At 45.4% G+C, this 144,179-nt stretch overlaps 1 protein-coding gene across 1 annotated transcript; it reads left to right on the forward strand.

Moving 5' to 3' along the window:
- The first annotated feature begins 19,022 nt into the window (after nucleotides 1–19,022).
- On the forward strand, nucleotides 19,023–109,100 carry Col6a5 (collagen type VI alpha 5 chain). The gene is made up of 40 exons (XM_021639849.2): nucleotides 19,023–19,114; nucleotides 21,010–21,687; nucleotides 25,722–26,354; nucleotides 30,166–30,726; nucleotides 32,908–33,462; nucleotides 35,852–36,427; nucleotides 38,631–39,206; nucleotides 43,435–43,775; nucleotides 43,893–43,974; nucleotides 46,895–47,037; nucleotides 49,053–49,145; nucleotides 51,340–51,393; nucleotides 53,746–53,817; nucleotides 54,126–54,152; nucleotides 54,333–54,377; nucleotides 54,473–54,526; nucleotides 56,445–56,507; nucleotides 57,718–57,783; nucleotides 58,202–58,255; nucleotides 61,967–62,002; nucleotides 63,002–63,064; nucleotides 64,534–64,596; nucleotides 65,573–65,635; nucleotides 67,273–67,335; nucleotides 70,209–70,259; nucleotides 70,372–70,407; nucleotides 71,900–71,962; nucleotides 73,725–73,787; nucleotides 75,869–75,904; nucleotides 76,023–76,059; nucleotides 78,373–78,384; nucleotides 78,963–79,450; nucleotides 84,631–84,724; nucleotides 85,241–85,897; nucleotides 88,755–88,845; nucleotides 91,455–91,651; nucleotides 101,566–102,252; nucleotides 103,568–103,664; nucleotides 104,343–104,575; nucleotides 108,425–109,100. The coding sequence occupies exons 1-40, from the start codon at nucleotides 19,027–19,029 to the stop codon at nucleotides 108,442–108,444; spliced, it is 7,911 nt and encodes a 2,636-aa protein (XP_021495524.1). The 5' UTR covers nucleotides 19,023–19,026; the 3' UTR covers nucleotides 108,445–109,100.
- The last annotated feature ends 35,079 nt before the right edge of the window (nucleotides 109,101–144,179 follow it).

Consider the following 144,179-nt stretch of genomic DNA (forward strand, 5'->3'; position numbering starts at 1 on the left):
GCTTGTCTCACAATGTCTTCTGAGGCCTCTGGTCTGGGGAAGGGCTGCCCCCTTAACAGGGATGGGAAGAGAACAGCTAAACAGTCCCCACATAAAAACATGATGTCCTGAAAAGCAGAAGAACACCATATCTAACTGCTGTCATGTTTACCCCACAACAAACGTCTAAAGTAAAACGAGGCGCGGAAGGTTGGCTGTAGGAACTTTAACCAACTGCCTCAGTTTTCCCAGTTGATTTCTGCTAGTTGTTCTGAATTCTTGGTTTAATGCTGTCCATAGAGCTATCTAGGTTTGTATCAATATGTCATTTACTATTTATTATTTCACTTGAACTTAATCTATACTTAATAAGCTAATTATCCAAAACAAAAAGTAGACCTATTTTATCTACTTCCTGCTTATCATGGTCAGTAGGTCGTTAGGGGATTACCAGACTCAGTCGTCAGGATACCAGCAGTCCAGTCCAAAGGCCAACACGAAGCGACTCAGTTGGATTGCCAGAGAAGCTCTCTGGAACAGTTCTCTCTGCGAAGTCAAGTGTTGAAGTACGAAGATCAGCCATAATGATTGATGTTTCACTCTGCCTGGGCCTCTATATCTGTCCTCTCCTCAAGGTCCACCCACGGATGTTCTCAGCTGGCCAAAGCACGCCCCTCGAATGAGAGAGCAAAACATCACGTGACCTCTCACAAGCCAACCTGGGCAAAGCATCACGTGCCCAGCTTGCAGCAAAACATCACATGACCGAACCGAGTTCGGAAACTTCCACTTCGCAGGGCTGTTACCATGGCAACAATACACATTCGCCTAGGACTTCATCTGCTCTCCGGACGCCCACAGGGCTTCCTCCACTTCCTACATAATTTTGGCTAGCTAGACAAAGGGTCTTTAAATGATCTTTAATTTGATTGGTTCTTCAGTTGGGGGACTTCATAGAGTGTCCAGGTAACAAAGTATACAAAATTTAAGAAACGAAACCATAGCGACATACTTGGAAGCAAAATGGCTTCTAATATGCTAACAACAGGTGTTAACAGAGGAGCCACAGTTATGCTAAGAAATAAAGTAGGTCTCAAAAGAGGGGCTGTAGAATTTAGCAGGTCACAATACATGTACGACAGGACTTCTCTCTACAGTACTAGGGTGGGGTCAGGGTCAGAGTTGGATTTGGGGTATCTAGCAAGAAAAGACAAAGATGTAAAATGCTGGTTAGGGAACATCAAGCAAAAAATGGATGCTAAACTGGGGACCCTGTGTGTTCCACAATCATCACTCTGAGTCCTTCAAGCTGCCTTCCCTTTCCAGTATTGTTTTCCCTTCCAGAGTGGCTTCTCTCCTTCACATGCCAGAAAGCAGATTTCAAAGACAACACAATATTTGTGGCCCATTCTTCCTATGGAAACTCAGACTTACTAGGGTTTGTCCAAGCTGGCCAAGGAGGCTACCATGGCAGTGAGGATCTGCCTTCCTTACCTTGGCAGCAAATTCATACTTCTTTTTGGTTCCTGATGCCATTAGTTTCACAGGCAAAAGGAATGATCACCTGGCCAGTGAAAGCAGATGTTTAAACTCAGGTCAGATTGTCCATCTCTGTGGAGATGCAATATAACTGATTAGCCTTCCAATCTAATTAGCAAGTCGAGCACATTTTATTTTTAAATTGAGAGCACGCTAATATTACAATTAAAAATGACTGGGATTGTGGTTGGATATAAAATTGGTTCTGCTAATTTGTTTGGTTCGAGGCTCACTTTAGAGATAAAGTAAAAAGCAGTCCCGGATGAAGATAAGTAAAAGTTCAAATGTTCAGGGAAAAACACCCATGGGCTAATCCAGCTGATGAACTCCATCCTGCAGCCCTGAAGCTTCCAGGAATGCAGGGATTCTGGAGAACACAAGGCTGTGTCTCTGTGATTCCCAGAGGCACTCCGGAAAGATGGATGTGGGAAAACCAGCCAACATGGCTGCATGGTGACATAGTATGTACTGCCAGCTGCTCCTGCTGCAAAAGACGAGGGAAGCCAGGATCAGCCTAAACCAGAGTCACTAAATCCTGCCACTGATGGCATTCCTCCCAGGTACCATCATGTGTTGGATACCCAACATAATGATAACTAATGCTGATTTTTTACACTGTCCTCCTTTCCCCAGCCCAGTCCCACGGAAGCTCAATGAGCTTTCAAGTATCATCTATCATGCCATGCTCCCCCTTTCATGCTTTCAACAAAATCTTTAATAGCATCTCCGTGCTCCCCAATTCCTATAAAACCCACCTTTTAATTTGAATTGGCAAAGTCCAGCGGGATTCAGCCCCATTATTATTATTTTTTTTTGTAAGCCAATTTTTCGCCCACACTGTGTCCCAGCAATACTGGGCTCTGTCAGTTCCTAGGAAATGCTAGGGTCTGTCCTGTTCCATCGTCTTTGTACTAGGAGTTCTCAAGCCTGACCCTCTCAAAGTTGTGGCTACTTTAGCCAAACTTCAAGTTCACTGCTTCAAAGAGGAGCTCTCATCCCAAAGCCTCACCCCTGACCTCAACCTTGCAGAGAATCCTATGCTTTTATTGCTTCCTTAGCAGGCACAAGTCCAAAGTCCTTCATCTGTTCATCTTGGCTCTCCATGATCACAAATCTTGTTTATCACTCGAACCCATGCTTCCAGCATCTAAAACAGAGATTGGAATGTAGTGGTGTTTAATAAATGTTTGTTGAATGAATGAACTGACAATTAGAGGGAAATGGGTTGGGAAGTTTATATAGAAAGTATAAGGGTGGAAAGAGATATCTGATGGGTTTATTAAGAATCATATAAGCTCTAGGTATGGAGGTGCACGCCTTTAATTAGCAGCAACTGGGAGGCAGAGGCAGATGGATCTCTGTAAATTCAATGAGGCAGTGAGACCTTGTCTCAAACAAAAACAATAATGAACACAAAAACCAAAAGCCAAACCAAACCAAACAACAAAAAAAAAAACCCAAACCAAACAACAACAAAAAACCCAAATCAAACAACAGAAAAACCAAACCAAAACAAGACAAAACCAAAAACCTCCTCCAAACAACAAAAAATATCAAAACAAACAAAAACCCAACACCTAACCAACAAACAACCCAAATAATATAAGAGGTATTTGAAAACTCTCATTCATAGTATTGAGCTGGGTTGGTAATTAACATTAAGCAAAAGCTAAATAGGTTTAGCATTTTCTCAGCTGCACATTCCACTGATTGACTTCCAGATTATCTCCGCCTTTTTTCTGTCCTCTGCAACTTTATTTTGAGGTGTCGGTATTGAATTCAGGGTCTTGTGCATGCTAGGGAAGCATTCTACCACCGAGCCACACACTCAGCCCCTGCTCTCTGTCTGTATCTTAAAATTACATGAACATAGTTTTCTGGGGGGCTGCCTTAAACCTTCGGTGATGAAACTAATTCCTCTCTCTAGAACTTAGGGTCCAGGTCTGTCACATCTGATGGACTGTGAAACCTGTAGGACAAAACTCTAGTCTCTCAGATTGATCTAGGAGCAGAAATGCGAAACTGTGAGTTGTGCTTATATTTTCTGCATGTTAGTTTTCTCTTTGCTTTCCATTTTCCTCCTCTCTTGTGGCGCTGAGTGAGGTGTATGTGAAACCAGCATTGTTTTCTCGTCTGCTGCTGGGAAATGAAGATGTGGTCACAGTTACTAGGGAGTAACAGGGATTACCTGCCTGCCAGTGTGCTCAGTGCAAGAGATGGGCTAGCTTCCACACTGGTGTCCCTTTCCTGTGTGGTCAGCTGCAGCCCCACTGGATCAGGAAGTGGGGCAGAATGCCTTTTCCTTTCCTGCAGAGCCACCTTTTCAGTCCTTGCCTTTTGTTTCAGAATAACCCCGTGTCCCGTAAGCTTTCAGCAAGTGTAAACACAAGCTCACCCCGGGATTCTGCTGTGTCTAAAATATCCCCACCTAAGGAATGTTCTTCTGAAATAGCAGTGTCTGGGTTTTGGTGTGAAATCGTTAATTAGTATATCCTGCGCCTCCAGGGAAATGTGCCCTCCTAACGGACAGGGGGATGTATTGTTCGGTGTGGCTCTTAGCACAAGGCATCAGGTGAACAAATGACAAGAAACTAGTATTTATAGGGCACTAACGGCACAGTGCACACCGGGCTATCAGAGGCAACAGATCTACACAACGAACAACAGAAATATGCCTCACACTTAACACCTGGGGGAACTGAAATTTAGAGCAAAAGCGAAGTCGAGGAACTTGTTCCAAACCAGACGGCCAGAAAAGTAAAAAGCATAACAGAAGACACACTTTACACTGAGGTATTGTGTGGCAAACACTGTTATGTCCCTTTGCCAGAAGAACAGTCTGGCTTGCCTAGAAACATCCCCTTAAATCGTCATCCTGCTATCGGTGAACTGAGAACAGTTACCTCCCCAAATTCACGTTCTAGGGTGACACTGCATTAAAATAATTGTGTGTCTCCCAACAGCTCAGCAACACATAACGGAGTTGTTATTTTTGTTCGGTAAGATCTAAAAGAAAAAAAAATTATTAGCTTTAAAATTAAAGTGAGACAAACCTGAAATGGGGCTCGAGGTGTTTAGCAAGGGCCTGTGGCTGTTGTTCTTGCTGGCTGACTCATGGAGATTTCAGGTTTGAAGTCTTAAGGGCGCTTTTGTTCATCTTCCCTTGCAGGGCCATACGAAGTTTCTCTTCAGGTTTCTTGTATTTCAGAGATTTTTTTTTTTTTCAGCCCTGAGGGAGTCTGGGGTTTGCTCTTCTTTTCAACTAGGAATCCATGAACTTTCCTATTTCTGATGGTTCCTGGGGGAACAGGGTTTCTCTCAGTGACATAGTTCCCAGTCTTGCAGCCCTGGACTTGAGACTCTTGAGGACCTAGTTGGCATCGCTCTCTCATTGAGCCTCTATTGACTGTACAGGCCAAGTCATCCTCACTGCTGCCTTGACCTTCCTCTGTGCTTCTTTAACACATGGCTGATGGCGTGCTGCTAACAACTAGATTCTCTAGAACGCCAACAGATCGCCCTGATGATCAGGCTTTTAATTTATTTTATTTTATTTTTTTATTTTTTTGACATGCAACCTAGCCTGGCCCCAAATTCTATGTATTCAAATTCAGCTGTCAGCTGACGATGACATTGACCTTCTGAGTCTCCTGCCTTCATCTTACAGTGGTGTGTCACCATAACCAATTTGGGCAGTGCTAGGAATCAAACTCATGGCTTTAATGCTTGCTAGGAAAGCACCCTACCAACCAAGCTGTGTCCCCATTGCCCTACCAATTGGGCTTACTGTAGTAAAGGCGAGATTTGCAGAGGCAGAGTCTTCAGGGTCCCCCGGAAAGGGGGTGTCTGCAGGGTTAAGGTCTTGGCCTCGATGGTGGGGTTTGCAAGTCAGAGGAAGAGTTGAATTTGGGTAGAGTTCATGGCATGTTGGCTTTGGGGTGTTGGAAATGGAGAGAGGAAAGAGTTGAAGCAGGTCTTTCGGGTAAGCAGGTCAATACTGACGAGACAGCTGTTTTGCTTAGCTACAGGAGCAAGCGTTTTCTGGAGTAAGCAGCTGAGTCACCTTTACTTGTTCTCAGTGTGGCTTAAACACAAGGAGGAAAGCAAATTGTATTCTAATGTTATTTACTAATCAGAGGAAAGTGAGTTGGCTTTGGGTATCGGTAAACATTTGTTACTAATTAAACAAGTGTGTTGTGTGTGTCTATTGGAGTGGGATGTCAAAAGATAATCTTGGGTTTGCTCTTTGCCTACCGCCATGTTTGAGTCTGGGTTCTCTCCGCGTTCACTGGAGACTTTGGCAGACTAGCTGCCATGCAAGCTTTTGGAGGTTCTCCTGCATTTACCTTTCACCTCTCAACATGGTTGCTGAGATTAAAGACACATGCGTCCTGCTTTCACACAGGTTCTGAGCAAGTGTTTTTTGTGGCAAGTGCTTTACAAACGCAGCCATGTTCCCAGCCTATTGTTAATTTTTCTAATTGATCACAGGCGTGACCAAGTGACATCAAGAAAGTGTTTCCTGTTTGTTTTCTTTTCATTGAAGAGCTTTGATTGCGTCATAGAGTCATATTCTAGTCAGGCCATCTGCAACCAAGATCATCTTGCATATTTCTGATAATATGCATTTGAAATTTCGCTGGTGTTTCCCGGTGGGGATTGAGGAGCACAGAGCAGAGTTTGGTGTCCCTCACTGGGATGAAGCTCCCAATTTAAAACGTTTGCAGAAGACACACACGAGGCAGGCTGGGCTAACAAACAGAAAATGGTAGTAATGATAAAGTCTGGGGAAAATGTAAAAACCTTTCTAACTTGAAGATGCTGGGTCTTCTCCCTTTAACACCTCTTATTTTTCCCAGAGAAAATACAGGGTGAACCCAGTTCAGAAAGAGTAACTTAGATTTATCAGAATACCTTCTCTGTGTTAGGAAATGGAGGCTTAATGTTCTTCATGCCCAAATGCCTTCATTTGCTCAGCTCCAAACTCCAGGGTTTTTTTTGGGTCTGAAGTCAGCTAATGTATCTTTACTAGAATGAACGCAATTCTCAAGAGGGGATGGGTATTATATCACAGTTTCTTCAGAGAATTTTTGTTTCAGTTTTATAAGCAGAAAAAGGAAGTGTTGTTTTCTGCAGAAAAGGCAACAGATCCCCAAAGACATTTGATTTCATACTGTGATTGTAAAACTTAAGTCATAATTGTGCTGCAAATAAACCTTCCACAATAATACTTTCTAGAAAGTTTTCTGTACAGGTGGACCTCTTCTCTCTCCTAAGTAACTTTTGCTTCAAAAGATGATACCGATGAATGAGTCTTTGCACACTGGACATGCCAGCCATAAAGCTTCCACTTGGGCTTGGCATAAATGTGAATCAGAAGCTGATTTTGTCCTCTAGACTCTGGTTCTTTCTCTTTTTCTTTCTTTCTTTCTTTCTTTCTTTCTTTCTTTCTTTCTTTCTTTCTTTCTTTTCCTTCCTTCCTTCCTTCCTTCCTTCCTTCCTTCCTTCCTTTCTCCATCCCTCCCTCTTTTCCTCCCTCCCTTCCTTTCTTAAATATTTATCTTTATTTTATGTGCATTGGTGTTTTGAGTGTCAGCTCTTGGAGTTAGAAATAGCTGTGAGCTGCCACGTGGGTGCTGGGATTTGAATCTGGGTCCTCTGGAAGAGCAGTCAGTTCCCTTAACCACTGAGTCATCTCTCCAGCCCCCGACTCTGGCTTTTTAATATTCAAACACCCCCCCCCCCCGTGTACTCTGTGTGTTTCACTGTGGCGACTGACATGTGCTAAAGCCTGGACAGGATCTGAGAGTCATCTGGACAGCCAGCCATGACACTCACATCCAGGATCACAGGATGCTCTGTGCAGATCACTTGGAACTCTGTAGTGGGTGGGTTCAGAGGACAGGAGGATACATTCTTTGGGGACAAGCCATCTTACCCTCACATAATGTTTTTTTCCTATTAATGCAAACAAAAAGAGGTTTACACAATTTTGTGTTCTCTCTGTGAAAAAGCAAATGACGTGATAATAAAAGAAAAATTCCTAGTCATTCAGTTTCCAATCTCATTTCCTTCCCCACCTCTTTCTTTGGGGGACACAAATGGGAACTTTCTAACATCAGAAGGAATGGCAATATTGGGGGGGCTGGCATTCTGGGGGTGCTTGCTCAGGGAGGGGGAGCCCCATTGCAAGTAAGGTCAGCAGGTGTCTTCATGGGCAGCCTGGTAGTTAGGTGTTAAGGCGATATCTCAGCCCTGAATGCACGCCCATGAAGGACAAAGAAAAGCCAAATGTTAACAGTAGGTGAGCGTCCTTTCAGACCCGCAAAGCTCTGAGGGGCACACAAGCAAAAAATCCCACCTTCACTCCCCTCCAACCACAGACCCCTTCCAGAAATCCCAGGATAAAACCCGCGCTGTTAGCTTCTTTATCCTGCTGTCCTTAGGGTACTGCCCTCCTTAGATTTTTCTCTAGTTCCGTGCTGGCTAGCTCCAAGGAATTACACACTGAGGAATCACCACCAGGCGACTCTTCAGCCCCGGTAGCCGCAGCCAGCTGAGACGCTTGTCCATTTCTGAGAAACTGCGCCTTGCCAAGTTCATGCCGCTGCCCTCAGCCCCGCGCAGTGGGCCAAGCCAAAAGACAGCTGGAGGCCTCTCTGACCCCTTCAAGCTTGTGAAGCTTTAGAGAGTCCCCGGGGGGTGGGGGTGGGGGAAGCCAGGCCAAGGGCAGTCAGAGCTGACTTACAAGAGCCGCGGGTGCTCAGGCCGGCACCTGCAGCTGCGCAGCCCCAAAGGCGAGGCACGCGCTCCCCGCTGGACTCGGGACACCCCGCTGCAGTGCGGCCGCCCCAGGACCCCAAGTCTCGGTGAGTGTGGGCTGCAGGGCCCTGGCCTGAGGCTCAGGGTGTGAGGAGGCTCTCTTCCTCTGCTGATTTTGTTTGGGTCCCAGGATGGAGGCTCAGAGAATGTTGTCACCGGAGGACACTGAGGTCCCTAAAGCAGCGGTTCTCAGCCTGGGAGACTCAACTTGCAGGATATAATTTTTGGTGTGTGTACTTTATTGTGCTACCGTTTACAAGAGGAATAAATAGGGATACTGATAGTTCTTAATTAGTGTGTGTGTATAGTAGATTCTGGGGATTGAACTCATATCTTCAGTCTTGGCAGAACGCCCTTTATTGGCCGAGCCTCTTGGTGGCTCCTAGGGCATCCTGAGACTTCCAAAGAATTGATTTAAAAGACACAATTCCCCAAGGTTCCAAATCATCCCTTCAGATGAACTGACTCTTCATCTTTGCCCAGAACCCAACTCTTTAAATATTTGATAATGAAGTCACAAATATAGTTTGTGGTCTATTGTGGATTTTATACTTTTCCTTTAGGTGGTTTAATTCAATTAAGCTGAAATCTTTTTGGTACCAGTTTCTTTGCAGATGTTTCCCAGATTCCCCTCTCTTTGATGGATGTAGTTAAGCGTGTGGCGTTCTGGTACAGCGCTTGCCAGTGAAATACTGTAGCTCAAAGTGCTTCCCCAACATTCCCTACCAGTCGCAGGCTTATGCCAGCGAACGACCACCATTTCTGTGTCAGATAAAAGAGAACACTCAGCCCAGGACCGAATGCTGATCAAAGACGCCTGAAAAACAGCTTTGGTGATGTCAGTAAAACCGGGAGGCTTCACCAGGGGTGTGGGAAGCTGGCAAAGAGATGGTTCGCAACTGTCAGTTTCCCGAGTCAAGGCTGCGCGCGGTTTATTCTGAAGATTCCAATGGGTACATGCTCACACCGTCTGTAATGTGGGGGTGGGGGTGTGTACACGTGTGGCAGCCCCAGGCCAACCTCTGGCGTGGGTCTTGCCCTGTCTGCCTCGTTGAGATGAGGCTCTCTGCCTCCCTGGCGTTCACCGAAAGGATTCGTTTGTCTCTGCCTCTCTAGTGCTGGACCCTTGCTGCATGAGCAAGAGTAGCTTTTTATGTAGGTTCTGAGGTTTGAACTCATGTCACCGTTTTTGAGTGGCAAGCGCTTTACGGAGCGAGCTTTTCCTCCAGCCCTCACCATATCTTTTGTTTTCATGCTGTTTTCTGATATCGGCTTTTTCTCCTTCAACTTCAAGTCACCTCCTAAAGGAAAAGAGGTTGGAACATTACCGGCTCCCTCTGCATCTCTTGTGGTGAAGGCATAAGCGTGTTAGGGAGTTGCATCTCCTTGGTAGCACTGTTTGCTTTGAAGACTCCCCTGTCACTCAGGATTTCAGAGTCAGGTCTGTTTTGGGCAGGTGCGAAGGCCGAGGAGGGGCGCTAGATAAAACTGGGCTCAGATACAAGAGCAGCCCTTGTCTGATTTCTGAGAATGAGCTATGAGTGTGCCGGTTGCCAGGCCTTTTGCCAGGCCTCTCTAAATTCCTGGTGCTCCATGGTACTACTTCCTCTGACCTACATGAATTTTCACCCTTCAAGCTACTCTTTGGGGGCCGTAATTGATTCAAGATCTGGTCTCTGAAAGGCTGCCTTTAAGTTTTACATTATTTGATGGTCTCATAATACCTCAAGCCCATTTTCTTAGCATGGAGTGATGTGTTAGGCTAACTAACTAGTTACCGTCTTGGAAGGCATCAGGGACTTGAAGAGATTAAAATGATAGAATTAGAATTTTAGAAAGATGAAATAGTGCATTGGAAAAATATCTTTGTAGTCAAGAGACTCCAGCTTTTGGGCAAGCTATGATAACTGCTGGGTCCTCTGTCTCTTTGTAAAACGGGCATAATTATACTTTACACATTGAAGAAATAATCGAACTGAAATACACAGCACATAAAATGTTTTCCATATAGTGTATGTGTTGAACGGGTGCTAACATTTATTAACATTATAATTATAGACCTAGTTTCAGGCTAATTGTTTTTAACAACCAGAAAACTAAAACACAAGTTTGGGTAAACCGTAATGTAATATTTTAATGAGCTTAAAAGTATTTTCAAAGATCTGGCCAGACTTCTCAATTAATAGGCAAGCATAATTTATAAGCCAATTACTTATATAGGAGTATTGCTGAAAGCTTAACTAGGTGTTCACATACGCACGGAGAATATTCTCTCACAGTGGCCAGAGGGCTGACACACCAAGGAAGGTTCTGCACTCTGCTTCCCTGCCGAGTCGTAGATCTTCTCCGTCTGTCTGTAAAGTAACCTTAGCTGCAGGGAGCCATGCAATGTGTTTTGATAGCCTCGCACATCACCCTGTCCACCAATATGCTTTTTTTCTTTTTCTAAAGACTTATTTATGTTTTCACGTGTGTGGATGTTTTGCCTGCAAGTGTGTAAGTGCGTTGAGTGTGTGCAGTGCTAAAGAGAAGGCCGAAGAGAATGTTGGATCCGTTGGATCTGGAGTTACACAGGGTTGTGTGAAGCCGTGTGGGTGTCCTTGTAAGATGGACAAGTGCTCTTACCTGCTTGGCTGTCGCTCTGGCCTCTGTACGGTTTTTCTTAATAAAGAAGAAAAGAGAGAATGTTGGGATATTGGACAGGAACTTGCCGGTCTATAATAATGACACAAGATGAGCATAGTTCTTAGCTTTTTGGAGAATATGGTAGGTTTGTATGCATGCATGTATGTATGGGTGCATGCATGTATGTGTCTGTGTACTTGTGTGTGTGTGCGTGCATGTATGCATGTGTGTCTCTCTGTGTGTGTGTATGCACACACCCACATGAGCATGTATATTAATGACCAGGGGGTTTTGGAAAGAATATATTAATGTCATCCTTCTAGGTAATGGGGTGGCGTAAGGGCATTCAAGTAGAATAGATGGTCCTGCTTGGAAGTGCTTCAGGCATGAAATTGGAGTAATATCGATACTTTCATCTAGGCCTTGAAGGAGGCTATATAGACCGCTAGCTTTAAAGCTTTAAAGTATTTCTGGGAGGTGAAAAAGACAGATGTGTTGACTGTGATGAGAAATCCCAGGATAAGAATTACAGACACTTGCCTAAGATGACATGCCCAGTCAGGGGACAGCGACTCTCTTCTGATCCCTTGTCCACTTCCTTAATGGGCAGACAGGGTTAGGTTATAGAAGAAATGAGTGAATAAAGATGGCATCACATACTTAGTTTTACATTGTGTTGAGATTTCAGAAAAAGATACTTGTAAAGAGTGAGCCGTAATCAAATTCAGCAGCCACCTATAAAGAGATCCATTGACGGTCTCCTCGGGTTCAGGATAACATCACACAGCTCGCTAGCTGTGGGCCACTGGGTAAACTACTAAATTAGTTCATTCTTCTGTGGTTTTGGTAATAGAAGCACACACCTAGGGAAGTGGTAAAGACAAAGGATGAAGAGTGTTGATGGCCGTGTAATAAGAGACGCATGGGTTCTGTTGTTCCGATCTCTCACAACTAGGAAAATCGAAGGAAAAGATGAAGCCTAAAACTAAGCTGATCAAGACAGATGACGAGGAAATCAACCTAGAAAAAATTATCTCCATTTGAGTAAAGTAGCAGCAAGCAGCTACAAGCACATTGAGGGGAAAAGTTCGAGGCTACGTAGTAAGAAACTATAATTCAGCTAGCGCTTGTGAATGTTCAGTATGCGGAACCAACATTTGCAGACACTTTATTTCTCAACATATTCCCTACCACAAACGCATCCAAAGGTTTCACAGAAAACCCACGGCCCCTGAATGAGCTTCATAAAACAAACAAACAAACAAAAAATCCAATAAAATAATTCTCAAAAAAAGTCTGGAGGAGTCTGCAGTTTTGTTTTTGTTTCTTTTATTACAAAGCAGGTGCCTTAGTTTGTGGCCTATCATTTGGGACTTCTCGCATTTAATCTCTTTGCAAAATTGTTCTCGCTCCTTAAGTGGCTCATATGGTCTTGGAAGGAGGCTTTTTATGCGCGCTAGTCTTTTTGTCTGGGCCTCTAATTGTTCCATGAATCATCTATACGTGGTGGGGCTGGCTGGCCAGCAAGTGGCAGATGGCAGAGTTGTTAACTTACCTATAGCAGAGTTTCTCTTAGGCCTTATTCATCTTAGTCTGGAGAGGATGTCCTTTGAATGAAAGATCAGATGTCAGCTCCTTTCCCTGTGAGAAAGGAGAAACTTGCCAGGCAGTTTCCTTGTGCTGACGGGCTGTGTTGTCTAATTCTTGGCTCCTCTCTGCCTTTGATCCTTGATCTCTTCCTCTGTGCATTAAGACACCTCAGTTTTGGAAAGTGAACTCAAAGGCTCATTCAAGGTCTACGTGATGCAGAAAAGTGTCGTTTTCATGCACCCCAAGCCTCTCAGTACCCCTCTTCTCCCTGCCAAAGCCCATCACTGACTCACAGTTGCCAACAGGATAAAGTTAGGTTCCTTCAGAGCTCCCTAGGGCATCGAAAGCCTTCCACCACCTCGTACTCTCAACCCTGTCTTTCCTACATTGTCTTCCATGTTCCCTCCCGTATCGCGGACACTGCCCATGCAGAAGACTCCAACACACACACACACACACACACACACACACACACCCTTGAAGCCTTTCCGAAAGCCTGTGCTGTTTCCCAAGTGTTTTGTCGGTATCTTCATTTGAGGTGCTGCCTCATTCCGCCTTCTTGCATGAGCGTCCGCTGTCAACCTTTCTCATTTCCTTCCTTGGTTACTTAGCACTCACTCTGCACCAAGCTCTGGAGACAGGGACGTGGAAAAGTCCAGCTTGGTCTCTGCTCTTTGCCACACAGAGGGCAAAGGAGAGAGCAGAAATATCTTCATGCAAGCTTTTTTGTCTTTTTTGCCCCTGCTAACCCTAAACCATCTTCAATAGTGCCAAGAGTATGGCAGTTACTCAAGATAAGTTTGTTGAGTGGGAAATCTATCAGATAGCCATATTCCTGTGTGTATGTGAGCACATATGTACACACATGCGTGTGATTGTGTACATAGATAGTTTTACACTATTTAAAGTCCAGTGAAAGCACAGAGAAGGAAAGATGGCCTCGTCTATAGCATGAGTTGGACTTGGCTGGGAAAATCCATTGCCCTTGCTTTATGTAAAAGACTGGGTCTTTCATTTCCATTGCCCCATGTTAGAGACAAAGTTTCTTTTTTTATTTCTCATGCCCAAAGCCAGCCCTGGGGTCTCTGTTTATTGCAGGAGTGAAACTAGGACTGTTTCTGTACAGCCCTGCTAGAGTGGCTCCACCTCCCCCCCCTCCAGGGATGGGTCAAGAACAGCCCGACACGGTAGAATGTTTTATTAATTACTTTATTTGTTGGTGTGTCAAAGCACCTGATAAGAATCCACTCATGGAAGGGAAGGTTTGTTCTCATTCACAGTTTTGGTGTGCAGTTCATCACGGTGAGAGACCTGTGGTAGCAGAAGACTGAGGAGGCAGCTGGTTACGTTCCATCTGGAGTTAGGAAGTCAAGAGAGAGGAATGCTGGTGCTCAAACTACCTTGTGTGTTTTTTGTTTGTCTGTTTTTGCTTTCTGAGACAGGGTCTCTCTACACAGCGCTGGCTGTCCTGGAACTCACTATAGATATCAGGCTGGCCTCAAACTCACAGAGATCCACGTGTCTCTGTCCCCAGCTGCTGAGGTTAAAAGTCTGCGCCATCACAATCTGCTTCATTGTTTTATTTTTAAGTGTGTGTGTGTGTGTGTGTGTGTGTGTGTGTGTGTGTGTGCGCGCGCGCGCCCATGTACATGCTTGTGGAGGCTGGAGGTGTTATCTTTAGCAACATCGCACATTTCCTTTGAGACAGGCTCTCTCGTTGGCCTGGAGCTTATCAATGAGGCTAGGCTTGCTGGCCAGTCTTCCTGTCTCTGCCTCCTCAGTGCACACTTGGCTTTTTACATGGATGCTGGGAATCAAACTTAGGTCCTCATGCTTGCAAAGCCATCACTTTAGCAACTGAGCTGTCCCTCTAGTTCCTTAGTTTCTCCCCTTTCATTTGTCCTGGAACCCCAGCCCATGGAGCAGCCCATAGACCACCTACCTTCAGGTGGTCTATCCATCTTATTTAAACATCCCAGATACACCCTCAAAGACAAGTCCAGAGATGTGTTCTTTAGGTGATTCTGATCTAGTCAAGTTGACACTAAAGATTAACAGCACGCATGGGCTTGGTATAGGATGCTTAAACTGCAGAGTTTGCTGCTTGTGCACAGAGCGTTACTTTGTCAGCCATAAGACACTCAGAACATGGCCTTTTGTCCAGGAAGTGGCCGGAATTGCTGCAGTGGGAGGTTTGATGGGGCCACTGAGTGGCAACAGCTGGGTGGATGGAGCCGATTATCGTTTCCCAAGAAATCCAATTCAACAACTTCTTTCCAAGGATCTGTTTTTGAGTAGACACTGAGCTAGATAGCTGGGACTTTCAGTGGTGAGACATGAGGCACCCAGCCAGCATCTGTTCAAGGTGTGAAGAAGGGATGGGTTAAGAAAAGCTTGCCAAGGGCCACAGGACATGGCAAAGTGTGCTAAGCGTCTGAAAGAAGGGTGCACTTGGCTGTCCAAGGAGTTTGGGTAGGCATTGGGTGTGTTCATGGACATGGGGATGTGCAGGAGCTTACACATTTTCTGAGGAATGGAGCCAGGGGAGAAAACCGTGAAAGCCAGCCATGTAGCAACCACAAGATGACAGGACAATGAGGCTGGGCCCCTGACTGTTCCTATTGATGGGAAAACTAAACATGCATTCCAGATGCTCTCAGAATGGGGCCAAAGCACCAGAGGCTGTGTGACCTTGGATTTACCATTCAACTCCAACAGACCCCAGATCTCCAGCTTTCTGGAAAGGCAAGCATGTGTGGTCTGGGGCCTACACCAGCTGGAGTGTGTGGTTTTTAAAGTTGTGACCTTTGCCCTTTTGCTTGAGCTCTTCATTCTGGTCCAGGCCTGACCCTGGTCAGTATGTGGGACATTTATTCTGAGTGATGGATGATGAACCAGGAAGAGAGGAGGGCAGGTACCAAGAGAAAGGAGACTCAGTGGAGGAGGGAAGGGACAGCCTGGCTTTTATTTTCTATTCTCATTTATTTCTTCTTGTCCCTTTAGCTGCAAAAGGAGAGGAAGGAAACAAAATTAAGTGTGGTAGTTCTAGAACGATATGTAATAAGCTATTTTTTAGAGTTAGGATTAGGCTGTATAAACTTCCAATAAACTGTTTACATGAGCAATTGCAACCCAGAGGACTCAAGACACCAATGCCTTTGTTGTGTTCTAACTTATTAAGTAATTTCTGGTTTCTTTTAGTGTCTGACTCTATCACAATATCACAAGCCTTAAACACACACACCCACACACAGATAACTTTGTTAAGATCCTCTTTTCTCAATTCATGAAATCACCTTGGGATCCAAACTGCATGTTACAAAATCAACCATCTCATAGTGTGACAAGAGTAGGGGCTGGAGAAGGAACAGTCAGGATTAACATATGAGGGAAGCCAGTTGTGGGGGAGGGGACTGGCTGGAGACCCTTCCCCACCTGGGCTTCATGAGTCAAACAGAGCATGCTCCATCAGTATGGAGACTGGGCCTGGAAGCCCATCCCTACCTGAGCTTCATCTAATGCAGAGAGAATGGTTGTGAAAAGCCCTCTGTTGTGAGTTATTAATATTTACTATTGATTTATCTTTTAGTGAAGCAGCCATTATTACTAAACCAGCTGTATACCCGAATTACCAAACAAACTAGGATTTATTTAATTAACCTAGAGCACAATGCTGGGCAATAGTTACTCCATCTTAAACCTCCAAGCCTGCATTGTTTCCTATCATTCAGATTTTATCGATTATACTTGCTTTTAGTCATATCTTAGGTTCGGTTCATCTCTCCTCAAGGTTTGAAGTTTTGTCCTGACAATCTCTCTCTTCTAGTCCCCCTCACTTCCTTCTCCTCCCCTCCAGACCAGGATGTCCCATCCTATTCTCTCCATTGTATAACATTGACTGGTCCTTTAATTGACAATACAGAGAGCAAATGACGGCGTGTTTACGCGAACTTGAGACAGGTGATGCTTAGAATAAGCATCACAATGCAATGTCCGGACTGAAACCAAAAAATAAAGAGATCAGCATTTAAATGAAGAATGATAAATTGTGTACATTCCACAAGAACATACACCAACAAATACAAATTAGAGAGAGAAGTACTGTATAAAGGTCCTATAAAGTACTGTCTGCCTTGTGATCCAGTGCTTTCTGGGCTCCTTCCTCATCCCACTAGCCCACTTCCATTCTTGGGAGTGTTTTTCCTTTCTGAGACACCCACCTCTGTTTCTAACCTTATGTTCTTGGTTCGAGAGATTCCTGGAACACAAGTTCCTAGACTCCAGTGACCTCTGAGCCCAGACCCTCGGCCCATCTCTCTGTCTGTTTTTCTTTTTCCTTTCTTGGTATCTTTTTTAAATGCTGGCCAGAAGCCTCAGCATGCTTTCTGGGACACTCTGGGCTTTCTTGCCCTTTTGCTATTTCTTTTCACTCTTTCCATTCTCCATCTTAGCCTCCAGGAAGCTGCTAAGATTTAGGGTTTGTCTGTCCCGTTATTTTTCTCCTGGACCCCAATAAAACTGTCCTCAAGATTCCATCTGAGTGGAGTTTTAATTCCTTTATCAATGAGATGGAGAACCCAAAAGGAAACCTTGGTTTCTCTGGTAACACTAGGAAGTATAGTTACCAGTCAGAATGAGTGATGTTGCCTGGTATCAACTGTGTGGACCGGTCCCTCTAGATGTGTGGTTTAATTATTCCTCCTCAAGTGGCTTGGGGTTCCCTCCTCCCAGAGTTCATGCTACTTTGAATTGCTCTCAGCCTTTTGGATTTGGGAAGTGTGAGGAGGGAGTTGGTTCTCTTGGAAGCTAGCCAGACCTGGCATTTCTTCGAGCCCCCAGTCTGGTTTAGGCTGCATCTCCAGAAAGAGATTAAAATCTCTAAAATATAATTTGTTTACACCACTGAATTCTTTCCAACATAGCATTAAAGAATCATAGAATTTTATTGAGGGGTGGGAGAGGTCTTGGAAATGTATGTGATTAAGCCACCTGTAAGTACTGAGATCCCTTACAGCTGATCGGCTGGGCTCTTTACAGTGATTTGAGTGCCTGGGCTGGCTTGGTGACTCAGAAACCCTTAACTCCAGACTCTGAAAGCCAGGGAGGGACCTATAGCTCTACGATTTAGAAGCCAGATAGGTACTCAAACAGCTCTCTGGGACTTTTCCAGCCACGCTCCCTTTCTCTTTTCAAGGTCTTTCTTGAGCTTAAGCTCTTCACCCTCTCTCCCTCTCCCCCACTCCTGATTGCCTTTCTGGCATTGTACCTCTGTCCCTGTCCCTGTCATTGCCCCCCCCCCCCCAGCTCCCCAGCACTCTTTGGAGCTTCACAGCTGCTGTCGTTACTGAAGCTGCTGTCCCCTCCATTGCTGCCACCTTGCTGCCACTATTGCTTGGCTGCCAGTGAATTCCACTGCCATCTCCCCTCTGTTTCCAGCTTGCTCTTCTGGCCTCGAAGACCTGTTAGCTGTGCACACCCCCAGGGAACAGGGCAAACACCAAACCCCCGGAAGGAAGCCTTCTGTGTGTTACAGTGCCAAGGGGCAAAACTCTAATCTACTTAGAAGGAAGCGTCTGGGATAATTCTTCATCACAGAGGAGTAGATGATAATGTGTTGGTTACTATGCTAAATGCATAAGCAGTGAGGCTGGAGAGATGGCTCAGTAGCTTTTTCAGATGCTCAGGGTTCAAGTCATAGTACCCACATGGCAGCCCACAGCCATCTATAACTCCAGTTCTGGGGAACGCAGAACGCTTTTCTATTCTCTGAGGGTACTGCGGTGCACAGAAATGTGTACAGACCAAGCACCTATACACATAAAATAAAAACCTTAAAAGCTTAAGCAACAAAATAAAACCCAGAAAAATTGGGCTTTATAAAATCTGTTTTAAAGTATGTCTCAAGAAGGTGAAAATACAATTCATAGAATGGGAGGAGGCTCTTTGCAAGTCATTTATCATCTGCCAAGGGTCTAGTATCAAGGTACATGAGCAATTACTGCTATACGGGAATAAAAGCATGCTTAAAAGCGAGCAAATGATACAAATGCTTCCGCAGGGAAGATATGTAAATGCTTAATATGTATGTGGAAAGATATGACCAGTTTTCACACAGATAATGCAAATCAACACCACAATAAAAACCATGTGTTCTTAATAGAATGGAGGTCTCATGCAGCTGAATCTGGCTTTGAAGTAATTTTGTAGCTGAAAATAAACTTGAACACTGTATTCCCCTGCCTCCCCCCACACACGTAAAGTACGGGATTACAGGCATGTGCCACCGTACTCAGCCACATTCTGTGCTCACTAGACATCAATTTCAGCAAACAGTCCACATGCTTGGCGGGTGCTGCATAAATTCACTTGCTTTTTGTTAAGTTCTTCTTGTCAGCACACCCTCTTATGAGTAGCCCTTGGTATTCAATAGTGCTTATAATTCATATTGTGGTTCTTTTTCAGGATAAAGTTATGAACCTCCCCATGAAAGGAATGAATCTCCAGCTACTTGCGCTTGTCCTAATCCTCTGGACAGAAACACTGGCCTATCAGAGCCCAGGTACTAGTATGGTTTTTTGCTCATTATTATTTGGGGAAAATAAATATTTCTATGTTTTATCAAACTTTAATAGAAAGGAATACTTTCTTTGCTAACAGATCAAAGTCCTCAACACTTAATAGTAGCCAGAGAACATTCAACAGACCTCATCTTTGAAAGGTGGGAAAAGCTGTGGGGAAAAAAAATTATGTAGCCCTGGCTAGAAAATATTTATTTATTGATTTGCATAACCCTCAGCATCTCATATCTCTGGTAGTATGGTAAACCTACTTGCAGACAGAGCAGTTTGAGGCTTATCTTTAGAAATGTTGCAGAAATTCTGACGAACAATCAAGCAAGCACTTGGAGGAAAGCCAGAAAAATGGGCTTAGACCCAAGCCAATGCTTTGTAAAGTCCAGCCACAACCCACAGTTCCTCCCAGCTTTTATAGGGTGGATAACAGTTTTGAAATCCCTGATGATGTGAGCCTCTGAGGGTGATCTTTGAGTGCCGTCGTCACCAAGGGGAATCTCCACCATGGTTAAACGTGATTACCAGAACAAACGCCGAAGGTGGAAATTAAAACGTTCCTTCCTCTGCCAGCTGGATCTGTGGAGGGAGTGGATAGCCATGGCAAGCATTTCTTCCTGCAGTTTCCTGCAAGGGTTTGCCTTCCTGGGAGGAAGGGCTCCACCAAGCTCACAGAACTCAGCACACTGAACTATTTCAGAAGTCAAACTTTAATTCCCTCCATCTGTTTACTAGTCTATAGTTTCTAGGTGTCTTTGTTGGGGTTTTAATTCCCGTGGTAAAACCCCACTGGCCACTATTACCTTGGGGATAAAAGGGTTTATTTAAACTTACAGTTCCACAGCACAGTACATCACTGAGGGAAATCAGGGAAGGAACACATCAGCAGGAGCTGATGCAGAGGACATGGTCTAGAACTGCTTAGGGCTTTCCCATGGCCTGCCCAGTCTACTTTTTAAAAAGCATCCAGGACCCCCGAAGGTGACACTGCCAGTAGTTGAGCTGGGCCCTCCACATCAATCATCAGTCAAGAGAATGTACCAAGTGTTTTATTTTTTGTGGCTAAACCATTGCCCCCTTTCCTTTTACATTATGAAATATGGATGCTGAGAAGCTCCAGTCTGAACATCCCTAATGTAATGGTTCAAGATCCCAAGCTTTTTGAGCCCTGGACACCAAAAGAGGCAGTTTCGCTGTAGCCTCTGTCTTTCCCGGAGCTGCTTTACCAAAGAAGCCATACCATAATTTTCTTTTTCCTTTATCCAGTTCTTGGGGATGGTCTGTGGCCAATGGCAGACCCACAGGGGAGTTAAAAAACTGGCCCCTTTGCCTCTATGTGGGGTGGCTGAGGTGATTTATGGTTCAGCCACTTTCAGACGAGCCCTGGTGACACACTGGTAACTTCCCTTTGTCTCAGGCCCGCCCATGTCTGGTTCTCCTGTTCTGTGGTCCTCGGAAGATTCCTCGGAAGATTCCTCGAACCTGCAGTTCTCCACTCTGTCCCCAAGTGCTCCAGCCCAGGGCAACCGCTTATTCTATGCTGTTTCCAGAAATAGTTATTAGTCATTGAACCGCATTGGGACCTTCTGGAGTACTACTGTGTCATTAATTTTCGTAGTACAGCATCGTAGTTTTGGGCTCCAGAAATAAAAAGCAGTCAGTTACCTGTAAATAGACTTGAGAAAGAAAAATCTGTTGGCTAACTTTAATAACATCCCCTTGACATGTCAGGCAAAAGAATGCCTGGAAGGCCAGGAAAAAAAATGCTCTTTGGAATTATGGTAAAGCTTTAACACAAGGACACAGTCTCGAGTGAATGCTGAGGTGCAAACTGTGATGCTGGAAATAAAACTGTGTGTTTGCTGGCTGTTTCCTTGCTGTGCAGGACCAGGCCCTGAGTATGCAGATGTGGTGTTCCTGGTGGACAGCTCTGACTCCCTGGGGAGTAAGTCCTTCCCGTTTGTGAGAACTTTTCTCAGCAAGATGCTCAACAGCCTACCCATAGAGGCCAACAAGTACCGGGTGGCGCTGGCCCAGTACAGCGATTCCCTCCACACTGAGTTCCAGCTCAGCACCTTCAAGAGCAGGAACCCCATGCTGAACCACCTGAAGAAGAACTTTGGGTTCATCGGTGGGTCCCTGAAGATAGGGAACGCCCTGCAGGAGGCTCACAGGACCTATTTCTCTGCTCCCACAAATGGAAGAGACAAGAAACAGTTCCCTCCAATCCTGGTGGTGCTGGCTTCAGCCGAGTCTGAGGACGATGTGCAAGAGGCTTCGAAGGTCCTGCGAGAGGATGGGGTGAAAATCATCTCTGTGGGGGTGCAGAAGGCTTCTGAGAAAAACCTGAAGGCCATGGCCACATCCCAGTTGCATTTCAACCTCAGGACTGCCAGAGACCTCAGTGTGTTTGCCCCAAACATGACACAGATCATCAAGGATGTAACTAAGTACAGGGAAGGAACAATTGTGGCCCCAATCACACCTGTTGCCCCATTCACACCTGTGGCCCCAATCAGAGCTGTAGCCCCAACCACATCTGCAGCCAATGCTGATGAGACAGGTACGAAGCCCAGAGAAGCCCAGTCCCCACGGGCACCGTATCTGTCCACCCTCACCCACGGCAGCCTTCACTTGTGTTGTCTCAGTACTCTAGCTGTGTTGAGCTGTTGGGGATTTCCACAGGCCAGCCTTTGCTTTGCCTCTGCCTCTGCTGTTTCTCTGCCTCCAGTCTTACTGCCTTCCTTTGCCTCCTTGCTGCCGAAGCACCCCAGCATTTAAATCACAACCCTGCATTCTTTTGGGAAGCCTTCATTTTGGGTCCCAGCATTCCTTGGGTTCATCTTACGACAGCCATATTACCCAGAATTTTCCGTCCCTGTTCGTCCCCGTCCTGTACCGTGAATAGGGAGTGCCCTAAGAGCAGAACTGGCAGGCTTGTGTTTACCTCCATATTCTTTGAGCCTGGACAGTGAGCTGGTGTTCTCTTTCTCACTATGAATCAATGAAAGCCTGACTGTCACAGGCTTCGGAAGCCCATCGACGGTTCCTTTTCCTTCGTGTCCTTGGTGATGTGAGGGTGATGGGCCGTATTTTAATAAGCGCTGGTCAATTACCGTATCGCAACTCCCAGTGGGAGTGAGGACTGTGGAATGAGAGGCTTGTCAGGACATGTTCATGCTTGTGTCTTAGGTAGCTTAGGGGTGGCTTGTCTGGTCAGCAGTGTGGCAGGCTGCTTGGGTTGTGCTGTGGTGGGCTGCTTGGGCGTGTGTTGGCACAGCCCTTCCCGAACCATTTCTTTTGAGCCCGTCTCTGATGAGTACCCGTGCCTCCTCCACGCGGCAGGCACTTGTTCCAGCCCCGCTAGGGTGATAGCTTTCACATTTATGACTAAATAATTCCCGTTTTTCTATATTTAACATTAGGATATATTTTTGCGATGCATTTAGTGACGCTTTTAGGGAGACTCTGAAATGCTGCCATTAACTAACAATGTCCCTCCCAGCAGAGGTTATCTTTAAGCTGAAGAGATGCTGATAATATTTATTAAGGGCTGCAGATAAAAACGAGAGCAGTTGGGAGCAGCTCACATTGAATTGGCTCAGCGTCGCCAATGTAAGACCTCAGCTGTTACCTCTCCATGTGAAATTTTCCCATTTACTTTCTTCCGAGGACTCCCCACATAGGCCCTGTGGGGCTGCTCTTTTCTCTAAGACCCCTTCATCCGTGCTGAAGTCTATTGCATTCAGAGCTACTCGGGATCAGCACTTAGCCCAGCTATGGAAGCGTGTCCTCAGTGTGAGGGGTCATGACCCCGGCCACTGCAGCATGTCCTTAGGCAAGTTCTGATGTCCATCCAGAGGCCATCTCTGTTACCTTCCAGCTCCCACCCAGCTGGTGCCTGGACTGCCTTCCCTTCGGCTCCCGGGAGGTCCTGGCATTTCACATAGAAACACACCAACCGTCTCGCCATTTACTTTGATTCTTGACTCCCTTGGCCCAAAGGAGGAATGCTAATGCCTCACGAGCTCGCGCCTCCTTCCGGAAGGATGCTGCTCTCGTGTCTTAGGTCAGTCTTCTGTGATGACCTCAAAGCAGAATACTCTTGAGTCCAGTTGCCGCTGGGGAGCTGGACCTAGAAAGCATCAGTAGGAAACAAGGAAAACGGAACAGGAGGCTGCACACACAGTCCTGGTGATGAGACACAGCTCTGGGCAGGGGTGCAATAAGAATGCTGCTCTGGGTTGAAGCCTGGCTGTGCCTCCAGAGTACAGCAGGAGAACCCTCGGCTTTGTGGATTTCTCTGCCTGCTCCCTGACTCTTCAGGCATCTCTTCATCTCGTCTCTCTGGAAAGATGGAGCTCTGTCACCGTCTTAAGGGGCCCCATGCACTGATCACACTTCCCTTACTCCCTCTTGTAGTATAAGACAAGGTCCTTCGTGGAAGGGTACCTGCCTTCTGGAAGTTAAAGCAAGGCTATGTTGTCAGTGTTTTAAAATTATGGCTGGGTGCTTAGGACTGTGGGTAGTTTTCTTCTCCTCCTCATCCTCTTTGTCTTCCTTTTCCTCCTCGTCCTCGTCCTCCTCTTTATCCTCCTCCTTCTTCAACTTTTTGTTGACTCTCTGTGAGCCTCACATCACGCACCCTAATCTTAGGCATTTTCCCATCCCTTTGCTCTTTGCCCTTTGTCCTTGAAACCTCCTGCCACAAAGAAAACAAGACCAAAACCAACCCAACAAATTAAACAAAACAAAGCATAGAAAACATTTCATCGTGGAAGCTGCAGCTTTGACTCAGGCCCTTTCACACGCTCCAGCAGTTAATAGGTGAAGTAGATGTTGGGTGGGTCCACCCACAGCCGTGGATCTGTGTTTGTGTGGTATCTGAGTTGGTCAGCCTGCCAGCTCTCTCACATTGGGTAGTTTTCTTAACCCATGGGCTTCAGTTCCCTTCCTTGTAAAGTGAGGAAAAGAGTGTTTATCTGCTAACAAGGGCAAAGCGATTTGCGTGACTATTGTTTACTGCTATTGCTGGTAACAGCTGTTGGCAAATAAATGCTGGCTTGAGGAGGTCACCTTGGGAGTTTGGCTTTGCCAGCGCTGTGGGATTCCGAGTGAAGTTTATGAGAATTGGGTTTAATTCATTCTCTACAAATATTCTAGTTCTCATACCAGGTGCCCAGCATTAGAGGGACAGAGATAAGTAAGAGGTTTTCTGTCTTCTGGGGTCAGAGAAGCGAATGTGCAGCTCTTGACAAGATTAAGCTTGTCTGACGTCTCCGCTTTGCACAGATGTGGTTCGTCCGCCCGTGTTTGGAGTATGTTTACTGTGAATGTGGTGTATTCTACCGTAGACTCCAGATTCTTGCAAACAACTGCTCATTGATATCTCCTCTTGGATGCTCACTGCTGTGTGAAAAGTAGCGTATCTGAGATTAAACTCTTGGATCCTACCTCTAACTCATTCTTCCCTCTGTCTCAGAAGGACACATTGCCACCATCCATTCAGTTGTGCAAACCCTAAGCCCAGGAGTCTCCCATATTTCTTCTTTTGTATCCAATCATTGGGTTTTCTGCTGTCTCTAGTCATGTATGAGAACTGATATTGCTGCTCTGCCTTACTGCTATTGTCCTGTCTCATTCCTGGACCCAAGCAGTTGCGTGTTGCAACCTTGAATTCACAATTCTCTTCAGCACCTGGAGTGCTGCTTAAGAAATGTAAAACAGGTCATGTGACTCCCAGGTGGTCTGGGCCTGCTCTCCTCTTGCCTCATCACCATTGTTCCCCTTCATCCACTGGCTCTAGTCACACACCTTGCTTGTCTCCATCTTTCGCTCTCCCCTCTCCTAGAATTTTTCTTTCTTCCAAACCTCCTACATTCACATGCCATCCAAATGTGATCCTTTCAGAGGGGCCTGCCCGGACCTCACAGCTCACATGGATTTCTCTCCCCCAACCATGCCACCAGGAGAACCAGTCAAGCCATCTGCTTTGCTTTCTTTGGTAGCAATTGTCACCGCTTGAAAGAACAGAATTTGGTCACGGAACGTGAGCTTGTTGAGGTCAGAAATATGCCCGCCAATGCATCCCTGCATGTCAGCGTATAAGGGAAATGGCGATGAAGGTTGTGGCAGCCACGATGGCCCCCTTGCTGGTGAAAGGCAGGTGTGTGGCCACCATGGTGGAGGTAGTCCTACTGATGGTGGTGGGAATACTGGTGTCGAAGGTAGGTTTCATGCGCTGGTCATGTGATGACTGCGCTAGTGACTATGGTCACACTGGCAGTGTGAAGTGTCTATTGTACAATGGTGACATCTATGGTAGTGGTGGCCAGTCACAGAGATGACTGTGGCAGTGCTGACTGGAAGCATGTGGCAGGAACATTGCTAAGGATGGAGGAAAGCGTACACACGGGGCCTCTGAATTCGACAGCCTTGCCGGGCTGATTCAGAATTTTGATGTTTTGCTTGCTGAGAGAAAGCAGTTCTGACTGGGTCCGTGGTAACTCCCTTTGCGTGAGTGACTGCAGTCCTTGAAGTCCCCCTTACTCCAGCCGAGTGGTATCTGCTAACCTCACGACTTTTCTGTCTCCACAGTTCCCCTTCCCATATCCTGTCAGAAAGACTCCCTTGCCGACATTATATTCTTGGTGGATGAGTCAGTCGGGACCACACAAAATCTGAGGAACCTGCAGAACTTCCTGGAGAATGTCACCAGCTCTGTGGATGTGAAGGACAATTGCATGCGACTTGGACTGATGAGCTACAGTGACAGGGCTCAGACTATTTCTTCTCTGATGTCAAGCACCAACCAGTCAGAATTCCAGCAGCAAATCCAGAAGCTCTCCCTCCGGACTGGGGGGTCTAACCTCGGGGCGGCCATTGAGCAGATGAAGAAAGAAGGTTTCTCAGAGTCCAGCGGCAGCAGAAAGGCACAGGGGGTCCCTCAGATTGCTGTGCTGGTCACCCACAGACCATCCGATGACGCTGTGCGGGATGTCGCGATGGACCTTCGCTTGGAGGGCGTAACCATGTTTGCGATGGGCATCCAAGGGGCCAACAGCACACAGTTAGAAGACATAGTGTCTTACCCTGCCGGGCAGAGCATTTCCACACACAGCTCCTACGAACACTTGGAATCATACAGCGAGACCTTCCTGAAGAAGATCCGCAATGAAATCTGGGCCCAGGTCTCTACTCACGCAGAACACGTGGAGCTGGATAAAACTGGTATGTCTAGAAGACTCTTGTTATTACGTGGCTAATGGCAATGGTTGCCTGGGGTTGGGGCAGGAGTGGACATTGAGCAAAATTTAGTCAGGGGAATTTTAAGGATTGTAAGAATGTAAAAAACAAACAAACAAACAAACAAAAACCCTGAAGTTGGGTGATGGTTGCATAGCTACAAACATGCCAAAATCCATTGAACAATATGCCTACAATGGATTGACTTTGTGATGTGCAAGTTGAGCCTCACCTCAGTAGGTCATAATAAAGCCATGCACATTACGCATAAAACATTTTTATAGTGTAGATGGACATGGAGAAAAAAAAATAATGTGTAGTTCCACCTTCAGATAGCACTGGGCTTGGCTTGTTTAATGCTGTCTCTCTGTCTCTCTTTCTGTTAATTTGTTAACTAGGGCATTAATAAATCAGAGGGACATTTGCTTTATCCAAACTCAAGATGCTATAACAGTGAGAATTGTCAGTGTCCAGAGGGGCTGGCCTTTCATGTCTTCACACCAGAACATTTTCTCTTCCCAGACATGATGAGATAAAAACTAAACTGTATTAAAAAGGCTGTCAGGGACGTGGCATCACATAAGAGAGTTGTTTTTGTGAGTGACAGGTCTAGCGGCACCCAGTTGAAAACAAACATTTCAGTTTTAAAAGCCAAATTTACACGTCGGTAGCTCTATTTATCTCTCTGTTTAATGGAACCGTACGGCTTATGCCAAGAAACAATTCACTTCTGTGTAATCCAAATGGTGGGCATGTTCCGTAGCTGCCATCCAAGGGTTACAGTCCAAAAGTTGGCCAGCCAATGAGCTGTAAATGAGATGACTTTTGATTCTATTTAATTTAAAATGGATTTTTGTTGCATGTATAGGAGGTGTTTGTGAGCCGTGGCATACGTGTCGAGGTTAGAGGACAGCATCAGACTCAGTTCTTGCTTTCCATCATGGGTTCTTTAAATTGAATTCAGGGTGTCAGGCATGCATGGCCACCATTTTCTTTTTACCCTCTAAACAATTCACCCTAATTTTAAAGTATTTTTAAGTTAATGGGTTTTTTTTTTGTTTTTTTTGTTTTTTTTTTTTTTTGCAAATGAACATATTTGTGTGCACCTGCATGTAGAAACGAGAGGTCAATGTCAGCATCTTCTTCAAGTGTTTTTCATCTTATTTGTTGAGGTTGGGTCTCTCCCTGTACCTGGAGCTCCCAGATTTGGTTAGGCTGGCTGGCCACCAACGCCTAGAGATCTTCAAGACTCTACTTCCCCGGCGCTGGATTACAGAAATGTGCTCCCTTCCTCAGTGTGGGTGCCAAGAACCAAAGGCAGGTCCTTGCACTTATGTGATGAGCTTTAATGGCCGGCCTCTAGGTTTGTGAGTTAAGAGCAACAGCGACTAATGACGAGTGATTCCTGGTGTGTGAGAGAGCAGATGTGCAGGGAATCGTTGTGATTGGCTGTGATCCTCACCGACAGCTGCTTCCCTCCTTCCGGTGAACTTGTAGGTCTTTCTTAGACTACGTATTGGTTCATTCTGCTCACTCTCAAGGTTTACAAGCCCAGATCAACATGTGCTTTGCAGATGACTGTGATCTCAGCCTCAAAGATTTGTGTATTGATTTCACAGTTTTAATTCTCTGGATTGGACTTATTTCCAGTATTACTTACTTTTTAAGAAACAGTCACTCAAAGCCTACAGTGGTGTCAGGAATCATCAGTTGCCCCAAAGCTGCCAACAAAATGGATTCTAAAATGGCTAAGTTGCCTCGTGTTTAAAAGATTGGCTCATTTGCTTAACAAGATATTGGCATATGAAACTTAACAGTTCGAACATGTGCTACCCATTTCCTGTGAACGACAAAAGAGAAGTTATTAGCTGTTGCAAAAGTTAAAATTAGCTGGGCATGGTGACAAAACTTGTAATCCCAGCACTTGGGAAGTGGAACAGGAAGATCAGGCGTTCAGGGTGATCCTCAGTGACACAGATAGTCCCAAGCTAGTCTGAGCTACACAAGACAAAAGACCATGCTCCCCCACCCCGTATATCCAGTGTGAAAAAGTAAGAGGCTTTGAAAGGGCCTTTGTTTAAAATAATTGTTGAGTTTCTGTGATGTGCCAGGCCTACGAGGCAGAAGCAAGGCTTTAGCAAATCTCTGTGTTCTTGAAGGTGGTAGTCTGTGGTAGGAAATGGGTTATGCTCATGAAGAAATCAATTTTGGAAAATGCCACAATGGAAATAGAGCGAAAAATCCCGGTGCAGTGATACATGTCTTTAATCCCAGAACTTGGGAGGGAGAGGCAGAGGCAGCTAGATCTCCTAGTTCAAGGCCATCTGGGTCTACAGAGTGGGTTTTAGGACAGCCAGGGCTACACAAAGAAATTTTTTTCTTGAAAGAGAGAGAGGGAGAATGGATATAGAATGACTAACATGTCAGCTGTCAGCTAGAGGGGAAGTAGAGACCGTTTTTTTAAACTGACTTTTGGCTTGGTGTATCTATAATGAGAAACATTTCAGGAGAGGAGGACAAGTGCTAAGGCCCTAGGGAACATTTAAAGAATACAAAGTCTGGGCCTTAAGAGATGGCTCAGCCATTACAATCACTGGCTGTTCTTCTGGAGGACCCAGGTTTGATTCCCAGCACTCCCATGGGAGCTTTAGGCACCTGTTGATTCACCTCTAATTCCAGTTCCAGAGAATCTGATGCCCTCTTCTGGTCTCTACAGGCACCACACACATATGGTGCACATGCATACAGACAGACAATACACCTATACTTAAAAAAAAAAACAAAACTAAACCAAACCAACCAACCAACAAAACAAACAAACAAACTGAATGAATAGAAAGTTCAGTGTGATTAAAACACAGTAGTATGAAGAATTGCTCAATCTAGGATTAAGGAGTCAAGGCTGATTTTTAATTTAAAATTCTAATTCATAGATGTGGGAACATAGCCTGACCTGATTTTGGCTTTAAACACGTTAAATTGCTCTGGGAAGAACAGCTCATTGGGGGTGGGGGGAGAGGGCAGGGGTCACAGTGGGACATGGGGTGCATGCCTCTAATCCTTTACCTGGGAGGCAGAGTTAGGAGGATCAGCCCAAGCTCAGGGCCAGCCCAGGCCACATAGAGACTCTGTCTTAGAGCAAAGCAAAACGAAAGCACCCAGAACAGATGGCACTGATCCCACGCTGTTTCCAAGGAATCGTTTAAGACACAGACTCTAAAGAAGCAATTGTCAAAGCCCATAAAATGATTTTATTTACAGCCTGGAGGCCTGGGAAATCCAGTCCTGGCTGTGTGATCTTAGATAAACCACTATGCCTTGCTGTGTTTTCCCAAGATAGTGATACATTTCAAAGGTTAAAATGGACAGAGGCCCTGTGTTGTTCTCTCTCTCTTTCTTTTTTTCCTCTCCTTCCTTTCTTCCTTCCTTCCTTCCTTCTTTCCTTCCTTCCTTTCTTCCTTCCTCCCTCCCTCCCTTCCTCCCACCTTCCTTCCTTCCTTCCTTCCTTCCTTCCTTCCTTCCTTCCTTCCTTCCTTCCTCCTTTTTTTGAGGTAGGGTTTCTCTGCATAGCTCTGGCTAGAACTTATTCTGTAGGCCAGGCTGTCCTTGATCCCAGAGATCTGCTGCCTCCCAAGTGCTGGGATTAAAGGTGTGTGCTGCCAACTACCCGATTCGAGGCCCCGTTCTTTAGCTCCTGTACAGCTTCTCTCACAAAGCCTGAGACAAAGTTCCCTCAAGATGCTCTGTGACTGACAGAGAACACACTTCCTAGGTTCCATGTTTGTTTCCTTTTTAGGCTGTGTGGATACAAAGGAGGCTGATATCTACTTCCTCATTGATGGCTCAGGCAGCATAAACAAGAAACAATTTGAGCAAATCCGGATATTTATGTCATCTGTGATAGACATGTTCCCCATCGGTCCTGACAAAGTCCGAGTTGGAGTCGTGCAATATTCAGATATAAATAAAGTGGAATTTCCCATTTCTCTCTACATGGATGGCAGTGACTTGAAGAAGGCTGTTTTTAACATCAAGCAGCTCAAAGGTGGTACATTCACTGGCAAAGCCCTGAATTTCATCCTGCCAATAATAAAGACGGGAAAGTCAGAGAGGATAGATGGCGTCCCCTGTTACCTCGTTGTCCTGACTGACGGGAAGTCAGAAGACCCCGTTCTCGAACCTGCCAACAGACTGAGGGCTGAAAACGTCTCCATCCATGCAGTGGGGATTGGCGAGGCGAATAAGACACAGCTGCAGCAGATTGCTGGGGAAGCGGAAAGGGTTAACTTCGGGCAGAATTTTGATTCTCTGAAGAGCATAAAAAATGAAATTGTTCGCAGCATCTGCTCCAACAAAGGTAAGAAAATCAAGATGAGTCACAGAAAGGGATGCATAAAAGTCATGTGTGAACAGGGTTGCAGTTCTGTGCTGGGACACTTGTCTAGAATGGATGAGCCCTAGGTTTGAGCCTCAGTCCTGCAAAGCAAAAAGGAAAAACCAACCAATCAACTAACCAACCAACAAAGCTGGGTGTTGCAGAAGGTGGCTGAGGTTTTCACTGGAGAGGAGTGGATAAGGATATAAAATATGTCTGAGGGTTTTTTTTTTGTTGTTGTTGTTGTTTTTTGTTTGTTTGTTTTGTTTTGTTTTTCTGAGCCACTGGGAAGAAAAGCAAACAAGCAAATGAGGGATACCGAGGTCAGAATTCCACATCATGGGATTCGTCTTTCTCATTCCCTTGTTGCCAACAGTAATACGGTTGTCATGTACAGTTGGGGTCTATAAGCAGGATGATCAGAAAGAACGGTTCCCAGTGTTTCCTGGGCTTGACTCCAGGAGAAGGAGAAGGGCTCCAGGAAGCTCCTTTAGGGAGCACCTGAGATCCTTCGTTAGAGGAGAAGGTTCTAGAGCGATGTGAGGGGGCTGGTGCATCTTTTGTTGTTCAGGTAGCATAGAATAGGAAAAGAGTCCTGAATGGTGAGTGGGACACAGGATTCCAAGGAGCCTAAGCCTGGGGGGACCAGAGAACAGCAACATGCCTCCAGGCGGGTGCTAACAGACTGAGGCAGTGTTTCTGTGTGTCAGCTGCACAACGGTGCTGCCTGCCTCTCTTTTATGTAATTAGTCAGGCTGAGCAGTTCGGGTCTGGTGGATGGGCAGGTGTTTCCCCCTTTCCGTCGGAACTGAAGCTGTACTCCTCACCTCCCGACGGTGGAAAGGGAGGCCTGAAGGGAGCTTGCTGCACTCAGTTGCCCTGATGGTAGGACCCTGAAGAGGCTGGGGTGCTCTTGCTCACCTACTGGTTCAAACTTGGTCAAGGGGTCATGTCTGGTTGCAAGGAAGCTGGGACAAGCATTCTTCTGCCTGGATGAAACTTGACTAGCAGGCAAGACTGGGGACACACATCAGCATACCAGAAGCAGACCCTATCACCTGTAAGGGGACACTCCCGTGGATGTTAAACGCATAGAAAAAATATCTAATCCTTTATAAGCGTCACACACAGAAGTGCCGTCAACACTTCGCTTTACTTTGGGGCTTTGTCAAAGCCATATTTGTATTTTTTTAATTTTAAAGATTTTTATTTTATATGTTTCAGTGTTTTGGTTGCCTATTATGTATGTGTGAGCCATGTGGGTGCAGTGCCTGCAGAGGTCAGAAGAGGGCGCCAGAACCCCTGGGACTGGAGTTATGGGTACAGGGACTTGAACCTGGGTCCTCTGCAAGAGCAACAAATACTCTCAACTGCTGAGCCATCTCTCTAGCCCCAATAACACCCATTTTCAATAGTTTATAGAAGTTGACCTTCTATGTATGTATACATGCACACACACACACATGCACGCTCACGCACGTACAAGCATATCCAATTCCTATAAGGGCTATCTATAAATTTTATGTATAAAGGAGTAGTCTATGGTGAATGGATATATGTGTGTACTAAAGAATGTAGTATGTTCAACTTTTTTCACTGCAATTTCTAGTGTTGACTTATTTATCAAATAATTTAAAACTATACAAAAGAAAAAAACCCAATGTTTCTCTAAGATTACTTAAAGTATGTTTTTCAAGGCTGTGTTTAAACTCTGCAGTATTAGTCCCATAAATGTCAAGAATTGATTACTTTGGGTCAGGTTAATTTTAAAAATCGCTGTTACATCTTTAATGCTTAAGGTGAAGCTTGGTCTTTCTATGCACTTAAAGAGTTATGAATGAATGAGCGATGAATGGGTGAATGATGAATAGGTAAATGATAAACGAATGAGGAATAAATGGTGAATGAGTGATTGTATGGATAAAGGACTGGCAGTTGGAAGTGACATTTTCCTTTTGAGATTTCTTGGATTGTCCTCAGTGAATTTCTGATGCAGGGTTCTTGTCAGGCTTTTTCTACCAAAGTCACGATTAAAAGTTTCAAACATTACAGCAATTCCTTTTGTTGATTTTACACGTTTTCATCATAAGTGCCTTTGTATTGCTTACTGCTTCCTCATGGCTGATAATCACACCATTTTTCTGCTCTTTTCCCACCACACAGGGTGTGAAGACATGAAGGTGGACATCATGTTTTTGGTGGACAGTTCTGGAAGCATAGGGCCTACAAATTTTGAGAAAATGAAAATGTTCATGAAAAGTCTGGTAGGGAAGATGCAAATTGGTGCCCACAGAACCCAAGTTGGTCTTGTTCAGTTCAGTGATTACAATAAGGAAGAATTCCAGCTTAACAGATACTCCACACGTGAAGAAATTTATGCCCAGATAGACGGGATGGCTCCCATCAACAGAAACACTCTTACCGGAAGCGCGCTAACCTTTGTGAACCAATACTTTGACCCTGCCAAGGGGGGCCGCCCCCAGGTCAAAAAGTTTCTCATCCTCCTCACCGACGGAAAAGCCCAGGATGAAGTGGGGGCTCCTGCCAGGGCTCTCAGGAACAAAGGTGTGACCATCTTCTCCGTGGGTGTGTATGGGGCCAATAGGGCTGAGCTGGAGGAGATCAGTGGGGACAGCAGCCTGGTTTTCCACGTTGAGAACTTTGATCATCTGAAGGCCATAGAGAGTAAACTCATCTTCCGAGTGTGTGCTCTACATGGTAAGTGCTTCCTCCCCCCCCCCCTCCCTTCAAGACTCTAGGATATGAGCTGTTGACTTAACATGCACGAAGAGGCTGCAGTCTGGTCTCAGCCACTTCCTAGACTTAGGGTTTTAGGATTTGGGTCTTATCTAGACTTTTTCTATGTGTGGCTGTTTTGTTGAGCATATTCTCCCATACACCCTCCCAACTCTTCCTTTCTTGGTCCCTCCTCCTCACATTAATCCCCTTTGTTTCCCTAGATATTTTTGCTCCTACTTTTTTTTTTTTGTCACATATATATAGATGATTCCATGTATCTATAAAATCATCTAGGGCAAGAAGTAATTGGAAGCATAAATGCATCTTCTTAAGTTAAATGGTAACTTAAACAGCCCCGATCTTCTGAAAGCAAGACTCATATTTTAAATATGCAGTGTGCATTTTTACTGATTTGTATTCTTCTTAACTTCTGGCAACCAGGCATTTGTCTGTTGGTGTACTATCACTTGTGAAATTTTATTATGTGACTTTCTCCTTGATTATTTGAGGTTACCACATTTATGTCATAAATCATAATGCTTTTTAAAAAAGTATTGAGCAATCTTCTGTTTGAGCCAATATCTGTGGTTTGCTTTTTTTTTTTTTTTTTTCCCAGTGCTGGGATCTGAGCCCAGTGCCTCACAGATGCGAGGCAGGCCCTGTACTACTGAGCTGAGTCTTAGTCCAGATCCCATCAGATTTAACTTCTCTTGAGCTAGAACTTGCTATCAGTTTGTGCAAGGACTGAAGACATACATTCTAAAAACTGTCAAATGCTGTTATCTGTTTTGGTAACAGCTAAGAGAGCAAACGAAAACATCAGAAGTTTGTAATGCATTCTCGTAGCCACGTAGAAACATTCACTGGGTTTCATGCTTCGATATCACGTGCTCAGAATGCTTGGAATGTTAACAAATGAAACACCTCATCGCAAACTGAGTTTTTGGTGCTATCTCAGGGCTTTCCTTTTTCTACATGTTAGCAATGATGCCCGTGATCTTGGTAATGTTGAGAGGTATACTAAAGGGCCAGACCTTCATCCTTAGACTCCTTCATTTTGATAAATAATGTTGGCAGAGCCATGTCTAGAGCATAACGTGAAATTTCAGCTGCTTCATATAGTAACCAAGCCATAAATGGTTTTCAAGTCATGCCCAGTCACCAAGTCCCAATGAAGCCGTAGCCCCAGGCTTTCACAGGGTTAGCTTGGCTCATCCACTGTGTCTGGGACTTGAAAATTTGAGAACCTCACTGGCTGAAATAAAGAATGGAGGGACATTCAAGAGCAGGTTGGTGGGAAGTGAAAAAGAAAGGGAACTTTGGAGTGGAAATGCCTAGGTTATCGATGAAAGGAAAATAACAAACAAAACAACACCAGGAGAGTCTAGACTTTGAAGACCACCAGGGAATGGTCTGTTGGCTTTGAGAATGGAAGAGGGCTTGGGAGTAGGGGAGCAGAGATGAACGCTTTCATTCTCTTCGATTTATGCCCATTTCTTTACTGAGTTTGAATTCTGAAGGCCAGGACGGAGCACACATAAGCAGGGAAAAGGATTGTGTACTGGGGCACAGAAGACAGCTGGAGCCAGAGAGGGTGGGATACAATCCCACTCCTACACAATGAGCTCCTGAACTCGAGACAGCAGGCAGCCTTTGCAAATCCTAGCATGTCTCCCGTTATGTTGGCCTTGAATTGGCTTCTGACATTGCTTTTCTGCTGAAAGCTGATTAGCAAGGGCACCCTTGGGTCTGAGACACGGCAGGACAGAATGGTGTGGCATAACAGCCAGCTGTGATGCCCCTTAGGTAAGGGTACATGTGCCCTTAGAATTCTGCTCTGGCAACTTGTCCTTGACTGAGCTTTGGTTTCTTCCTCTGTAAAATGACAACAACTACCTGAAGAACCAAACGACACAGGAGCTGGGGAGAGCGTTCAGTTGGCCAAGTGCCTGCCCCCAAACTGTAAAGATCAGAGTTTGATCCCCAGCACCCAACCAAAGAAGCCAGATTTTTGACATCTCAAGCGTGTTAATCTCAGTGCTGAGGAGGTGGCAACGCACAGGGCCTTGGGGCTTGTAGGCCAGCCAGCCTAGCCTACTTGGTGACTTCTAGGCCAGTGAGGGATTTTACTTCAGAACTGAGGTAGATGGTGTTCCGTGGAATGAGCTTGAGTTTTGGCCTCCACACGCACACACACACACCTGTGCACGTGTGAGAGGATAACCACGTGAGTCCTGGGCGATGGGGGAGGGGCGTCACACACCTCAAACGCCCAGGGCGTTTGAGAGAGTTGAACACTTTCCCTCAGTGCATATAGGACGCATGGCGGAGTTTGTGAATGCCTGTTGCTTGTTTGTTTGTTTTCCAGATTGCAAGAGGATCGAACTCTTAGACATTGTGTTCGTGCTGGATCATTCAGGCAGCATAAATCCCCAACAGCAAGAAAGCATGATTAACCTCACTATCCACCTGGTGAAGAAGGCAGACATTGGCAGGGACCGAGTTCAGTTTGGAGCTCTCAAATACTCCAACAACCCTGAGATCCTTTTCTACCTTAACACACACTCAAGCAGATCGGCCATCATCGATCACCTGAGGCGGCCCCGGGACACTGGAGGGGAGACCTACACCGCCAAGGCTCTCCAGCACTCCAACATCCTATTCACGGAAGAGCATGGCAGCCGCCTGAAGCAAAACGTGAGGCAGCTGATGATTGTCATCACAGACGGCGTGTCCCACGACCGCAATAAGCTCAACGACACAGCACGGGAACTGAGGGACAAAGGCATCACCATCTTTGCGGTCGGCGTGGGAGCCGCCAACCAAGATGAACTGGACACCATGGCAGGGAAGAGAGAAAATACTGTCCACGTAGACAATTTCGACAAACTGGGAGATATTTACCAGTCCCTGCAAGAGACTCTGTGCAATAATTCACAAGAGAGTAAGCCGCAATGATACCTGCTTGTCGTTTTGTTCTCTGGGGATCGCGTTATGATCACTTCGGTCATATTCACACCCACTCCCTCTTCTAACGCCTACCAGACCCACCCCTCACATCTCCATTCCCCCAGCTTCGGGTTTTCTTTTCCAGCTTGGGTTGCCCATATTCTTATGGCTAGCTACTGGAGCTACATCCTTAAAGAAAACTGACGCTACCTCCCCCAGAGCTATCCACTGCACATAGCTCCTCAGCGAGGGGTGGAGACTCGGAGTCCCCTCCCACCTCCACGGGAGAAGGTTGGCTGACTGATCTCACGCAAGACTCACGCAGTCACAGCTACTGTCCTACCACGTCCTTAAGACACTGTTTCACCTGGTCCTCTTCCTCCCCTGGCTCTCACAGTCTCTTCCATCCCCTGTTCCGTCTTGGTGTCTGAGCTTTTGGGGGTGTGACGTATACACGTGTACATATCCATGTGTGTGCCCGGGGGTCTGTGTCACCCCCATCTGCCTATTGCCATGCAGGTCACTCTCAGCTCTGTATGACGTGTCTTACACATGCTGGACTGTGTCACACCGCTGTCCGCAGTGTTTTGGAAGCATTCTAACTCTATCCGACCCTCATGACCTTCTCCCGTCTCTTCTGTTCCCCCTGCCCTTTTCACGTCCTCCTTATTCTGAAATTTCTCCACATCTTTGTGCCCATCGTTCTACCCACTACAAATACCCAGCCCATTACTTCCCTGCATCTAAAATACCTAACAAGTTTAAGCTTTTGCTTTCCCCGTGCTCCCAAACTCCGGCGCTTTCTCTTTCTCTTGGCGTTAACACTTAGTGTGTATCTTGCTGTTTTCTCATCTGTATCAGTCAAAAGACAGTGAGTTCCTTGGCCTCTCCTTCACTCTTGGGTTCCAGCCAAAGCTAGTCTGTCAGGAAGCCTGGTCTTAGGAATATGGACGCTACTTTATCCTCATCTCCCATGTTACCTTTTGGAAGTGAATGCTGAGATGGAGTATGGGCTCGGTGGCGTTTTAAGGAGCCACGCTTGTGAAATGAGGAGGAGGGCAGGGAGGCAGAAACCAGCCAGTGGTGCATCTTCAGTGAAGGGGTAGAGCTAGTAGCTCTGAAGCAAGCACTTCCCAGGGCAGCTGGCCAGTGTCAGACTTAGACGGCAAGGATAGGGTGAGAAGGGAGTGTGGGCCGCCCTGGGAAAGGCATGCCATTGGCAAGGCATCTGTGCAAGAAGGCAGCCCCGAAGGAGCTGACAGCTGACGGCCCCACTATCTGCAGGAAGCTCTTTCCTCCCAAAAGGTCTGTCTGGACAGCTCAGCTCTGTGGCCACCTCTGTGCTTTACAAAGGAATTGCGTGACACTGGGCAACTGGTGGCGGCCATTTGTGATTACCCTGCTGCTTCTTCTACCGAGCCGGGGCGTCTGGCTGGAGCCGAGAGAAAGTTATTCCTTGGGCTTTAGGATATGTCACGTTGAGCTTCAGTAAGATGATCCTGTGCTCTATTTATGAACACCACACACCTGTCCTGTTCACTTTTAATACTGAGGATATGACATGAAAAACTGAAGTAGAAAAAAGAGTTTAAGTTTCTAGAAGTTCAGATACGTTTTTTTTTTCCTTCACAGTAATTATGAATTCTTACAAATTTACCCAACTCTGAATTCCATTTCTACACATGCACAATTACAATAATGTGTCATAGGCTGGCTGGGACTATTTACTCAGTTATTGCATGCCCAAAGTGTTTTGGAAATGATACGGTTCAATACAGATATAAACTGGCAGCATTAGTAACAACAGGAGCTTCAACAGGACACAATGGGATTGCTACCCAGACTGTTCTGCAGACATTGCAGAGACTTCTATGCTTATAAAACATCTCCTGAGAATATTCAATCTATTCAAATCACCTACTTCCTTTCTGAATAGCCTGCAGTATCTTTTCCAATAACTCATGCAAATATAATTACACTTTGAAAAACGTCTATTATCCTACTCTTTCCTGCTATTTTTTCCTTCTCTTTGAGGTTCAATCAGTGAGTCTCTCTTCTGTTAATTTATCTCAATTTGCTGCTAACGCGAAACAATTTAAGTATTTAGCAAAGCAATTTAAGTATCCCAGTAAAGGAACAATTTAGAATGATGCACGAGGAAAATAATTTATTCTTTTTCTCCCCTCTTCCTGTTCCAGCCTGTAACCTTCAGGAAGCTGACGTGATTTTCCTTTGTGATGGCTCTGACATGGTGTCTGATTCGGAGTTTGTTACCATGACAACTTTCTTGTCAGACTTAATTGATAATTTTGACATTCAGTCTCAAAGAATGAAAGTAGGGATGGCTCAATACGGGAGCCTGTATCAGGAAATTATCGGGTTGGAAAGCTCTCTGAACAAGACTCAGTGGAAATCTCAGATCCAAACTATGGCCAAGAGCAAAGGGTTTCCACGAATTGACTTTGCTCTATTGCACGTGAAACACATGTTTGATCCGTCTGTCGGTGGGAGAAGAAACGCTGGTGTTCCTCAGACTTTGGTGGTCATCACATCTGCTTCTCCCCGCTACGATGTGACAGACGCAGTGAAAGTCCTGAAAGACCTTGGCATTTGTGTGCTGGCTTTGGGCATCGGAGATATTTATAAGGAACAACTTCTTCCTGTCACAGGAAATTCGGAAAGAATAATTACTTTCCAAGACTTTAATAAACTAAAGAATGTGGATGTGAAGAAGAGAATGGTCCGTGAAATCTGCCAGAGCTGTGGAAAAGCCAGTGAGTGTCTTGCTGTTGTTTGGCTTGATGGCAGCTTCCTGTGCCTCCATGTCCCAAGGTTGTGTTAGGGGCTAGCCTAATCCACTTAGAACAATGTGTGGTGAGAAGAGACATCAATTGCTGCTTCTCCCTGGAAGCTTGTGATGAGTCAGCCTTCCTCAGTGACAGGACAGGGTGTAGAACATAAGAGGACATGCTGGGCTGTATCCTGTAGGCTTCCCTGTCCCTCACTACCATCCAGGGTTTATGCTCCCTTCATCCCTGGAGCTTCGTCTCCTGTATTTGCAAGTCCTCTGGACAATGTCCTTCATCCAGCAGGAAGTAAGGAAAATGAACAATTCACTATTGATGGTTTTAACGTTGTTAAGCTACTAAAGGAGTCAGTGTGTGGTGTGTGTGTATGTGTGTGTGTGTGTGTTTGTGTGTGTACATTTATGTGGGTGTATAGAGTGTTTTTTTTTTTTTTTTTTTGGAAACAGGGTTTCTCTGTGTAGCCTTGGCTGTCCTGGACTTGCTTTGTAGACTTTGTAGACCAGGCTGGCCTGGAACTCACAGTGATCCACCTGCCTCTGCCTCTCTGAGTGCTGGGATTATAGAGCGGGTTTTTAAAACTTTTATTGTTATTATTATTTAAATTCTTTATTAATTACACTTTATTCACTTTGTATCCCTCCTGTGGTTCCCTCCCTCTTCCTGTCCCAATCCCTCCCTTCCTCCACCCTCTGCACGCATGCCCCTCCCCAAGTCCACTGATGGAGGAGGTCTACTTTCCTTCCTTCTGATCCTAGTCAATTAGGTCTCATCAAGAGTGGCTGCATTGTCTTCTTCTGTGGCCTGGTAATGATGCTTCCCCCTCAGGGGTGGTAATTAAAGAGCAGGCCAATCAGTTCATGTCAGAGACAGTCCCTGTTCCTATTACAATGGACCCCACTGGGATACTGAACTGCCATGGGCTACATCTGTGTAGGGGTCTTAGGTTATCTCCATGCATAGTCCTTGGTTGGAGTATGAGTCTCAGGAAAAACACCTGTGCTCAGATTTTTTGGTTCTGTTGCTCTCCTTGTGGAGTTTCTGTCCTCTCCAGATCTTACTGTTTCCCACTTCTTTCATAAGATTCCCTGCACTCTGCCCAGAGGTTGCCCATAAGTCTCAGCTTCTGCATTGATAGTCTGCAGGGCAGAGCCTTTCAGAGGTCCTCTGTGTCAGGCTCCTGACTTGTTCCCTCTTTTCTCCTTCTTCTGATGTCCATCCTCTTTGCCTTTCTGGATAGGAATTGAGCATTTTAGCAAGAGTCCTTCCTCTTGATTAGTTTCTTTAGGTGTATGGATTTTAGTAGGTTTATCCTATATTATATGTCTATACGAGTGAGTATATACCATGTGCATCTTTCTGCTTCTGGGATAGCTCACTCAGGACGATCTTTTTGTCTTTTATATACAGGAGGGCTACTGATTTTTTTGAGTTAATTTTGTATCCAGCCACTTTGCTGAAGGTGTTAATCAGTTTTAGGAGTTCCCTGGTAGAATTTTTGGGGTCACTCAGGTATACTATTATATCATCTGCAAACAGTGATACTTTGACTTCTTCCTTTCCAATTTGTATCCCCTTGATCTCCTTCAATTGTCTTATTGCTCTAGCAAGGACTTTAAGAACAATGTTGAAGAGATATGGAGAGAGTGGGCAGCCTTGCCTTGTCCCTGATTTCAGTGGGAATGATGTAAGTTTCTCTCCATTGAGTTTGATATTGGCTATAGGCTTGCTGTATATCGTCTTTACTATGTTCAGATATGTGCCATGTATCCCTGATCTCTCCAAGACTTTAAGCATGAATGGATGTTGGATTTTGTCAAATGCCTTTTCAGCATCTAAGGAGATGATCATGTGGTTTTTCCCCTTCAGTTTGTTTATGTGGTGGATCACATTGATGGATTTCCGTATATTGAACCACCCCTGCATTCCTGGGATGAAGCCTACTTGGTTGTAGTGGATTATATCTTTGATGTGTTCTTGGATTCAGTTTGCAAGTATTTTGTTGAATATTTTTGCATTGATGTTCATGAGGGAGATTGGCCTGAAATTCTCTTTCTTTGCTGGGTCTTTGTGAGGTTTAGGTACCAAGGTGACTATGGCTTCATAAGAATGAGTTTGGTAGTGTTCCTTCTGTTTCTATTTTGTGGAATAGTTTGAAGAGTATTGGTGTTAGCTCTTCTTTGAAGGTCTGGTAGAATTCTGTGCTGAAACCATCTGGCCCTGGGCTTTTTTTGCATGGTAAACTTTTGATGACCGCTTCTATTTCCTTAGGGGATATAGGACTATTTAATTGCTTTACCTGGTCTTGATTCAGCTTTGGCATGTAGAATTGGTTAAGAAAATTGCCCATTTCATTTAGATTTTCAAATTTTGGGCATATAGACTTTGGAAGTAAGACCTAATTATTGTTTGGATTTTTTTCAGTGTCTGTGGTTTTGTCCCCCTTATCGTTTCTGATTTTGTTGATTTGGATAGTTTCTCTCTGCCTTTTAGTTAGTTTGGCTAAGGGTTTGTCTAGCTTGTTGATTTTCTCAAAGAACCAGCTCTTGGATTCATTGATTCTTTGAACTGTTTTATTTGTTTCTAATTTATTGATTTTAGCCCTGAGTTTGATTATTTCCAGCCATCTACTCCTCTTTGGTGTGTCTGTTTCTTTTTTTTTTTTTTTTTTTTCTAGGGCTTTTAAGTGAGCCATTAAGTTGCTTGCATGAGATGTTTCGAATTTCTTCTTGAAGGCACTTTTAGTGCTATGAATTTTCCTCTTAGCACTGCTTTCATTGTGTCCCATAAGTTTGGGTATGTTGAAACTTTTATTATTTTTTTTAAAATTTTTGTTTATGGCTGTTTTGCCTGTATGTATGTCTGGATAACATGCATGTCAGCGACCTCAAAGGCTAGAAAAGGGCATCAGATCCTCAAGAATGTGTATGCATGTATATGTGTGTACTTTGTGTCTGCAGTGCCCTCAAAGGTCAGAAGACGGTGTCAGAATTGGAGTTACAAATGGTTTTGAGCCAGCTTGGGGGGTGCTGGGAACCGAACCTGGGTCCTCTGTAAGAGCAACAAGTGTTCTTAATTGCCGAGCCATCTGCCTAGCCCTGATTTGTTTTTAAAGAACAACCTCTACGTGATTGTAACGTAGTAAAAATTTCAGTTGTCTTTACAGGTTATTTAATCCACAACTATAAATAGCCGCAAAGGCCTCTTGGATATCGTAGAGGAGTAGGCTTGGCTAGGTGTGAGGTCGGCAATGTGATCTATCCCGCTGGGAAGTCACCTCTCAGCTGCAGCCGCCAGTGGCCACAGGGAACTCAGCTTCTGTGCATTTGGGGCTGGGAGTCGGGAAGACAGCACAGCGGAAGGCATCCCTCAGCGTGGGATTTGTGCATTTGTAACTTCCTTGCTGCTGTCTCTGGAGCTGTGACACGGGGGGCTACCGCCCCCTTTACAGCATGTGTCAATCTCTCTGAGTGCTCCAGATCTTTAATGTTTGGGTACTCGTGTGGAGGAAAGTGACAGAGGAAACCCTGGGCCTGGAGTTAGAAAGCCAAGTAACCTGCTCATTCTGTGTAGCTGGCGTAACTTGTTTGCTTAGTTGACAGTGTTTACAAAGTGGAGACTTTGCATTAAAGAAACAGATCTCAGGCTTTACATAAAAAAAGAAAAAATGCATCTATTTACATGGGGTCTCATTTGCCACTTGGCTGCTCTCGGCTGGTGCTGGTGGAGGGCAGGCATGGGGCTTGTTCTGGTCTCCAGATAACTGTCTTCCCACCCTGGCCATTTGACTAACTGGAATTACCCACCCGGCCTTGCAAAACTTTGCATTTGTCACTGCTGGAAATTGAATAATCTCCAGGACAGTTCAAATGGTTAATGTGTTATGATCATACGAGTAGGAACACGTCGTCATTAAAAGCAGGAAAATTCACCCACACACAGAGAGCTGCTAGCAGAGAGCCTAAACCATAGCTTGAATGTCAGATAACAACTGGAACTTTTAGGTATGACTGGGGGCGAAGGAGGCACTTGCCTTCTATATTGGTAGAAGCCAGGATCTTCACTTTTGAAACATACTCTGGGTACTAGAACTCCCTGGACTCCAGCTCTGGAGCATGGCAGAATCCTTTTTCTGACCCTGCCCTCCATCCTTACTGCTGTCTGCTGATTAACCTGGCCTTGTTTCCTTGGTCTCCAGATTGCTTTGTGGATGTAGTGGTCGGGTTCGACCTTTCCACTCATCGCGAGGGCCAGCCTTTGTTCCAGGGCCACCCACACTTGGAATCATACCTCCCAAGGATCTTAGAGGCCATCACCTCTATCAGAGGGGTGAGCTGTGGCGCAGGTGCGGAGGCGCAGGTGAGCCTGGCCTTTAAGGTGAACAATGACCAAGAGTTCCCAGCCAAGTTCCAAATCTACCAGAAAGCGGTGTTTGATGATCTGCTGCAAGTCACCGTCCATGGGCCGACTCATCTGAACGCACAGTTCTTGCAGTCGCTCTGGGACGTGTTTGAGGAGCGATCGGCCTCCAGGGCCCAGGTATGCCCACTACAGCCTACCTCCAATTCCTCACCCCACATCTGCTCCCCACTTCCCAGGCATACCTCTGGCTTTCCCGTCATCCGTTTTTTTTTTTTTCCCTCTCTCTTTCTGTAGGTGATGCTTATTTTCTCAGACGGTCTCCAGGGCGAAAGTGTCACCATGCTGGAGCAGCAGTCGGACAGGCTCCGAGAAGCAGGTGCTGAATGGAAAGTCCAAACAGTGGGTGCACGAAGCATGTGAGCGGGTCTCTGCTCCATGTGTTCTAGGTCTTGAGCTCTGTGTAGACGATGCTGGTGACTTGTGTGGAGTCCTTTGATTGACCCCCCTTTTTTTTCTCTCCCTTGATACGATGCACTTACACTTATAACCTTCTACAGACATGCACCCTTGACTAACCCCAACGGCTTGGACTGAGGGTAGTTTGGAGATTTGGAGGTTTTAAGGAAGGAGAAGCTTATTTTGGCTCACGTTTGTGGGGGAGACGGTGCATTGTGGTGGGGAAGACACGGTGGAGGCAGCTTCATGGTGGCAAGAGGCTCTGTAGTGACAGCTGCTTGCTCCTGTCTCGGCAGAATAGGAAGCAAAGCCAGGAATTCTGGAGGCCGGCTGGCTTTCTCCTTTCCTCTGGGACTCTGGTTCATAAGGGCAGGTTATCTTCAGAATGTTCAACTCGAAACATTCTCACCGACATGCCAAAGGCTGTGCCTTGTTACTGCCCTCGGTGCTTATTAATCCAATCAAGTTTACAGTGAGGAGTAGCTGTTGTAGGTGGGACTATACCAAATCACATCCCAGTGACCCCGGCTCTCAGTGATGTCAGCATATGGAAGTCCAGTGCTCAAGCCTCAAGTGAGTCAACTCTGGCACAGTTAACACTTCAGAGTCACTGCGGTGCACACCTGTAATCCCAGCACTCCGGGAGGCAGAGGCAAGTGGATCCCTGCGAGTTTGAAGCCAGCCTGGTATACAAAGCGAGTCCAGGACAGCGAAGGCTACACAGAGAAACCCTGTCTAGAAAACAAAAACCAACCAAATAACTAAAAAAACAAAACAGAAAACACACACACACATAAACAACAACTAAAAACTACTTCATGAGAATTCAAAGTCTTACATGATACAGGCCAAGGCTGAGTCTTTACTGAGATAAAGCCCTGCTCATAGCTTCCCTTTCTCTTTGCTGATATCTCTCTCTCTTTCACACACACACACACACACACACACACACACACTTTCCCCTCTCAGATCCTGTTTCTAGGGTGTCCGTCCTAGGACACCTTTCACTGTTTGAAGTTATCCATGTGAAAAGTAGCAATGGGAGCTAGCACTTCTCACCCTCCATCCGTATTCACCAGCTTTGGCTGAGCCCGAGGTGAGATGGAGAAGATGAGAGGAATCTTCAGCAGAGCGGAGGTCCGTTAGCTGTGCAGGGACACATCTTCTAAACCTGCCTTGAAGGAGCCCCAGACTGCGCTTTTGAGATGCAATTTTCATAGCACACCTCCTTAGAGTCATACATTTTCCTGCCTTATTGCTGGGGGGGGCATCACCCCCCCCCCCCCCCCCCCGTAGATCCCTTCAGCACTTTCTCATGGTCCTTGGGTTATGTAGCAACTTCCGGAACATGACACCCAAGACTGCAGGATCTGCCTCGCGTCCTGCTCCAACCAGAGCTCTTCCCGCACGCTTGGTGTCCCAGCATTCAGAACTTCCCTTCTTCAAGGTGTTCAGTCTCGTTCCCTCCAGGCTTCATTAGACCTCTGCACACCTCCCTCTGTCCTGATCCTCTGTTATTCCATACTCTTTCCCTTGACCAACTTCCATTCATCCACAGGGTCAGCTTAGCCACCACTCTCTCCAAGAATCCTCTCGTATCCCCTGAGACTGTCCTCCCATATCAAGACTGTCCACCCATATCAAGGCTATCCTCCCAGATCCCCTGAGACTGTCCTCCCATATGGCCTGAGACTGTCCTCCCAGATCCCCTGAGACTATCAAGGCTTTCATTGCTCTCTGATGGCCTCTCCTGGAGAACTCAGATTTTTTTTTTTAAATTCTGTCCATCTCATCCATTAGACCATGAACTCTGACACAGGAAGGAATATGAGCCTAACCCACTCTACAACAATCAGTACTGAGCAAGTTCCTAAGAAACACATGCTGCTTACTGACAAGATGGGTGAGCCAACAGCTAGTGGAGGAATCAGTGAATGAGTGGGTGAAATCATACACTCGCCTGAGATAGGAGTCACCTGAGTCTGCATCTCTGGGGAAAAGCTATTGTTGATACGAAGTCCATAAAATTCAGAACCCCACCCCAAAAATTAACAATGAGCTTCTTTAAAAAATATTTTTTTATTAATTATAGCTTATTCACTTTATATCCCAGCTGTGGCCCCCTCCCTCAACCCCTCCCAACCCCATCCTCCCTCCTTCTTCTCCTCCCATGCCCCTCCCTGAGTCTACTGATAGGGGAGGTCCTTCTCCCCTTCCCTCTGATCCTAGCCTATCAGGTCTTCTCAGGACTGGCTGCATCATCTCCCTCTGTGGCCTGGTAATGCTGCTCCCCACCTCAGGGGGAGGAGACCAAAGAGCTAGAGACTGGGTTCCTGTCAGAGACAGTCCCTGCTTCTATTACTAAGGAACCCACTTGGACACTGAGCGCCACGGGCTACATCTGTGCAGGGGTTCTAGGTTATCTCCAGTAATCATCCTTGTTTGGAGCATCAGTCTCAGAAAAGACGCCTGTGCCCAGATTTTTTGGTTCCTAGCAGCTTTATTTGTAACAATGAGCTTCTTAAAAATCACATTTGACTGCCCAAGAGTTGCATCAGAATTGGTGTGAGATAGTGCGCACCACTTTCTGCTGCTGTTTTTCTGTTGGTTTGTCAATAGCTTCTCTTGGATCTTTTTTTCATGCTGAGGTCAGAGACTCGAGTCTAGTATGTTTTCAGAAATGCAGCTGCATCTGCTTCTGGGTGCTCGTGTGTTGAGAATTCTGCTTCCTCTGATGTTTGCCTTTTCCATCTTCTGGTTCTCTAAATGTCATTTGCCAGGTGGAAGTTCCTTTCCGTGAAAGAGCCCTTGGGTCTCACAGGTGCTATTTTTAAAAATAGGACTTGATGCTCTTTTGGTGGTGTCCCTGGACACATTGACTCCTGATGAGTTTCCCAGCTTTGGATTTGGACAAGGATTCGACTACAGGACTCACCTGACCATTGGAATGATGGACCTGGGCAAGAAGCTTTCCCAGTATCTGGTGAGTTGCCATCTCAAGCACCATGTTGGGTTATCTCAAGGTCCACGAGAACCAAGATGGAATCCAGTGTTTCCAAAGACTGCCGCCGTGTGTCATTAAGTTATATGCATGGCATTTAGGTTGTTAGAACACGAAAAAGACCTAACATCATATTTTCCCCTGTGTTCTCAAGCATTTTAATTGACATGTCTTTGGTTATTAGTTTAAAAAAAAACTGCATGTGGGTTTTGTTATTGTGGTAAAAATGAATATGTACTATTTATCATCTCAACAATTTGAAGTACACAGTATATGGTTGTATTTGTTACTTATCTGGTCATTACAACTAACTGGCAAAACCAGCTTAAGACGGGAAGGGTTTGTTGGGTCTCAAAGTTGGAGGATGCAGCCCATCACACGGGAGAGGCAGGCAGCAGGAGGAGGACCTGAGGTAGCTGGCTGGCTGCACTGTTTCTCCTGTCAGGGGATGGGGGTGGCCGTAATTGGAGTCTTCCTTTTAATCCTTCTCCAGCCTGTGGAGTGGTGCTGCAGCAGCCCATGCCTAGTGCGGGTCTTTCCATCTTAGTTAACCTAATCTAGAAACACCCCCCCCCAGACAGGTCCAGAGGTTTGTTTCCATGATGATTATAAATCTTAGCAAGTTGACAATCAAGGTTGACAACCGCATTAGCTAATGTGCACATTGCTGTATGATAGGTCTCTAGAAAGTGTTCATTGTATATGACCGAAACCCTGTAAACCCCTGGTTAGCAATATGACCTCTTTCTGGCTCTACCCCGGCTCTACCTCTCCAGAGCCTGGCAACCCCACTCGCTTTCCATTTCTGAAAGTTCCTCTCCTTAAGAATCTTTATGAAGGCATCATATTGTGTTTGTGTGCTAGTGACTGGCTTAGTGTAACATCTTCAAGGCTCGTCTGCACGGTCACACGTGACAGTATTCTCCTCTTCGCTGGGCTGTCTTCGTCCATTCACCTCTCAACTGACACTGAGGGTTGCTTCTCCTCTTAGTTAACATGAATAACACTGTGATGAAACACACACAGGCAAACATTTCTTCAAGATTCCCTGTTCAGTTCTTCTGCCTATGTTCCCACCAACGGGATGATGGATTCCGGTGCTTGGAGGAACACGCCTGCTCTTTTCCATACCTTACAAGCTCTGCCCTCCCCCATCTTCCTGGACACGTGATGTGTTCTGCTTTCTCCCTTCCTCCCTACTTTCTTTCCTCCTCCTCTACTTTCCTCTCTCCTTCCTTTCATTTTCCTTCCCCCACTCCCTCACTCCATCCTTTCTTGGATAGTAGCCATCCTACTACATATGAGGTAATAGAGCATTAAGGCATCTATCTATCTATCTATCTATCTATCTATCTATCTATCTATCTATCCTACCTACCTACCTATCTATCTATTTATTTAGAGACTGAGTCTCACTGTGTATCCCTGACTGGCCTGGAACTCTCTATGTAGACCAGGCTGGCCTCAACTCAGGGTGATCTGCCTGCCTCAAACACCTGAACCCACCGCAGCCTTAAGGCTTTGAATTGCACTCAAAACATTATATTTCAGGGTTTTTTTTTCCTACCTTTCCTCTCATTGTCTCATCACTGAACGAATGCCTAGGGTATTAACAGATCAACCAGCCCCTAATGTCTTTAAAAAGCTCCCGATAATTTATACAACAGAAATTCCAGGAGATTGTCAGCTAGGAAGCAATATGTCTCAAGTCAGCTTGGCCCGTGGCCATGTATGTGCTCGGTGCCCTTTCCATTAATTGAGGTTGTGTCCTTGAGAGCGGATGCTGCCCACACAATTTGTTGGCCTGGTGCGCTCTCTCTGCAGTTCAAGTCGTAAGATTGCTTTCACCCTTCCCGCAAAGGCAGAGGCTGGCTTGTAGGTGTCTCACGATGTGTCTGAATACGATTGTTATGTAAGAAAGCCTCCGATGACTGTTGCTCAGCCCACTTCCCTTTTAATTTAATTTATTTTATTTTATTTTTTATGTCTTTCTTTAGGGAAACGTCGCAGAGAGGGCTTGTTGCTGTACGTTTTGTAAATGTCCGGGGATTCCTGGACCTCATGGAACCCGGGGACTTCAAGGCTCAAAGGTGCCATTTGGTTGTGATCCGTTTTTCTCTCACATTCCTTGCTTGGTCGTGAGTGGAGCTGAAATGGAATAGTTGGATTTATAGCCTTGGCTCCGATAATGTAATCGCCTTGGGCAATTACTTCCACAGTGTAGGAGTGTGTTCAGAGGGGTTCACTCCTGACACGGCCACCGAGAACAACTCCCCTTTCTCCTCCTTATCTGCAGCGAGGATGCTTTTGGGGTTTGCAATTAATGCTTTCTAAATCTGCTTTAGATGGTCTGAAAGGTGTTAAGAGAGAGTTGTGGTTTTTCAATAGTAAATGAGGTTGAGCTGCAAAATAAAAGGACAAATTATAGAAGACCAATTACATAGCAATGGCATAGAAAAATGCATCATGGTATTTTCAATGAAAGACTGTGCCAATGCAAACAAATGGACTACATTCATTTATATAAAAAACGAATGAATTTTTACCACATTCTAATGACCAGAGGAAGCGGAAAAGACAAAGCAGGAGAATACACAGATAGGGTTCCATTTATTAAAAGGAAGCTGTGCTGTCTGAGAATGCATACTTAAGCAGGGAAATAGCTTTAAAGCCCTGGAAGTATTATCCTAACTGTTACCAGCACACTCCTGAGGAGGGCCAGAGTAGTGGCTCGCTGGCTGATGACTGCACAGATGTCATGTAAAATCATTGCACAAAACTTACACATAAAATGCACTTAACAAACTGCATTTTCCTTGCTTTCACTGTATATGCATTTTCAAATGGGTTTTAGGTATCATGGTAAAAGATAGATAAATACCTAAATGTATTGATTTTCATCTCAATAATTTTAGCTTGTATTTTCCTTCCTCAATATTTCAAAAAGACTTAAATTATTCATTGGGGGGGTGCATGACTGTGCCATGGTGCACCTGTGGAGGTCAGAGAACAACTGGCAGGATCAGCTCTCTCCTTCCGCTTTGTTAGTTCTGGAGGCTTGGCAGAAAGCGTCTGTATACTGAGACTCCTCCTCGGTCCAAAACGGATCGATCATCACCCTCTTGGATGCTTTCTGCTTTGCCTATCCACGTCGAGGGATAATTTACACAGCATGTTTTGCTGACTTGTGAGACGCCATTTATCGAACACTCCTCTTGCATGTCAGTAGACTCATGTTCCAGGGGCTCAGCAAGGGTCTGTATTAGAGGGTGGGGAAATCTCAGCAGATCTGTGTTACAAGCAAAGTCACAAAGCAGCTAAACTACGGATCAGGGGAGAGTGATTTGGTTTAAACATTGCTCGTATCAAAGCAGAAGAAAGTCAAATGGACCCTTTGTGGGCGTTCCTGCTTTGTCAGTGATGGAGCTGGAGAGATGGCTCAGGAGCTTGCCAGAGTATCTGAGCTTAGCTCCCAGAACCCACATCAGGATGCTAATAACAACCTGTAACTCCAGCTCCAAGGGCCCTCCTCTGGCCTGCACTCATGCACACACACACACACACACACACACACACGCACGCACGCACACACACGTGTGCGGTTACTATTGTGTGGTGAAACACCATGATGAAAATCACCCTGAAGAGAAAAGGGTTTGTTTGGCTTACACTTCCATATTACTGTTTACCACAGAAAGAAATCAGGACATAAACTCTGACAGGGCAGGGACCTGGAGGCAGGAGCTGATGCAGAGACCATGGAGAGGTGCTGCTTACTGGCTTGCTCAGCCTGCTTTCTTATAGAACCCAGGACCCCCAGCCCAGGGTGGCACCCCTACAATGGTTGGTCCCTCCCCACGAATCACTGATTAAGAAAGCAGCCTCCGGATCTGCCTAAAGCCCAATTTATGCAGACATTTTCTCAACCGAGGCACCCTTCTCTCTGATCTTCCATGCCAGGTTGACACGAAGGCAGCCAGTACACACACATAACCAAAATAATAACAATACGTATTTAAAAATGGCGGTCACAGATGCAAGAGTGGCTCCTCATTTATGGGTGGGTTTCCAGGATCAGTCTTTTGTGTCACCTTCTGCAGGGGGGCCTCAGAGACAAGGCCAAGGAAGAAGCCAGCTGCAGATCTCAGGGTCTCTGCAGCTCATGGCTTCATTGGCACCAAGTCTACCCACCACTCAAGGGAGGGCCTGGCCGGGAATGTCCACTGACTTCGTGAGTTTGAACTGACCGAAGATGGTGAAGTGTCCTTCTCTCCCTCCTCCTAGGGTTTTTCGGGTCTGAAAGGCAGCAGAGGACACAGAGGAGAGGACGGAGATCCTGTAAGTTGGGACTTCCTCCCCCATGAACCTATATTCACTGATGTTCCATGTCCTGAACGCTTTCTGGAGCCGAGCAGATTCGTGTATGTTTCTCTCTTTTTAACCTAGCGCTGTGGAGGAAAGGGCTGCCTTCTTTTTCCCTGCACTAACAGGAGCAGCTCACATGACAGGGGCTGGAACTTGGTTGCCGTCGGTGTTTTTTTGTTTTTAAATCAGGGTTGGGGTCTGGGACTTTCCTCCCTGTCTCTAAGCAGTGTGCAACAGCTTATCATTGGGGAGCAGTTTTTAGGCCTTGTGCTCAGTGCATGGCTCTAGGCCAGTTCCTTCCACAGAGAGGAAGTGGGCAGGATGTCCCACAGAGCATGATGTCATGACTAAATGCTGCCCAGAGGTTTGGAAGCCTCAATATATGACTCTCAAACCACAACTCTCACTTAGCCCATTACCCTTATGACAGAACTTGGAGGGATTGAGGCTTCCTTAGGCCTGGGGAGTGTTCAGTTCACAATGTTTAAAAGCTCGGACTCTGAATTGAGGCTTCCAAGGACTGACCTATAAGCGAGACCTTGACCAGGATGTTTACCCTCTTGGTAATTCCTCTAGGACCCAAGGCTGACCTAGCTACTTTAACAGGATCACTCAAGGAGTACACTAGTGTCTCACTTTGTACCCCAGTGGGCTCTCAGACACCACCAAGCCAGTGTATGCATGCTTTTGTGTGTGGCGCATCACCGCGCACCTTGCTGAGGGCCCACAGTTGACTGAAAGCTCAGGTCACGAGAAACTGTGAAGACCAAGGTCCTCTCAAGCCCCCTGTGGCTGGGGGCCACACCTTGTGTTGCCCCCCTCCCCTGACTGATCTTCAGAGCCAAGGAAGCAAGGTGGAAAAACGGAGGCTCTCATGCCCCTTCCCTCACGAGGAGGCGTGTTAGCTATGCGTTTCCTGCTCTTCTGAAAAAATCACCCACAAAAGCATCTTAAGAAAGGAGGGAGCTGGGTGTGGTGGTGCACACCTTTGATCCCAACACTCAAGGAGGCAGAGATGGAGGCAAGTGGATCCCTGTGAGTTCGAGGCCAGCCTGGTCTACAAAGCGAGTCCAGGATAGCCAAGGCTACACAGGGAAATCATTTCTCCACCCCATCCCCAAAAGGAGGGTCTATAATGGTGAATGACATGAGGGACTGGTTCCTTACGGTGAGCAAATCATGGGACAGGAGCCTGAGGCATCTGCTTCCATTGCATCCACAGTCAGGAAGCAGAGAGGTGTAAATGCTCCTCCAAATAGCCTCTTCTCCAGATAGCCCCCCTTCTCTAGATGGCCTCCCCCTCTCCACATAGTCCTCCATCTCTAGTCTCCCCATCTCCAGCTATCCCCCCTCCAGACAGCTTTCTCCTTTTTATGCAGTCCAGGATTCAAGCCCATGTAATGGTACCAACCACATTTAGCCCCCCCCTCCCGCCAAACAAGGTAACTTAATCTCCATAAACCCTCATATGGTGTCCATAGGGTCTCCACACTCAAGTAGCACATTTGTTTCTCCAGGTGCTTTGGGCTCTGGTTCTTGGCTGTTTCTAAACCTTTCCTGTTAGGATCATGGTTGACGAGAGACGTAATGACCTCGAGTGTTCTCCCTGTGCGGACAGTCTGACATTGGACAGGCCTGTGTGTGTGTGTGTGTGTGTGTGTGTCCACCACTGTCGGGGCCTCCACTTTATTTTTTTTTAAGAAAGGGTCTCTTATTGACCTGGAGTTTATAAATTTGGATAGGCCTGCCAGCGCTTCAAGGTTCCACTTGTCTCTGGCTCCTGCCCCCAGAGCTGGGATTAAACGTATACCACCATTCTTGGATACACACACACACACACACACACACTAATATGCATTCTGGGATCAAACTCAGAGTCTTACTCTTGCACAGAGAGCACATTCCCAACTAATCTCTCCCCAAAGGGCAGGCTCTTCTGCCTTTGTGCTCTGTCCTTGCAGTGACGCGTCTTCCCCTGTGTCTCTCCTCGGCTCTAGCCCTGGGTGGTGCTGAAGTGCTTTTCTGTGTCAGCAGTGCTGACTTCCCCAGGGTGGCATCAGGACCCTGGGCATGATATCCTGGGGTCACTGAGCAATTAGGAGTGTGGCTAGGAGGCAAAGAGACTCCTGAGCCTTTGGCTGCACTGATGAGGGAGTAGAGGAGCTGAGCTCATCCCCAACCCATCTGTGACTCCTGAGGGGCCCTGAAGGCCGACAGAGAAAGGGTGGGGATGCCACAAGCTGAAGCCTAGCGCTCCAGAAGCAAAGCACTGACAACCTCTGGCAACTGTATCACTTTGGGTATATGTTTGGACTCACTTTTTAGGGAAGGCGAGGAGAAATTGGGCTTCAAGGAGACAGAGGGACCAGGGGATGTCCGGGGACTCAAGGTCAAAAGGTAAGCTTCAGCTGACTCATTATTCTCACTCCCCTGTCTCCTCCCATTTTCTCGCCTGTTTCCTCTTTCCTACCACCTCTCTCTCTCCCCTCCCGACATGTTATATATGTTAGTTCCTCTGCTTGCAGATGAACCTTCAGCATTCATTTACTTCCACCCATAACCTTTATATGGGCGGGTAGCCAGAAACAAGTAAAGAGAGAATGTCAGACAACAACTCTCAGGGGAGGCAGCCCCTTCCTGCTACGGAATTAGAGTCCCCAGTTCTGCCTTTGACCCCGCAATGACAGCTGTTTAATCTTTTGCAGGGAGTGAAAGGATTTGCTGGAGCTCAGGTACTGTATTTCCTTCCCAGTCAGCTTTGCTCTCCTAGCTCGGATTCATTTCCTAGCAAGCACATGTCAGACCCCCACCCCCCATGCCCCACCCCTCACCCCACCCCTTTGCCCCCCCCCCCCCCCGACTGCTTTGGTGCTGTCACCTGCGATACCTGACTGCTGGCTGTTGTTCTTCAGGGAGAGCACGGAGAAGATGGGCTTGATGGGCTGGATGGAGAAGACGTAAGCCATCTATCTGTCTCTTCTCCCTTTTTGTTATCACAAAGCCATCATGAGGTTGATTTTCCTAAATGAGATTTTGTTTTCTGTTTGTTTAGGGATTTTATGGACTTCGTGGGGGAAAGGGAGAAAAAGGTGACCCTGGTTCTCAGGTAACTCTTTTCGGGTATCAAGTAGTCCCCGGTGACAGATCCAGCCTTGTTTGCTGCGCTGGCAGTTGGGGATAAAACCGACAGCCAGCTTCTCCACCATCTTCGTTACCTTTCTTCTGGCTGTGACCAAATGGCCTGGCACCTCCTGGATGCCCCTGGAAAGCAGCCAATGGAAGAAAGTGTTTACTTTGGCTCACAGTTCCGAGGAATAGTCTGTTTTGGTGGGGAAAGCATGGGGGTTGGAGGGTCTGTTTCCTGGTTTTAGCTTATGGTTCAGGAGAGATAGAGTCCTCACAGTGGGGAAGGCCTGCTATGGCTGCAGGCGCAGGAAGCAAGCTGATCAGTTAGACACGGGTGGGAAAGAGAGTGAGTGGGAAATAGGGTGAGAGTATAAACTCTCAAAGCCAGCCTCCAGGGATGTGCTTCAGCGAGGCTCCACCTCCTAAAGGTTCCTCCCCAGGCAGCGCCTCCAACTGGGGCGGGGGCAAGAGTTCAAAAATATGAGCCTCTGAGACATCTTTCCCATTCAAACCACCATAACTACTATGCAATTTTCACATTTTCAGCTAGAAAACCTTACTGTGTGAGTGAGGTCTTTCTGTGGTTACGGTTTTTCAGAAGTCTGTAAATGAACATGTTCAGCCGTCATTATTAACTTCTATATTCTTTCCTGACATCAAATACAAAGAGAATGAAAAAGTTAATTTGGAGACCTTGGGAGTTATAAATCATAGTGAAATAAATACTTCCCAATAGCCGGTATTTTAAATCATCCCAACAGCCGCCACTATCTTTTTGTTCTGACCTATTTATTTATCAAACATTTTGAGCATCTGTAACATAGTTAATGATTTGTCAAGGATCCAGAGATGGGGTGGAACACATGTAATCCTCATCTTCAGGGATCCCATGGTACACAGAAATGGTGGGGTCCTTCTGGGTCCAGTCAGCTTCATGATGGTAAGAAGAGACTTATACAGCGCCAGAGAGACATTAGGCTGTGTGTGTGTGTGTGTGTGTGTGTGTGTGTGTAGCTTGGGAAGGATTTAAGCAATCAAATCTGTGTTTCAGAAATTTGATTTGGAAGTAGTGCAGGGACTGCTGGCATTGACATGGGTATAAGGAAGGATGAGGGGTGGGTCCCTAGAGATTGAGGTGAGGTGGGACGCAGACTTCAGGCAGGGTAGTCACAAAGAGAATGACATATAAAATATATCAATATACTATGATTAATATTAATATAACATTAATAGAGTAGAATATATTAAGGGCATGCAGGGACCAGCCTGGGTGAGGCAGTGGGCACATGGGTGCCAGAAGCCACCCTCAGGTTGTACAGAACAAGGCCTGCTTTAGAGTTGCTCCCTAGAAACCTCCTCTGTTCCATTATAACCCTGGCTCAGGGACGAAGGCTCTTCCAATGTAGGGGAGCAGGAACTGAGACTCAGTCAAAATGCCTCCAGGGACCATATCTCAGGCACATTTTTAATGGAAAGTTGTTGGAGGTGACAGTAGAAAACCCTGTAGGTCTGTATGTGCTTGTTTAGATTTAAATTCAGTGAAATAAAAAAAAAATGTTACCCTTCCATCTCACTAGCCACATTCCAAGTGTTGCCAGCGAAAGATGGCTAGTGGCCACCATGGAGTTTTTTCCCACTGCTGTGGAGTTTTCCCCAGTTGCTGGAAGTTCTGTTGGACAACCCTATGCCAGACCATGAGAAGGTTTCTTGCTTCGCAGCCCAACTATGGCTTAAACTTGAACTTGGGAAGTCTAAGGGCACCTGGGGGAGGCAGGAGAAGAGGAAACTTTTTTTCTGGTCCTCCAGGTGCACTGTTTGACATTTCACCCCATTATACAAGCCACCTCCAGGGGGCTCATCTCATTTATTTGTTTGTTTATCTATTTATTTATTTCCAGGGCAGCCCAGGTCTCAGAGGCGCCCCCGGGGAAGATGGAGAGACAGGCTTCCCAGGAGATCGCGTAAGTTACCAGATCCCACTTCGCTCTCAACAAAACTGTTTTCGTTCTCCTTGGTTCTCCCCACTGAAGTACGGGGGCTGGGCAGCAGGTGCTTGTTACCCAGGGCTTTTTCATTTTGGGGTAGGGGGAATCTGTCCAAATCTGATATGGACTGAGTATTTTAAAGGCTCAGAATGGAGTATGAGTTCTCATAGTGTGTTGATGCTTCCAAGTCACCATGGTGAAAACTTCCTTCCTTTTATTTGTCAGATTCCTAACCTTGTGGGCCCTGTCTGAGCTTGATTCCTTTCTTAATTGTCTGTTAGTTTAACAGCACTGGGACTCGAACCCAGGTCCCTGTGCCTGCTGGGCAAGCATTCTCCCACGAGGCGACATGCCCCCTGGGATTGTCTCTTCCAGACTCAGGTGGAAAAGGCTTTCATTCCGCATCTGAGGGAATGGCCTGATAGCGGGCCAGCACGTCAGCAAAGCCACACTGAGGGGAAGTCACTGCACGGCCTGTTACTCTTAGAACACTGCTTCAGTCACCAAATCGTCTTCAAACGGGGGCCGAGGTTACTTCTGAGAGCCTCACGTTGAGGATTTTTCTTACACCTACTTCATCCCTAAGCTTGAATTAGCTTAGTGTCTCTCAGCCTTCCTAATGCTGCGGCCCTTTAACACAGTTCCTCATGTTGTGGTGATCCCCAAACATAAAATTATTTTCCTTGCAGCTTCATAACTGTTATTTTGCTACTGTTAAGAATCATACTGTAAATATTTTTGGAGATGGGGGTTTGCCAAAGGGGTTGCAACCCACAGGTTGAGAACTGATGAAGGCTAACCCTTAGATATTACTTTAAAAAAAAAAAAGCCTAGTGGCGCAGTCTTGTAATTCCAGGTACTCAGATCCCCGAGGCAGGTGAATCTCAAGTTCAAGGCAGCCTAGGCAACTTAGTGAGACTCCCATCTCAAAGATCTGTCAGTGATAGAAGATTTGCTGAGTTTAATCCCGTGTGTACCACAGAAGGAAGAAAAGGGGAAAAAAATGAAAGCCCGGTGTGGCACAGACCTGTAATCCTAGAACTCAGAAGGCTGAGGCAAGACAGTCACAGTGAGTTCAAGGCCAGCCTGGGCTCTGTAGCAAAGCTCTGTGTCCAAACTGATGAATTAACTGACTCCCTCATTCTGGTGTTTCTGGATTCTAACCATTTCTGAAATCATCTCCTAGGGTAACCCAGGACGAGACAGCATGGTCAAAGGCGAGAAGGGCACCAAAGGAGAATGGGGAAGACAAGTAATTGCATCTACGTTACATAGCTAAGTTGACTAATCCCATTGTTGAGTGAGGTAAGTTTAACAGGTGTATTAACAAACACTCACCAAATCATCCATAGTTAAAAGGAAAATAAGGTATGTCTGAGGTAGGCTGTTTATCTGGGGGACGTTATTAATGTTCTAGGAAGTGATAATGCACCTCATTTGTCGCCATTTACTCACAGCACATTGCTAGCCCTCTCCTGGTTGCTGCCTCTGTCCCTGTTGGCCATCTCACCAACAGGGTCACTATACAGCATGGTTCCAGCATGACCCCTTTATTCTGCTGTCTTGATGGCATTTGCTGCTTGTGCCGATGCTCTTTAACCTGCTCAGGATTTATAACCAACCCACTCTTGACCTTTGATTTTGGGGAATTGTTTTCTTTGTGTTTCTAGGGGAGACCAGGGCAGAAGGGGACAGAAGGCAGCCCTAGCTCCAGAGGAAGCAGGGTAAGTATGTCCCAGACATTTGTTTCCCTCCGTACCACTTGTGATGGACACAGAGATGTGGAGATCATCTCCTAGTGCTGAGAGAGCAGACCTGTGGCTGGTGCATTTGCAGGCGTCCTAAATCTCAGCACTGCTGCCCTTTTGGGCCTGAGCGTTCTTTCTTAGGAAGGACTGTCCTGCACTTTGTAAGAGACTTATCAACACTCCCACTTGTGACATCCAAAAATGTCTTTTCCAATACTGCCAAATGTCTCCAGCGGGTGGGCATGGAAGGCAAAATCATCCCCGCCTGAGAGACACTGTGCTCCAGACTGCCTTCCTTTCTACCTTCAAGGTGGTTTTGAATACCTTTGAAGAGAGCCAATGATTTCAACATACACATTCTCCACTCCTGACTTAGCATCTGGGAGCTATGTCAGAGGATTATGGACTGGATAGACATAATTGCATGCTCTTTATACATTGACAGTGGGAGAGGAGAGCATGAATGGCTTCTTCTTGAATGGACTCCCAGACACTGGCTATTAGAGCTGACTCATTGGAGGCTCTGGGGTAGCTGATAGCATCATATGATATCAAGCCTAACTCCCCCCAAACAGGACGTTGGGTTTCCTTCCATTTTTAAGTTCTAACCAAGAAACTACATCACCCTTTGTGAATTACTCAAGTTAGAGTTGATATTTGTTATTATTTTTTTTCTGGGGGGAGGGAGAAGAATCCTGCTACATACCCTTGGCTGGTCTGGAGGTCACTATATATAGACCAGGCTGGCCTAGCACTCATTATGTAGATCAGGCTGGCCCCAAGCAGGCAGAAAATCCTCCCACCTGTGCCTCTTCTGTGCTGGGATTACAGGTGTGCCCCACCACAGCTGGCATGGAGGTATCCTTCGTACCCTGTCTTCACACTCAGCACAGACAAGATGACAGAAAAGAATGTTCAGAACCCTGGATCTGGCCCTCATTTGCTCAGAGGGAAGGAAAACACTTGGCTTTCTTTTCTGAGTGTTGGATTGTTCTCAACCCTTGAAGGTAGCAGCCTGCTGCCCCTTTCCTGGGGAACAGAGGTTCCATCCTAGCCCATCTTGCCATTGTTTATCCTGAATATCAAAGATCCTAAGCCAGAGGGGCTGGGCTTCCCTTGCTTTCGGGACCATTCCCTCCCAACTCAAGAGGATTAAGATGTAATAGGAGGACACAGCAGAGCAGTGAAATGAGCTAAGTGTTATAAATTTTAGAGATAAATAGATCTGTTGGCTCAAGAGAAAGGGGTTTTTAGTTTGAAATAGGTTTGTAACTGACACATAAATCACACACTTTCAAAACAGAGAAGTTTATTTCAAAACAGAGAAGTTAGGGAGCGGGGGGGGAGAGATTAATCCTTGGACACACTAGTCAATGCCTTTTAAATTGCCCTAAGACAGAAGGACCCCAGCCCCCTCCCCATTTCCGTGCTTTGCAACTTATTTTCTTTGGAGTTAAATAAGGCAACATTCATATTCATGTTCACAGTCAAGCAACCTGGGGCTCTTCTATCCTCCCCCACGTTTCCAATGTAGGCCAGAATTCTGTCATAAGATTCAGAGCATCTTAAGTGGATAATGAATTGTTAACAGTACAGCTCAACCCCAGGCATGGGCTCCTTGTGTGACTGAACTTTGACTTGTATAAATTAATCATCGCAATAGCTGTTGCTAACACAAGGGCTCAACATGCTGACAACCACAGAGGAGGCCGCGTTCCAGACCAGAGGCCTTTAGGTGGCCTGCTTGCAAAGAGTCCTTATGACATTTGTACTTATGTCATCCATTTTGCACCAGATCCTCATCTAATCAATTTCAAATACTCATTTAGATAAGCCTCATAATATTCCTGCCAGGAGGATTATTTTCATTGTATCTGTATTATGACATGAACAAATCAAGGAGACTCCAGCAACTTGCCCTAGGCCACAATAGCTAGTAAGTGACTGGGCTGGGATTTGAGCTTAGACCATCTCACTTTAGAGTCTATAGTTCCTGACCACATGTAGTTGCTTTGGGCCTCCTAGGTTTTAAATAAACAGTGGAGCTGAAGGCGAGAGAGTGTGTTTTTTCTAAGGCTGTGCTTTTTCTAAGGACAGTGTTGTACAACGCTATTACACAGAATAAACTTTGTCCCGTCCAGCGGGAGTTCAGTGAGTTCCTAAGGAGGGGCGAAAAGAATGGGGTGGTGACAAGAGATGCAAAGAATGAGAGCAAGTCTATAGTCTAAATGTCTAGCCTGACGGACAGATGTCTCACAGGTTCTGGAAACATAAATCTCTCACCTACGACCTTGTTGCAGCTGTCTGTAACTTTCCACTAGCTGGCCTTCGCTCCCGGCAATTATTCTTCCTTCCAGCCTATTTCCTCTACCCACCCTCTTTTCTTTTTTGAGACAGGGTCTCTCTCATCCTGCAGCTCGGGCTGCCGTTGGGCTTACTATGTCGACTAGACTAGTTTTGAACTCAAGGGCTTTGTGCCTTGGCCTCTCAGGTGATGCAATTATAGGCGCGTGCCACTGTGACCAACTTATCCTTGCTTTTGATTTTTACTTGTGTGCGCATGTGCACTTGCATTTGGGTGCTCGTGGAGGCCAGAAGAGGATGTTGGGGTTACAGGTAGCTGGTTGTGAGCCACCTGGTATGGGTCCTCTGCGAGAGCACCAGGCACAGTTAACCGGGAAGAAACTTCTCCAGCCGCTATCCTTGCTTTTTAATGGAGGCAGAACATGAAGTCTTGGCAACAGTCGCCACCTTTGCTGGCTTTTTAATCTTCTCTATTTTCCTATGTCAAGAGCATCAACTAGTCATATCCAGAGACAAACAGCTGATGAGTTACTATGGGTAACTTCTCCCAAAGGGTATTTTAAAAGTCTAATACCTGGTGGATCTGATATTTGGGTGATTTACCGTAAGGAACTGCAGGAGGTGGGCAACTGAGAGAAAATGGCAGTTCTGAAATAAAGTCTGTGTAATAATTGAATAAATGCAGTTTTAAAAAGTGAACCTGGCTGATTATCACAATACAGTATGAATTGAGAGTGCCCCACAGTTTCCTTAGTGAGAGTAATAATCAACGGATTTTATCACTGTAGATCTGGGAAAATAAGTTAGGATCCAGGTCCCGAGGCGTCACCCATCTTGGCGCTCCTCTGTCCCTGGAGCTTGCACTGGTGACACGAACTCCCAGTTATAGATGTGGACAGTACTGAGGGACCAGCCTGGCTTCATTGTGATAAACTTGGTCAGTAGCATCTAGATCACACAAGGGAGCAGCTACCACCAGCCATTTCCTCCCTGAGGAATCCTCTAGAGCCAAACTTCATGGGGTCCACGTGATGCACCACCACTTCTAGAAATCTCCCTCTGTCTTCCGTACAGCACACAGCTGTATGTGGGTTTGCAGGGAGGGAAACGGTTTCTTCGGGGTGATCTGGACCTCCAAATAGCCCACTGGATGATCATCAGGAGGTGTCAGAGTGGGGCGGAGGCTGCAGCAACTCCACAATGGGTTGCCCTACACCAATCCCCTAAATGTTAGTGTGTGATTAGAACACCCAATGTGAAAGCCTGCCCTGCTACGGCCCCCATGAAACCTTCTATAATCAGGGAATGGGAAAGACTGGTTTTCCTTAGGGACGGACCTTCTGTCTGGACATACTGACCGATGCTTTGCTTTTGGTGTTTTAGGGAGTGGAAGGCCGGAGAGGGCCCCAGGGTCCCTTGGTAAGTATTCTTTTTACTTCCTGTCCTCTGTGGGAGGAGGCTGAGGTCATATCTTCTATGTAAATAATGCCGGGCAAATGGCATTTGACAGGATGTTGTAAGCATGCCCATTCCTGGACACGAACCCCACTGGAAAACACAAGCAGCTATCTGATAAGTCAGCTTCCAGAAATAGGACAGGCCTAAGGCAAAAACCTCCCCCAGAAACACCTCCCAACAAACAAATGGAACACACACATCCCCAACTATCACACTCTTGATTGACTCTCACACGTGTCAGGAACCAGCCTGTGAGAAAGTGAAACTCTTGCTTCTTCTTCACTTATATTCAAAGCATTATTATTAGATATATATATTCCAGGCATTTCTTCCATACTTTTCTTCTTTTAAACCTGCTTTTAATTAGCATGCAAAGTATTTGGTGTCATTATGGCGTTTTCAAACAAAATTTGTGTCTTAGTTACTATGCTATTGCTGTGAAGAAACACAATAACCAAGGTAGCTTATAAAAGAAATCATTTAATTGGAAGCCTTCTTATAGTTTCAGAAGGTTAGTCCATGACCATCATGGTAGCGAGCATGGTGCTGGAGCAGTAGCTAAGAGTTTCTTCCTGATCCTAAGGTAGCAGGCAGAGAGAGAGGGTGAGACTGAATCTGGTGTTTAGAAACCTCAATGCTCACCCGCTCAGTGACACGCCTTTTTCAATAAGGCCATGCCTCCTAATCCTTCCCAAACAGTTCTATCGTGTGGAAGCCAAACACACAAAAACATGAACCTATGTGGTCCATTCTCATTCAAACCACCACAACTGATTCTTTTTGAATCAATTGTCCTTTGCACCCTCATCTTTATGAGAATTAGAAACGTGAGTTCATTCCTGAATGTTGGAAAAATAAGATCCCAGGCAGTATAAGGGGTGAGCCATGGCACACAAAACAGATGCTCTATATGAGAGCCATGCAGAGAAAATCTTAACACTGAAAACTCTTGTTTATCAGGGAGAAGCAGGAAACCTGGGGCCTCAAGGTGCACAGGGACCCGAAGGACCACAAGGCCCACAGGTATGCTGGGCATTACATAAATGTGGGCAAATGGTGTGGAGCCACTCTGGTGGGAAGAAGGCAGGTAGCTCTCAGTACAAAAGCACACAACAGAGGGGCTGGAAAGATGGCTCTATGGTTAAGAGCACATAATACCTCAGCAAGGACCAGAGTTTGATGTCCAGCACCCAAGTGGGATGGCTCCCAACAGCCTATAACTGCAGCTCCAGAGAATCTGATGCCCTCTTCTGGCCTCCCTGAGCAACTGCATTCATGTGTGCTGACACACACAAACAGAATTAAAAGCAAATAATAAACATTAAAAGAGATATACAACTGGTAAAAATTTCAATCTGAAACCATCATCTTGTGCATGATGGGAGAGAATTCTGAGTTTTTATTTTGTTCCATCAAACCTGCTCCAACATTTGCAGCTCATAAATGACCCATGAGAGGGGAAATATGCAGTCTGCCCTCACCTTGCATTGTGCCTACATACTGGAAAGAATGAATGATTAACAGCTCAATAATATATTATTATTATTTTGCACTGGATGGTCATCAGTCCCCCAAATGCTACTAATAGCACAGGTGTCAGAAGTGAGGGCGTCTTCCCTGTCTTCTCTGCCTGGAAGAAGCCATGATCATTTTTGGGGGATGTCTTTGCCGCACCTGGGTATTGCCGCTCTGTGGCTCTTACTCTGTTGAGCTCATCTTAAATCTGGACTTGTCTGAGTCTGTGTAGAAATGCCAATTTTCATGCCTTTCAAGGGCCTCGTTTTTCTTCTAAAAATTTCCAGATTATTAACTCTAAACAAGTTTGGATTCTCTTGATTTTTTTTCTGAGGTCTATTGACCCTGCTGAGTAACTATGGGACCAATCTGGATCTGTCTGGGTGCTGTTAGGGCTGGGTGTGGGATAGCATCATTTCAGATGCTCTGGGGTCCTTTAATGCTTAGTGACTTGAGGTTCAGTGATTTCCTGTTAGGCAGGAACCAGTCTCCCCCGGCTATGTAAGAGAACTATGTGAGACCCACACATGAACTATGGCAGAGATAAACTTTGATTCAGTTGACAGACATCTGCCACTGTGTGTTCTTTAGTGCCAATTTGAAACTTCCATTTCTTGTATTTTAAACATTGAGAAAGCACGTTGGTCCAGTGAGGTATCAAAGAGTTACGTTTGATGGTTACTTGTGGCTTCCTTTCTCTGCAGGTTTATTTTCCCCCTTTTGATCTATTTTTACTTCTCCCTGTAGAAGAAGGATGAGACCCTTATGCCTAGGCAGGGAATCCTTAATATGATCTGTGCCACTGTGTCTGGGCTCATCCACAGTTATATTCTTCTAAAAGAGACTTAATCTCACACAGTAAGGCTGCTTGAAGGGGTAGAGCATTGCTCTGCCCTCATGGGGGTGTCTCAAAAGCATCTACTAAGAGACTGAGTTTCATTGACATCTCATTGAATTGTTGTTGTTATCACAAAAAGGGGTCGAGCGGAAATCGTGGTGGGAAAGGAGAAACAGGAAGTCAAGGGTATCCAGGACCTCAGGTGAGTGACTTGGAGACATTGGGGCAATGACTCTCAACCTCTAGTTTGCTCTTACTGCAAAATGCCTAAGTGTGCAGTGTATTTTATGTCATCTAGGAAACATTTCTTTCTTTCTTTTTTTTATTTTTTTTGGTTGCTGTGGATACATTTTTAACCAAGGTCAAATCCCTCAAACCTAGCTGACATACCTAGCGATCTTTTACCCTTCAAGTATAGAGTCACTCCCTCAGCCCGAAGAAGCATTTGGAAGACTTAAAAACACTGCCAAATGATAAATATGTCCAAACCAAATGAGTCATTCTTCTTGTATTTTCCTCTGTGCCATCTATCTGTCTCTCCATTGACCACAGACATTTGACGGTGCAAAAATACATGCTTGCACAATTATGTTTGATTCCTAAGTCCAGTTTTCTAGTTCAGCATTTGAATGAGTTTTCCAAGTGAGGAATGGGAGTTTGTCAGTTGACATGATTGTGGTGAGGGTGAGGGGTTTGTAGCACTTGGTTCTATAGAGTTCTTTAGTTCTGCCACTGAGAGCTCAGGCAGCAAAAAATGCCTGAGCGTGCTCCGTCACATCTTCCAAGCAGGTGGGTGAAGGGTGCTTAATGCCCAGTTTTAGATTGGGAAATTGAAATACACCCTGTATGCTGTGATGGATGCGTCCATAGTTCTGTGGGATGTGAATGTGGCAGTGATGTATTTTATTCTAACATTGCAGATCATTTCCCCTCACTTGGAAAGAATACTGGCTGAGTCAAGGAAGCCTTTTACCCCCCTGGTCCCCAAAGGGCCCATATGCACCAGTGAATGCAGAGCCATGATCCTGTTACCTAGATTACCTCTGTCTCCAGGCATCTCCTGTTGAGGAGGCCTTCTGGGCTGTTGGGAATGATGTGGAGAAGTGTCCTGTTCCTAATGACTTCCCAGGAATTGCTGCAGTGGTGGCTTTTTCATCTTTTACTCCTTTTATTTCTAGGGTTCTCCTGGGCCCATAGGACCTAGAGGGAGCATTGGAAGACCTGGATTTGGGGGGAGAAAGGTAATCACTATTTTTCATTGGTTTCATATACTGGGAACAAAAGCAGCAGTGTTTTCTCCTGAGCTGTGTGCAAATTCCTCATATGACTCAATCAATCCAAGCACCATGCTCAAACCACCTGCTTCCTGCTAGAAATCCCTTCCTCCTTACCTCTAGGAAGCTATCTTGATTACAGGGAGAGACAGTTACCTGCCCATCACAAAACACTGCTGAGAATTCTCTTCAGCTCCTGTATTTCCTGAGCAGGAATGCATTCGTTGACTAAGACGGGTGGAGTAGAAGTATTTGGACTTACTTTGCTCTGCCTCCTTTGGCCTCACCCAGGCTTGCCATGGCTAACGTAGCTGTGGTGGAGATTTCCAGAGTGCCCGCTGGGTTTAATGCTTTCTTGTTGAGGCCTCAAAACTCTTTCATATTTGAGCCAAGGACCTAAGCTTTCTTACTTTCTTTCTTTCTTTCTTTCTTTCTTTCTTTCTTTCTTTCTTTCTTTCTTTCTTTCTTTCTTTCTTCCTTTCCTTTCCTTTCCTTTCCTTTCCTTTCCTTTCCTTTCCTTTCCTTTCCTTTCCTTTCCTTTCCTTTCCTTTCCTTTCCTTTTCTTTTCTTCTTTTCTTCTCAATACTGGGTCCAGAAATCTCTGTTGTTGTTTTTCCTTTGGGAAAGTCTTCAAGCTTTTATAAAACAGGGCCTGGGAGTCAGCTCAGTTGGTAACAGGCTGAACAATATGAGGACCTAGGTTTGATCTTCTAGAACCCATGCAAAAAGCTGGGTACAGAGGTGCTGCCCAGCCAGACCTAGCTGGATTGGTGATCTCCGGGTTTCCTGAGACAGCCTGTCTCACTGGGGAAGGCACCAGAGATGACCTCTGACCTACACACACATACACATACACATACCTGAACATACATACACTCACGTATCAACAAGAAAATTCCAAACCCAAATGGAAGATGATTGACAAGCAGTGGTGGGAGCTGTGTCAGTTGACGTGATTGCAGCAATCATTTCAATAGATACATACATGCACATGCTACACACCCTCAACTTCCTTGCAGTGTTATTTAGCCATCAACCCTGGGCCTGCAGAGCGGGGAGAAGCTCGAAAAGCCTTTTGCATTCCCCCCTATTTAATTCCAAGGCATCTCAGCTCAGCTTCTTCCTGTCCCGCCCCCTGGCTTTCCCCCTCTTCCAGCGTCACTCTTCGCTGTAGTTGTAACAGGGTTCTCATTGTGCACCTCATTCTTTCTCCTTCTAACCGCACTGTGCTCAGGGAGAGCAGGACTACATTTATCATATGGAGTCATTCCTCTTCCGGGACAAAAAGCAAATACTGTGTGAGTAAATGCACGAGCAAAGGAGCCAGCTTTCCCCAGAGTGAGCTTTCTACCCTTCCTTTTTCTTCAGTCCCCCGACACTAGGGAAGCAGGAAGCACTATGATATTTATACACAGTGGAGCGCTATGTGTGTTCTGCTCTCCTATGGGTAGACTGGATTGGTCTTTCGCCCCGGCCCTACTGAGTGTCAGCTGCTCACCTTGGGTCCCGTCGTCACTCAGTGAACAGAACTGCCTGGGGCAGGTTTGACTTTGCTGGCCTGCATTTTTTTTTTTTTTTATTTTTTTTTTTATCTCCTTTGCCAGGGGGAACCTGGAATTCCTGGAAGCCTGGGGCCAGCAGGGACTCCTGGACATCGAGGAGAACAGGTACAAGGCTGTGGGTATTTGGTTCTGAGGCAAGGGGGGTGGGGGTGGGGTGGGCAGCCTGGTCTCCAGCCCCTGGGTAGGAAGATGTATGGCAGTTCTCCATCTGCTGCTGCTCTCCTGGGCACCTGGCCTTTTGGTTGTGTTGGGGGAGAGGGCTTGAAGGAGATGAGGTAAAGGCAGAGAGAGGATTGGGCAATCAAGAATGGGGCATTTCAATATTTTAACAACCAGCATAGCATGTATGTTGTATCGTCTGGTTGAACCACAAAACAGCCCATCTTTCTCCCCTTGCAAAACCCTGCCATGATAAGAAGCAGAAGAGGCCCAAAAAACAGGCCACTGCTATTTAAGGCTTGCATTCAGGCCTGGTTGCTCTATTGAACCTAATCCCAGCTAGGGACAGCCAAAAGAGGGAGAGTCATTTTATGTTAATTATCAAATTATGTGTAGATATTAAATAGTAGAAAATTTCCAAGTATAGCCAAGATCTGGAGTCAACCCATGTTCATCTGTGGATGAATGGATAAACAGACTCTGGTATGGCTATGTGATGGAATACTATTTTGGCTTTAAAATAATAGGGAAATCCTGACATATATGACAACATGGTTGAATCTGTAGGTTGTTAGATAAACTAAAAGAAGGCAGGCAAAAATATAAAGAAACATAAAAACACAATTAAAAAAAAAACTAAAAGAAGAACTCACAAAAATGCTAACAGCAGACCACATAATCTCATATACAAAATGTAATAAAGTTGAACTCAGAAACAGAAAGGAAAACCCTGGGCTATGAGAAATCCCCAACTCAAAACAAACAAACAAACAAATTACCCATCTTTTTGTGATTCAGTTTGAAAACATGAGTACTCAGAAAGAATGAGAGAAAGAAAAGGGGGAAAATGCAAGTTCCCTAGGCATGAAAATGGGTAGTGATGGAAAAAACATTACCATATTCTGCCCATTTTGAGATATTTAGCCTTAACATCCTAAACAGAGCAAAGTGAAAAAAAAAATCACTCAGTTTCCCCTCCTGCCAGACTCCCAGTTCAGCGTGCGCTCTCAGTGTCACTCGGGTAGTTTCAAAATGCTCCCCTGGAGTTCACTGAGTCTCTTTGCCCCTCTTCCCAGTATGGCCTCAATGAATGAGTCTCTGTCTGTGCTTCCCACTATTAATCTGCCTCTTCTAATCAGCTTTTTAGGATGAGCGGTCTTAGGAAACGTGGCCTGCTTACTAATCCCAACAAGCAGTGGAACTTGGCTTGGGCAAAGACTATGTTTTTGGCTGATCTCTTATTATTAGATATTTAATTTGTTTCGGGTTTTCTGCTGTCGTGAGAACACATCCGTGAACTCATTTGGAAGGGGCTGGAGCTGGGGCTGGGGGCTGGGGCTGAGGGCTGGGGGCTGGGGGCTGGGGGCTGGGGACTGGGGGCTGGAGCTGGGGACTGGGGGCTGGGGCTGGGGACTGGGGGCTGGGGCTGGGGGCTGGGGGCTGGGGCTGGGGGCTGGGGGCTGGGGGCTGGGGCTGGGAGCTGGGGCTGAGGGCTGGGGGCTGGGAGCTGAGGACTGGGGCTGGGGGCTGGGGGCTGGGGGCTGAGGACTGGGGCTGGAGGCTGGGGGCTGGGGCTGGGGGCTGGGGCTGGGAGCTGAGGCTGGGAACTGGGGCTGGGGCTGAGGGCTGGGGGCTGGGGGCTAAGGGCCAGGGCCAGGATCCTGGGCTTCATGTGTGCCAGGCTCTTCCACTGAGCTACATCCCCAATGCTATAATTAATTTCTGTGTAGAAAGTTCTAGGATTTTCATAGCTAGGTCAGATAAGTGTACATTTAATCAGGCCTTTGAATATATTTTTCAAACACTCTTAGAAAGATGTAAACACCATGTGGGTCTATGTGTTATGTGTAGAAGCCTGAGGGGTTTGGGGCAACAGGTCTCAAGCTGTGGGTCGCAACCCCCACAGGGGTCACATATCAGATATTTTACATTATGATTCATAACAGTAGGAAAATTACAGTGATGAAGTAGCAATGAAATGACTTTATGGTTGGGGTCACCACAACATGAGGAACTCTATTAAAGGGCCACAGCATTCCGAAGGTTGAGAACCACTGTTTTAGGGTCTCCACACCAGCAACGGTTATTGTAACTTTTTCTCTTTCCTCTTTACTGTCGGCAAAAATGGTAACTCATTAATTGTTTCAGAGTCAGTTTTTTTTGATTACCGATGAGGACGAACAAATTTCTTCTGCTAGCATCTATTCACCATTTTAAGTTCTTTTTAAAAGAGAGTTACTTTTATTTTATCTATTAGTATGAGTACCAGTGTGTGTGTCTGTGCCCCACATACATGCCTTGTGCCTGTGGAGGCCAGAAGGCATCAGATTCCCTGCACCTGGAGCTGAAGATGCTTGTGAGCCGCCATGTGGGTGCTGGGAATGGAACCCAGATCCTCTGTAAGATCAGTCAGTGCTCTTAACTACTGAACTGTCTCTCCAGCCCCCATTTATAAGTCTTTGGTTGAATTCCTCAGTCATATTTTTTCTTAGATCAATTCCTAATTTTCCAGGTAAGAAATTGGTGAATGCACAAATCCAGAACAGTTATCCCTCTGCCTCCTGCAGTGGTTGTAGAGTGGAGCTGGCCAGAGAAGTAGGAGGGTCCACGCCAGGAAGGAGAGGGCTGGGCTTGCGGCTCAGTGGTGGAACATTGACCCAGCATACAAGAGGCTCTGGGTTCAATCCTCAGTACAGGGGAGAAGAGGCAACAGGAAGTGAGGACTCCCACCCTTACCTATAGCTCTTTTTCATAACACCGCAGCCTCTTCATCCAGATAGCTTCCGCGAAACTGACATGAACTGATGATGTGTTTACAGGGAGATTACGGCATCCCAGGCTACGGTCAGATGGGACGAAAAGGAATTAAGGTAAATATGCAGATCAATTGTTTTCTCAACTGATAAATCAAACCTAAATATACCGAGAAGAAATGAGGAAGCGGTCTGTTGACTTACGTATGTTCTCTGCTGAAAATTTCAGGGCCTGACAGGACTCCCTGGGGACCCAGGGCAGAAGGTGAGGTGCATACGAATTTCTTCTTTTGCCATTACTATGGCCTTTCTGAGAAAAGAGCTGAGTCTTTGGTCTGGGTACAGTGGGAAGTGGCGAGGTGTTGGTCAGCTGATTCCTCTGGGCTTACCTTAACCCTGTGATCAGAAAAGATCACATCCTGCCCTTGGTTACCTGCTTCACCCCAATGATCCATACCCCTACCTTGAACCCCAGCCTCCAGGCAACCTCTCTGGGTTAGTTCTCCAGCTTGGTGATCTCACTCACCACCTTAGTTATCGTTGCTAATCCAGCATTATTTTGGCTTCTGGTTCCTCTCACCTGAAAACCTTCACTTTCTTCTCAGTGGTCTCCTATTTCCATCTTCCTTCAGTTAGTAGACCCCAACCAACATGCTTACTGGTCTAATTATACTGCCTTCTTGGTCTAACATTTTCCAAATTCTTCATTGTCTATTAGATAATCTGTCTGCATGCTTACAGAAAGATTACGCCTGTAATGTCATCAGGAGCCGCCCTCATTACATCTGTGTAGACCAGGATTCTGTATTATGTGTTCCCAAACTCCAGAATGCCTTTGCCCCTGTAATGGCCCAACCAACAAGAGAAGTAGAGTACCTAAGGAATAAACTCCAGGAGAACATCCAAGTTTCAGGACATCTGAAATGTGTTCTTTGATGATGGATTACCTGACAAAACCAAAACCATCAAGTACAGTCTCTGTTCCTCCCGTATACTCTTAGATGTGTGGCCTTCCACTAGAGCAGGGTCAACATAACCAAGGTGGCACCCTTAGAGAAATGTGACTCTCCAGTTCCCAAAGGCTATCAACTGCCAATAGCTTTTTAGTTAGGGGCGGGACTTCCTGTCTACCCCCCTCCCACGCTGGGGTTTGTTCTGGCTTGAGTTTGAGCAGGTCTTGTGCATGCTGCCACAACTTTTAAGTAAGTTTTTAACCTTTAAAAATTTAGTGTGTAGGTAGTGGGGAGGGATGTTGATATAGGAGGGCCAGCATTGCTGATGTACGCCTTAAAATCGGGCTTTTTTTTTTTTCATGGATTCTAGGGGTTTGAACTCAGGACCTCAGCCTTGTGCCATTAGCACTTTTTACCAGCTGGAACATCTTCTTATGCCAAGCTTATTATTATTATTATTGCCTTCAACTTTTCCAGAAGTAACTCAGAGAACTAGGAAGTCATTAATACTTTTGGTAGTCAATACTTTATGTTTCCTAGCATAGTCTCTAGTTGTTTTAGCAACTGGATGGCCCCTGAATTGGTATTTATGTCTAAATACTCGTATTATTAGAGTATTGAAAATAGTTCTAATAATATCTACCTGTAACAATGGTTCAGTTCTACATTCATGTCAAGATGAATTTATTGTTGTATTAGCTTTCGTTATATAATGATTACAAGGTCAGTGTGAGTATTGATTACAGAGAAGTTTTAAATTCTTTCATAGCAAAGATTTTTGGCATCTTGATATATCTTAATCAGGGTGATGCTGGAGATCCTGGAATTCCTGGGGAGCCTGGACCCAAAGGATTCAAGGGATTGATTGTAAGTGGCCCATGATTGCAGAAAGAATAAGCACTTCTCTTGTTGACGTCTGCTTTTTCACTGTCATGGTAAATGTTGATCCAGTCCAAAGGCATCTTGAAAGCTACCAATGAGTCATGTGACTTTGGACCTATATTTCCCAAATATAAGAACCAAACCTAGCGACACACGTGGCCATTCGCGGTTCCATGAACTGGAAAGATTTTTAAGATTTCCAAACTGGTGACTGGTTGTTGAAATACCACTGCCTTGCAGTCTTTTGGAACTGAAGCTGGTATCCTCCCTGTGTCCCAGGGGGCTGTGTGAGGATTCTATTAGGGGGTGGAATGGAGTATTGTTTTAAGGGAGGGTACTGAGGTGTTCTAATTAGCAGAGCACAAAGACTTCGCCTTCTTAGGTACAAATGGCCGAGACAAGCATCCTTTGATTTTGAAGTCTGAGTGCTACGTCTCTGTTATTCCTGGGTGTGGAAGAGATGCAGTTCAGCAGGTCCTTTGCATTAGGCTGAATTTCTCAGTATCTTTTTATCACTTTGAGTTTGGGGAATAAACATAGTCAACTCACGTACCATCCTTGTGTGGGGGAAGTTATTTTTGTTATTTGATTTTAAAGTATTTGTTTTTTTTTTTTATTTTATTGAGGATAGATTTTTCTTTCATATAAGATATCCTGGTTGCCGTTTTCTCTCCCTCTACTCCTCTCAATTTCTTCCCACATCTTCTTCCATCTGAATCAGCCCTCTTTCTGCCACTCATTAGAAAACAAGTAGGCTTCTAAGGGAGTATACTATATAATATATGTAATTTAATATATATGATAAAACAAAAACAAACACATTTGGAATAATTTGGAATAAGGCAAAACAAACACACATATTTATTTATTTATGTGTGTGAGCATTTGTTTGCCTGTGTGCATGTGTACCACATATGTGCTCTTGGTGTTCCAAAGAGGGCATTGGATCATTTGGAGTTACAGAGAGTTGTGAGAGATGATGCTGGTATCAAGAATGAAACCTGGTTCCTCTGCAAGAACGGCAAAGGCTTTTAACCTGGGTCATCTCTCCGGCCCTTATTATTTGATCTAGATCAAATAATAAGAGGTTTTTACACAATCTTTTTTGGGCCATATTTTTCCCGTAGCATCAATTCCAGCTTATGACTAATTTAAATTTAAGTTTACAGCCAGGGTCAGAGCAATGTATGCCACTAAATAAAGCAGACAAGAGGAAAATGGATATTCACCAATGATGAAGAGTTGGTGGCTGGTGTTATGGGCAAGGAATTCACCTGATTTGATTAAACAGCTGTCTCTTATTTTTAATTAAATTATTATTCATTATCACCATTATTATTTATGATGCTAAGGATGGGACCCACACATTCTAGGCAAGCACTCTGACATAGACTCCCTCAGTCCAGCTGTTCTCTTAAAAACGAGTTTTGAGAAGTATAACATCTCATTTAAACTAAGATAATTGTAGGGCCAGAGAGATTGCTCAGAGGTTAAGAACACTTGCTGCTCTTGCAGAGGTCCTGAGTTCAGTCCCCAGCACCTACACAATGGCTCACAGCCATCTGTAACTCCAGTTCTAGGGGGTCTGATGCCAGCTTGCCTCTGTGGGCACTTGCGTGCACACGAGCTCTGTCTACAGATATAGGCAAAACACCAACACATATAAAATTAAATTCAATTAAACCCTGAGGTAGTCTCCATGGAGACAGGAAATGTAGAAACTACACCCGTGTGTTCCTGTTTTCAGCTCTCTCATGGCTTGAAAGGCGAGAGTGGACTTCAGGGGTCTCAAGGCCCTCCGGGACGGAGAGTGAGTATACGTGGGAACTGACTTTTGTACAGTGGTCTCAGGCATACCCCATGGAAAGGATGCATAATTTCTCGAAAGAGAAGCAAAGCACTGTGTTCCGGAAGCCATCATGGTGTCTCAGTCTATCGTCTTAATAATGAAGATGACATGCCCTGTTCTAGCTGAAAAGGTAGCTGTGTGATCAGAGGACCCAGAGCAAACACTGTAAAGTGTAGGCACAATGCAGATACTGTTACTGGGATTCATCACCGAAGCTTTTGTTGTAGGATGGGCTTGCCTGCGTTTCGTAGAGGTCTCCTGACAGAGTTCCAGCATGCGAAGCAGCCTGGTAGATAGAGTTTGCCAGAATCATTCTTGTTGCCTTTTTGGACTTTATTTGGGCTCTAGAGAGATTTGGCCCTGTAGAATATAACCACAACTTGCACTCTGGTCCCATGACAAGAGAAATGTCATCTCCGGAAGCATTCTCCTGCCAAGCCAGGCATGCCTCCTCAGCCTGACCTGCATCTGTTTTCGCTGCTTCTCATGTGGTTGATGATTCAGTGTCTCTCCTCTCCCAAGCAGAGAGTCAGGACAGAACTAAAAAAAAAAAAAAAAAAAAAAAAAACGGCCAGCACCTGCTACAAGGAGGGCACCCAGACAGCTCTGTAAGGAGTGCATGACACGCTTAATCTGCTTTAGGCACTGAAGAATTCTTCAGCTCGGGGTCTAGCAAAGCAAAACTAGTCGACAGTTTCTTGGCCAAATGACTCCATGGCAGAAAAAGATAACAGTTTGTAAAGGAGTCTCTGCTGAACGCATTAAGGAGTGGGCGAGTATGGTCATGTGGGCGAGAAGACTGAGTTACCTACCCGACCATTTTGCCACCCATCCACCAATCCATCTCTTCTCTGGGCTCCTCTCTTTTTCCAGGCTGTAAGGCTATAATTATGGTGTCCCAAATCTCATTCTTGTGCTTGGCTCAACTGGCCTGAATTGGGGCGTGGCCTTTGTCTCAGGTTCATGGTCTTAGCCTTTGTTAGGAACTTCCTTGGGGTCACTCTAATAGTTCTCTTGTGAGAGCATGTGTGTATGTGTGTTTAGAGTGTGTTATGTGTGTGTGTGTTGTGCGTGTGTGTCTGTGTGCATATGCTTGTGTGTACATCTGTGTACCCTATTCAGGCAGGACCCCATGGAGGTCAGGAGGGGCCTTGGATCCTCCAGAACTGGAGTTATGTATGGTTGTGAGCTGTCAGTGGGTGTTCACCATGTATCTGATTGTGTATAGGGCTACCTGCATGAATGTTTTCAGGGCTCCTTAGCACTGGACAGCCAATTGGTGTCCCCTCCCCCCCTTGGGGAGGACCATCCCTCCCTCTCCCAGTTTTCCTCAGGTGCCTATAATTCTTTGTAGAGGGCTGAGGCCTCATGGGCTATCCCCCATTCACTTTGGCATTCTATTGATTTCATGCTGCTCAGTCATACTTGAGCAATCATGCTAGTGAGCTAGTGGGTGTAGCCTCTGACATTATGAGGAGACACCATCTCACAGCAAACTCTTTCTCAGCTATTTTATATTCCTTTGTTCCCTGGGCTCATGTCATTTATGAGCTTAGCATGTACGCTCTTCTTTTGTGTAAATCTCATTTGCTTTGCAATTGCCTTTGATTCTTTTATATATACCTTGGCTTATTGCCTTTTGCATTTTAAGCACTTTGGTTCTTATATATATACTAAGGCTTATTGCCTTTTGCATTTTGATTTGTAAGATAATCTACCTCTTCCTGCTCAGTGCATCTGTGTCCTTTGTTCTACCCTGTGGAGAAAGTCTGCTGCTTACAACCGGGGAAAAAATTATTTTTTAAAGGACTGTTTAAGAGAAATTTCTTCTAAGGATTGCATCCTTGATACAAACCAAAGTGTAACACACCCTTGATGTGAATGGGAAAAGAGCATTGAAACTGACCCATCAGGCTCTACAGTTCTTTAAGCACCTTCTGTCATTTCTACTTCCAAAAAGGGGAGGGGGATTTAAATTACTAAAAATTTGTTATTAAACACTATAGTTCACAAATCAGTAACTTGTTCTTCTTCCCCCTTAGGGTCCTAAAGGCACAGCAGGGCAACCTGTGTATTCCGTAAGTATCTCTTTATTCATGAAAACAAACCCACTACCAGTTCAGTGGGAACTGAGCCTGCCCACCAGGAGGCCGCTATACTCATGCTTACTCTTTCCCTCTCTTTTAAACTTTCCAGTCCTGTGAACTGATCCAGTTCCTTCGGAAACACAGTCGTGAGTACCTGGGTGGTACGGTCAAGAATGTCAGTGGCTGGCGAGAACACTTGGGACTGGGTGTAGAGTGGGCCTGTGGGACCAGAAGGCTGAACTCTCTGGTGAAGAGCCTTTGTCATAGGATTGCCTTGGGCCTGGAGGGACATCTCACGTGTAAGGTGGAAGGAAAGGCATAAAAGGGGCTCATGAGGCATAATGCCTGTAGGAAGAGATATGCCTGTGAGAGGTAAGGCCAGCTCAAAGGCACATAGACCAGCTTCATCATTAATAGGACAACTATGAGTCACATGATGGAGGGCAGACTACTCAATGGATGGACTATAGGATGCAGGTTTAGCTGGGTAGTGATGTAACTATTTAAATATTGGAGTCACGCGTGTGGGCGGTCCTTGACATCACAGAGATAATGGCTTTCCCAAGGCTGTGAGACTAGAGAGACGAAAACTGAAGGGATGCACTTATAAAGGCGAGAAAGAAGAAGGGTCAAGGTGCACAGAATGGAATCCCAAATCTTCAAAATTGGAAGGGGACAGAGAGACAGATCTGAGCAGTTGGGGAGACATCTCAGTGCGGGGGACCACTTGAGTATGGGGTTTGGGTCGCCAGCATCGACATAAAAAGTTGCTAGGCACTTTGTGGGTGCACATAGCTGGGCCCACTGCACATACGCATGCACACAGGTAGGAGACCAGGAAGGAGGGGTAGTATGAAAGACATGGAGAGTTAGAAGTCTCCTCAGCACAGGAGAGGAGGCAAAAGACAGTAATGACAGGGTGCAGGAGTGATCAGTTTCTCTAGACATCACCAGCCTTCTCATGGAAACCAAAAGTCTTCCCCGGGAAGACCCCGGGGTGAGTGGAGGGTAGTCACTGGATAGTTTGAGACTTGGAGGGAGAATTGTTCAGCATTGATTGAAAGGAGCCAGCCAGTAGTTCCCTGGGGAAAGGGTAGGTAAGTGCATCATCTGACAGAGTGTACCGGTAACTAGCACCAAGATCCTGCTTGTAGAAGAAAAGTGAAAGTTGAGTGGCAGGCTGCTATGGCTTCGTAGAAGGTATCACCAAGGCTATTTTGAGGCTGGACCCTGCTCTCAAATCTGTGGACTCCCTGCCCTGCACCAGCTCCTTTTCACCTAGGACCAGAGCCAAGTTCTAAACTGGTGGTTGGGACCTTCCGCTGAGAATAAAAGTGATCTAGGAAGGTGGGGGTGAGGTGGGAGGGAGCGGAAGAGGATAGGAAATGGACCATGAAGCTGAAAATGGCTAGTGCTTTGAGGGGAGCTCTAGAAGAAGAGTTTCAGGAAAATAAACCCAGTAAAAGCGTGAAGTGATTTCTCCCAAAGTCACCCCATTTTGATAGACTCAAACCTAGCATGTCTCACGGGGCTGAAGTCAATACATGGAGAGATGTTTTCAGCCTCGGGATACGGAGATTATAGATTACGTGTGCTGTCTGATGGCTGGGGGCATCTCAGTGACCACAAGAGTAAGACATACACAAGGAGTTAGGGCTGCTGTGAAGGCCCATGGGCCAGGACAGCCAGGACAGCCAGGACAGCAGAACCGAAGGCGGCTTGTCGCCAGTGCTAACGAACTTAACAAAACAAAATCGGAATGATTCATTCTCTTCCTAGGAATTGAGTCAACTGAACATGGGTACTGTCAGGCCCTTGGTTTATTAAAGATCTTCCAGCACTTTCCTTGATGTGCCTTAGATTTACAGAGTAAGGCCAGCTGCTGGTCTGCTCATAGAAATCCATGGGGAACCCGTTGGAAGAAAAAAAAAATTAATCAGAGACAAAGTTCATTTGAAAATCCCTGCCCTCCATGGTTCTACCAATCGAGGATCCCGAGGCATTCATCAGGAAAGAAAACCAGACCCCATATTTTAGCTTCTGCTGAACGAGTCTCCGAAGGCTCGAAGACGAGAGACAAAGCAAATTGGATTTCAGCTATCTGGCCGTTTAATCGGAGCCTCATCTATTCTGCTGCTGACAAGTCGTCAGCCTTTCGACTTCAGCTACAATTCGGCTGAAGTCAGCCAGCTCTAGCTCACAGGGGGAAATGGTCAGAAATGCTCCCAAATGAACCCGGTTCTGTGGACAGCTCCCCCATCCTGTTAACCATGGCTTCCTATAACGCAGACATTAGTCTCATTATCAACCACCGAGATCTTCAGTTTGGCTGGGATACTATCATTTAGGGTTTTGTTGTTGTTGTTTGGTTCACGCTCCAAAAACATAATGGGTTCATCTCTCTTTCTCTCTCTCTCTCTCTCTCTCTCTCTCTCTCTCTCTCTCTCTCTCTTTAACAGCCTGTTGGAAAGGTGAGTTTTCTGACCATACTCCTCTTGGTGAGATAGCTACTGTATTTTGACCAATGTGAAGAAAGCCCTCCTCCCCCAGGAAAAAGACCCTTATGCCTTCTAAGCAGACGTTTCTCTTCTGAGTGACTGTTCCCTGTCGGTGTCATGGTTTTGACCTGAGTGTCAGCAGTGCCCGCACAGTCCCTCACACTGTTGACCTATCTAGGACTCACCACAGTTTTCCACTCGACATTTTACAGAGTAGCTCCTGTCTTTCTGGGGTGAGGAAAGAGGGGTGGAAGATTCTTCTAACTCATCTGTACTGTCTCCAACAACACTGGCTTCTTGGATGTGCCGCCCTTTGGCCCACATCCTTGCCTGGCATTTCACAGAATGCTACCATGTATAAACCTTACCCTGCCAGGGGATGGTCTTGTTGGGGCCCACACTGCAGTCAGGATGCCTGAGTCCTTAGATCCCCGGATGACAGCCCCTGAGGCCTGGCCTCACCTTGTCTGAACCAGCCTCACTGGTGTAAAGGGTATGGGAATGGCTGTGATCTGGTGAAATCTCAATGTTTTTGCTCTTTGTTTTCATAGAAAAGTGTCCCGTGTACCCAACAGAGCTGGTATTTGCTCTGGACCAGTCCTCTGGTGTCACAGAAAGGAGGTTTAATGAAACGAGAGACATCGTCACTTCCATTGTGAAGGACCTTGACGTCAGGGAAACCAACTGCCCGGTGGGCGCACGGGTGGCAGTGGTTTCCTACGACTCAGACACCGGCTATCTCATCCGCGGGTCTGACTACCGCAGCAAGGGGCATCTCCTGCAGCTTCTCTCCCAGATAAAATACCAAGCCCCCCAGAAGGCCGGGGACATTGGCAGCGCAATGAGGTTTGTGGCCCGCAACGTCTTCAAGCGCACGTCTCCGGGAACCAACGCCAGGAGAGTTGCCGTGTTCTTCAGCAATGGCCAGGCAGACAATAGAGGGTCCATCCTCACGGCCGCCATGGAACTCAGCGCCCTGGATATCAGCCTTGCGGTCTTTGCTTATAACGAAGGAGTTTTCCTTGACGAGGCTTTTGGGGTAAGAGTGGCACAGAGTTGGGCAGGGGAGAGTTGGGGAGGGGCCGTCTCTTGGTAATCCCCTTGCAGTTCTGAATGACTCAGTAGCAGTGGCAGACAGTTTGTTTGATTCTGTTATGTGCCAGGCCCCGGATCTAGAGCTTCATGTCTGTGCTCACATAGCCACAAGTCACTGAAGTCCATGTGTATGCCATGTCCATGCTAAAACTCAGAGAACAGAGGCCCGGAGCATCCTCCTAACAGATCCACGTCTACATAGCTACTAGGTGCCTAAGAGGTATTAACTCAGTCCGTCTGAAATAAAGGCGTGTGAGTGGGTGGTTTCCTGGTCCTCTGATGTCTAGGACTTCCTGGAATAGCCCCCTGCTCACTCTTGTCTCATAGGGCAATGAGTCACCTGTAGTGGAAAAAGCTCAGGGGAGCTCGGAGCCCCTAAGATGGTACAAGATGCTTAAGATACATGAATATTTTCCCCTAAAGCTGTTCTTTTATTTTTGGACCCACTTATGTTGTTAAAGGAATCTATGTTCCTTCCTCTTGCTTTCTTATCCCAAACAAAACAAACTACTTAAAAAAAAAAATACCCAAACTGCTTATCACCTTCACCTATTGTCCATTGACTTTTCAATGTATTGAGTAACGCGTGTGTATGTGTGTGTCTCTGTGTGTGTGTGTTATTAGCTTCCTCGTATCTGACAAAGTACCGGACAAGAAGCGACTTAAGGGACAAAGGGTTCATTTTGGCTTGTGGGTCAGGAAGGATGCAGGGTGGGGGAGCCTGAGGCAGCTGGGCAGCCCCGCATCTGCAGTAAGGAAGATGACAGGAAGTGGGGCTCAGCATTACAGCCCACCCCCAGTGGCTCCTTTCTTCTAGTTGACCTTTACCTCATGGAGGTTCAACAGCCTTACAGAACACCACCACCAGCTGGGGGCCCAGTGTTCAAACACAGGATCCAGGGGGGTAACACCTCACATTCAAACCGCAACAGGTTCTGGGGCTGGGTGGAGCCCTCTCATTGCTCAGGAGGCTGTGAAGATCTCTTCATATGCGCGAAGCTCCATAATAAAAGGGGAAAGGGAGTCAGCTCGCTCCTGACCCCCTCCCCAGACACACAGATACACACATAGAGACACACACGCACAGGCACATGTACACACATTTTATGCAAGTAGGAGCCACAAAAGTCCCTGACAAAAAGGATCTTAGAAGCCACGGTCTCCTGGTTCTTGGTTTCCCTTCCCAAGCTTTCTTGATTTGGCAGTTTTGTTCTCTGCAAGAAACGAGTGGCATCTCGCTCTGAGAGCCATATCCAATTCTAGAACAGGAGGAACCTGAAGGATGTCAGATTCAATTTATAGTCTCTGCTGGGACCATGCCCAACCCCCATGAAGGCCTCAGCATGGAAGCAGCACCTGTGTGTCTGTTCTTTGCGACTTTGGGTTTTTATATGTGTTTAAAATTTTTTTTTTTACCACTATGAGGGGCTGGAGAGATGACTCATTAGTGAAGAGCACATACTGCTCTTGCAGAGGACCTGAGTTCAGTTCACCCATGTGAGGAAACTCTTAACCACCTGCTACTCCAACTCCGGGGTATCGGGGACCTCCAGCTCCCGAAGGCGTTTGCACTCAAGTACCCACACCCACACACAGATACATATAATTAACATAACAAAACCACTATTATTATTTTATACCGAGGTGATAAAGAGCATCCCATTGTTATAACTAGTATTTCTGTGTGAAGAGAAAACATTTTTATGTGTTTTTTTTTTTTTTTTGGTCGTTTTCATTTTTCTGAGCCACCTCACATTCCTCATATCATTTTAAAATAGCTTCTTTTGACAAATCTATTTGAAAACACTGCCTCATCCTTTTTATCTCTGGGATATGCCTCAACTGGAAACCAAATTTGCTGCATCCCCCTGGTGTTCCAGAAATTTATAAGAATGTTGCAGGTTTTAGATCCAAGCTCTAAAAGGCTGCTCTTCTCGTGGAGCTCCCTCCCATGAGTTGGACAGAATGAGCAGTTATTAAGTTCCCAGGCATTCCCTAAAGTGTTGCAGTTTCATTCTTGCCAGAGACTCCCTGGCTACTATAGATCATTTGCTCCTTTCCGTCAAATTGTTCTAATCAAGAGAGGAAAAACGCAGTTTACCTGGTCCAACTTCTTACTTTACTTATGACCCTATTTCTTAGCTCCCCATACAGTGATTTCTTAGGGAAAATTGTCTTGTTTGCTGAACGCAACACTTATTGCATAGTTTTTCACCCCTTCTCCCTTCCCCTCTCTTTCTCCTTCTCTCCCTCCCTCTCCTCCTCTCCCTTCTGTCTGTCTCCTTCTCTTCCTCTTTCCCCATTTCTCCCTCTTTTCATCCCCTCTTCTGTTACATCCCCCCTCCCTCTGTTTCTCTCCCACTGTATGTTTCTCTCTCACCTTGATATGTTGTTTAAGTTGGGTTCATGGACTGAAGAAATGATCTAAGCTTCACCATCCTAGGAGCTGAGATCAGGCACAGACAACACCTGGCTCTTATGTTCTCTCCTGAAACACATCCTAGTCACATTTTATCCCTGACGCTGCCTGCAAAGCACTCTTTTTCAGTCTACTGTATTCTCACTATTTCTGTACCCGGGGCTGGTTCCCACGCTCTGCCCACACAACTATTAGCAATGTAAGACACCTGTTGACCCTGTATTTCCTTGGAAACATTTTCCCCCACACTAATCCAGCACATGTTACAAGAACAAATGTCTTCTCACCTCGGATAGCCCACCAGCAACAAACCAAAATATCAGCTCCACCCACATCCAGCTTAGCGAACCAATGAAATGTGGGCTTACCTACAGATGCATGGAATAAGTGAGGGCTGCGGGGCTTGAATTTAGAAAGAAAAGGCTATTATAGGCTCAGTATTTGAGCCCTTGGTCCCCAGCTAGTGGCACTGTTTGGGGAGGCTGTGGAACCTTCAGGAAGTGTGCCCTCACTGGGGGGAAGCATGTCAGCCTGTAGTTTGCTGTTTCCTGTGCTTGGGGCCAGAAATGTGGTCTCTCGGCCTCTTGCTGCTGCTGCCCTCTTCTTCCTGTTTGCAGCCATCTCTCCTCACTGCTGTGGACTCCAATCCTCCGGGAACCATCGGCCAGAGAATCTAAGTTGCTTCTGGTCGTGGTATTCTATCACAGCAACAAAACCTAACTACTACAAGGGATTCGTCATAGGAGTATGGGAGGAAGAATTACGTACATAGTGGGATGTGGATGAAAACCTCAAACTGTGCATCACGAAGCAGTCTCACCCACGTATAGATGAATACACTTCCATGACTGCATAGATGAGGTTCCTGCTCAGCCTATGCCAGCACCTCCCTCAGCTGTATGCAGCCGGGGCAGAATTAAAAACAACCAGAGTGGGAAATGAAGGCAGAAGTGTCTGGAATCTGTGGTGAGGGTCTAAGGACCCTCCTGACCTCCTCCTCCCATGAAGAAGGTCAGAGCCTTGGAAGCTTTGGAGGAGTCTCTTTTGAGTAATCCCAGATGTTCTGACTAAGATGGATATGAGTGTTACATTGATGGTCAGCGGTCCACAGCATGTCATCTTTCTGGGCATCCTCTTACCTGGTTGGCTGATCCTTCTCAGCTTCTCTTTCTCTCTTACTTTCTAGGTGAATTTCATTTAAATGGTACCCATCATGTCCCATCCTTCCTACCCAACTCTGTTTCGAAAGGAAATTATCGCTCAACATACAGACAATTTACTTACTTTTATGTTTGTGATGGGTCTACCCCACTAGGACATAATGCAGACATGTTTTATCTGTTCATTTCAATACCCCCAACATCAAAACTGTACCTATAACATTGTTGGCATCTGATGCATGTTTGTTGGATGCATGAATAAATGAACGCAGAGCACGTGGTTCAGTCCTGTGAATCAAGTCCTTGGTTCACAAAGTGAGCTTGTAATCTCTAGCTGTGGGACCAAACATGGTCAACTGTACCATGTTTGGTCACACCTCAGTGTCCAATTTCATAGGAGTAAAAGGAGTAACACACAACTCTCATCCTAAGGCTGAAATGTTTACAAGTATTTTTATACACTCGGCACTTTACAGAAAGGCAGAGGGAGTGGCTTTTCTCCTCCTTCTGTGAGTGGAGGGAAGAGGGAAACCAGCCCTGAATATTGCTGTGGGTTAAGGCATAGCCTCTTCACCGTCTGGGAATGGTATGTTCCTTTTATTGGGATAATAGCATCTGCTTCACATAGGAACACAAAAATAAGTGTCCCCAAATTAGGTACCGACTCAATTGATGAACGAACATCGCGTGTTGCCCATTTTGGTGAACATTAAAGCAAAACAGTAATCAAGAAACAGATGGAGAGAGAAAGGGGGTGGTCAGTCATAGAGAGATGAGGAATGACGGAGAAGTTACAAGCAAGAACTCTGAATAAACACAATACCTTCCGTCGATTGCCATTTGAGATAAACTTCACTGGAGTTTGTGATTGGAAAGGTCCTTGTGACATCAGCAAGATGAACCTTTTTGATGGAGCACCGTAGAGGTGGTTCTGGTAATCATCACCTGAAGTGACTGGTGGAAACCTATGAATAAAAATTTTCTGAAGGGCCCAACTTTAGAAGCTGGTGATAGGTGTATCCATCATGTGTCACATAGGAACATGTTAAAATTAACTCGGCATTGCAGTCATGGGAATGAGATGTTAAGCCTGGGGTAGGGAGATAGCCTGGCAGTGAAGAGCTTTCTCTACTCTTTCAGAGGACATGGGTTTGCTGTCCACTGTCTACACAGTGACTCATAACCATTTGTAATTCCACTCCTAGGGGCCCCAGTGCTCCCTTCTGGCCCCAAGAACACCAAGCATGCATGCAGCACAGACAGACATTCAGGCAAAGTATCCAAACACATTAAAAGGAAAATCCTTGCCATAAAATACATAAAATAGGCATCCCGATGGTGTGAGTTTGTGTGTGTGTGTGTGTATAGAGAGAGAGAGAGAGAGACAGACAGACAGAGACAGACTGGATAAATCAAAAGATTATAATGTAAAGTTATAGTGATAGTGGACATTTTTTAAGCTTTTTCTCATGATTAGCACATAATAATTTCTTGATAAAGGCTTAAATTACAAAAGCAACATTTGCTTCTTTTTTTTTAATGCAGTTTGATGACACTGGGACATTTCAAGTGATTCCGGTTCCTCCACTTGGAGATTACGAGCCACAGGAAATGCTTCGACGCTGCACACTTTGCTACGGTAAGATTGATGGGAAGGGTTGGCTGCGCAGGAGGCACAGTCGATGCCTGCTGAGGTATCGAATTGGGCACTAGTGAGAGATTTCTATTTACGATAGTGGTTCTATTTTCAGCTTTCCAGTTTGGGAAAATGCACTATGTCAGGATTCCAATCTCTAATGTTTATAGAGTTTCTGTAGAATGTGGAAACTGGTGTAGTCTCTCCCGGAACACTGTTGTAGTTGTGTTGAGAGGAGCCTCTAAACTACTGAAAATACCTTCTGCATGAGTTTAAACATGATTGTGGACTTCAGAGACACATGCCACCTAAATCTGTTTCCAACATAGCCATAGCCCTCCCCTCCCCTCCCCCTCCCTGTCCTTAGCTGCTAGTTGCCACAACAGTTCTCGGACATTGACCACTTCTTGTTAATTTAAATGATGTGAAACAGAAGTATTGATAAGATCATTAATTCTCAGAAGCTCTCGGTGTCTTGTGCTGGTACTGATCCCATGATGCACCTCTCTGTGTTTTCAGACAAGTGTTTTCCAAATACCTGTGCGGAAGAGCCTGCCTTTCCTGAAAATTCATACATGGATGTAGCTTTCCTCTTAGACAATTCCCGTAACATAGCCAACGATGACTTCCAAGCCATGAAAGGATTGGTGAGCTCAGTGATTGACAACTTCCACATCACGTCAAACCCGTCAGCCCCCAACTCTGGTGACCGGGTTGCTTTGCTGAGCTATCCTCCCTCAGAGAGTTCCAAAAGGAAGGGCAGGGTGAAGACAGAGTTTGCATTTACAACCTACGACGACCAGTCCGTCATGAAGAACTACATCCACACTTCCCTCCAGCAGCTAAACGGAGAGGCCACCATTGGTCTTGCCCTACAGTGGGCCATGGAGGATCTCTTCCTAGGAGCCCCCAGTCCAAGAAAACACAAGGTCATCATTGTGATTTCAGCTGGAGAAAACCACGAGGAGAAGGAATTCTTGAGGACAGTGGCTTTGAGGGCCAAATGTCAAGGCTATGTCATTTTTGTGATTTCTCTGGGCTCCACACAGAGAGACGAGATGGAAGAATTAGCCAGCTACCCACTGGACCACCATCTGATACAGCTTGGGAGGATGTACAAGCCAGATCTGAGTTATATCGTCAAGTTCCTGAAGCCATTTGTGTACTTTGTCAGACGTACGTCATTGTTTGCTTTCTTTTGTTTTAACAGAGTATTGTTTGGCAGTAGTATTGATAACCTAAGATTGATCTTATTAGATTTATAACTAATCAAAATATATAAATTAGGTAGTGACTGGGGCAAAATTGGTACATCCCCTGAATGTATCCTGATTATGCCTTGGGTATAAGATGGTCAGACCTTGCTATGATAGAACATCTCTTGCCCAAATCTGTGTAGTGGAAATCACGGAGTGACTGGTGGTCTCCTGAGCTGTCTTTGTACAACCTGAAGAAGTCCTAACAGCTTTTAGAAAGGAGGGTTGAAGCATTTAAATGAGTTCATTTCCCAGTCTTTGCATGTAGCGGGGAGCTGTGTGAGGATGTGGTAATACCAAGCATGTCCCATAGGGATTCTAAAACCCTGGAGGCAGCGCCTGTTCACAAGGGCTGGGGCGGAGCCTGAGACCGTTGGTCATAGGTGCCTGAGTAATGCCAGTACTGTGGTTCACAGACCACACTTTAAGCACCATGACTACAGCCCAACATGCTGCAATGGGATGTCCATTGGCTTCGAGCCAGCCCACAAAGTGACCCTTGAGGCGCCAAGTTCAAAGACTGAGAGTAAGCACTACACAGCTTTTTAAAGGACCTCGACAATGATTGCTGGAGCACAACAGTGTGTGATCGGTGGACCCTGTCTTACCGGAAATGATAGATAGCAACAGTGTCAGCCTGCCGGGGTTTAGAAATAGCACCTCTCTTTGTGTAGGGTGGGGAGTGGGAGGGTGTATGTGTGGGTGGGTGTTTGTGATATTTTTGTCTCCAGGACATAGTTGGAAATGTCTGGGGCAGTTTTCTGATTCTTACAACTTGCAAGTATGATTAACATCAAGTAGGTAGAAGCTAAAGAAGCCTTTACTATTCTACGATTCTCAGGCTGGACATTCAGCCCTCCTGATCAAAAATAACCCAGCTCCCAGATACCAGGAAATTGTGATGAAGAACCCTTTGTGTTAATCTGCCCAATATAAAATTAAATACCCGAGACAATTAACGTATAAAAAGGAAAGGCTTATTTTTTATCATACTTATGGAGTTTACTGTCCAGAGTCAAGTAGCCTGGTGCTTGAGCCTGCCGACGTATAGGGGAGAACAAATTTGCTTACAGCAGCGGCCAGGAGCAAGACAGAGAGAAGGGAAGAGGTCTTGGGACTCTTCCAAGGGTATTTCCCAATGACCTAGGTACCTTTCATTAGGCCCTACCTCCTAAAGAATAAGTCATCTCCCAGTAACCCTTCCCAAGAGAACAAGTCTTAACTCACGGACTTCTGAGGACATTTATCCAGACCATAGCACTGGCTTCTGGAAGATTCCAGAAAATGGAGCTGAGCACGTTCTGTCCAGGATTCTGGCAGGTTTAAAGGAAAACTCTGTATTTCCCTAGCATTGAAGGAATGTCTCCACACCACAGCAGGAATAGTGTCTTCAGGATAGATTCTCCACTGTACTCCCATCCTCTTGGGAATGTTAGATTATTGCCTTTAAAGTTGACGTGGTCTCACTCAGATGCCATAAAGAGAAATATATAAAAAAAAAATGCTTCCAATGCTTCCAAATACATTTTTATACCAACGCTTCCATTAGATTCGAGGGTTTTTATTAGTAACTCTTTCAGATGTGTACCCATGGATGTCACTCCGGTACACGCATCAAGGAACACCTGTACAGCAGACTGCAAGGTCATCGATAAACAACTTCTCATCTGAAAAAGACTCTTGCAAACACTCAGATTTCAGAACTTTGACTTCTGGACCCAGATGCATGGCCCTGGGCCCATCATTCCCCACACGCTGTTGTCCTTTGTGCCATCCAGATGGCTAGTAATGCAGTGATTTTAAAGACGAAAAATAACTGGGGCCTGGTCTTTCAGGGCCAGGAAGTGGCTTGGCAGTTGAGCAAAGCCGACTCCCAGCTTTCCTGCCTCCCTGAACCTAATTCATCTGTTGGAGTTATATGGCTGCTCTATCATCTTCTGTTCCTTCAGAACTTTTCCGCCCAAGTGCCAGCTCAGGTTCTCTGCATTTTCACTGTCCTGTATACAGAAGTAACTTCTGTGCCGTGATTCCTCTTTCCACCAATAGCCACTGTCAAACGCAACTGATCAGAGACATACTCTCATTTTAGACAAATTAAAAAAAAAAAAAAGTATCTCCTAGAACCAGAGAAATGAAACTACAGGGATTCTCTACAGGGATTCTTTCGTGCTTGAGTCTTGGATCTTCGATAACCAAGTGCCTTGTTTCATTAAAATTTGTTTTCCTGCATGAAAGGAAAAAATTACAGACCACAGTACTGTACAGCTTACAGACAGTACAGAAAAAGCGGAAAGAGATGTATTGTGTTGACAGTAAGTTAAAATCCTTTCTGCTACTCCCTTTCTCATAGGAAATCAGTGTTTATTGGTGCAGAAGCAAAGAAATAATATCATGTAATTAGATACCATCTTTTCTATGTTTGAGTTAGCAGTTTAAGTCTGGGGGAAAAGCCGTAGAGAATCAGAGTAGATTGTTTCTCAGGTTATGTTAGCATAGGCCCACACTCACGTGTCTCTGCATTGTAATTCACCCTTCCCTAAACACCCTGAGCCCTTCCCCATGATCCTAGTAATTCTCTGCACACTGAAACCCTCTGAGGCTCACATTGTGAATGCCATGTCTAGTTGCCAGTATTTTCCATTTTCACCGCAGCCAGATTCTCTTGACATGTGTTACTAACATTTATTTCTTGGAGAGGATTCCTGTTGGGGTTCTCTTTGCCTAGAAAACCCAATATCTGGTTTGGAAATTAAACTGTAACTTTGTTCTCTCCATAGGCGGATTCAATCAGTACCCACCGCCAGTGCTGGAGGCCGACTGCAGGAGCATCAATTTAGAGAGGGGAGATGCGCTGAGCCATGGCCTCGGGTGGGTAGGCAAGCGCTTATATTTACAAGCGCTTGTTAATTGACTGATGGGTGTATAACTGGCTGATGGCAGGTTGTTAGGCAAAGGAATCTGACAAGATCTCTGAGGCAAAGGCTTTTGGTGGATTCTGCTTTCCACGGCATTAGCCACACATCAAGTATGCTTTCCACTCTGAGGTTTTTTTTTTTTTTTTTTTTTTAACATTGCGAATTTCATTAAATCTTGCCTTTAAAGGCATGGCTTCCTCAGGAGTGTTTGATAAACTTTGACCCTGAAAAACAAACAAACAAAACCTTGCAGCTTATTCTCGAGCTTGCTGCCCAGAGCCTGAGGCTCCGCATTCTGGTTGCAGGAGATAGACCTGTCCCCTGTGTGAACTGTGCCTTCCATTTCCTTGGTAGTTTAGCAAGGACATGCCCATCAGCCAACCCCTTGGAAGGACAGGGCGGCATTAATGTCAAGTCGAGCAGTAGCTTTGCTTGAATAAGCTACAGACGCTTTTAAATAGGGCCCCAGACAAGATATGCTGTTAATTAAACTTGTGCAAACACAAGCCCAGCTGTAAATACCATAATACTTGTGATTCTTGCACAACCATTAAACCCAAACAACTACATACCAAATCTAAACAATCAGACAGAAACAGTCCCATGCTAACTTCATGTGATGAACGCTTTTGTTTATCTAAAGTTGAATATTTGAAGGCCAAAAATATATAATATGGTATATGCTGCAGATGTCCCTGGGCCCAGCTGGCCTTCATTGCCATGTGATAGCATGGCTTGTCACCACGGATTCACACACACACACACAAATACAAGACCGTCATCTCTTCAGTGTGTCACAGTGTCATTCGGCCTTCATGTGCTGTGACAATATTATTTCATATGTTACATCTATTTGTTCTGCCTCCCAGCTAAATAACACCAGTATTAAACACAACTGCAAATACTGAATTTAAAATGACATTATCAAGAATCTGCTTATGTTTTTCTGTTACCATCTAAATAAAAACATAATTCTAAAATATCACAACCCTTAAACTGTCAGTGTAAATGCTGGCCCCGTTTTAAGAGTCTCCTCTGTAACCTTGTTCCTCTCAGAACAGGGCTTTGTCCGTTAAGTGACTATTTTCTATGGTAATTGGTATCAGTCTGAGGTTATTGCAGCGGCTGGTTGATGAATGACTTCCTCATCATTTATTGACAAGTCTATGCAAATCAGGCTTGGCTTGCTCTGAAGGAACACTTCCTAGGTTATAAGTGAACACGAGGAAAGGAACACTACAATCAAATGAATCATTTGATTGAAGAGAATTTAGAATTTTCACCGCCCACTCTTCTCTTTCCTGTGTAGGTATGTGTGGACACATGTATGTTCATAAGTGGGGGTGCCATGTACATATGTGTATGTGGAGGTCAGAAGGCCTTGGTGCTACTCCTCGGGAATCATCCACCATGGGTTATGGCTTTGTTTTGGAGCCAGGGTCTCTCACAGGCCTAGAGCTCACTGAGCAGGCTGCGCTGGCTGTCTGGCTGGAGAGCCCCAGTGATCCACTCATCTTTTCCTCTTCATGCTTGGATTCCAATCAAAGGCCACCATGGTCATCTTTCTCACGTCGACTCTTAGGGATCAAATTCGGGTCTCGGTGGTTATAAATCAGGCACTTTCACACATGGTATATACTCACTCATATAGACATATACTATAGGATAAACCTACTAAAATCTGTACACCTAAAGAAACTAATCAAGAGGGAGGACTCTGGCTAAAATGCTCAATCCCCACTCTGAAAGGCAAAGAGGATGGACACCAGAAGAAGAAGAAAACAGGAAACAAGTTAGGAGCCTCCCACAGAGGACCTCTGAAAGGCTCTGCCCTGTAGACTATCAAAGCAGATGCTGAGACTTATGGCCAAACTTTGGGCAGAATGCAGGGAATCTTATGAAAGAAGTGGGAAATAATAGAGCTGGAAAGGACAGGAGGTCCACAAGGAGAGCAACACAACTAAATAATTTGAGCACAGGGGTCTTTCCTGAGACTCATACTCCAACCAAGTACCATGCATGGAGATAACCTAAAACCCCTGCACAGATGTAGCCCATGGCAGTTCAGTGTCCAAGTGGGTTCCATAGTAATGGGAACAGGGACTACTTCTGACATGAACTGATTGGCCTGCTCTTTGATCACCTCCCCTTGAGCTGGGGAGCAGCCTTACCAGACCACAGAGGAAGACAATGCAGCCACTCCTGATGAGACCTAACAGACTAGGATCAGAAGGAAGGAAAAGACCCCCCGCAACACACCAGTGGACCTGGGGAGGGGAGTGTGTGGAGAAGGGAGAGGAAGGGAGGAATTGGGAGGGGAGGAAGGAAGGAACTAGAGGGGGGATACAAAATAAATAAAGTATAATTAAAAAAATAAAAAAGAATAAAAGAATTGGAAAGAAAAAAAATAAATCAGGCACTTTACCAACTGAGCTGTTACCACCTTTTCTTTTAATAACGAGTAAAGAAAGTACATTAAAATGCATAGGTAATAAATTTGCATCTTTCCCACTTATTTGGACTCAGCAAAAACTTAATTTTTCTTCATCTATTGACTACTAGATTGCATGAGGTTTCTGCAAGCAAAAACAGCCTTGCTGGTCAAGGGCTGAGTGCCGGGAAAGACTCATCTTTTCTGTTGGAAGGTCATGGAGGGGACCGTTTGGTTTACATTCCAAACCAAATGCTCGAGGCGCATAAGTTGGTGAGTCACTATGGAACTGAGCTGGGATCTGCAGCGACAGCAAGTCTCACTTCCGGTAAGAACATGAACCAACGATGGAGTCTGTTAGGTCGTCAGGTGCCTTGTCCTCTAGTACTAGTAGAGAATTAGTATGAATTAAGGCTGGCACCTGAAGCAATTTAGGATGCTGGGTCCAGTGGCTGTTCTCCCAATGGAAGCAGGGAACATGACAGGCGCCACTCAGGGAATCACTGCACAAGTTCTCAGAAACGTCCATGGTGAGCATGACGAAATTAGAGCACAGAATTTAGAAGGTTGGTATGGCACAGAACAAGAAAATAAGAGAGCATCAGAGCAACGAGTAGACTGAAACTCCTTTAACACTTGGCCTGGCCATTGTCCCAGAATTTGTGCTCACACAGAAGGTTTAAATTTTACTTTAGAGATATGCAGAAGTGACAGAGCGTGAAACTCCTACATGGCTTACTCTAGACATTTTAATGTCCATATTTGAATAGCTCAAAACTAACATGTAAGATAATAAATACATCGGATACATAAAGATTTCTGTATTTTCACCTGAAAGAGTGAGGGATTGAAGAGGAGGCTCAGTGGCAAGGAGCATTCGTTGTTCTTTCTTGCAGAGGACCTGAGTTCTATTCCCAGCACCCACATGGCCGCTCACAACCACCTGTAATTCCAGTTTCAGAGGATCTGATTCCCTCCTCTGGCATCCAAGTGCAGTGTACAAACATGATGCAGAGACATACATGCACACAAAGTACCCGTACACAGAAAAAAGAAAAACAATCAGATACATATTTAAATATAAGAAATGTGAAATTCCAAACAGATGACTGAGCCATTCAAACTATGCATCTTGAATCTTCCAAAATAACCATTTGGCCAAAATGTTGACATTCTAAGTATTGCATCTGATGTATCATTTGCATAACTAGAGCGTGCAAATATAAAAGAAAAAAGGGTGAATTTCACACTATAGCATTGATTCTCAGCAACTTCCTGGATAGCTCTTCTCCCCCCAACCCCTGCCTTAGATTTAATACTTGGGTCATCATAAATATTTTGGAAATATAAACATTTGATCTTTACTTTTAAAATTGCCAAGCTAGCTTTTGTAAAAATCTGTAATGAAGAATTAAAAGGTCAGTACTATTAGTTGAAAAATAAGATGTATTGGCTTCATAATGGAGAGTCACAGTGAAACCTGGGCATGTGTCATCGCAGGGTGTCTGTGTATAGAGCCTGTATGTGATTTCACTAGAAACAGCTTTAAACTTACATAGGCATGGCCTGAACAAGAGATTTTTAGACGCCTGCTCTTTTAAAATGGGTGCAGTTGCTTGTTCACTTAATGCCATACAGATCACAATTTTCTTCAAGGCACAGGAATCCATTCTCATCAGGCTTATAAAGAAGAATAAAATGCATTTTGGCAGAGTGTTAGAGTGGGGAAGTGTTGTTCGTGATAGCTTTGTTAGAGGTGAACATTTGCAAGTCCTGGAAATGGATCAGGAAAAGCAGACGAGAGAGACGGAAGAGAGAGAGAGAGACTTCATTGCAGCCATCATTTCTGACACAATGGCAGTGATTCAAGAAGGAAAGAAAGGCTTTTCCTCTGGCTTTCCAGATATCTGAAAAATCAAGACAAAGCTTGTAGCCATTGTGACATTCAGTTAGTTTGATTGAGGAAACTGTTCATGTCTCTACCAGGAGAATAAAAAGTAAATGGTCACCCCACCAAAGTTCTGAAGCATTCGGGGATTCTCATGGAGGACTGTGTAGGTTGTGGTGGCCTGGGAATGGTGCTTCAGACCTGGGGTGTTATGTTTACTTCTTTATTCCATGAATAAGTTGGAGCCTTAAATCATGTTCTTGGTCTGTCTGTCTGTCTCTTCCGTTCCCTTCCGTTCCCTTCCTTCCCCTCTCCCCTGCTTCCTTTCTTTTTCCTTCCCTTGCCCTTCTCTCTCAAATCATGCATAGCCAGTTACCAAAAACTACTAAGAATTTTCTGTATGATGTTCCGTCCTTTCTGGGGTCAGTTGCGATTTCAAACTCTTAGTCACTGAGAGATGAGCCTTGATAAGCTCCAGATGCCTGGTATAAATTAGCTGATAACTTTGATGAGCGTCTCCATATGCTATGCTCATTACTCGTTTAAAATTCCTGCAGCGGATGGCTGTCCTTGACTGGAGAGGCTTGAGGGAAAGTCAGCAGTCTTAACCATTTAAAAATATCATAGTTTCTGCACCCCGTGGGCCGGCAGCAAACTGTCACCCTCTTCCACAAGACACCCAACCACTGCCTGTCTTTGCGACCTAGCCTCTCCCTCTACCTGCCCTGGCTTGCCCTGGGCTCATCCTCATCCTCACTGTATGGGGCTTTATGGATTTCTATAAGGTCTCTAGTTTGAGAGCCACTGTGCAATTGACTCTCACAGTGACTCAGTCAATCATTAGTTTGGGGAGTGGAGCCCCCAGAGTGATGACTTAAATTGTTTGTCTTGTTTGTTTGTTTTTGTGAGTGTGTCGCAGCAACCATTGTGCCTGTATGTGGAGCTTGAGGAGAACCTGGCAGGAGCTGGTTTCCCTCACACCATGCGGGTTCTGAGGATTTAACTGCGATGTCTGGAGACCTTTTTTGTAGTCACACTGAAGGGTGACCCTGGCGTCTGGTGTGAGGAGAGGCCAGCAGCATCTGCATCTGTTCGTTGCTGTCCCCATCAGTGCTTCAGGACATTATTTTTTTTTTTTTTAAATCCTCAAAGGCATCATAGGGTGATAATAAAATCTGAACATAAAACTTCAAAAACGGTACCAAACTGAGCTCTTTTCAGTGTTAAGTACATTCTTTGTCTTTCCCATAGGCATATTGGTTTTCATAGCCTTATTTGATCGTGTGTCCTGCACTTTCACGTGATAGTATGTCTAATACTGTCCACTTGGCTGTAAACTCCACTCTGATTTTTCTAAACACTCTCACAATGTCCCCTTCAACGAAAGGATATATTTAGCTGCTTCCTCTTCTTGAACATGTGGTTCGAGTCTAATTCTTTGCTCTCACATACTCACCTTGAACGTACATGTGCATAAACCTACCCTGCACTGGAGGGCAGAATCGGCTTCTGAGCCGTCCCTGGAGTGCCAGTTAGCTGATGTTCTGCTGCCACAGAAGCCTCTGGCCGTCTTCGTGTGTGCTGTGCGGCTGGTGGTGGCGCCACGATCACTCACAACTGATGGACTGTCTGCAGTTACCAAACCTGAAAAGAAGTTAAACTGCATCATTATTTTGGAGAGTAATTTTCAAACAATTTTGGTGGTATAATCCTTGTGTTTAAACTTTTAAATTTTTTTTTTTAAAGCTTGCTTATAATAAACTCACCTAGAGACATACGGAACAACTTCATTAAAACCAAAGAAAGGGTCAGATTGTGGCTGGTCTGAGTGTAGTGGTTCCCACAGGACGCAGTGATTTTCCTTGGTAAACCAGTCTTTTTCTGCTTATTCTTGCTTCAGAGCACAAGATGGTTCATAAGTGATGTTCTAACAATTAAAGAGCCACCTAGAAAAGAAAAAAAAATCAAGGCCGAAAGGAACATTTGTCCCATTTTCGGGAGAAAGGATAAAAAAATCTGTTTTAAACAGTTATTTCTATGTAAAAGAGAAGAGACTCTCACACAGCAAAGCTAGACTTGTTTCTCCTTGGCATGTTAATGGCATGCAGCGATGTGCGCACTCTGTGCCTCCCTCCCCTGCCTTCCCAGCCCTAGAGTCCTAGCCAATGACCTCACCAGAGAGAAGGGAGGACAGGCCTGGGCTGCTGATATGAAATGGAGAGATTCGTAAAGTGCTGCCAAGTCCTCTGCAGATAAAGGCTGCATAAATTGTCATATCTGAGGCCTGTATGCATGTGTCTGTAAGTTAGGCCAACAGGTTGCGTTTTTTTTATTATTATTTTTTAATTCTTCTTTTCTTATCAAAATTCTGCAGAACTTACCATTACATACAGGATTTTTGTAACCTAGGAGTTTTCTTCTTGTTTACTTGTAAAGATTAAATTTGTGTAGTGCCTTGGATACATTGTGAACTATGTAACCTATTCCATCCACCCCTCACCCCTCCAAACCTTGTGAGATTGTAGCAGAGTAACATGGTGGTTTATAGAGGGAAACTGAGGCATGGAGAAGAACTGGGGTCAATGAAGTAACCACAGGCAGAAAAAAAAGACTCAAACTCCTAAGAACTGTCATAACTACTCCTCTGCTAATGCCCACTGGAGGAAAAGGAAAGCAAAATTTTATTTAATTTATGCCATGACTTACTTTTAGAAGAAAGTATTTTGCCATGGCTTCTGCAGAAGGAATACCAATAGACGGGAGACAACTTTCTTCAAATCAGGTCCCTGGGTTTGTGTGCACTTTGACCTTGGAGAGTGTGTGCCTTACTCTTTCTGCTCTGCCCTGTTGTTTGGGGACTCATTCTTCTGAAGGAGTCAGTCACTGAGACAGATCTGGGATTAAGTCCTGCCTCTACTTATAGGATTTTATTTCTTGGCTAAATCCTTGGCCATCTCCAAGCTTAAGTCTGCTTGGGTGTGAGATGGGAGTAACAGAAATTCCAATCTAAGTCTAAATGGAAGATTTAATGAGAGAAGACATAGGTAGAGCTGAACTCCAAACCCAAAGTGGATGGAAAACTCAGTGTTGTACCAGAAAGCAGAAACAGAAGAAAGCACTGTCGACTTCATGAGTTGAATGTTGAGAAAATGTTGAGCTTGAAAAGTGCCAGCTATACAGGGCTCTAAGAGCTGCCTCAGTGGTGAAGAGTATTTGCTGCTCTTTCAGAGGACTTGGGTTTTGTTCTCAGCAGTACACAGTGGCTCTCGATAATCCAGTTCCAGGGGGATCCTACCCCTTCTGGCTTCTGTGAGCAGCAGGCATGCATGTGGTGCATAGACATACATGTGGGAACACACACGCACACACGCACACACGCACAAAAGAAGGTAACATTCTTTTAAAGAGAAAAATATCAGGTAGTGTCACATGACTCGGACCCAATACATAAGTTAGCCTCAGCTTTATGTACCACTTATTAAAAACAAAACAAAACATGGCTGAGATGTGTGGTGATGGTGCACATCTTTAATCCCAACATTCAAGGGACAGAAGCAGGCAGATCTCTGTGAGTTTGACGCCAACCTAGTCTAAAGATTGAGTTCCAGGACAGCCAGGGCTACACAGAGAAACCCTGTTTAGAAAAACGAACAAACAGATAAACAAACACCAAACCACCACCACCACCACCAACAACAACAACAAAAAAAAACAAAATAAAACAAACAAACAAAAAGATAAAAAAAAGAAAAGAAAAATCCGTGGCTAGTTTTGGCACTGGTTAAATTGCAAGACAGCCCGCTAGATAACTCACGGATGTCTTGAGATTTTCCACAAGTGTCATGACAGACAGCAGCGCTGACTCACAGCTCACTGATCTAGTCCAAGGGGCTCCTGCTCCTATGATGCTCCCTGCTTTCTCAATTTCCCTTCCACACCCAGCTCCCCCATACTTGGCTCTATGTTGTACATCTTTGGCTAAAGTTAGGCTAGTCTCAGGGGGCTACTTCCTTGGAAACCTGACCGTATGATTCATTCCATCCAAGCCTCCCGCTCTGTCCTTTCAACTAAGTTCTTCCACAGAACTGACACGGAGGATTTAGTTCTGTTGATATTTTGAGAGAATGTAGAGCGTTGTTTTATTTAGGCCTCTGCCAGGTTTTCTTAAAGGAGAAATACCTTAGAAGCCCGAGTCTCCCCAAATAACATGAATTTAGACTCAAAATAGAACAATCCTACCTCGTGTTGGACTAAATTTTAGAGTTTTCAAGGCACAGCCGTCTATATTTAGTTTCTTTGATTTTCACGAAAATCTAAGTAGAGGTGAAACCTATTTTTAGTGATTTCTTGTAGGTGGTTTGTGCCTCTTTAGAAAAGGATCTGTATCTGAGGACTTGGTGGGGGATACGATTGTAGCTCATTTGTAAAAAGAAAACTAAAAAAGAGACGGTGATATTTCTAGGCATGCGTGGGAAAACACTTTACTTCCCTGGCCAGGAAGTCCTTTCCTCTTCTACCACAGCATCTACGAAATTGCGTCCTCCATGTTTCTGAAAGTGTGCTAGTTGGTCCTTTAAAAAACTGAGAAACGGCAGCTGGAAATCAGAGCTCTCAGGGATAACACAGGTAACGGTGAGTGAGGTCTAGAACTGTAAACGCCCAACAGCAGAAACACCTGTTGCATCTCTCGAGTACTGTGGCTGGGAATTTCAGAGACGGTTTGCTGGTGACGTACATCATGTGGCACTGACAGCAACCAGTATGAAAAGACTCCTGGCACCGTCTTCACTTCATGTCTGCTGATTAACGGTTTAGTCAGGGCTTCCACCTGGACCCAAAGTTCAGCAAGAACCTCAGACTGGGGTTCCTGGTGGGGAATGTGAGTCCTGCACCTTCCAAACAAGTTTATGAGGTGCCAAATCCTATCATTTGCTGTAAATGTACTCGTGTGCCCAGTTCACAGAGGAGGGCATTTGATGTCCTGCTCAAACATTCTTTGCCTGATTCCTTCCAGGGTATTTCACTGATGGGAGCCAAGGTGACAGCTAGTGAGCCCTACAAATCTTCACCCCACAGTGCTGGGGTTAACGGGTGCAGCCGCATTCAACTTTTTACCTGGGTGCCGGGACCAAAGCTCAGATCCTCAGACCAGCACACCAGGAGCTTTTACCCGCCGAGCCATTTCTCCAGTGCTCAGCTAGCATTGGTGGAGATAAAAACCACAGCGTTAGAAGGGAAAGTATACCAGATAGGAGGGTAAGGTCAGGCAGTAAAAGAAAAAAAAACAAAAAAACAAAACAAACAAACAAAAAAAAACAGTGGTGCACTTGAAAATATAGCAATAGAAATCACTCAAATGAAGAAAGGTCAAATAATTAGAATTTAAAAAAAATCAGTGAGTTTCTATGTTCTATCCCAATAACTGGTAGAAAAAAAACCCTACAGCACAGGCACATGGTAGATTTTTAGTAACATTATCAGCTAATGTAACCTAGTTGGCACTTCTAGAGCATTCCGCCTGAGAGCAGAAGGCACATTCTTTTGAAGTGCTCACGAAATACTTGCCAAAATAGACCATACTGTGGGCCACAAAACAATGCTCAAGAATTTTAAAGGATTCAAGTCATAGTAAGTATGTTTTCTGACCCAAATAGAACAAAAGTAAAAAACCATTAGCAGAAAGAGCTTTCAAAAATCCCAAACATTTAGAAAACAAATAAAACACTTTACCATAATCCATAGCCAAAAATGAAATCAATCAATAAATTAGAAAGTATTTTGGAAGGCATAAAAATAAAATCAACATTCGAGAGTCTTTGAGAGCACGGTGATAAACGAATTTTGATATTAAAGGCTCATGCTGGTAAAAAAAAAAAGAATGGCTTCAAAGCAGTGACCTCAATTTCCATTTTAAGAAGCCAGAAACAGACAGACAAGCAATCCCAGAGTGAGCAGAAAAAAGCAATAACATTTAAGAATTCAATGAACAAGAAATGAGGAAAATTGGTAAGGCCAAGAGTCAGATCTCTGAGATCAATAAAATTGATAAAGCTATAATCAGATTCACCAGGAAAACTGGACACAAATAACCAGCGCTAGCAAAGAGAGAGGAGGCATCTTCCGTATGCTACAGCTTTCATAAGGGTAACAAGGGAAGGTAATAAGCCATTTTTGCATATAAATTAGACACAAATTTCTTACAATATGGAAATCCCCACAGTTCATTCAAGAAGAAATAACATAACTAGCTTGTCAAAATGATTGAATTGGTACTTGAAGTCTTCCCATGATTTTACTACAACCTCAACAAAACTTCTGAGGAATGATGGATAACATACATTTATTTATTTATTTATTTATTTATTTATTTATGTTTTTTGAGACAGGGTTTTTCTGTGTAGCCCTGAATGTCCTAGAACTTGCTCTGTAGACCAGGCTGGCCTCAAACTCAGAGATAAGCCTACCTCTCTCCCTCCTGAGTGCTGAGATTAAAGGTGTGTTCTACCATCACCTGGCCATAAATATCAATTCTAGACAAACTTTTCTAGGGAATTTAAGGGAAAAGACTGTTTATTAGCTCATTCTTTGACGCCAAGTTACTTTGATGCCAAAAAAAAAAAACAAAGAAATTATATGAAAGTAAAACTATATATGACCTTTTGTTAAAAAAATAGATTTATTTACTTTTGTTTATGGATATTTTATCTTCATGTATGTACGTATGTATGTGCATAATGTATGTCCTGGTACTAGTGGAGAGCAGAAGAGGGTGTCATATTCTTTGGATCTGGAGTACAGATGGCTGTGGTCCGCCATGTGGGTGCTGGGCATTGAACCTGGGTCCTTTGCAAGAGCAACAGGTGCTTTTAACTACTGAGTCAATTTCTCAAGCCACTAGACTCTCTCTCTCTCTCTCAAAAGGATCTCACTATGTAGCTTGGCCTAAGACTCATTCTGTAGACCAGGCTGACCTTGAACTCACAGAGATCTGCTTGCCTCCTGAGTGCTAGGATTAAAGGCATACACTACCACACCTGGCCTAGGCCACCATTCTTGATTAATATAGATGCAGAAATTACTCTTGAAAGTGACTTAGCAAGTCAAATACAAGAATAGACAAAGGGGTAGTGTGGATTTGCCTCAGGAATGCAGGGCTCATTGATCATTCAAAAATTATCCAAAAAAGCATTTTCAATATGAATAAAATCACTTGTGGTAATCATGTTTGATGAATTTTATTTTGATATTGAGTTTTATAGAATTAATCTTTTCTTTTCTTTTCTTTGGTTCATTCATTGTTTGGAGGATTAAATAAAACACTAACTATGCAAGTTCCTAGTGACAGATTGAGCAGAAATAGGAATCAACAGTTAGAAAGCTGCTTATTGTTCTTCCAGAGAGGAAACGAAAAGGCCATCTACTTACTGTCTTACAGAGCTGATGATTCTCCACACATACCTCCCTCCAGCTTTCCCAGGAGTATAGAAAGCTTTCATAATCACACAGATTTAAAGCAATGTCATTTGGAGTGATGGTTGGCAGCAAATATCTTGCATCAGCATGTAAACTGAGGGGGGTGGAGAGATGGCACAGGGGAAAAGGTGCCTGCCTTGCAAGCAGTAGGACCCCAGACAGATCCACAGAACCCCTAAAAGCTGCACGTGACAGCATGCAGATGGAACACCAGTCCTGGATGCGGGTGGGGTGGGAAGCACGGGATGGAGAGAGGTGGATCCCAGGCCTCCCAAGACAGCCAGTCAGTCTGGCTGCAAAACTAAGGGTCATGTCTTACACAACAGCAAATCTCTAAAGTCAATACGGACTGGTAGCTGCTCTCCTGATGCTGGTTCATGGATGAACCTTTTATTTACACATCCCTGCAAGCACGAGAGTTGTAACTTTGACAAGCTGTACTTGCTCTTGTGTTTACTCCTTGTAATTAAATATTCAGTAGGTGTGAATATATGCTGTAGGCTTTGTAACCACGTGGAAGCACCAAAAATAGGCTTATGTTTGTCTTCTGGCATTAAGATATTTTGGGGTCAAATCAGTCATTTTAGAAAAACCTGAAGTTGGCAGCAAGTAGATTTCTTATGTGACAACATGTGTCAAATGGAATTAGCTCTCTGTCCTGCCCTAAGCAAAGGCAGATCTGAAGACTGCATCTTGGAACAGGGACTTAGATTCATCAGTGATATCTGCTGTTTGTATTGATCTACTGTTGCATTGATTAGTGGTGTCTTCCATGCTGTGGGAATGAAGAATAGTAACACCCCTGCCTCGTGTCTACATTTATGTTTTCGAGTTTCAGGTTAGCTCATTCACTAAGAGTGACTCAAGTTATTCTGTTGCAGAGCCCGACAGCCGTGGCAGAAAAGAACTGGGTCTTGCTGACGAGCCTGGGGATGCTTCTCTTCAAGAATATTACATGGATGTGGCTTTCCTCATAGATGCTTCTCAAAGAGTAGGACATGATGAGTTTAAGGAAGTGAGAGATTTTATAACTTCAGTGCTGGATTACTTTCATATCACCCCAGCTCCGCTGACCTCTGTCTTAGGAGACAGAGTGGCTGTCCTGACCTACTCTCCTCCAGGCTATCTGCCAAACGCTGAAGAATGCCCAGCCTACCTGGAATTCGATTTGCTCACTTACAGCACTGTACACCAAATGAAACATCATCTCCAAGAGTCTCTTCAGCAGCTCAATGGAGACATTTTTATCGGGCATGCCCTTCAGTGGACAATTGACAATGTCTTTGCAGGAACCCCCAACCTGAGGAAAAACAAAGTTATCTTTATAGTAACTGCTGGTGAAACTAACCCTTTAGACAAAGAAGTTTTAAAGAATGCATCTCTGAGAGCCAAGTGCCAAGGCTATTCCATATTTGTATTTTCCTTTGGTCCTGTACACAATGACATGGAGTTAGAAGAATTAGCAAGCCACCCTCTAGATCATCACTTAGTCCAGCTTGGCCGGACACACAAGCCAGATTTGGATTATATCATCAAGTTTGTCAAGCCGTTTGTTTATTCAGTCAGACGTAAGTCACTCAAGCGTCTCTCCTTTACTGTCTTATTGATGCCTCTGCATGCAGCCTTCGTAGTCAAATGTATCTTATTTTTAGAAGACAGTAATGGGCTGTAAACAGGAGGCAGCGGAAGAATCTCAGAGGAAAGTCTTGTTGAGTTTGGCCATTGCTGCTCTCAAAGTTTCAGACAGGAGATCCCCAAATATGCGAAGGGTTTCCTTTTAAGCCTGACTTCTGAACATTTATTAAATGTTTGGTTCTCTGAATTGGCTAACATCAGCTAATCTTCAGCATATCCCCCAAAGGGAAGAATTCAGATTCCATTTCTATAAAGGAAATTCAGGTATATTAAATAAATTTCTCAAAAGCTTGTAATTCATCTCTGGCAAATTCTAGACTCAATCCCCTACATTCTGGCCCTAAGACTGTGCTCTTTTCTATTAAACTACACTTCAGTTACTAAAACCTTAGTGAAGCATACAACTATGATAAATAAAAACCCCACTGCTGCTATCCTTCACCTTTTCTAAGGACATCTGGTCTACCTGTCATTATTAACCATCCTTGGTTCTGACTTGAATTCTTATGACTCATGGGTACAGATATTTTCCATTGCCTCTGTTCAAGACATCTAGATTAAGCGCAACCACATAGAGATTTGAATGTTATCATCCTACTACAGCACCCTGAGAGTAGCTGCTCTGACTTTTACCCTTGGCATTGTCATTTTAGACAGAGGTATGGAGTAGTCCAAGTTCTTAGAGCATCAAACAAGCCCTGGCCTGTGCTGGGAATCAGGGGCAGAGCAAAAGCCATATTGTTTGGTTATCTGCAGTGGCTGGGGGCTTTCTGGGATTTTCCAGGATTTTAGGGGTCCTGGCACACACACAATCCCAGGACTCAACTTATAGTTAGTAATCATGAAAATTAGGTGATATATTTACCAGTGAGTAAAAAACAGTGTCTTCTTTCAACCCCAAGGTAGAAATAAGGAAGGCAACTTGAAAGCCAACAGAGCCTATTAGGAGGAGTCTCCATTCCTGGGGTGTGAGAGAGAGGGGGAAATAGGTAAAAAGAAAAATTCAGAGATGTCCTTGAATTGTATCACAGGACATAGGGACTTTTAATTCAATTATTGCTGTACCTCATTGACTTGGCAATAACAAGGTCTTTCAATACCAGTGTGCTGACGTAGCCAAGTCCCTTAGAAAGATTAATTTGTTTTTGAAGAGTCTTCCATCTCCAGGAAAAGTTGAACTGACTTTTTGGGTAATATCCATTATGTGGGAAGGTAAAAACTGGACTGAGAATTCCACTCTGTCTCCAGGTGCCATCAACAAATATCCCACCAGAGACCTGCAAGCCAAGTGTGCTAATATCACCTTTGCCCAACCAGAGGATACTGGCACAGACGACAGCGTATTGTGAGTTAAGAAATTTCAGATGTGGGAAGTGTGGCCCAGGAAACAGTCCTTAAGAATGTGAAGGGATAGCTAGTTTGGTGGTAGTGGGTCATTATCCAAGAACGTGAAGTGAATGACATTTCCTTTTCAGAACGCAGGATTTGGGCTATGCAAGGGTGTTTTTAAATGTGTTGATGATTGCATCGCTGGCTAGCAGAAGACAGAATACAATCTATATTATAAAAAACCACATTTTATATGATGAACAACCACATCTGTTGCTTTTATTAAAACTATCTCATATTGATAATGACATAGTGCAACTCAGATTGACTAGTGCCAAAGTGATATCAGAGGTTGGAAGGAAAACATGACAAAGAAAGCATGTTCCTTTCAGAAAGCGCAAGACAGAGTTGCAGAGCCGATTCTGACTGCAAAACCCTGAGTCCCCAACAAAATTTTAGCAATGAACACAACATTGGGTTTGGAATCCTAAACCTCTGAGACAAATGCATGTTGAATTCTCTCTTGGAATATTAGAAAATTGCCCCTGTATCACATTTCATCCACAAGCCCCGTTAGGAAGATTCCTATCATGTGCACAAGATGGATTTCTATTCTAGGATATGGCTATATTTGCATTTAATCTTACAAGGGACTTGGCCTAACCACTTTAATTCCTTTTCTCCTTCACCCTAGCTTCATCCCTGAGGTGTACAAAATCGAGGCAGGAGACAGCGAGCTGTTTGGAGACTTGGGTTCTCAGGAGCAGCATCTCTTCCTACTGGGGGACAATCACGGCAACCATTCAGGGACCACAGCTGATTTGATCCGGGAGTTGTACACGCTCTTCTCCTCTGGGGAACTGATGGTGAATGATGAGGAAGAGCCACCTTCAGAAGAAACTGTAGCTCCCGTGAATGACAAACGAGGTAATTGCTGAAGACCCTGAAGTGCTTTTGTCCAGTGGTCCTTTCCCCTGGGGGTTGAGAAGCACGGTGGCAAGGAGAAATGATAATAAAGAAATAAAAGTGGACACTGCTTATCCAGGAATACAGGGAACTCCCTGAGATAAGAGGACAAGGGAGATAAATCTCAGAGCGGTAGGAGGGGGGTTGGTTGTGTTCAGAGCAACCAGAGAAGAAAGTGGCTTCAAAGATTTGATGCAGAGTCAGGGGGCTGGGAAGCAGGGGCCGTGAACAAGACCACAACCTTCTGGGAAGGCAGGAGCTCCACCCTGGGGCGGGTGAGGAGCCTCCTGACTCCGAACGCTCCAGGTCTGCCTTTGTAACCCAAGCTCTCCTGCTGTGAGATGTTGCCTCTTTGCTGAGCCATGATTTCAGTGGTACCCAGAGAGGTCAAGACGGTTGTGATTCTGAGATGAATGTGGGGGCTAAGGGCAGCTTCTTATCCTTGAGTGGGAGGTAGTTATGGATCTGTGGCTAAAGAGGAACTGAGGAACAGAGAGCAGTAATCTACTGAGAACTCCAGGGCAGCCACCCGGAGTCCTGCTATGCTCCAGGGTCTTGTGGGAAATTATGTTATACTATAAATACTTATGGACCACAGTGAAGTTAGAAATATGACTCTGTAATTTTTCTACATTGTTTCACTGGCTAGCTTTGAATTCCAACTTGACACAGGCTAGATTCATTTGGAAAGAGAATTTCCATGAAGAAAATGCCATCACAGATTGGCCTGTAGGTAGACCTATGGGGCATTTTCTTAAGCAGTGATTGATGTGGGTAGGGAGCAGCTCACTGTGCACAGGGCCAACCCTGGGCAGGTGATCCTGGGTGCCAGGAGAAAGCAGGCTGAGGGAGCCATGAGGAATACACCAGTAAGCAGTACTTCTCCACAGCCTCTGCTTGAGTTCCTGCCCCGAGGTTCCTGATCTGTTTTTCCTTCCTGATGTACTATTACCTGGAAGAGTAAGATGAAAGAAACCCCCCCAAGTTGGTTTTAGTAATGGTGTATTACAGCAATAGAAACCTTAAGTAAGTTAATTGTATAAACCCAATACAATTTATATGCATGTATGTGTGTGTGTGTGTCTAAAAGAGAATGTATACATATTCACCAAAAGTCATATACTAGACTATGTATAACAGCATTTTTTGCATGGTAGCCGAGAACAAAATCACACTCCATACCAATGAAGTAATTATCTGAGGGTGAGGCACAGTTAGTATTATTTACAAAGCTCGTTAGGTGGTTCAAGCATATGGTCAAATTTGGAAAGCACTGCCGTGGTGAATCCTGATTGAATCATTCCTTCTGGATGTCTCCGGGCAGTTTTGCTGCTGAAAATGATCCGACTGGTAGAATCTGACCCTGGCAACATCGGCACCAGAACTCACTGGAAATGCAGATCCTCAGATCCCAGCTCAGACCTGCTGAACGGAAACTCTGGTGATGAGAATTACAGACCAGTGTTTGAGAGCCACCCACGCAGTGGTGTAGATTCTGAGTGTGAATCTGCTCCCCCCCTCCTTTTTAAATAGGAGCCCTTCCACTAGGTAGCTACAGTGTACACAATCCCATGCTTCTGGGAAACTGCTGACAGGCAGGCCACGTTTGCAGGAGATTTCACCGAGTTTTTGTGGGGGTAGTCAATAAGTCCGAGAGTGTAGCTATAATCAAAGCCGTCCAACCTCGGAATACTGTATGAGCGACCCCCTCACAGAGCTGGTGTCCAGTGCCCACCGTGGAAGCGGTCATTGAACAGCTGTACAGTCACTGAACATCCGATGATGGACGTGCCGCTTTGCCTCTCTGAGCCTCCGTTTCCTCAGTGCAAAACGATCCATATAATTAATAAACACATTCCCCAAAATATGTTTACTTTTCCCTACGAAAATGATCAATGTTTACATATATAGCCTTTTGGGGTAAATTCTAATAATATCCCATCTTGACAAAAATTTCATACCTAGATTATAGACATAGGAAATTAGAACACACACACACATGTATTTTTCTCAACAGAAAAGTATGATCAGGCAAATAGAGTTTAAAGCATTGAACCTTTTACAGTTGGGATGAAATTCTATGCTTGAAGTGGAATGGAAGTAAAGTTTAAGTAGAGAAATGAGTGCTATAAATTACCTGACTTAAACATGTTTCATATAGTGATAGCTGACACCAAGCCACTATGGAATTAAAATTTGATTGGATAAGCTAAAAGAGAAATTCGGCCACAAGTGGTGGCATGTTTGTGATTCAAGCACTCAGGGGGTCTAGGCAGGAGGATCAGGAGTTCATGGCTAGCCTGGGCTACATGAAACCCTGTCTGAAAAAAATAAAAAGAAAAGAAACATGGAAGTGTCATTCAAAAACATTTTAAAGCTGGGCATGGTAGTGCATGCCTATAATCCCAGCACTCAGGAGGCTGAGGCAGGCGGATCTCTGTGAGTTTGAGGTCAGCCTGGTCTACAGAGTGAGTTCAGGACAGCCAGGACTACACAGAGAAACCCTGACTCAAAAACAAAACAAAACAAACAAAACAAAAACACACAAATAAAAAAAAAAAACGTTTAAAACTTTGTTGTTGTGTGTCTGCGTGTGTATGAATGAGTGGGGGTGTGGAGGTCAAAGGACCCAGACTTTTCTCTCTTTTTGTCTTGTTTTGAGGAGGAGTGCTTACTCCAGTTTGGCCATCTCCAGCAAGCTTCTGCCTCCCACTTCACTTTGGGAATGCTGGGGTTCCAAATGCATGCTACCACATTGGGCTTTTAAACATGGATTCCAGGCATGGAACTCAGCGGGCTTGGCTTTTCCCTTCTGAGTCATCTCCCCAGCCCCCATGGAAACTTTATTTTTAAACGTTGGCTTTCACAGCCTGTTGTAGTTACATACCTTTAAATGGGTAAGAAAAAAAGTAGATGTAAACTCTCCAAGGTGCAAGGCAAAGAGAACATGACTTCCCTCTCCCTCCTCCTCCCATGGAGACGGGAACTTAGCTAACATTCTTAAGTCATCTTGCCCCGAAGCTTTCCCTGAGTTGGCAGCCTCTGTTCATGAGATGTATTCACGAGATAGTCACAGGACAATCCGTCAAGCAATGGAGGCAGCATCCTCGGGAAGGAGTAGAGACCAAATGAGGTGCACTTTCAGCACAGTCCCATAGAGGGCGGCCAAAGCCTGGGCCTGGCTGGGAACTCAGCCGTCTGAGTTAGGAAGCAGAGCTACCCTGAAAGTGAGGTCTTCATGCCTCCCAGATCCCTAATGGATGGACCAAGAGCTGCTCTAGGAGAGAAGGATCTACACCCTAGGTATTTACGGAGGCTGTGGCTAAAGCTACTCCATTGTTTACTATCTGAAGGACAGTCGGTGCTGGCATTAGCAATCAAAAGCTCACTTGGGGGAAGTCAGGGGCAGAGTGGGGGGCGGGTGGGGTAGGAGGAGGAAGAGGATGAATGCATGAAGTGAATACTATGAAAAGGCCACAGGAATTCTGAACAGAGCCTGACACTGTAGGCCGTCATAACCCCCTTCAAATGCTCATATAATAATTCTAGCCACTAAACTCGGAGTTTCAAAGCATGGGTAGAGCAGAGAGAATGGTGTTCATAGCCCGTAAGCGTTACTCAGTTTGACCAGTGGTCCCATTTTCCTCCGTGGACAGATCTCTCTAGGTTGTGCTTTGGGCTTGACTGTGGAAGATAGCGAAGGTTCCCTGGGTTTGTTTCATACCTGGCACCCAGAGGAGCAGGGCCAGGAGGGAACGCTGTTAGCCGACGTCGTGACGCTAAGAGCAGTGTGTGTTTCATGCTTTGCAGATGGCGAGGATGCAAGATGAAGGCACAGGAGAGAAGAGCACCTGCTGGCAGAGGGACTCCCTGCCATAGGCACAGGAGCTAGAGCTAAATCTAGGACGCGGTCCCAAATCGGAGGGAGAGACTATTCAGAATGAAGACATCAAGGAACAGGCCTGTGAAACGAGGAATGGGTTTCACCTCTCAGGAGGAATGAGGATGCCAAGCAAGACAGGCAACAGTCTCCCCAGGGGCTGCTCTATTCACTTTGATCAGTTTGGATGATTAGCTGCCGAAAGGAGATTTTCACCATAGTTGTCATCACATCTGCATCTCCAATTAGACCCTCAAGTAAAAACAGTTTGTAACTCGAATGTCCTGGGATTGTCTTTTGTCTATTTATACAACTGTAAACTCGGTGGGTTTGCTTTACCAGGACATTTATAAAGTAACAAATTCATAACTAACAAGATGGGAGGAGAAGCCTACTTTATGAACTGCTCGCTCGCTTTGGGAACACTTGCTTTCTATTTTGATGTGCTTTTGCATTATGTGTACTTAAGTTTTGCTGCAAAAAAAAAAAAATCGTGTGTATTGTGTGAATGTGGAAACAAAGCTGTTTTTAAGAATTACAATGTGTCAAAACAGTTTCCAAAACAGTTTCCAAAACAGCAACAATAAACCAAGGCCGACCCAGAAACTTGTTTCATGCATTCTTATTAACCGTAGCCTAACTCAGACCCTTTAGAATGCAAGTTCAGGAAAGCACATAATAAACCTAGTCAGGAAATACACACACAGGGCAAAGCATAGTGAATTAGCTATAGAACCATTCAGTTTAGCATGGCATACACAGGCAGTGGAGCGCTATTTAGACCTGAAGAAGAGCAACGTCATGTGACCTGCAGGAAAATGACAGAACTAGAGGCCTTTGTGTTAAGTGAAATAAGCCAGGCTAGCATTTTTTTTCCCATATGTGGAGCTCTGGAAAAAAAAAAAAAAAAAGCTGAGAAGATGAAAAGTAAAAGGGGTTTGGAAATGGAGAGAGGTATAAAAAGAGCAACAGAGGAGGTGAATGTCATCAAAGTGTTTCATATGCCTCTATGGAAATGTCATAATGAAACCCCTTATTTTGTACAATAATTATATACTAATAAAATCACTCACTTTGGTAAAGGCAGCACGTAATTGGCAAATCAGTGAGCATGCATTGTACAAAAATGAAATGAAAGTGCTGATCGGAAAACACATGGACAATTTTGTATTTGTTCCACATAATTTTCCTTGCTATGACTGTTGTTTACAAATTTCAAAATAACACAGGCAATTCATTTTAAGTAGCCATTTATTGCTCTGGAAATATCTAAAACAAACTCTGTTTAATAGTTTCGTTTTTCCCTAAGAACTTTGTGTGTCTTCCCATATGCACAAAGGATACATCAGATCCTTAAATCTGAAAGTGACAAGGGTATCAAGAACGTGAACCCATAGAAACTCACACTCCTGGTGAGAGAGCACCATTACAGTGTCGGACAGCTCCAAAGCAGTACCTGTCCTATATCTAACCGTATCCTTCCGCTCAGCAACAGTGCCGTTCATAGGTGGATAGATGAAGCTCTCTCTCTCTCTCTCTCTCTCTCTCTCTCTCTCTCTCTCACACACACACACACACACACACACGGGAACCATATGTAGCACTAGGTGGTACAGCAGAGTTAAAGGCAAGCTCCATATCCTAATGTATCGTAGGTGTATCAGAATATCACAGGGCTGTCAAACCAACAAAGCTGAGCTCCATTTATAAACATCGGTAAGTCTCAGATATAACATGAAGCCAGAAAAAGCTGCGCTAGTATACTCTAGGGCACCACTCATACATTTTAAAGCCAGCCAAGCAATGCCGAGTGGCCTTTGTGACTACTAAGGACTCTAGTAAAAGACACAGATAACAACTGGAGAACCCGGGAATTCAGTGCTAGGAAAATGGAAACCTTGTGACATCCAAAGAACGGCCCTAAAGCAACAAGACAGGCAGAATATCCCATCATTCCTCTCCTTGCTCTACAGCCTGGGCTGGAGTCTCCCCTTTGCAGGGGTGAAGATAGGAATCCAGGAAAGTGGATCAACAAAGGTACCGGTAATGAGTTCTCTAGCCTCTGCAGGCCTCTGGCCTAACTAGATGGGACACCTGAAGCCTGCCTAGGAGCCGGGCTATGGAAAGGCATCTGTCCATCTCCCCTTATGCCAGGCTCAACAGTGGCGATTGTTCAGGGGGAAGAGGTGAGGCGGAACATCTGATCGGTACCGTGGTCTTATTTCTCTTTATGGAGTTAGTAAAGAAGTTATTTATACCTGTTTAGGCAGCTCACAGTACATAAGTTAAAAGAGAATAACTGAAGTCATGAAAAAACTCAAGTAAGCTCTTAAATACATCTACGATCATGTCAGGACTTGGAAAGGGATAGAAAAAATAGCTATCAAATCTTCATTCCTTTTGAGCTTGCAGTAAGCCAAGGTCACTGGAGTTATTAATAACACTCAAGTGACAATTTTCCTGAATGCTGCACACGTGGAGCTTGAATCAATATATAAAATTAACCAACGTGACCTTCATGTGAAATTTCCGAGTAGCCATTTAGGGTTGTATAGAGCACAGCACAACTTGTTGCGTGTCAGAGGCACAAGGGACGGGCTGGAGAGATAGCTCAGGCAGGAAAGCAGTAGCCTTGCAAGCATGAAGACCTGAGTTCAAGCCCTATGAACCCACGTCAAAAAAGCCAGTCATCATGGCAAACACTTGTGACCCCAGAACTGCGGGGGACAGACAGATCCCTGGAGCTCACTGGCCAGCCAGCCAGACATGTTTGGTGAGCTTCAGGCCAGCGAGAGACCTTGCCTCAAAAACAAAAACAACAAACACAGAGAGAGACTCACCGTAATTGTGAGGGGCTTCCTGAACAAGTACCTATTTCAGCTATTTAAGGCCAAAACAATATCAGTTTTAAAACTATCTATATGTATGTGTGTGTGTTTGTGCTGTGTGTGTGCGTACACCCCCATGAGTGTGCGGGGGAGGGATTATCGTAGCTTACACTTTGAGGATGTATACTTACGTTTGTCGGGGAGGGGAGCACATGGTGAGAAGAGCCGAGGAAGCTGCTCATACTGCATCTGCAGTCACAAAGCAGAGAGAGGTCAATGCTTTTGCTCAGCTTTCCTTTTATTCCGTCCGGGACCCACAGCCCACGCAACGGTTCCGTCTTCCTCCAGAGTGAACCTCCTGCCTCAGGTAAGCCTCTCTGGAAGCACAGACACACCTGCAGGGTAGGTTTCCATGGTGATTCTAACCCCTGCGAAGTTGACAAGGAAGGCTGGCCATCACAGCGGAATAACCCCTGCCCGCTGTATGTTTTCTTGGTCCCTGGGCTACTCCCTCTGGGCTCTCAGCAGTGATATAAGGGCCCGTGCACTTTTGGATGTTTCTGGAAGCGTCTCTGCTTGGCTCATCACATCCCCAGTGAAATCCAGTGAAGGGATTACAGGACAGATTCCTCATAAAAGAGAAAAATGAGGGGAGTTGACATGAGTGATGACAAAAGCCCCCAGCGTTAGAGCTGCGCATCTGTGTGCCGAAGAGAAGGGGAAGCTGGCAGTGTGTGAGCAAGGCTTGTGCACTGGCCAGTGCGGCTGGCCTGGGAATTCGATGCTGCAGAAAGTATGGAGAATTGTTGAAAACCAGCTTATTGTTTTGACTTTTTAAAAGAGCAAACTAGTTTTTAAGAACCTTGAACGCTCCACAGTGTATAATCAATTTAAATTTCCCCGAAAGGAACCACGGTGTGTGCATTGAGCACCCATCTTACCAGAAAGCTTTTTGCAGAAATGACCCTCGAGGCCCCCTGCAACCTTATATGACTTGAGATGATGCACTTAGAACAGCTGGTCAGAATTACAGATGACTAAGAGTCCTGTGATATCTCTGGAGAACTTCATTCGACGTGCTACATGTGACTCCTAACTCTTTGATCTGAGGGGGGGTGGCGTGGTAAAACACTGCCTATGTAGCTTGGGGGTTCCTAGGTCCTGCTCCGTGTCTTCAAATGGAAGCTCCTTCCCACCTCTCTAGAGTAACCCATCTGCTCCAGAGCCACTCCCCTGCTCTGGGACTATGGCGAGCTGACCCCAGAACTCTGAACATTGTCCTTGTCCCTGCTTTTTCTGTGGCTTTCCATTGCTCACGACGAGAACATCACACTAATCACTAGGAGCTTGCACTGGGAGACCCAAACAATGATCTGTCTTTACGCAGGGAGGACTAAGCAGGGGAGCCCTATCTTGTGGGTTATACCCTGCTGGCCTCTCTTCTCATTCTGAGCTGTTACCATAGAAAAGTGGAAGATGCTTTCTGGGGTGGGGGCCTAGTGGGAGTATGTTAGGTCAGGCATTGAAGGGGATAAAGGGTTGCTAGCCTCTTCCTCCTTCTCTGTGCCTTCTAGCTGCCATGGGATGAACAGTTTCCTCTGACATGGTACCAGTTACAATGTCCTGCTCTGTCACAGGGCCCAAAGCAGCATGGCAACTGCTAACACACTGAAACCTCTAGCGATAAACTGTTCATCTTTTAAAGTTGCTTTATCTTGGGTATTTATTCTCGCAACAGAAAGCTCGCTAACGCAGCTGGGAACTGCAGCTGTGTAGAGACTGGCTCGAAAGTGGACTGATTACGGTCTCTTCCAAACAAAACAAGAAGAAGAAGAAAAAAAAAGCTAAAATTCCAGGATGGCGGGCGTTAGGAGAACAGATTAATAAGCAGCACAGCTCATCTCTTATCAGTTACTAGCATTCCTGCAGAACAAAATGCTTTTTCCTAGCATGACATGAACTAACCTACAAATGTCCTGGTCACATATCCAAATCGTATCTGGAGGTCCGTGCACCAGAGTGTCCGCATCATCTTGGAGCCTGGAAGAAGTGCAAAGGTTCTGGACTCGACCCTGTGTCTACTCTGCTAGAATCTGCACCATAACCAGATCCCTGAGTGATTAGTGTGATCACGTGAGGCTGAGAATTCCTTGTCTAGACATCATTTGCTTGAAGTTCCCCAGAGGATCAGACACATCCTGTCGTTCTCCAGCCCCGCATGTGTGATCACCCACGGTGGAGCATGGTCTAACTAGGAATACTGAATCAGGAAAGGATATCTGCATGGTGAGGCCATGGTGAACATGGCAGAGAGCATTGTGGGACCATGGAGCAGGATACTTCATCTGGAGTTTGAACCAAAGAGGGGCCCTTTTGGTCTGAATGAAAATGACTAGGTACAAGCAGGGAAGGCAGAACTTTGAAAGAAATCCAAGGAGAATAGTTTTACCTAGCTCATTGTTTTGTTTTTGGTTTTTTGTTTTGTTTTGTTTTGTTTTGTTTTAAAGAGTCTGAACCACAAACACGATGTGTAGAAGAGGAGGGTGAGGAGGAGGAAGTGGGGAGATAAGTGCAGGGCAGGCAGTGAGACCCTCCCCTGAGGATAGGAAAGGGACATGGTTGGACTTGGTTTGAGGTTGGCACTTCCTGCTTCAGGAATAGGGGGATTGCAGAGGGAAAGAGTCAAAGGGTTATTAGTGATTCAGATAGGACTGCTTCATGATGCTGAGATGATTGGCCGTATAAAAAACACGCTTAAGTGGTAAAATTGGCGGGATCTGTCCATCAGTTGGTTTGGATGGAAGAAGATTAGATGCTTTCTTCAGTATCTGCAGCTACTTTCTGAAATCCTCCAACCAGTGGCTTCATCTTATTTCGGTTCTCACTTGAAATCAGCTGCTCTCCTTCTGAACTCACAACCCCACACCCGCCAATTTGTCCCCCAGCTAGTCACTGCAGCTGCTGGGCTATGCCTACCCTCTCACTGTGCCCAGCAATGTCTGCAGAGCCCACATGGGAGTCTTTCTGCCGGGACAGCAGTGTTTCTGTCCAGTGAACACATTTACTGTGATAAACTGGCTCACTCTCCACTTCCAGTGCTAATGATCTTTTCCTGTTATTTGACTTCCCATAAGGCCTCCATGATGCGTCCAAGATGGAATTTGGAATCACCAAAAGAGTAGGACTTGTTCTGTGAGCTGGTTATCTGCTGCTGGACTTGTGGCTTGACTAACTGGAGCCTTCACTTTGCTCATCTTTGAAATTGGCTTTGTGAGTCTTGGCTTTTGGTAAACACTTTCTACAATGTCTGGCTCAGGCCAGTGCCCAGCAGAAGCTGGGAACCAGCCTTAATGACTTTCTCTGTGACACTGGTGATAGATAACCTTCATGGCTGGCCAAGGAACAGGATGTGAAGAACTTTGGGGAGGGCTGGTTATGGAATCTTTGATTCCTCTGTTATTAGCAGATTTCAGTGACACATTTCAGTTGAACATTGCTTTTTTTTAATTTTTTAATTTTTAAGTTAAGTTTTAAACTTTTAAAAGAATTTCTTATGAATACCATGTTTACACCATTTTTACCCACCCTCTCCCCCTCCAACTCATTACATGTACCTGTCTCCCTTTCACATTTTTGACCTCTTCTTTAATGATTAGTACATGTATACACACATATGTATATAAATACAGCCTGCTGGGTTCATTGGGTGCTGCTCATCGGGGTAGGTGTTCAGTGCTGACCTCATGGGCTTGGGTACTGATCGAAAGAAGAAGGTACATGTCTAAAGAAGAAGATGACGGTTGTGCTCTGTCCATGATGTCCCTTTTCTGAAGGTGCCTCCTGGCAGGTGGGTCCAGCCTCTTCCAAACATGGGAGGGACACTCACTGACTGCCAGTGTACCTCGGTGGAAGATGCTTTCCAAACACCTGAAGAGTCCCCTCCCTCTCCTGTGTCTCCCCCCCTCCTCTCCCTTTCTCCTTTTTGGACATGTATGTGTCTGCATGATCCACATTCATGTGTATATGTGTATTAACACATGCGTTTGGGTGTGTATGCATGTGTGTGTGTACCTGTGACGGCCTGAGGTTGATGCTGGGTGTCTCCCATGATTATTGCCTAATTTTTGCATTGCAGCAGAGTCTCTTGCTGGACCCAGTGCTCACCAGTTCCAGCTAGCCCGGCTTGTTAGCTTGATCTGGGATCCTGGCCTCCCAGGTGCTAAGAGGACAGGTAGCCCACCCACCTGCCTGACCTTTCTGGGGTTCTGGGGGTTCTGGACTTGGGTCCTCTTGCTTGCATGGCAGGCAGTTTATCCAATGAGTCATCCAATGAGCCTGGCTCCCTCTCACTTTCTTGATGAGGGAGGTGGCAGGGTTTAATTTGGCTCTTGGGTTGAGGGTGCAGTCTGTCATGGCCCAGAAGGAACATGAGGCATCTGGTCACCTTTGAAGACATTTTCTGTTGTTGGCGTCAAAGTCTCTGGTTCCATCGCTTGCTCTTAGAGTTTGAATAATTTCCATTGAGAATGATTATCTCTTACCCGTGTGTCTGATGCCCACAGTTTGCAGCTCTCTCCATTTCGCTAAGGAATGTGTCACTCTCTCTGAGCCACTTCTCTTCAAAATAATTGTCTCAATTTTCACCCATGGTTGTATATCCTCTCACTGTTTTTTTATTTCTCGGTATTAACATTTTTGTCATTTGCTTAAAATCCTTTTGAGGAGGGGTTCACAGGTAACAAACATTTCACAGGTGAGGTTCAGGTCAGGTCATACTAAATCAGGATGGACCCTGCACCCTACAACTGGTGCCCCCATATGAGAAGGCTGGGTAAAGACACAGAGACTCACAGAGAGCAAGGAAGGATGTGTGAAGACATAAGCAGAGGCTGGAGGATGAATCGAGTACAAGTGTGTGTGATACGTGTGTGCCTAAGGGTTTGCACATATGTGTGCCATGGAGGCCAGAGATCCCTATCAAGGTTCTCCTTTGATTGCTCTCCACCTTAATTTTGAGACAGGGTCTCTCGCTGAACTAGCTGGCCAGGGATCCCACCGTCTCTGCCTCCCGAGTGCTAGGCTCACAGGGGTGCACTGCCACACCTGGGTTTTGTGTGGGTGTTGGGTCCTCATGCCTGTGACCCATGTCCGTTAGTTTATTCCCTGTTCCACCCTACCCCGAATCTCAAACTGTCTTTTGGGTGCTGGAGATCAAAGCTAGCGCCTCGTGCATGCTAAGCAAGGGCCCTACAACTCAGTCACACCCCAGTCCTCAAGAATTTGACCTTTCCTTCCCACGGTGCCCTAAAATTCACTCAGTACATTTACTTCACAAAGGGAACCAGGCTCTCTCCAGGATCTGAGATGGGAGAACCCACCCTAAATACTGGTGATGAGGAGAGAGGGAGCTGAGCGTCATGACTTCAGGCTTCATGCATCACTCCCTGCTCCCCGACTGGGGACACACTGTGACCAGCCCCGTCCCACACCCCCTGTCATGATGGACTGCTTCCCCTAGCTGTAAGCCAAGAATCAACTCTTCTTAAATGGCTTCTTATCTAGCATCTTGTCACAGCAGAGAGAGAAAGAACTCGCACAGTCTTTCATCGGTTTCCAATTTGGCAACCCGTGTCCTTCAGTTTGGAGAAAATGTAATTTTCACTGTGCAGATGTTTCTTGCAGATGACAGTATTCCCTCCTTTTGTGGTGAGAGGGGCTCCGGAGACGGGAAACTTTAAAATGTTGTTGTTGTTGTTTTTCTTATTTTCTTGGGAGGCTCAGATACTTACCATTTCCAGGTGGTAACAGCAGGAGGCAGAGACTGGCACTGCAGGTTGTGGTAAAAAGACCCCAGAGAAGGGCTTTTTTCTTGGCTGAAAGATAGGAATGTCCTTGGGCCTGCCAGCAGCATCTCCAAAGCTGGAGACAAGAGATGCCAGAAGCATCTAAGCTAAATCTTAAGTGCTTAAGTCTCCTTCAGAATGGCAAGCCGGATAGACACCAGAAGCCGTGGAAGAGAGGGAACAGGACTACCGTAGGGGTCCTCTGAATGGGGACCTCCACCCATTAAAGCAGACACTGAGACTCACAGCCAAACTTTGGGCAGAGCACAGGGAGTCTTATGGAAGAAAGGAGGATAGAAGGACTGGGAGGGGACAGGAGCCCTCGAGGAGACCAACAAAGCTAAAAAATCTGAGCCTAGGGGCCTGCAGAGTCTGATGCACCAACCGAGGACCATGCATGGAGAGGACCTAGACCCCCTGCTCAGATGTAGCCAATAGGCAGCTCAGTGTCCATGTGGGTTCCAGAGTAAGGGGAGCAGGGGCTGCCTCTGTCATGAACTTGATTGCCTGCTCTTTGATCACTTCCCCGTGGCAATGCGGTCTTGCCAGGCCACAGAGGAAGAGGACCCAGGCGGTCCTGAAGAGACTTGACAAGGCTAAGGTCAGATGGCAGGGGAGGAGAATCCCCCTTTCAGTAGACCAGGAGAAGGGGATGGGGGGAAGAGGGAGGGGGCTACAATCGCGATATAAAATGAATAAATTGTAAAAAAAGATAATAATAACAGTACAAAAATGTTCTTTGTTCCACCATGTCGAGAAGCGGGGGATTCCAGAACAGGAGTCTGGATTCTGCTCATCTCTTCCCCCTTTCCCAGAAAGCCCATCGAGGATGTAACTGGAATGGAACCGCCAAGCACCTCCCAATGAAAACCGCACAGATCTGTTCACCTTCCAGCCTCCCCCCCCACAACTAAAGGCTCAACTTCAGGGCAGTGAGGCTCAGTGGGGTCACCCCACTCTCGGGGCCCCTCCCACTGTACGGGAGCTCTGCCTTCCTCTCTAAAGCTCACCTTCCTTGGTCTGTGAATTTCTTTCTTAAAATTCACCACTCAAGAACCCGAAAGCCTCTGGGCCAAGTTGGTCTCCAGCAAGACAGTGAGTCCTCTTCTGTGGGTAGGGCGAAGCTTTTCAGTGTTCTGCTTGGCTTTGAGTCCCCCGTAGTCCTGTAAGCGACCCCCCTCCCGCTCCCTGAAATTCACTGTTGGACTTGGATGGAATTATCTCTTTATCTGTTGTTTCCCTCTCTACATGTGCTGAATGCGCTCACCAGAAAAGTAAGTAAACAAGCAAACAAACAAAACGAGGGAGCTATTTCTTTGATAATCTTTTTCTCTAACGAGGAAGGTGTTACCTGACCCTCAAAGTCTCTCCTCTATTTCTTTTTTTTCCTTATTTATTTTTTATATTAATCACAGGTTATTTACTTTGTATCCCAGATGTAACCCCCTCTCTCATTCCCTCCCAATCCCACCCTCCCTCCCTCATCTTCTCCCTGCCTCTTTCCAAGTCCACTGACAGGGGAGGTCCTCCTCCCCTTCCATCTGACCCTAGCTTATCAGGTCTCACCAGGACTGGCTGCAATGTCCTCCTCTGTGGCCTAGCAAGGCTGTTCTTCCCTCGTGAGGGTGGGGTGGAAGAGCTCGCCGTTGAGTCCATGTCAGAAATAGTCCCTGTTCCCCTTACTAGAGAACCCACTTGGACACTGAGCTACCATCGGCTATATCCGAGCAAGGGTTCTAGGTTATATCCATACATGGTCTTTGGTTGAAAAAACAGTCTCATGAAAGACCCCTGTGCCCTGATATATTTGGTCCTTGTGGAGCTCCTGTCCTCTCCTCCATTTCTTATTCTCTACTCTTTTGTTCTCCTTTTCAGAGGTTCCCCCGGCTTTCCTTGCATATTCGTTTTTGTTTTTTTTTTCTCTACAGTTGCTCCTTCTGTTGGTTTAAGGCTTTCTTATATGGGGAAATTTATTCCAAACTCCCTGGTTCATGACTGTCTGTGTTTAGAATATGGTGGGAAACCAAGTAGAGGAGCGGAGAGCTTCAAGGAAAGGAAGGGAAACTAAGAGCCTGACCATGCTGCAGGCAAGAGTTCACCACTGACACCCTGCTGATGTCTCCACATCTTTCATGGTGCCTGTTGCTTTATATACCAGGATTTCCAATGTTTTTGAAGAAAGAATGATTTAAGTTCTGTATCTTTTCTCTTCTGTGACACCCATGGTTTGTAGCTTTCCATTCTGCTAAGAAAATCACCACTCAGAGAGATTTTGCCCTTGCTAGCTCTCATTCCTGGATATGTGGTCTCTGTGTGTGAATGCTTTCTGTCATTTAAAAGTACTTCAAGAAGAGCTAGCTGTGTGTGAGTATCTGCCCTGTAGAAGCAGACACTCCCCTCATTATTAAACCTACAGCTTTCAACAAAATTCTGTGATAACATTTTGTTTAGCAGCAGAACCCCTTCACACTTTCCCTTTGCTCAGATAGAATGACCTGGTAGCTCAAAAAACAAAGGGTTTATTTTGGATCACTGGAAGCCGACGGGTGAACTAAGCCCACAGTCAGGAAGAGAATGATGAAGGCCTGTGTTCAACCCCCTTTCTCTTTTTTATAGTCTGAAATCCTAGCCTAGGGAATGGTGCCGCCCACAGTGGATGAGTCTTCTTATTTCAATTAAACTTAATCAAGATAATATCCAGAGGCTAACCTAAAAAGCTCCCTCACAAGTGGGTCCAGTGGCTTGTTCCTAGGTCCTGTCAAATGAATAATTGACACTAGTCACCATCATCATGATGCATGACAGATCTCTTAACTTACTCCTATGTCAGGACTGAAATTCCTTTCACTAACATCTCCCAGGTTACACCTGTCCATTTACCTTCACTTTCTGCTTTTTAAAAAGGTTTATTTGTATTTATATGTCTGTCTGTGTACATGTGAACTAGTGCCCTCAGAGTCCAGAGGAGTGTGTCAGATCTGTGGGGCTAGAGTTGGAGGTGGTTGTAAGCCATTCAACATGGGTGCTGGGGATGTCATACCTGTCCTCCGAGAAAGAACAGAGCCATCTCTCCACTCCCACTTCCTCTCTGTTTCCATGAGTTTGACGTTTAAATGTCACATATAAGTAAGAACGGCCATTTCTCTGTGCGTGTCTGGCTTCGGATAACATCCTTCGGGTTCATACATGTTGTATGTAGTAAAGGAAGCCCTTTTTAAAGGCTGAGATGTGTTCCTTTGTGTGTGTATGCATATGCCATGTTTTTTAAAGCTGTCCATCCACTAATGGACGCCTAGGTCGATTTTGTGTCTTGACCATTGTGAGCAGAGCTGGACTGAACAGGGAATGCAGATGTGTCATCAACATACCGATTTCACACCGTTTGTCTCTACACACAAGGTGGGATTATTGGATCACAGAGAGTATCTGTTCTCTTAAGTTTTTGAGGACCCTCCCCTCCTTTTTTCCATTGGGATAAAGAACTGGCTGGCTGTCCTTTTCTCTTTAAACAGACATAGAAACGGCGTTATTGCAGAGTGGGCTCATGCTTTCTGCTCTGATGCCTACCTAGCTTGAACTGGATATGAAGGAGGAAGAAAGTCACAATTAGACCCCCCACAGATCCTCACGTGTTTCCCACCGTGTAAATACAAGATGGGAGGTGGCTAAGGGTGATTGTTTAGCTAATTCATCCCACCAGCTCAATTTCAGAAAGTCTCCACTGGAGGATAATCCTGGGCAACTCACTGTTCCACTGCAAAGAAAGAAAAAAAAGTGGGGTGCCCATGGGAGTCACAATCTCTCTTTTCTTCTAGGCAAAGAAGAAACTTCTTTACAAGAGTGGGTGGATTGGAAATGAGTCTTTTCCATGCTTTCCAAAGACACTTTATCTTTTTAAAATCTAACTAAAGAATGTCCCCCAGGAAAAAGAAAACAGGAACTCAGAGCCAGAATTCAGAGAGATAGGGACAAATTATTCATGGCTCAAGAAAAGAATTCCCAGAAAATGTGTGAATAATTGCATTTGAGATGCTAAACAATGTTTTTGCATTCCCATGTGTAGACCCAGCTGCCTGGTGTCCTCTTGCAGTGGGGCGCTGCCTGATAAAATATTATTTCCCCAGTAGCCTAGAGACAATTATTCCTGAAAAGCAGAGAATTCATTTAAAAGCACATTTGGGAACCTTTTTATTATTCTTTCCTCTTAAAGATGAACTTATATATTCTTTTTGAAACAATATTATCCTTTATAAAAAATACTGTGTTTATTATAGAGGACTTCCCTTCTTCTCCCCCATTCTCCACTCTTTCCTTTTATCCCCCTCTCCACTTTTCTCCCCCCCCTTCTCTCTCTCATGGTGCTGAGGCGGCACATCCATAATCTGTAGGTTAGGCAGCAGCACCAAAACTTCATGAAGAGCTGATGGAGCATTTGAGGTTCAGAGTCAGTAGGGAGTGTTTCCTCTTCCTCCTGGAAGCAGTCATTTTATTTAGAGCTTCGTCCCATTTGATGAGGTCCACAAATATCACATCACTGGGAGAACTCTACTGTTTTAAATGGTAATTGCATCTAAAAATACTCTCAGAGAAGCAAGGGAAGGAAGTGGACTTTCTTGCAGGGAAGATGCTCAAGCCAGGACAGGACTTGTAGTGTTAAGGGCTCTCCCAAAGGAGTCCTGAAATAGGCCCAAAAAAGGCCAAAAGGGAGCTACTCTGACTGTGTCCCATTCACCAAAACCTGCTTCCTGTTATTTTCAGATAATACGATTATCTACACAGACAACTGTGCATGTTCTGCTTTATTTTCATCAGCTGGACAAAAGCTAGGGTTATCTGGGAAGAGAGGACCTTAATTGAGAAAACACTATCACCGTCTTTGCCTGTGGGGCATTTTGTTGATTAATGTTTGACGTGGGAGGGTCCAGCTCAATGGGGGAGGTGCCAACCATTCCTAGGCAGGTAGTCGTGGGGTACATAAGAAAGCAACCTGGGCAAACCACAGGGAGTAAGCCAGTGAGCAGTGTTCTGTCCTGCTCTCTGCATCAGCTCTTGTCTCCAGGTTCCTGCCGTGAGTTCCTGCCCCGATTTTCCTCAGAGATGGACTGTGGTGTGTAAGTATGAGCTGAAAGAGAACCCTTCCTCACAACTGTTGCTTTCGGTAGTGGTGTTTATCACAGCGGTAGAGTGCAAGCTAGGACAAATGTTGGTGTAATAGATTCTCCTATAGCTGAGAAAGCTGTTCAGCAGCGTAGCCGATTATGCAAGCATTAAAAAAGAAAAAAAGAAAAAAAAACAGCTTTCATTGTAGTGATAACAGTCACACAAGTGTGTGAAACGTGTAGGTGTAAGCGTAAGGAGAGACGTAGAGAAACCACAGAATAATTCGAAAGTAGGCAAAGCCCATGTTCTAAGAAGACAGCGTGAAACGTCCTTTCTCTTGAAAGCAGTATATAACTGAACTTGTTGAGGCGGGTGGGAGCAGAGCTTGAGAGCATTATTATAAATTTCACCTGGACTGAGGAAAATGCTGAGATTACTCAGCAGGGAAAGGTGCTTGCTGCCAAGCCTGGTGAGCTGAGTTCAGTTCCCAGTGTTTCCAGGTAGGCCATCAGAGACTTCCACATGGACCCTTTTAAAGCCAAATTGAAAATCTTTATTGTTGTTTGGGGAACTTGTCCAAATCACACAGCAGCAATCCTCACCATTTTTTGTCTTTTATGTACAAAACCCACAGCCTGGTCGACACACTTCCATTAGCAAGAACAGTTAGCAAGAAGCAAAAGGGAAGAAGCCAAAAAGCTAAGTTAGTCTATTTAGGGACTTTCCTGAATCCTAGAAGTATGGACCAGGTCTTTGACGGATTAGGTCTTTGTTCCCTTTTTGGCAGATGTTGAGGCCTATGTGTTGGGTTTTAAAGTCAGAATGGTGTCACTAACATGGTGTCAGTTGTGCTAAGGTCCAGGAACCTATTACACCAGAACCCACACAGTGTAAGGACAAACTGACTCTTAAAAATCATCTGACCTCCATAGGTGCTCTGTGGAACAAGCATGACAGTGCTCTATCTCCGTCTCGCTGTCTCTCACACATTCCCACAAGGTAAGCTATGAAATAAGCATGCCATTACATTCTCTCTCTCTCTCTCTCTCTCTCTCACACACACACACACACACACACACTAAACTGTGGAGCAAGCATACCAATGTATGCTTTCTTTCTTCCTCCCTCACACACACTAAATCAATAAATAACAATCAAATACATAAATAAATGCATTAAAAATGGTAAAAAAAAAAAAAAATCCTGCAAGTCACCTATGCCCAAGCTCTGGGTAGGCTTGTCTTTATTTTCTTGGCTTGTAAGGGATCTACGAATACATTTTGAAGCTGACCACAGCAGAAATTTTCAGAATCTGTTCCTTGTAGACTTTTCCACTTTTAATCAACAAAAGCCGAGGTCCTGCCCCTGTTATGAGTTTTGTTATTGCTTGTTAATCCTTTGGCAGATTGTGATTCATATACATTAAGACAGCACGGGACTGGCTCTTTTCCTTGTCTTACGCTGAAATAGTTTTAATACTGATCTGAGCTGCCATAACTTATCAGTCACACACTCTCTCTGGGTTAGAAGATGATCTTAAAACCTAGCCCCCAAAATCTTTAAACACCCTCATTGGGAAGTGAGATGGAGGTCTCATCCTTTTGAACTTGGGTTCTCCATGGTGTCTTGATCAGTAAATTATGACAGGTGTGAATTGTGTTTGATTCTAGAAACCAGACTTCAAAAAGCTGTCAGCTTCTTTGTCTCTTGGGTTATTTGTTCTTTGAATTCACTGCTGTGCCAAGGGGAGGCTGAGAAGCACATAATGAGGCCAGAATGGAGAGACATAGGGCTTCCTGCCCTCAGCACTGGCTGAGCTCCCAGCTGTCAGTCAAGCCATGCGTGTGATTATTCTGAAAGCAGGTCCTGCCGCCCTCGCCGGTGCAACGGGATAGACAGGATGATCAGCCCTGCAGAGTCCTGCCCATATTGAAGTTTTATGAGTGAATAAGTGATTACTGTTATCCCAAGCCTTCCAGTTTTGGAGTGGTTTATTCCATAGCCATAAATAACAAATCCACAGAGACATAGCAGAGATTTAGTTCTTGCTTCCACATCCATGTTCATGGCTGCGCCATTCACACTAGAAACGGACTCAGTCTTGATGTCCATCAACACATGAATCCATAAGGAAAATGTGGTTTATAAACACAGTGAGATTTTATTCCTCTACTAGGGAAAATGAAATCATGACATTTGCAAGAAAGGAACAGGACTAGAAAGAGTTATGTCACATGAAGTATCCCAGGTTCAGAGGGGACTTGGACTAGAATGTGGGTGGCATGAAGAGAGCAATGAGGGGAGACAGGGAGATCTGGGTGGGGGGCAGACACCAGAGGGGAATGAGAGAAGATGATCAAGAAGAGAAAAGTGTGAATGAAAATGTCACGATGAAAGCCTTTGCTTGGCATGGCGATTAAAAACAAAACAAAACAAAACAAAACTAATTTAAAAGCAAAGTTTGTTTTCTTTTTCATAGTTCAGTGCTGACACAATGGTTAGGGAACACACTTCCGAATGGTGGTTAGAGGCATGAAGGAGGTTGTTTCTCCCTTTCTTGATGTTGTCCATCTCTTATGGATGAAGCTGCTCTGTGCAGAAAGGGTACAGGAAAGGGTAAGGGTGACGTTTGAATGTCTTCTCAAGCTCTTGGGTTGGGAAGAACTCATGCTCTCTGTATTTCTGTTGGCTCTAAGCATCCATTCACATTTGCAGGCAGGGAAAGGAGCCTGAGCCCCGTGGTTCCTACCTTCCCAGCATGACCTCACTCTGTGGAAGGGACAGATCCTGGGTGGAACAGCTAGCTATAAGGCACACAGCAAGGAAATATGAGTCATTGTTTTCAGAATATGGTTGGTAGCTGGCTAGTATGTCATGTTTAGATATACATATATATTGCATGATGTTTAAGTTGTGTGAAACATGTCCACCCACTCACATGCCATTTCTTCATGGTGAAAACACACATCATCCTTTTGTTTAGCTCCTTGGGATCTACAATATAAAATTATCAGGAGTCTCCTAGATTACTTTCCTCATTGCTGCAACAAAATCCTTGATGAAGCAGCTCCAGGAAGGAAAAGAGCAGAGTGAGACAGTTTGAGGTTGATTTTGGCTCATGGCTAGAGACCACAGTGACAGGCAAGGCGCGCCACCAGGAGTTTGAGCAGCTGCCCACACTACATCCCAAATCAGAAAGCAGAACAGGGCCAACGCGCATGCTCAGTTCACTTTCTCCCCTTTTGGTGTGTCCAAGACCCCAAGTCCTGGAATGATGCCATACATGTCTAAGGTGGGACCTCTCACATGACCCTAACTAGAAACTCCCTCACTGACATGCTCCAGGGGTCTCCTAGGAGACTACAGTCTTGTCCATCTAACAATGCTCATGTATCCCACATCCTACTGTGTCAGAGTCTCAGATACAGGGTTATGTTTGTATGAATCAGTTACAATAATGTTTAGAACAATAAGACGTGTGCCAGATTTTGCAAACTTAAAACATATGATCCTAAAACATCTCTGTTTATTTGTATGTTTTCCAAGTTAAAATAGATATATTCACATAAAATATTTAATCAAAATCAGAAAAAAAAGATAGCTAAATCTGTACCTTTCTAGGGAGTGAATTTGATGACAGGAAATTAATATCCCAATAGGAAAGTCGTTATAGATAACTTAGAGGGAAACTTCCCAGGATAGCATGTCACACATAGAAGGCGCAGAAGATCCTCGCTCTGTCACTAGCTGAGGTGAGCTTTCTTGCCTCCTCCAGACCTTATTAGATGAGGTGGGAAAGAAATAGTCAGGCTAGATAATTTGAAGTGTATACAAAGTATTGTCTATGAGTTTCGGCACAAGCAGAGAGACTGTTCCAGTATTAGAAAAATGAAAAATATATCATGCTTTGCACTACCGATGGCCAAGTAATAGTCTTCCCTGTGGAGTAATACTTTTCTCAGGGACATCAATGGGAACCAGGGGCTCTCCCACCTTCCCATAGTGGTCCCTGTCGCTTAGGATTATCCTCTGGGCCAAACTCAGCTGAGCCAGCTGGCCAGAGGTCATCACAGCTGGGCTTGCTAACCTGTGACTATCCTTTCTTGGGAGGAGGGGGTGGGGAGGCTCATGGGACCCCCACCTTCAGATCCGGATGACCCTCCCAATCAGTTGTATGCAGTTCTACCCTAATTGCGTGTGGCCTCCTAGTTTCTGGGAAAGGTTGGCTGATATGGATAGGGAAGGATCAGGGCAGGCAGAGCTCTCTCCGCCGCCGCCAAGGGAAAGCCGTCATTCTCACTGGGTGTGGACCTTCCAGGATGGCTGCTTTAAGGTCATCCAGGTCCTTGCCCTGAACTCCTCACCCATTGATCTGTAAGTGTAGGCCTGAGTGAACCTGACATTTGGTGGCATCACACCTTGGTTTGAAGAAGGAGTAAGTTGTTTCTGGTTCCCCCAGGGAAAAAATATTAGCAGCAGCAGCAACAACAGAACCACCCTAAATCTTAGTAACAAGAAATGGGGACACCCCTTAGGACTCTTTCCTAGGAATAGGACTCGTTTCTAGATCATGCTCACCCCAGCTCAGCAGTCCTGTGAGCCCATAACTTCAGCAGGAAAAATGGAGACTCGCCACTGCCTCCCCACCTCCCAAACTTAAGTGGAGGGATCCACTCCCTGAGGTGGGAGTGCCCAGGAGGGAGGCCACAGCAAGCCCACTCCACTCGGCTCTCAAGTGGTGCTAGGGAGCACCCCTCTAGGCTCTGCTACTCACAAAGAGCTAATGAAGCTCGGGTCCTAGGAAATAAAGCCTTCATCTTGGATCCATTGAAAGAGTGTCTCATACCTTTGGGAAATTTGGATCTCATCTATAGCTATGGCTTGTGCAATGGCTGTGCATAAGAATTCTGCTTTTCTTTTCCAGAACCCGAAGTGGCAATAATTTGGGAGAAGGAACACCTACATCTGTGCATGGAGTGCCCGTGTGCATGAGTGTGTGTCTGCCTCTGTTGCTTCTCCACCTGGGGTCCCAGCGTGTGTGTGTGTGTGATGAGTTACAACACCTCAGAATGTCTTCAAAGCCTTTAGAAAACAGGGTGCAGAAGAATTCTGTATCCAGCTCTAATAATGAGTCCAACTGGGAAAGGCACAGAATGGAAATAGCATTCAAGATAGAATAAGTTTTGTGGGGCTGTTTTTTTTTTTCTGAAATAAATAAAACCTGATATACAAACACACACACACACACACACACACACACAAAGACAATAACCTTCTGTACAGAAAAATTGCTGATTGGAGAAATGTTCATCACTATAGTATAAATGTCAATCCTGTAATATTCACTGAAAATTTCAGCACCTCACTAGTTCACTCCAGTCTGCTGTAGAGTCTAGTGAGTGTGTGAAAAGGCCTGGGGATTCAGCTCATCCGTAGAGCCTCTGCCTAGCAAGCCCAAGTGCAGACCCAGCCTACCAAAAGACTCCAAAGTTCAGCACTTCTCAACCTGTGGGCTGTGACTTTTTTGAGGGTCAAATGGCCCTTTCACGGGGGTCATATATCAGATATCCTGCATATCAGATATTTACGTCAAGATTCATAGCAGTAGCAAAATAACAGTTATAAAGTAGCAACAAAGATAATGTTATGCTTGGGGGTGGCCACCACATGAGGAACTGCATTAAAGGGTTGAAGCCTGAGGAAGGCTGAAAACCGCTGCTTAGTTCGCCGTCGTTAGGTGGATGAATCACACCCTTTGGAAATCCTGACTGCCTTGTAATTATTTTTAACAATAAAGATCTGCTGTTTCCCTGGAAGCCTGGAACGTAGTTCAGGCAGTTCAGATAACCCGTCTCCTCTGGCTGAACAAGTGCTCAGAGGCGTGTTTCCTCAGCACAGAGCTCCCACCTCTGACTCCCTGGAAAAGTCTTAGAATTCTAGCGAACCTTATCTGAGCTCTTTTGACTATGTGCTCATCACAACGCGATTCTTTCCAGAGTCAATGTTTTCCTTCTCATGCTTTGGGGATGACTGCAAAGCTGTGTGATCAGAAAGCTGGGGTATGGCTTTCCATCGCCACTCATTGTGTTTCCTAAAGCTGGTATGATATATCATGGCTTCTGTCTTCTAGCTCCTTAAAGAAATCCTTCCACTGCAGATGGATGCCTGCAGGGGAGGTCACACTGCCCAGTGACTTCTTATCTAGGTTGATACTTGGAAATTTTATTATTTCAATGTGAAGCTATAGCCTCAAAATATGTGATGTCGGTGTTTCTTATAGAAGCACGATACGCCTTAGTGTGAAATCATAAATATTTAGAAAGTGAAGAACTTCAATTGAAATTTGCCTCCAGCTGCAGCTGGAGAGCGGAGTCCGTGGTTGAGAGCATTGGGCTGCTCTTCCAGAGGATCTGAGCTTGGTTCCCAGCACCCACAGGGGGGCTCACAGCCATGTGTAACTCCCACTCCAGGATGAGTGGCGCTCCCTTCTGACCTTTGCACTAGCCAAGCAGGCACTTGGTGCATAGACATGTGTGCAGGCGAGTTACTCACATACACAAAAAGAGAAAAAGTTGCCTGCAAGGAGTGTCATGCATCTTACCAAGCAGGTTCCTTACAAGCCCCTGGGAACCGCAGAAACATAAGCTCTAACTTGTTGGTACTTTGCCCTGTGCTAGGAAAAGCAAATTAGAGGAAAGTAGATAGCCTATGGTATCATTTTATATGTAAAGTATGGCGGGGGGGATGTCAAACTCAGAAGCTGAATGGAACGATGATCACTGGGGACCGAGGAAGGTGGGTGGGGTAAAATGTAGGTCAAAGAATTGTACAAGGAACAGGTTCTGAAGACTCAGCACTCAATATCACGGCAACTACAGCTAGCAGCACTGTCATTTACACACGGAGGGGTGATCCAAAGCATTCTTACACAGAAACAGATACCTATTTGGAGTGATGGCTGCATAATTTAGCTTAATTATTAACTGTTTTACACCAAATAATATGAAATACTTTAATCTATACAGTCTGGTATGTCAATGGCTCTCCAATCGAGCTGAGAGAAAAACAACTCTGTTCAAAGGAAATCAAATGAGGTAATTGCAATGGTACACGTCTTTAATTTCAGTACATGGAAGGCAGAGGCAGGTGGATCTCTGTGACAGTGAGGCCACTTTGATCTACATACGTAGCCAGGGCTATGTAGTGAGAGCTTGCTTCTTAAAATATGAGGTAACATATTTTAAAATGAGGTAATTGGGGTGAGCTCTAATTCAGCAGTCCTTTTAGAAAAGGAAATGGGGACACCGGTGCAGAGGGAGGAGCCTATGAACACTGAGGACAAGGAAGCCCATGTATAAACCAAGGGACAAGACCTCAAAGAGATGGCACATGCGTTGACTTTTAAAAATCAATTTATTTCATTTAAGCATGAGGAAAACTTTGGGGAAAAAATGCAGTATACAAGATTAGCCTTCCTCTTTGTGAAAACCAAATATGTACAATGAAAAAGCACTCATATTAGAGTTTAAGGTTTCCTTGAAGATTTTATGTAACTTCTGAGTCACAGGGAGGTGTTAATGCGAACAGGGTACTCAGTCAAAATATCAAATCACTGAAGATTTATGCAGAAAGGCAGTGCTTGTCAGATTAAGGTTAATTACATTCTACCCCAGCCTTTGATGTACTTTCGATGCTTTTTAATTAAACTCACCGTCGCCTAGTGTTTGGTTTTTTTCTTAACACAATTATCTCCTGACAAGCCACACGTACATGGCTCAACTTCTCTGACAGGCAGAGGGATACTTCTGCCGTGCCCATTTCCCTCAAATATAGATGTCAGTACCGTACAGGGTAGATAAGTGTTGGCCTGCCTCCATCCTGAACACCAGGGGACCAGCAGGGCCAACAACACTGAGTGAGACACAGTTTGGGACAGGCCAAGAGTCAGAAGATTGACGGTGGCTAGGCTTGGAGCTTCCCTGGACACAACCTCAAGAGGAGATTGCATTCTGCATGGTGCAGGCAATGCAAATCTCAACCGTGTCATCATCTCCCTCGCTGTTTTGCTGTTCCCCAATCCCAGGAGCTTGCCCAGGTGCACAGACTAGGACATTGTCTCCAACAGATGTTGTCACCATGCCCCTTTCTCTCCTCTCTCCACACTGGATTTCATATCTGCCTGATCCCAGGGCTGGCCACACCAAGTGCCAGAGAGCTCAACCTTCTCCGCCCTCAGCCAGCAACACACCAGGATTTGGCAGAGAAGCAGAGCTGATTTGTGCATTCTGCACTTTCCCAGCATTCCCCAGAGGGACTGGGCTCCAGCTGTCCACTGTCCGGTGGTCTCCTGATCACACATCTTTGCACTGGCTGCCTTCCCTCTCCCGTCTCACTTCTCCTCTCCTTTAGAGATACCATCTGCCTGCACACAAATTCTGGTCTTGAGTTCTGCTTTTGGGTGGGAGTTAGGGGGAAATGAGGTAGTCTCTGTGCCGGGGGATAGTAAAGCTGTTTAGCTGAACTGAACAAAACAGAAAGACAGAGATTGCAGCTCTCTTTGGAAGTACAAGCCACTTCCTTGGCTGCTAACCTGCCTTACTGTGTCTCTTACCCCCAAAACCTGCTTCCAGCTTCATTTTCTGAGTTTCAATCTTGGCTTCAAGTAGCTATGTGCCTTGGCTTGGATGGCCTTCTCTCTCTCTCTCTCTCTCTCTCTGTGTGTGTGTGTGTCTATACATGTGTATGTCTGTTCATGTGAACCTATTCTTTTATCTATAAAACATACCTACTACATGGAGGCAACTGGTCCTTATTTCTCTGTTACCATCCTGGGCTTTCTAGTACTTTGCTATGGCTCAGAAATCCAACCAAGGGAAAGCTTTTGAGTCCCCTCTTGAGGCCAAATAATTAAAGAAAAAGTTGCCATGAACAGACTAAATCTAGGGGTCAGTGGCCAGACTCACAAAGTCCAGTCGTCCCTCCCTTGCAAGTCCTAGAGAGTTACAGTTTGGTTGATCACGGCGAGGTTCTCTTATGGATGGTCTAAGGAACTCTACCCTCTCCTGGCTTTGTTTTCTGTTCCTTTAAGTATGGAATACTTGCTGTTCCGCCTCAAGTACAGAATTTAGAAATTTCCTATTGAATCCTAATTGCCCCCTAATGGCCTATAAAAGGAAACTGACCTCTCATAAATTATACAAGTGTAATAGATCACAGAGCCAGGGAGCTTGGCTCCGTGTCTCTAGCTTCTTACCGTTTATGTGAGTGAATAAGGAAACAACCTCAGGGCTGGAAAGGGACTTGCTCTGAGAGGCTCAGCACAGGCTCTAAGTAATTGTGTCTGTGCTCTTGATGCAAACTGGTAAGTGCAGGTTGAGGCTTAGTTGCATGAAATTAAAGTTGTGTGGTTTCAAGGCTGGAGAAGATCAGTATTCTAAACACTAAATAGTCTCAGAAGGCCCAAAAGTACAGGAAGTGGCATTTACTCTGCTCTCAGGAAAGTGGGGTGGGGGTGCTCCGTGGCTGGCTGTTTCCCAGCTGACCTCTCCAGCCTTCCTTGTCCACAACAAGAGCTCGGTCCTGACTGTATTATTTGCTCTTCCTACTGCTGTGACAAAATATCTGACAAGTATTTTTTTTTTTTAAATCAGGTGAGGAGGGGTTTATTGTGCTGCTATTTAAGGGAGGAGAAGAGGGCAGTGGGAAGGTTGGTGGAGGACAAATACAGAGACCTTATTGATGCCTAGAACTTGAGATTGCAGCACGTGAAAATGGCAGCAGAAGAAATGGCCCGTGAGGGCCGTTTCCTGGTCTTTTTGCCCCGGTGCACAGAGGTGGTTCTGCCACACATAGGGTCTTTGCATGGGCTGTTCTTGATGCCTGCAACGCTTTCTTTCTCGATGTCGCTGAAACTTACTTCCTGTGTCTACTGATGTCTTTCCAGAGCCAAGGGGCTCGATCCCAACATCAGGGAAGAACCAAAGCAGTTATTACTTCTGCCTTCCAATAACGTACTACTAGTCCCTCCCCCAAGAACCACTAAAGGGCAATTTTTCTCTACTTTGTTTTATCAGGGTTTGAGACAGCGCTTTTCAACAGACTGAATTTAAATGTGTGTGTGTACGTGTGTGTGTGTGTGTAGAGTCCATTACCTCAGGTTTGACAATGGATTATTACTCATAATATGAAAATGATAAGCAACAAAAGAAAAAAAATTAGATAATTGGCCATCATGGAATTGAAAGCATGTGCTTCAGAGGGCACCGGTATGAAAGTAAACAGAGCACACAATGGGAGAAAGCACTGATGTGTTATCAATGTAAAGGAGTGGAAACTGTAGGAAACTTCAAAAACAGCCTAATGAAAATGGACCATGTTTGGGCTGGGGAGATGGCTCAGTGGTTAAGAGTACTTGTTGCTCTTGTGGAGGACCAAGGATTGGTTCCCAGAACTCACACGTTCATTCACAACCATCTGTAACTCCAGTTCCAGGGAATCTGACACCTCTTCTGGCCTCCACAGGTGCTCAGCACACACTGGATACACATACATCCATGCAGACAGAACACACATGCAAAGCAAGATTAAATAAATCTAGAAAGAAACTAAAAAGGGTCAAGTCTCCAATAGCACGTGAGAAGTTTCTCAGCACCACTGGAGGAAGTCCAAATTTAAACTGCACCATGATGGCTGTCATTAAAATGTCAGGTAACAACCACGGGCAAGGAGGTGAAAAAAAAAAAAAATCAAGCTTTTGTGGGCTGCTGGTCCAGATGTTCCTGCCAAGTATGATCACAAAGTTTCCATCTCAGACAGACTATTCATGCCCTCCTAGGTATGTTCCAAAGAGTAAAGAAAACATACGCCCTCACAAAAAATGTGCACACATGCACACAAACCAAAATAAAGCATGTTTACTTGTGTTCTTTTTTGTATTTGTTACAATTCATTCACTTTGTATCCCAGCTGTAGCCCTTCCCTTGTGCCTTCCCAATCCTGCCCTCCTTTCCTCTTCTCCTCCCATGCCCTCCCCCAGCCCACTGATAGGGGAGGTCCTCCTCCCCTTCCATCTGACCCTAGCCTATCAGGTCTCAACAGGACTGGCTGCATTGTCTTCCTCTGTGGCCTGGTAAGGCTGCCCCCAACTCAGGGGGAGGAGACCAAAGAGCCAGCCACTGAGTTCATGTCAGAAACAGCCCCTGTTCCTCTTACTAGGGCACTCGCTTGGAGACTGAGCTGCCACGGGCTACATCTGTGCAGGGGTTCTTGGTTATCTCCATGAATGGTCATTGGTTGGAGTATCAGTCTCAGAAAAGACCCCTGGGCTCAGATTTTTTGGTTCTGTTGCTCTCCTTGTGGAGCTCCTGTCCCCTCCAGGTCTTTCTATCTCCCTCTTCTTTCATAAGATTCCCTGCATTCTGCCTGAAGTTTGGCTATGAGTCTCAGCATTTGCTTTAATACCCTGCTGGATAGAGTCTTTCAGAGACCCTTTGTCATACTCCTGTCTTGTTCCCTGTTTTTTCCCTCTCCCGATGTCTATCCCATTTGTCTTTCTGAATGAGGATTGAACATCTTACCCAGGGTCCTCCTTCTTGCTTAGCTTCTTTATGTGTACAGATTTTAGTATGTTTATCCTATATTATATGTCTAATATCCACTTATAAGTAGTACAATAGTGTTCTTAATAAGAAAAAAAAGTGGGAATGTCCCAAATGTCTATCAGTTGAAAATGTGTAACAGCTCCACATAATATATTATTTGGCTACAAAAAGGAATCAAATACCAATACATACCACAACATGGATAAACCAGAAACACACACCAAGGGGAAGATGCCAGCTATAGAGTCACATATGATTTCTGAAATACCTGAAATAGGGAAATCTTTAGAGGCAGCATGAAGGTGACTAGCGGCCAAAGGCTTGGGGGAATGAAGAACTGAGGACTGACAACCAGAAGGCAGGGGGCTCTTTGGGAGATGTAGATGGTCTAGCATTTTTAACAGTCTCGTGAATCTGAAAACACACTAAAATAATTAAAATCGGTGGATTGCATATGAATTATAGCTTTGTAAGGCCATTGAGAATAACGAATGTACATGTGCAGATAGATGATCACTATAAAATGATTCTACTCTTTGCAATGCTTGTCCTATAATAGTTTTATATTTAATTTAATGTGCAGTATTTATTTAATTTAATGTACAGTATTTAATGCACAGACAGTTACTGGGTTATGATAGCTCAACCTTGCATTTTCTTTTGACTTTGTGATATGCAAAATCTAAGTATATTTGATAGATACTTTATTTCAAAATTTAAATTTAGGGGTTTTCTGTGCTATCAGTACTCCCTTGCCATGCCAGGTAGTGGCAGTGGGCCACAGCTCACAGCTTAGATCATTAAAGGCAGCAGAATGATTAATCAGGGAGATGGCTTGCAAAGATATTTGCCAGGATGAAGCATGAATTGGCAGGGGTTTTATGGGACGAGAAGGAAGACGATTGGACCCCAGAAGATCCAAGGGAAGGTGACCTGGGTAGCTTGTGGGTTTAAAGGGGGGGGGGGGATCTGGCTGGACTGAATTCTGAAGACAGTTCTAAAGTCAGTATGGCTCCTCCCAGGAGAGTGATACCTGGGTTTCCCACGGTCTTGATTTATGAGCTGACTGTGCGGTTCTTGAGCCCCACACTGCCAAAGGGAGTGTAGAGCAGCTTGTCCTTGATATGATTTATCTCTAGCTGAATGAAGTTGTCATAGATTTCAAAAGTGCACCCAAACACACACGGAACCCATGCTTTCCCTCCAGTTACAGATGCTCCAGAAGAGGTTACAGAAGCACAGCAGAAATCTGCTGGCTACTGGTCCAGAAATCACAGGTTGCACAGTGGCGAAAACTTTGGGTCACTTCAGGTAACTACTTTTTTTTTTTTTAACACAGCTCAAGAACCCCTTTTTATGAGAAAATTACATTACAGAATGGGCAGTGTTTGCCTGCGTAGGAGACCTTTGCAAGTGGTTTTGGGTGGGCTGGTGATTGATGAGAAACTGGCCCACAGGACTCTCAACTCCTCCTCTTCCTACACTGACCTTGGAGTAGGGAGAATGTACTTAGGTTCTGAAGCGCCCTGTCACAGTAACAACTGTAGAAGACTGTAAGGATGTGGACTGCTTGATTTTAAGCATTTAAGGCACAAGCGATCACGTGAGACCTGCTAATGTTGACTATAGTGTGATTCCAATGTCTTCCCAGCCGCCCTCTCACCAGGCCAGGGGAAGCACGGAACCATCATTTTGAAGCCTCTTGTCCTAAGGTGGAGTCTCTGAAACAGAACACAAAGCCTGCGGCTGATCCAGGACACACAGTGAAGGACATTAGCACACGATTTTATACTCTATTAAGAAAGAGCCCGAGGGCCTGGCAAAAGGGCGCAGTGGATTAGGCCACTTGCTGCTAAGCTTGATGATTCCATTTCCTGGGACCCACATGGTAGAAGAAAAGAATCAACACACACACACACACACACACACACACACACACGTAAGTATAACTTTAACACCCTGCCTCCCCTGAAAAAAAAGAAAAGAAAAGAATAATAAGTGAGGTTGAGGGTGTGGCCAAAGCTGCAGCTGGTGGCTGGTCGGGCAGAATTTTCACTTATTGTCTGTGGCAAACCGCTTCCATCTTCAACTTTCCCTCTGCGAGGTTGACGCTGTGCAGCGTGAATGGAGCAGATGGAACCCATGCCGGAATTAGGCTGCCCGTTTCATCCCTGTTCCTCCCCTCCCCCCACCCCCCACGAGCTCACCATCTCTCCAAACCTTTTTTTTCCCACATCATATGGCCACATAGCAAGTTCTGGGAAAGCAAAGTTCTGGTTCTTCTGAAGCGGGCTCGTGGCCCCTTTTATCCTTCCCTGTGTCCATCATGTCTTTGGGACCTTCTTCTTTTCTAGCTTAATCTTTAGAATTCATTTGGGAATTAGGTGTCTCTCCTGGTCTCCGAACTTGAGCTGGAATTGGCTTTTCTGAGTTTCCCATCCAGCAACTGCCTTACATGTTCCGTTTCCAAGTCTGCTTCCGCAACCAGGAAGCGAGAAGATGTTGCGATTTCGAGGGTTTTGTGGCCCAGGCGCCTCATCAAGGTGCACCGCAGGTGTTGTATCTATGCGACACCCAAGAATGGATGAATGAAAACAGAGCGAAGAGAGTGACTGTTTTCAAAACCCAACTAGTTATTGCTTGTCCAACGTGGAGGAGGGAGATGTTCCTGCCATTCAAAACTTTTTGGGCTACCCCTCAACTCATCCTTTTCCAGAAGTCTCCGGGGAATAGGAAAGCCTCCAGGACAGAGGTTAGCACTAGCAGCAGAGAGATTGTTTTGGTGGGCTCCACTCGCTTGCTCCAGCGCAAAGACTAAAGGCAAGCCCCAAGCACGCTCCAACTTCCCCGCCCTCCACTTCCCCCCAGGGTCTGCAGTCCAGGGCGGGGGAAGGGGGGAGCGGCTGTGGGAGGCGGGAAGGGGGAGCGGTCCACATCGCAGAGAAGAGGGCGGGGTAGTGCCAGCCTCCAAGATCCCCCACTTATACTTCTGTCACCTCAGCAAGGCCACCAGGGGGGGAGAGAGCAGCATTCATTTGCGGAGCGCGGGGGCATGGGAGCTGCAGCCCAGGGGACCCCAGAGGCCAGAGGCTTCCCCTGCCTCAGAGTCACTTCCCTGCTCTCCAGCCAGCCTGCTATCGCTGTCGGATCAGGAACTGTGCTCTCCAGCTGTGCGCTCTGCAATCCACCCCAAACTGGGTTAGAAGTTTCCCTAAGGTAAGTCCAGGAGCCAAGGAGAAAGCAAGAAACAGAACAAAGTTAACAAATGGTCAGTGATGGGAGGCAGGGGATCAGCCAGATGAGAGAGGGTATGGAGAAGGTCTGAGGTGAAGGAAAACACTGTATTTAAAAGTCTTAAAAGCGCCTCTTTGGGGCTTGGCATCCCCTCCAGACAGAGTGAGCTGCACTCCCTGGGCTTTGTTACTTGTTGATTTTTCCTTTTTCTTCTTCTTCCTCCTCCCCTTCTTCCTCTTTCTCCTCCTCTTCTTCTTCTTCTTCTTCTTCTTCTTCTTCTTCTTCTTCTTCTTCTTCTTCTTCTTCTTCTCCTCCTCCTCCTCCTCCTCCTCCTCCTTCTTCTGCATCAGGCTGCTGGACAATCAGCAGCATTAGCCACACATTCCTTGCTTTGGGTTGGGAGTTCCCCAGCACACACCCGGGGTTCTTCAGGGGTGAGAGGTGCCTTGTCCAATACTGTATCCCCACGCCCAATTGGGCCTGGCCGGTTGGCAGGCACACAGGGCCACTTAACCAGGAAAAGCCACTGCCAAGACTGCAGGTACCCGGTTTCTAAGTTTTCCTGCTCTGTGCCGCACAGATGTATTAAAGACCATGTTAGGTTTTTATTGTTGCCGCAGGGGGTGAGGGAGGCAGGCAAATCGTGTCTTTTTAAAGTCACTTCCCAGTGACATTCTACTATGAGCGGAGCCCAGACTGCCTGGCTCATAGCCAACCTTGGAAGTCATTCTGACCAGAGGAGGCCAGAGGAGGAAGGGAAGAGACTGGAACGAGGAAGTCATGTTCTTCTCTGTGCGGCCTTTTGTGATAGGGTTTCTTTGGGTTCCTTTTTTTTAAAGAAGTCTCTAGTACAGAGATGTTTAAAGAGGACTTTTGGGAGTGATGGGGAGGGGCGGGGGTTCAACAGGAAGAACCAGGTAGTGCTGAGGAGTTGTGGGGTTGCTGATCACCCAAGACTCAAGATAGAAGAGCAGAAAGCTCCTCTTGAGGGTTCTTGTCGTTGCAGATGGCAGCAGTCACGGCACCCATTTACTTTTTAAAGATTTGTTTATTTTTTAAGTGTGTGTGTGTGTGTGTGTGTATGTGTGTGTGTGTAGGGAAATATACCACAGGTATGATTGCCGGTGCCTGGGGACTCCAGATAGGGCTTCAAGCCACCTGGAGGTGAAGTGACAAGTGTTTGGGAGCTGACCAGTGCAGGTGCTGGCAAATCAGCTTAGTCCAGTGTAAGAGTAGCAGACGCTCTTAATGGCTGAGCCATCATCCCTCAGGCTGTTCGCTGCCCCCCTCAAGGATCTATTTGGTGGGCTTCGCTTTCGGTTTTGTTTAAGCTTTTCGTCGCATCCATTCCCGTGTGTTCGTTTTTACTCCCTCAGTTTCTGATGGAATACCCTTCCCTTCCATGCACCCTCCTCTTCTGGTGGGGTCACCATAACCAGTTGGTTCCTTGTCAGCGAGCCTCACAACCACGTGGCAGGGGTGCTGACGTGTAGGACAGTCCTTCTATGAGCGCTGTAAGTGTGGCAGGGCGCTGAGGGTGCTTTATTCACCCGGAGATGCTGCATGGCCAGAGAATCCTTAACTTCCCAGATCCTGTGCGACTGTAAGCAAGTTCAGCCAGCATGCAGCATTTGGTGGGACACCTTGACTCTCGCTGCACCGCTGGACCTGGGGACATCTACCTGTTTACATGCTTGTACTGCCAGGATGGCACACGTCACTCTTATTTTTAAACCATTTATTTAGCTTTTAATCGTGCGTATGCCCGTGTGTCTCTAGGTGTGTCTGTCTACATGAGTGAAGGTGTCAGACCCTCCTGAGCTGGAGTTTCAAGCCGCTGTCACTGGTCCTGGTGCCAGGAACTGAACTCTGGTCCTCTGCAGGAGCCGTAGGCACTCTTTAACCACTGAGCTTTCTCTCCACTTGGGTCCTCTGGAAGAACAGCGCTCCCTCTTTGCTGCAGAGCCACTCCCCCACCCACACGTTGCTTTTTCAAGGCGACATCTTTCAGATGCTTGGAAGTTTTTCCCATGTACGAACTCTTGATGGCTTGGGAAGCATCATGGGTGCTCTTAAATCAAGGCACTTAAAACTGTGTGGGCACGTGTGTTGGGAGTTGTCCATGGCTATGTGTGCGCCTGTGGAAGCCAGAGGTTGATGTCTGGTGTTTTCCTCTATCATTCTCCACCTCCCTTTTGAGACAAGGTTTCTCTGTATACCCAGGGCTCGCTTCTCCAGGTCGACTGACTAGCCAGTGAGGCCTCTGAGACCCTCTGTCTTCTCTCTATCACTGGAGTTATAGAGGCGCCACTGACGTGCCAGGGTTCTTCATGGATGCAGAGATCTGCACTCAGGTCCTTATGCTTGTGCTGCAAATACTCTCTCCACCGAGTCACTTCTCTAGCGTTGAGGTGTTGTTTTTGGCATTAAATCCCAAGTATGCCAGTGTAAAGTCACACACCGCTCTGCTTGCTATTCGGTATCTTCATGGTTAGGGTCATGTTCACCAAAACTCAGAAACTTAAAATAATGGTTTGAAATAAAAACCCCTAAATGTTCTTGACGGTCTAAGAAAAACTGTTATCTCCTTCCACACTTTTATAATATCAGAAATGCAGAGGAGGAACCAGCGAGATGGCTCAGTGGGTAAAGACACTCTCCACAAGACAGAAGGACAGGCCTGACTCTCTCTAGTCGTCCTCTGACCATGGCATGCTCACAAAACTCGCGCGCACGCACGCACGCGCACACACGCGCACACGCGCACACACACACACACACACACACACACACACTAATTTACCTGGATTAAGGGTTCCTTTCTGCTCATAAATTTGGTATACTTAAATGCTGTGCTATAAGAAATCAAATTTTATGATATTCATAAAATTTTTGTTAAGCGTTCACTAGGGAATAAACTCTTGCCTCATGAACAAAATCCTTTGGTTTTGCTAAGAAGTCTTCTAGTGACATAATTCTACAGGAATATTGTTGTTAAATGGAAAACACAGTTGTCTCAATCCCTTCAGAGAATCTAAATTTTTTAAAGCTTTAATATTTGCAATATTAACGCAGGCAGTGTTAATTTATTTATGTAGGCAGCACTGATGGGAGCTAATTAAGTTGCCAATAAAGACTAGGCCACAAGAACTATGTCTAGAAGTGGCTCATTATCTAGTCGGCTGTATAAACTTTGTGCTACATCGTCTGATAACACAAAGCTCTTAAAAATGGTGGTTGAACACTCAGTAAATACGCCCTGGTTCAGGATTTCTCAAAAACGAAAAATGATGTAAACAGTATTCCGAGGTAGAAAAATGAGGTCTAAGCTAATGATTGTGCATTGGAAAGCAATGAACACTTACGTCGGCAGTTCCGAGAAACAAATATGGCTGCTACATTTGCCACCCTTTTACTTGTTTTGTTGTTGATTTCTTTTGTTTCGTCGTTTGTTTGTTCGAAGACAGAATCTTACCATGTGTCCCTGGGCATCCTGAAACTTACTACTGCATAGATCAGACCGGCCTCAAACTCATAGAAACCCCCTGCCTCCTGAAAGCTGGGGTGAAAGGTGTGCACCCCCAGCCTAGTTATTCTTTCATAGGTGACACAAACGTGACTCTTCCTCGGTGGTTAAACGTTGGATAAAGCATTTTTAAATTTATTACATTTTATGTGTGTGTATGTGAGTGTGTGTGTGTGTGTGTGTGTGTGTGTGTGTAGTTGGGGGTGGGGAGCCACACGGAGCCATGACATGTAGGTGGAAGTCAGAAGACAACTCACTGAAGTCGGTCGTCTCCTCCCACGTCTCTTCCTGGGGACTAAGCTCACTGCCAGGCTTGCTTGGGGACTGCTAACCCGAGTCCCCCCCACTCTTGACTTTTCCCGCTTGTTGTGACCGTTGGCTTTTAACAGTAAGGGTTAGCCTAAGTTTGCCCTCCAACAGGCCTAGTCTTGAGCGACAGATGAGTCTGATGAACCCTGACTTTGGCCTCTTGGAGCCTTACTCTGCTCACCTGTCCCATGTGACGGTGAGGCCTCAGGAAGGAGTGTGAAAACTGAGTTCTCTGTAAAATGCCGCACGGGTGCGCGCTCTCCAGCAGGGCGGTGGCGGGAAAGCGACCAGGCAGACCCCGCTGACGACGCACGACCTCAGTGTTGTGTGGGGTCGCCACCCCAGAGAACGGCTTGCTTCCGTGGAGCGTAGCACACGGTGAGCGGAAACGTGCCGAGTGCAGTCTCCGCCTTCTCCTGGAAGTGTTCCAGTTCATAACTATTACTTAAGAAAAGGCCTGTCACCCAGGCGCGCAGCTATCCTGGAAGAGATGTTGCCTGGGAGGGAGGGAGGGAGGGAGGGAGGGAGGGAGGGAGGGAGGGAGGGAGGGAGGGAGGGAGGGAGGGAGGGAGGGAGGGAGGAGGGTCGTAGGGGGATATCTGTACCGAACTCATGATACATGCCCTCATATCTTCAACTTTCTGATTTGAGGAAACTTTTCCCAGAGAAATCAAATTATTCCCCTAGGTAGGTGATTTTAAAATGCCTGTTTGAGGGCCTGGAGAGCTGGCTCAGTGCTTAAGATCTCAGCGCCCACGTGGCAGCTCACAACTGTGTGTAACTCCAGTCCAGGAGATCTGATACCCTTTTCTAGCCTCTGCTGGCACCAGGCACATGTGTGGCACACAAACATACGTGCATGCAGAACACCCATACCCATAAAATAAAGTAAAACAATAAAGCATATTCATTGTTTTTGACTCTGTGGAATTGGATCATGGTTCTGTGATGCTGGAAATATTTTTTAGTTCACCCCCTCCCCCACCTCTTGTGTATGTAGGATGATGTCAGGGATCACTCCCTCAGGTGCCTCTTCTTCTATTTTTGAGGCAAATCAACCTGGAGCTCTCCAGTTCAGCTAGACTAATCAGCGAGCCTCAAGGAACCGCCCAGATCTGCCTCCTCAGCACCACAACTACAGCTCTTGGACCTGACCTTTCATGCAGTGGCTGGGGATCCCAACTCAGGCCCTCCTGCTACAGCTGCAGGCACTTTAGCCCCTACGGCCTTTCCCCAGCCCCTCCTGCGACTATCAGCAGAAGGAATGACTGTTAAAAAGTACAACTGCCTCAGTGTGGGGATGAACACCTGAAATCCCTTCTCTTGGAAGGCAGAGACAGGAAGATCAGAAGTTCAAGGCTGACCTCAACTATATAAGTTTCAGGCCAGCTAGGGCTACATGGGACATTGGCTAAACAAACAAACACACAATAAACAAACAAACAAATAAAATTATTCCGTAAGGATGAAGTATTATAGGGGCATTTAGAATATCTATTGAGGTGCAAAATGTCAGAGTACATTAAAAAAAAAAAAGATAACGTGTACCTACATTTTCAAGATTTTAAAGCTTCCCCAAGCTTTTCAGGGGGCAGGGGGAGTGAAGATATAGAAATCCTTTGCCTCATAGTAGCTAGTAGAAAGGCGTACTTAATGAAGAAATAATAGTCTTTGCCTCAGTAACTCTCCTGGTTCCTTACCCTCCTTCTAACTCTGGTCTTGGAGTGAGCTCACAGCCCTGGCATGGGAACTTGGAAGAGACACCCAAGGGCAGAGACGAATACTGTGTAGCCAACACAAACCATATGGTAAAGACAGATATGTCCTTAGCTTTTCTTATCCCTAATGTTTCCCATGGTACCTGTTACTTAGTAGGTAGGTACTCATGAAATATTTTGTAAATAAACAACTGTAAGGATTTCAAAACTCTGCCTGGGGTATGCACCTCCTTGAAAGCTGGGGCAGATGCTCTTAGGAAATTCAGTAATGTGCAAAACTTCATGATGCTCTGGAAATCCTTTAGCTGTACAATCTCAGGAAAAACTATGAACATACAAAATCTCACGCAGGATAAAGGAAACCTAAACACCATCAGTCACACCAAAGGTCCATCTTGCCAAGGCAAGAAGCTGCCGGGTCTGTCACAGTGACTGCGGACTTCACCTTTGTGTGTCCTCTTGATCAGCTGAGACAATGCTCAGAGTTAAGTACTTTTTATGGTTCCAAATAACAAGTCTATGGAAATATTCTGCTTTATTTTTGGCACGGAGAGAAAAGTCTTTCTCCAAATGTTCGGATGGTGGAAGAAAGGGAAGAAAAGTCGAGCATAAAAATGAATTTAGTTTAGTGAATGTGGACCTCAAAATTCTTCTTAGCTCACGAGGCGTCAGATGTGCCCTCGACTCTTTAAGCATTTACAGTTAAGGACCAGGACTCTGCGTTGACTAACTGTGCCGATGAGCTGTGCATACTGCATACACTCTAAATGTTAGAGCAGGGGAGGTTTTGCCAGGATTAGTTGACAAAGGCATTTGTGTTGGCTTCAAAAAATCACAAGCTAATCATTCATTGGGTCCTTAAAAACAGCTCGATTAAATGTTTGGCAAGAAATTCTGACCCAAAGTCTCCATTATGTGAGTCCAAATACAACTGGACTTTGAAGTTCATAGCAAACCATCATCGCACTTTGGTTATGATTGTCCAGGGAGGGAAAAAAAATCGTAAAGAGCATCAAGGGGCCCATGAGCATCTTTTGGTACCTCTGCCTCACCCCCAGCTAGCTTCTATAGGTGAGTGTGCAGTCCATTGACCTTTTTTTTTTTTTTGCGGGGTTAGTGAGAATTTAGAATGCTGAGATGACACGCGAAAGCAGAGTCCCAGACCTCCGGGTCCAGCCTTGCTTTGCTGGCTGGTAGAAGATATCAGAGCCCTGGCCACGCTCCCTCTTTGTTCATGTTCAGTGCACCCCGCGGGCTTGGTACTTGCAGCACTGTGGTTCTGCCTGAGCATTGCATGTCCATTTGACTCATGTGGGGCAGGGCTGGGGCGTTGACAATCCTGGGAGTAGCACCGTCCCCAACATCAGCTTAAAGTCGGTGAGGAGATACCTCATTTTGTGAAGAACTTCCGAGGTTGATCTGTCTGTTTTGCTGAAGATCTTTATACACCCTCCTGCAAGCCTTGCTTACCAGCTCTCAGTGACCTCTCTTTTACTCGCCTAACACTGGCTTTCTGGTCTACCTTCT

Source organism: Meriones unguiculatus, chromosome 6 (genome assembly GCF_030254825.1).
Source record: "Meriones unguiculatus strain TT.TT164.6M chromosome 6, Bangor_MerUng_6.1, whole genome shotgun sequence".
NCBI lineage: Eukaryota > Metazoa > Chordata > Mammalia > Rodentia > Muridae > Meriones > Meriones unguiculatus.

Bases quoted from the DNA above. Each gene is read 5' to 3' on its own strand.
- Col6a5 (XM_021639849.2), top strand. From the start codon at position 19,027: ATGAACCTCCCCATGAAAGGAATGAATCTCCAGCTACTTGCGCTTGTC. The intron at 62,003-63,001 runs GTAAGTATTCTT...CTTGTTTATCAG, and splicing joins GAGGGCCCCAGGGTCCCTTG to GGAGAAGCAGGAAACCTGGG. The intron at 73,788-75,868 runs GTGAGTATACGT...CTTCCCCCTTAG, and splicing joins AAGGCCCTCCGGGACGGAGA to GGTCCTAAAGGCACAGCAGG.